Here is a 144,179-nt window from a genome sequence, read left to right as displayed (position 1 = left end):
ATAACTGGACCAAAAATAATCTTTTAGTGAAATAATTGGATCTCTTTCCTCCTGTATCCTCTCAACTTTGGTGCTCTAAGGATGTGAATCTAAATGACCTTGTAGAGCTGGAATGAGTATTTGTATTGTGAGGCAAACAGAAACAGAGACTGCAACCAGGATGCAAATTAATACTAGATACCACCATTACCTCTACTCCCTACTCTTTTCTTGGAGAGAGGATGGCATGAAGAGGGTGCCTGGTATTATAAACCTATTATAATTCCTCTGTTTTCCTCCTTTCTTTTTAAGCTAGTTACTCTAATATTAAGATTTCTGTCCTTCGCTGCTTTGTCCTAATATCATGGCTATATATATATATATATATATATATTTTTTTTTTTTTTTTTTTTTCCAGGTACGCGGGCCTCTCACTGTTGTGGCCTCTCCCGTTGCGGAGCACAGGCTCCGGACGCGCATGCTCAGCGGCCATGGCTCACGGGCCCAGCTGCTCTGTGGCATGTGGGATCCTCCTGGACCGGGGCACGAACCCGTTTCCCCTGCATCGGCAGGTGGACTCCCAACCACTGCACCACCAGGGAAGCCCCATGGCTATATAGTAAGCTCAGTTTAGCATAATAAAAAACTTGCTTATAACAATCCCAATTTTTGTCTGCTTTCCCAGAATAATAGTGCCCCTTTCTCTCTGAAAAATACCCTAGTTGGAAGGCCAAATTAAACAATGATGATTTTCATAGACAATATAAAATATGAAATTATCTAGAATATTAGAATCTGAAAATGGCAAGGGCATTTATAAAAGTTATCACAGAACATATTTTGAAACTTGTGATTCTGGTGTTGTATCAGGTTTTGGATAGTGATGGCATTCCAGATACTTAAAGCTGTTCCAGATCACTATACCACATTAACTCTCCCAGATCATTTTGGGTATGCCAAGTTGTTATGTTCTGATCTAACTTCTAAATATACAGGAGGAAGCCATATTTCCTAGCTATGATATGGTTTCCAATAACCTATGACTAGCCAGATTTTCAGGCTGTCATGCCATTTCCAAACACCTTTAGGCATGCCAAAATTTTATACTTGGATTTAATTCCCAAATAGTTAAGGATATGCCAGACTGTTGGACTCTGAAGTCATTGTTTGAACAGTTCATTTCTTGGGAGAGAAAAATCTCATATGAACAGACTACTTTAAAGTTTATATAGTCCTGTATAATTTATACATTTGTCTTTTTTTCCCCTAAGGAACTCTTTATTATGTCTCTGTGTTTACAATTATACTGACAACCTTTTTACCAATTCCAAAGCTGACAGGTTTAGTAATATGAAGGCATATTTGCCTATGTTAACTGTTAAGAAAAATTTAAATTCCCCAATTCTAAAATTAATCTACCATTTTCTTACCTCCTGCTAAATTAGCTCCACCTTCTGACTTTTAAATTTAAATTCATGGCAATGCAATGTTATCAAATTCCCAGTTCAAAATATCACCTACTACTCATCCTTCCACTTCTGCTACATTCAATTTGGGAAACTTAGATTATGCTGTCATATTAACCCTAGAGCCAATGCCTGGGTTATGTCCCCACTATGATTGTTATAGAACAGATTTCCATCTCTTCTGTAGTCTTTCACAATAGACTCTCAAAAACATATGAATATAGGTTGGTCCATCTAGAAAATCTGTGTTATAACCATTTTAACAGACAGCTTCTCCTTTCATATGGAATTCCTTGGGACCAAACTGGATCGCTCATTAATAAAGAATAATGATGATGATGATGATGATGTTTGCTAACATTGAGTGCCTACTTCATGCTTTACTTACAGTAGTATTATTTCCATTTACTAATCAGAAAGACAATAACTATCTGAAAAATAGAGCTATCAAGTTTTTCAAAAATGCATTAAGACCATTAACACAAACATAAATAATATAGTGTTTGTAACCGTTCTTTCCCTTTTTTAAGTAGAACTTATTTCCTAGAGCTGTTTTAGGTTCACATCGACAGAAGGTACAGAGGTCTCCTATATATGCCATATCCCCACACATGCGTAACCACCTCCATTATCAACATCCCCACTGAAGTGGTATATTTGTTATAACCGGTGAACCTACACTGACACAGTATTGTCACTCAAAGTACACATTTTACTTTAAGGTTGACGTTTGGTGTTGAACGTTCTATGGGTTTGCACAAATGTAGAATGACAGGTTTCAACCACTATAGTATCACACAGAGTGCTTTCACTGTCCTAAAAGTGCTCTGTGCCCACCCCTTCAACCCTGCCTCCCTCCTAACCCCTGGCAACCGCTGATCTTTATAACTTTCTCCAGTTTTACCTTTTCCAGAATGTCATGTAATTGGAATCATACGGTATGTAACCTTTTCAGATTGGCTTCTTTCACTAAGCAATATGCATTTGAGTTTCTTCCATGTCTTTTCAGGCTCAATGACTCATTTCTATACGATACAGAACTCCTTAATCATAACCATTAGGGGCAAACAAGGGAAAAACTACCAATTGTACAAAACCCCGAGGAATAAATTAAGAAATATTAAGCTCATAAAAGACCACATTTAGGTATGTTTCTTTAATAATAAGTTTTCGCTAATTTACATTGATTTTTCTCTTTTAGTATATCAATTCCTATTTTATCACTCTCATCGCTTCCTTCTGATATCTTTTGATTTGCCTTGTGTTCTATTTGTCACCCCTTGAGCATAACGCTTAGTTCATTAATAATACTACTTTGTTGAATTTTATAGTAAAGCATCTGTTACTACAAATTATTTTTTCTTATTATCACTTTAGCCAAAATTTTTTAAATGTGAAAATTTTTATTTTTCTTTATCTAAATGATATGTAACTGCACTTTGGAATTCCAATGTAATGCAATAATTATAATGGAGATTATATTAAACTAATTATCTTAAAATTAACTTTCAACTGACTGGGCTTCTCTGTTGATTAAATATATATTTATTTACATTGTTTTCTTTTCTTTAAATGCATTAAAATAAATCAGTTTGTTACTTCTTTTTTTAATTTATTTTTTATTTATTGGCTGTGTTGGGTCTTCATTGATGTACGTGGGCTTTCTATAGGTGCAGTGAGCGGGGGCTACTCTTCTTTGCGGTGTGCAGGCTTCTCATTGTGGTGGCTTCTCGTTGTGGAGCATGGTGGGGTTCAGTAGTTGTGGCATGAAGGCTCAGTAGTTGTGGAGCACGGGCTTAGTTGCTCTGAGGCATGCAGGATCTTCCTGGACCAGGGCTCAAACCCTTGTCCCCTGCATTGGCAGGCGGATTCTTAACCACTGTGCCACTAGGGAAGTCCTTGTTTGTTACTTCTTAAACTGTTTCAACACATCTCTGTTCTTGTTGCTATATTTTCTATTAACATTTAATTGTGTGGCAATAATCTAAGACCAGTCTGATTGTAGTAACTTTGTTTTAAACTTTATTTTTAGCTGATTTTTTTTTAGTTTTAAATTAAACATTTCATTACAATATATTCCCTTTCTTTAATTTTATGTTCTGACTCTTCACTCAGAGAGGCAGAATTTTGTTTGGCTGATATTCTTGGTTTCTTTTATATCTTAGTTACCGCATTTATAAAAGATTTTTTTGTGGCTCCCTCACATGAAAAAATAATTATCTGTAAGTAAATTTGTATTTTTGGCCTCTAATATCTTTATTTTAAAGTATTTGAACAATGATCCTTTTGTTCCTTTCTTGCACATCTTGGGGGACTTTCTTGACACGCCTCCACAAAATATTGTGTTTTTTAATAATTTTTATAATATTAAACTTCCTCAGTGAAATGTTAGCCTCTTTACCCTCCTCCTTGTCTTACTCTATTTGTCTAAGCTTGTTTTAGACTACTCCCTTGTCAACTGCATCTGCTATTTTATCAACTGATATTTGGTTTTTCAGTTCTTTTTTTTTTTCAATTATGCCAAGTCCAAAATAGATCCTATTTTTAAAATCCTTTTAAATGTCTGCCTCTACTTCTGATTATGTTTCTCAAATAAAAGTCCCAGTTTCACCACAAGTTTAATGTTTTCCTCATATTGAAGAATGTTTTCAAAGTTCTATCTTTAAAAAAAAAAATTGTTCTCACCATTTTAAAAGACGAAATCTGTTTAGGCTTTGGTGGCCGTCCCTATCTGTAGATCCTGTATCAAAATTTATAGCTGACCACTGGTAAGGGTAAATGTGTTACAATTTTCATCATCTATCAATCAGAGGGCAATTATAGATGAAGTAGGTAATCTTGAAAAGAAATAATTCTGTAATATTTTTTTTTCTTATGGTGATGTTGAGGTGTTGTGTTGGCTTTTCCCCCCTATTTAGTTAACATTTGAATCTGGCTTCTGTTAAAAGTACATGTTGTGGCTGTGAGCTGCTGCCAGCTCTGTCAGGGAGAATTGCACTATATCCTAGTTCTTTTTCTTTGAGCTATATTTCCTAAGTGAATAAGGCACAGGCTCACTGTCTCTGCTTTTAATGCTACTAACCTGTGGCATGTATTGAGTAGATAAGTGATCAGCCCCATATAAGCCTCATCATTGGGCGTTGACTCCATTATTTGGCCTTCCCAACATGATTTAGTTATTAGACTTTTTAACCATCCAAAGGGATCTCCTCTTAACCTATAACAAAACTCCTTTGTTCCCCATAAATGAAGCTTAAGTCCATCTTCTGAGCCTGTCCTCAATTTGGTTTAATCCAAACTACATCTTTAAGATTATCCTTGAGGTTTCTGGCCTCTGGATGATTCTCTTCTTTCGTTTATATTCTTGTAATTTTTCCCCTTATATTGTATTGGTTGTTTCAGTGTTTAAGATACATAACGGTTTTTAATTTCTTTGTTATCTTCATACGTTTTGAGAGATTGTCAACATTTCATTTTCAGAGAGCACACTCCCTTACTCCCTGAGCATTAAAATCATTCTATCCTTTGGCTACAAAGAGACTCGGTGGACGTCTGACTTAAGAGGAGCCAATTAGATTATTTTTTCCAAACATTTGAGGAAGTGGTTTTAGATACTTCAAATAGTTTGCTGAGGGCACTATACTTTTAAGGTTGATATAAACTTGGTGGATGAGGGCTGTGTTTGAATAAATCAAGCTTGGCCTGTGAGCCCAAAGTATCAATGCACCTTGGTCAGCACAGGGGTAAAAGAAGGAAGCTGTCACTGAAAAAGGAGTAGCAGCAAGAGGCCTTGATTTTGAACTTTCTACTTCCTGGTTACAGGCCTTGCGGGGGCGGGCAGTGCTGAAATTTCTTCCTGCCATTGGGAAATCTGTGAGGTAATACTTATCTTTAGAATATGTGGGTTCCGTTGATAAACTTAACTAATCCCTGTCAGAAACAAGTAAGAACAACCTGAATTAGAGAATTTAGATAACTGAACAGAAATAATTAGGTAAAGTAAGTGTATTATGGAGGATCTAATTTGCACCAGAAGTAAAATCTATGGAAAGAGAAGAAATGGAAAGATTTTGGCGTATGTTTTGGAAGAAAGCTCAGTTACTTCTGGTGGGTTAATTTGGGGAGTTGAGCGCCTAAAAGAAATTAAGAAGTTTTACTAGTTTTTAGCTTGAGAATCGGAATGGTTGGTGGTGCCATTTACAGCGATATGTTAGATGAGAAAAAAATCAGGTTATGGTGATGAATGACAATTTTTTTTAATGTATTTAGTTTTACATGCTTGGTAGATCTCCAATATCTCAGGCAGAAAGACTGGCAAATGCATATGCCCAGAGAGGTTAGTACCAGAGATATTAATGTGGGAGAAATCACACAGAATGTAAAACTTTAGGAATGGATGAGATGTTTTAGAGACAGTACACATGGAACAGAGAAACAGAAGCCCACGACTGAGCCATGCAGTAGAGCAATGACGGACATTGACACAATGTGGCCATTTAGATAAGAGAAAAAGAATTCAGAAAAGTGAGGTGTCATCGTAGCCAAACCACTAAAGTGTTTTAAGAAAGAAATCATAGTTACCAGTGAAAAATTCCTAAGATAAAAACGCCTGAAAGATGAGGACAGAAAAGTGATTTATTTGGCTACAGGAAGATTGTTAGGGGCCTCTATCTCGGCATTTAAGTGGAATTGATAGGATTATATTACAGACTGGGATGAGTTATAAAGAAATTTTTTGGTTTGAAGAAAATCAAACAAATGGCTAGATAACTGGAATAAGATGAACCACTGAAGGCTTTTATAACTTAGATGCTAAAGCATGTCCGCCGGCTGATGGTAATGATCAACAGAGAGAGAAAAATTCTGTTTGATGATGCCAGGGGTAATGGATAACTACATAAGCAAGGTCCATGATAATGAGACAGATCTGATATTCAGAGCATAATTAATGGCAGGAGAAATACCAAGTCCACTGCAATAGAGAAATGTCAAGAATACAAGTACAGATACAGGTAGGTTGATAGATGATTGATGACGACTAAACATTTTCAATAATAGGTAGTTAAGAGAAAGCATCAAAATCCAAACTTCATGAGTCCAAATCCTACCTATTTTACTAACTTATCAGTATTTATTAAGTGTCTACTATTTGATGATCACTGCTCTAGCTGCTGAGGAAACAGTTGAGCAGGACAGAGAAAGCTTCAGCCTGTATGTAATTTATATTGTATCATCATGCAATGAGGAGTTACGGCAAGAAATAGCAATGGGCATGTTGTTATGGATGGGGTAACAGAAAAAGCTAAGGGCCTCATATATGAGCCAAGGCTTGAATAAAGTGAGGGAGCCAACCATGAGATTATCTGGAAGAAAAGCATTCTTGGCAGAGGAAACAATAAATAAAATGGCCTTGACTTGACAAAATGCCATGCTTGAAAAACAGTAACCAAATGCTTAACAATTTTTTAAAAATCGCTGTTATAATATTGAGGGCTGTGGCAAATGTTAAATTCCATAACATATGCAAAGCTCTTCACAAATATGCAACACATAGTAAACATTCAGTAAATGATAAGTACTACATTATTATTTGATGAATTCACATAGATGTTCTACTGCGATGAAAAAAAGTACAGCATATACAGTAGAATGTGGGTTTTCTTTATATTGTGAATATTTAGAGTCTTTATTGCAAGAAGGTTGTTATTACTCAAAATACTCTTGAAATCTGCTTTTGGAATTTCATTCAAAGTTAGTTTATGAAGTACAAATGTGTATATGCTATACAAATCTTTCCTCTCTATTTAAGAGTCTCCTGGAGAATATTTTACTTATCTCCCTTCCCAAAATGAGAAACCCCATTATCCTTTCTTCTGTCCTTCAAATATACTTCCATTTTAGAATGCATTACCTTTCTATATTTATTTATTTTTCCATAATTCTGGGAGGACTTTTGTGGCATTTGTTCCTTCAACAAATAGTTACTGAGCGTCTAACGTATGCTAGGCATTGTTCTACATGGAAAGGACATAATGAATAGGACAGAGAAGTTCCCTATCTTATCAGTTCTTATTCTAGTTTGCAAGGTTATTCATAAATACTAAAGAAACTAACTAATTCAAATGATCAGGCAGTGATATGTTCTAATTCCCAAAGCAGCAAACCCATATAGTGTTTATGCTGTGCAAATGCTGTTCTAATTGTCAAAAATATGAACTAATTTTCATGGAAGAAGTAAAACAGAATAATGTGGTACAGAATGACCCAGAGGGACTCAAGATATGGGGCAACATTACCTAATCACGCTTGAACTGTTAGCAAAAGATCACATATAGTCACATGGAAGCATTAAATGAAATTTGGAGAAGGAAAGGAGGAAGGGAAGGAGACAGGAAGAAAGAATAGTGAGAAGGAGGAAGAAAGAGTGGGGAGGAAGGAAACAGATGATGGATAGAATGTTAAAGAATTTTACATACCCTGTATCATAATTAAAGGGAGGTGTAAGAAACTTTTTTTGATCATGTGTTGTGGGAGAAGAATGGTTAGCTTGTCCTTAAGGCAGAGTAACCAGAGATTTATAAAATTATTTTCCTTTTATTTCCCAGGAAGTTGAGTTATAATATTCATATTAAGGATAGGAGATTCTTATTATCAGTTGCAGATCCATGTAAGCGTGTTTGAAGGCCAGTAATGCATATTTAAAATGTCTGCTAGAACATTATATGGGAATAGTTGTAGTATTTGATTATAAGTGTCCAATTCCACCCTATTTGAAATATTGCAGATTAAAGCTATTGGACCATAAGAATTCAGAAACAACTCCAGAAGAGTGTAAACTAATAACACTCCCTCAAAATTCCACCCTGTTGGTATGTGAGTAATTTGATGGTTATTCTCAGGGAAGAATTGAAAGGAGCTCAGTTTTTGGTTTATGAAGTCATTTTTAAAGTTTCTTTCTCTGAAACAAATTTGGACTCAATGTTTGATTGAATTCAATTGCTTGAGGGTATAATATTTGCTGAAATAAAATCTCCAGATTCTGCCAGCTATATACTATGTGTCTTCTTTTAAGTTTGTCTGGGATTTCAAAAGTGTAATAACTTCTAGGGAATGGTACATGTTGAACAACAAATCCCCCAACAGTTTTAGATTCTCCAAATTCAGCAGGATGCTGAGCATTTTCATGAGTCCCTTGTCATCTTTCCCTTTTCACAAAGTATATTTCAAACTTTGATCACTATCGTCTAGCCTACTATCTCACCACTGGATTCTCAGAAGACCCAACCTCCCATTTCAAGTGGATAATAGAATTTATCAGGTAGGATCTATCTGAACTTACTGTTTCCATCTACTGTTAATCATCACACATAAAAATCACCCTTCATTTTTCTTCCAGTTCCTATTTCTCCTTCTCTGTCTTGCTCAATACCTGTATGCTGAGGAGGCTGCATCTCTATTTGTCAACTGTTTCAGGTTATCTAGTCCTATGTAACCAACTACCCCAAAGTTTAAGGCTTAAAACAACAACCATTTGTTTCACTCATGATTTTGCAGGTCAGCAATTTGGGCTGGTCTCAGGTGGGCAGTTGTTCATATCTAGGCCCCATTACTCATACATCTGCTGTCAGCTAAAGGATGGTAGCTGGGGCTGGCTGGTTTCTGATGCCTTGTCTGGGAAGGCTGGGCTAGATGAGGCCTCTCTCATGTGTGTTCTCCAGCTGGCTTGTCTGGGCTTGCTCACATGGCATCAGAGTTCCACAAGTAGCCAGAGAGCAAGCTTAAGGCACAAACTATTGTCAAGTCTGCTTTTGCCTCATGTTTGCTACTGTCTCTTTGGCCAAAGCAAGTTTTAAAGCTACCTATATTCAAGGGGTAACAAAGATGCCATCTATTGATAGGAGAAGTTACAAAGTCACGTTTCCTTTCAAGATTATAGAAATAGGGAAAGGAAAATGCCTTAATAATTCATCACAATAGCTCACAACTTTTGGGGACAAATTAATAAGACACAGTACAGGAAATTCATTCACTCATAAAGATGGGTCTTGACTATACCTTTAATTTGTTTAGTTTCAAAACATAGGGTATAGATTCTTTATACTGGATATTTATAATAAAATTTTAAAAATTGTCTTAACTCTCCTAGGCTCCTAGTAGAGTGTTACACACAATGAAGACACTAAAGATACAATATTTACTTAGGATATTTACTGTTTATTGAGCAGTAAATGCAGTCCTGCTCTTTTATAGTTTTATCATAGTAAATAGTATTTTCAGCTCTACTTACGTATTTCTCTGTGCATTTTTTTTTTTTTTTTTTTTTTTTTTTGCCGTACGCAAGCCTGTCACCGTTGTGGCCTCTCCCGTCGCGGAGCACAGGCTCCGGACGCGCAGGCTCAGCGGCCATGGCTCACGGGCCCAGCCGCTCCGCGGCATGTGGGATCTTCCCGGACCGGGGCACGAACCCGCGTCCCCTGCATCGGGAGGCGGACTCTCAACTCTCAACTGCGTCACCAGGGAAGCCCCATGTGCAATCTTTTATTATTTTTAAAATTAAGCTCCCTTCTCATAGGAGGAGGAGTATAGTGGGAAGACTATGGGTTTAAGGCTAAACAGATCTTGGTTCAAATCATGGACTTCATAAGCACTAGTTGGATGTGACTTTGGGGAATTACTTGCTTTCTTAAAGCTTATTTTTTCCATGCATTAAGTAGGATAACCATACAGACACTTCAGGATTGCTCTGAAGACTAGAGGAATTTGGGGAATATTAACCTCAGGGACATAGAATGGTGATTCTGGAAGGCTGTGATAATGAACAACTTGTATTAGGAAGCCACAATATTTCATTGTTCTTGATGGAACATTAACTTACCCGAAGGTTTAGGTCTTAAATAATTGAAATGGTGTTTTAAACTGTATATAAATATATGATTATCTATAATATAGAATTGTCATGGATCTTTCATACTAAACATTTTGCTAATGCTGTGGTCACTTGCGGCTAACTTCCTTAGCACATCTGGGGGTATCTTATCTCATCTTCCAAAAATTGTTTTATTCTAGAAAAAATGAAATGCAGTGATATAAGCAGATAGCACAGTGTCTGGCACAAAATAAAATATATATTAGGATGCTACGATTACTTTTCACCACCAAGATGGCTTAAAATAATGGTTCAGAGGTTCTGAGCAAAGTTCTTTCAAAGAGTATACTGCCAGAAATCTTTCGCCCACCTCAAACATTAAGTCCCTTAATTCCATAGATACTATATTTCCAAAATATATGTTTGAAAGTCTTATACGAGGTTGGGGAGTCTAGTTCCAGAAAGTAAAAGCATTTACATTTCTTTATTTTGGTTACTACAAAACTAGACGTTTTTTTCTTCACAACAGGCGCACTTGGGACAGTTAAAATTTTTCAGGTTTCTAGTAGTGAGTGAGCTTCACTAAGAGTTCCAGCTATTCTTTCCACGTTTTTCCCAGGAAAAAGAAAATAACCCATATACACAGCTTTCTAAAGATATTCTCCTTTGTCTCAGAACCCCTGAGCATTAGGGAAGCCAGTTACCTTTAAATTTCTATACTGAGTCACATGGTCTGATGATTTGTAATATCTGGTCCTGAAAGACATTGGGTTGGTTGTTAAAAATGCACAGTTTAATGCTTTCACCCGCTCTGGCTGAGACCAAATCTGTATGAGTATATTCAACAAGTTTCTTAGAGACTCTTTTCCCACTAAATTTGGATGATCAGTTTTACATAGGGGGACTCTCTAACCTTCATTGTATGTGGGTCATGGCTGGCCTAGAGGTGCTGTAATTAACAGGCTGTGCTCCCAGCCAGGTTTTCTGCCCACAAAAAGCACCGCCCATTGCTCATGACCCCCCGCTCATGTCATCCCATTCTTTCCCAGCCTGACTCTATTCATCTTACTAGCAAAGTCTGTGAAGACACTGACAAGGTAGGAAGACTGTTTGGTAAAAGAGCAGGTACCATGGTACTAATGTTCACAAAATTTCCCTGGGGGGCCATTTCCCGAGAGAGGGAGAATATATGTACATCACAGGGTAATATTACCTTGAATACCTCTCTCTGTGTCTTCAGCTCTTTCCGCCTGGTCTACTGAGGCACGGGCATTTCTACCAGGAACGATTGATGGTGGGGCCTCACTGACAGATAGCTCAGAATAAACACTAGTGATAGTATGAAATATTATATTTAGCACAGGAAATATGCTTTGGGGTGTTGACACATAACGTGAGAGTTTGTGGGTTACAGATATTAAAATCAGTATTATTCCTAAAGTAGGAAAAATCATTTACATTTCAAGTTCTTATATATGCCATTGAGATGCAAGTCGCATCATTTTGAAATTACATTGTAGAGGGGCTGAAAGACTGTATATTCACCTGGAAGCCCTGTTCCTACATTTTCAGTCTCACTTTGCCTCAGAACTGTGCTCTAAATCAAGAATAGAGGAGACGTCTATTGAACCACATGGTATATTTTGAGATTTTAGACACTGCAATGGGATATCCAAGACAGTAAGTTATACCACCTTGCATTTGTGGGAAGCCCTGAAAAAACCATAGTGTAAGTGAAAAGTGCCAAACCAAAGTATAACATACATTATAATCAGGCATCAAAATGATCATGATAGTTTCTTTTAAAAAGTAGAATTAAACTGTCATCAATTTGACTTTGCAAATATGTTCACAGAAACTATGGATATTCTTTGCTTTTTTAGGCTTTAAGATAATGAAGAAAAATGAAGTTATTAAAGTCAGCATCTAAGGTTACCTCAGAGACACATTTTCATCCCAGGTCTATGTAGTTTTAATGACAATAATTTATTTGGTATTAGTACTCCCTAGGAAAATCAGTTTGTAAGAACCAAGATAGAAAAAAAGCCCAATGCATTATCTTTACAGAGAACTACTTTATACTTATTATACTTGTCTCAAGGCTAATGCTTATAAAATGTATTGTTAGTAGTTATCTATAATTCTGTCCTTTTATTTCCATGATCTGCACCAGCTCATAACAGCTTTGGCATCATATTATTATTTGATTGAAAGGTAATAATCAAGGCAAAAGTATAACATTTTCATGTTCTTCCCTCCTCTGATTTTAAAAGTACTGAGAAAGGCAGAAAAAAAAATCCTCTTAAATTATATTGAAGAATCATTCTTATACAATCTATTCCATAAATTTCTAACAAAAGGGTTACCTTTTAAAATAATACAGCCCTATAGTAAATGTGTGGCTTTCCCAGTTAAATTTGCATTTTCACAAAATAATATTGCTCTTTCCTAATTATTAGACTTTTTGTTGTTCACTGTATTTTAGAGTTTGACTATTTAAACATCTAATACATGCACTAGTACATTATTACATGCAGCAGCAAGCACCACAAAACCAGCACTTCGTATTTTATTCAGCTCAAAGAAAGTAAAGTTAAGAGAAGTAATGATATTAGATTTCAAATATGTGATGGATAGAAATGCTTTAGTAAAAAGCTTCAATTACAAACCCTGGAATGTTTATCTAAAATAATGGACATTTATTGGGGGAAATAAATATCTGTAGTGAAAACGAGACTCTTTGATGTAGTAAACTTTATTTTTGTGATTGAAAATGTATCATTTCTGAAAGCAGCAAAATAGATTTGGATATGTCTTCTTCAGGTGTCTGAGCCAGATTTTACAGAGGCGAAGGGAATTTCTGGTTTTCCTTTATACACCCCGAGCACTGTGGTGAGCAGAATCTAAAGATGTTCCCTAAGATTCCCCTGATGTACATGCACCATGTGACCCCCTCCCCTTGAATATGAATAGGACTCAACTGATTGGATGCCTGCTCCCCTTGACGGAATTATGTTATATGGTCAAAGTGATGGGACAGTCACATTAGTGACAGTATCATATTCTATAGGATTCCATCTTAGCAAACTGGAGAAAGGCTCTACTGTTGGTCTTGAAGAAGCCAACTGCTATGTTGTGGAAAGGGCGCAACCAACGATAGAGAAGGGCTAGTGGTCTCTACTAGCTGAGAAGAGCCCCCAGCTGACACTCAGCAAGAAAGCAGGGACCTTAGTCCCACAACCAGGAATTGAAATCTTCCCACAAGGAAGCTGGAAACAGGACTCTGAGCCTTAGATGAGACTGCAGCCCTGGGTGGTATGGACTGCAGCCTGATCCCTTGAGATCTCATGTAGCTTACACCCAGAGATGACCTAAGGACACCGTGAGATAAGGAATTTATATTTTTTTAAGATGCTAAACGTGTAATAAATTGTTATGAGACAATAGAAAACAAAACCAAACACATTTCTTTTCACACATCCTATGGAAATAAAGTGAATACAATATAGTATTACCACAACATAGATATCTATTTCTTTAACAAAGAAGTGTTGAGATTTGTATTTTCATTTTAATTCATTTTCATAACTGTTTATTAAACCACTCACACATTCAGTCTTGTGTTCAAAAATAATTACGGAGCACCTGCATTGTATTTAGAATTTGGGACACATCTTTATAAAATATGCTTTTTATTACACATTCCCCAGCATTCTAAAAGCTTGCACTGCAACTAAGCAGACACTTGGTAAAGTAACCTGGGCATAAAGACAAATTTCAACAAATGTTGCCATTAATAATGGAAAAAAATTGCATTTATGCTTTATGGATATTTATTAATATTGGCAAATATTCAACAGAACTTTTTCCACTACATTATGGTTTGTTTCTCCTTTGAAGTTGTTTTCTAGCTACAAGTTATACATGGACTTCATCTCTGCCTCTCAAACTTTAAAGTGAATAAGAATCACCTAGGGACCTTGTTAAACTGGGTTCTGCTTCAGTAGGTCAGGTATGGGCCCAGGATTCTATGTTTCTAACAAGCTTCTAGGTGATACTGATGCCACTGGTCTGAAGATCACATTCTAAGTGGCAAGGGTGTACATAAGCTCTGCAGGTTTCTGCTAAGATCAAGGAAGGCACCTTGTTATAACTTATAGTAAGTACACTTTCATGTGGCCTTAAATCAGTGGCCCCATCTTCACAAAAACTCTTGAGCCAAATAAATATTTTCTTCTAGAGTAAATGTATATAGCTACAAATAAATCTTTGAGTTGTTCATTTGCTTTATTGTCCTTCCTTAAAATTAGATTAAGTAATTCTATACATTTTTACTATGAGATATTGAGCATGTATAGAGACGATTATATTCTTAGGTAGGAAAACAGAATATTGCCAAGTTGTTGTGTATTTCCTTTTTTATATACTTAATGCATCTCCAATCAAAACTAAAATTGACATCATTTTGAATCACAGACAATGTATTTTGAAAATACTCAGGAAAAAATAACAGGCAAGGGTAACACATCCTCAAAAAACAAGGAAGAAAATTAGATATGACAGTCCACTGGGACTGATTACGAATTGAGAAATTTAATATATTTTTTATTTTCTCTGTTTACACATCTGCTCTTAATAAAATCCAATAAAGTTTAAGGTTATTTTAGTAATATTTATAATATGATAAGTAATATAGGTTTTCTTTATTGGTTAGTACCATTTATCATTAAATAACAGGTAGATTAAATAACTAAATGTAATAAAATAAAATCATACAAAAACTAAAACAAAATTTGGGAGAATATTTACTTAATTTTAGAATTAAAAAGAATGTTTTAAATGTTAAAGAAACAGAAGAAATTGCAAAAACAAGTAAAATAATTTTCTAATCTCTTTTTTGGATTTTTTATTAATAATATATCAAAATACAACTGACCTGTATATTGATCTTATTCCATGAATTTGTTAAATCATTAGATTAGTCTTAGTTTATTTTTAAATAGATTACTTACAAGATCATGTGACAGGGAAAAAAGACACACACGTACATAAACCCCACTTTTAAATTCTTTCTTTCTTATCTGACTGGGTTTTACATTTTCTTTTACTTCTCTGATAACACTGGCTATAACTTCAAGGATGATGCTGAATAGAAGTGGTGAGAACCAACATATTTGCCTTCTTTCTAATCTTAAGAAAAAACCACAGACCTTTTCTGCGTTAAGATTGCCAGTATCTCTAAATTTTTGTAAATACCATTTATTAAATTGAGGAGGTTACCTTTTATTTTAGTTTGTTCAGTATTTTTTCATGAATGTATGCCTACTTAAAAAATTTTTATGTATCTATTGTGATGATCAGGTGGGTTTTTTCATTTACTTTATTAATACAGTATTTGAAGAAAAATGGCACTGGATGAAAACTAGGTCTAGAATGGAAGGATTGTCATTAAAAATAACATGTGGGTAAACACAATTATACTTCCTTTCAGACATGTATTAAAATCTTTAATGGTCAACTACATATTTAAAATAATAATATACATACAGTTATATATTTTGTGTTATGGAGTCAATAAATTATGTAGTCAACTGAGTATGATAACTAAAGGACAAAAGAAAGAGTTGTGTACATGACAGTATGCAATAAGTTATTTATTCAGGAGCTGTTATACCATCACTTGGAGGTAGATTGTGATAATGAATGATGGATATGTAATGCCTAGATCAGTCACTAAAATATAAAAAAGGCAAAACTACAATATAAGAAAGTAAATAAAATGGAATTCTAAACTAAGTACTTAAAACAGATAACAAGCATTGGTGAGGATATGGAGAAAAGGGAACCCTGGTGCACTGTTGGTACGATTGTAAATTGGTACAGCCAGTACGGAAAACAGTGGGGAGATTCCTCAAAAAGCTAAAAATAAATGGCCATTTGATCCAGAAATTTCACTTCTGAGTATTTACCCAAAGAAAACAAAATGCTAATTCGCAGTTATATGCACACCAATGTCCACTGCAGTATTATCTACAATAGCCAAGATATGAAAGCAACCTAAGCGTCCATCAACAATGAATGGAGAAAGAACATGTGATAAGTATGTACAATGAATATTACTCAGCCACTAAGATCATGAAATCTTGCCATTTGTAACAACACAGATGGAGCTAGAGGATATTATGCTAAGTGAAATAAGTCAGACAGATAAAGACAAATATTGTATGATCTCACTTATATGTGGAATCTAAAAAACAAAACAAACAAAATGAAGACAGATTCATAGATACAGAAAACCAAAAGACCAGAGGGGTGGGTAGTGCGAGAGGGGAGGTAAAATAAATGAAGGGGATTAAGAGGTGCAAGCCTACAGTTATTAAAAAAAATAAGCCACAGGGTTGTAATACAGCATAATGAATATGGTCAATTATATTGTGGTAAATTTCTGTGGGGACACACGGTTACTAGATAACCAGGTGCAACATTTACAGGAAACATTTTGGGAGTACTTAGTAAAACTATGCACATGCCCCAAGACCTAGCCACCCCACTCCTGGCATTGGGGTATATCTTTTTTAGAAATTATTAAGTATAATCATAGAGGAAGTGCATGAAGACAGTTATCTGAGCCATTTAATTTTTTATTTATTTATGATTTATTTTATTTAGTTATTTATCTATGATTGAATGTTATCATGGATTTGAACAACACTGAAATGGCAACCAAGGAAGGAATTGATATGTAAAATATAGTAGATGCAAACTTTGGAATAATTTTTACATACTTAGAAGCAATGAAAAATTATGTATGGCAATATTGATAGTACTTAAAAGTATTGCGTTGAATTTTAAAAAATGCCACACATTTTTTGATGGGACATATGCACACACAAAAAAAGATTGCCTGGGACATATACACAAAACTACATCCCAAGAAACACAGGACGATACGCACATTTAAGGATTTACATTGAACAGGCTGGTGTAGGGGCTGAAAAGGGGATAGGAGTAGGAATGGGGATCAGGGTAAAGGGCAATAAAAACAAAACAAACACAACACCAAACCAGAAAGGAGCCTTGGGTGATCAGAATAACTCTGTTAGGAACTGACTGGTTGACAGAATTATGCACCAGATTTGCTTGATAGTAAAATTTCTAAGCGTACATTTCTAAGCACATGTAAACTGTAGCATATTGTAATAAACTGAAATCAATCCCCTTCTCCATGGAATCCCCACATCTCCATGGGAATAGCTTGAATATTTCATGTGACCTGTGACACATGACAGTCTGACATAAAAACTGAATTAGAGAGTCAGTGACAAATTCTGTATGCAATTTAATTACTTATAAAATTAAGGACTAAATTTAAGTACTAAATTAAATTTAATTAAATTATTTACATAATAATTATGTAAATTAAAATTACATTAAATTTATTACATATAAGTAATAAATGATCTATAATCACCTATAATAAAAGTATTTCATCTATAATAATGTGTTGCTATTATAGACAAAAATAAATATAAGTAGTTACGTTTAATATTTTCTTTCTAATTATCTTGAAAGATTGACTAGTATATTCCCTGGATGTACTGGCTCCTTTTTGAATACCCTCACTAACGGATGCTTATGAAATGGTAGAATTAAAAAGTTGAGTCCTACAGAGATTAAAAACTGTTTTACATTTTTACAGTGGTAACTGATAGAAGGACTCACATTTCTTTTTTTTTTCTTATGAAGAGCCAGATTGTGTCTAATGTTTACAGAAAGAAAGAGATTAAAAAACTATATTTTTGATTTTTAAATGCTTTTCCATTCATCATTTGTTAGATTAAATATATGTATATATGGATATGCATATGAATAGATAGGTAGGTAGGTGGGTAGGTAGGTAGGTAGGTAGATAGATAAAGTATTTTCAATGAAGAGCAACAAAAAAGAATATAAAGACTGGGAAGGGCTTCCCTGGTGGAGCAGTGGTTGGGAGTCTGCCTGCCGATGCAGGGGACACGGGTTTGTGCCCCGGTCCAGGAGGATCCCACATGTCGCGGAGCGGTGGGGCCCGTGAGCCATGGCCGCTGAGCCTGCGCGTCCGGAGCCTGTGCTCCGCAACGGGAGAGGCCACAACAGTGAGAGGCCCGCGTACCGCAAAAAAATAAATAAATAAAACATTAAAAATTTTAAGAAGACTGGGAAAACTTGAGTGTCTGTCAAAGTTCTCCAAATTGCTAGCTTGTGACATTTTCCATATTGATGAACTAAAGTTTTGTCATGAATAATAATGATGCCATCTCTCTCCCTCAGACAGAGTGGGAGAGAACAGATTTCTGTGGCCATTATTTAAGCAGCTGGATTCAGACATGTGTGAGGCAAGGATGATTCCATGAACTTTTCAATTATATGAGCTAATAAAATTCTTTTCCTCTTCAATCATTTGGTTGTGACTTAAAACTGAAATTCTAGATTAGAACATAATACTCAAAAATATAAGCAATAAATAAAAATAATTTCACAAAATTTACCTATGAAGTAAACTGATTGAACTCTTGGTCTACTTTCCAACCATGATGATTTCCTAATTTTTTTTTTTTTTTTTTTGGCCATGCTGGGTGGCAAGCATGTGGGATCTTAATTCCCTGACCAGGGATCAAACCCGCGGCCCTTGCAGTGGAAGCACGGAGCCTTAACCACTGGACCACCGGGGAAGTCCCATGATTTCCTAATATTTAGAAAAAAACTTTACTCGTCCACTCACTACTCCACTCACTTCCAAGTGACGGAAGAAAAAAACAACATTCATCAAAAGACAAATATCATTTAAGGTATAAAAATGTTGGTAATTTACAAAGGTAAATATTTTTCCTTTATTAATTCCATCTATTTACACAGAAATAATTAAGCTGCCATAGGAAAGGCAACAAGGGTTGCATATGCCTTTAATGGGCTATAACTCACAAAGATGCACACATAATCATATTCACTTTCTCAAGGTAACTGTTGAAAACACTGAATCTCTTATACTGCAAATTGGAAATTGTTTCTCTCTTCTCTCCTCCTTTCTCTCTCTTTCTCTCTCTCTTTGCTATTGTTTTCAGATGAGTTCCCGCAGATGTTCTTTTTACAGAATTGGAGAGCATTTCAGGTAGTGACCTACATTTTTGATATTTTCAGATATTTAAATTTCTAGACTAATTAAAACTTCATGTTCAAATATAGCCTAAAATTTCTTCCTCAGCCCCAGCTCAGGCTGAATCACAGCCTAGCAGCCTGAGCATCTATGAAAGGGGATAATGTCTTTTTTGTTACTTAATTTCCACTCACTTGTCATCTTCTCTTTTGGCTTCCCAGGATCCACAAGGTTGATGATGGTAAATAAGACAGAATGAGAGAAAAGAGGGCAAAGGTCTCTTCATTTGATGCTCTTTGTAGTTATCCTTTTGGCTGCTGAGTAACCTTTGACATTTCTAGCCACCACATGCCTGCTCTTGGGGTTGGCGTTTCTAGTTTTCTGGGGTACTCTTGGTCCCACTCAAGCCTTCTTCATAGCATTGTTTCCTGATGAGTGCTGACAAATCCAAGCTGAATTCTTGTGACAACTACTTTGCTCCTTCCCCTGATGGTACGCTACCAGTCATTTTCTGCTCCAGCTCTCTTGGTAAAGTTCTTTGAAAATGCTGCATTCTCAGATACCCTCCACAATGTGGCAATATAATTTTTGCCCTGTATACAGAGAAATGAAATCTGAAACTGCTTACTGCTCTTTTCCAGTCATGTCATTGCCTGCCTAGAACCTCTTCACATCTCTAAGTGAAAAGCAGAGTCTCTTCTCTGTCTCCCAAACTGTAGGAGGACACAGGGCGTGCTTTTTTATGATGTTCCGGTGCCCCACATCTACCAGGGTACAGAGGGGGCCTTTGAGTGCTTGCATCTGGGGAGTAGGATACAAATCTACATACTTGCAACAATCCTCTGTCTTCCTAAATGGGCTCACTTGCACCTTCTTCATTTGAGTCTCGGAGAATGCGAGAGCATCACCTCCACCACAAAAAGGGACAGAGAAATGCTCCCGAACTCTTATGAATTATCATCAATGTCTGATTAATGTCTAGCTTTCTCTTATATAGTCTAGACAGAAAGATGGAATTGTCATTTGTATCAATTAGAAATATTGTTTTCTATAAGAAATCAAATTCCTGACCAACTGCGGCTTTACAAGTAGGAGTTTAAGCTTATTTTCTCATCTTATAGGAAGTCTGAGAGTGTAGAAAAGGTCCTAATGAGCGCTGTATAAAACTTTTCCAAAGGGTTTTAGTTACTGTTGAGCTAAAATACCCCATTCAACAATGGTAAAATGTCATGGCCTGGAGTCTTGCAAAGAAACTATTTTCCAAGTTATTTTGTTCAATATATGTTTGCTTGAGGAATATGATAAGAATCTATGGAAAATCTAGGTATATTAGAGAGAAATTTATGCATGTGATTTTATTACAATATGAATGTATAAAAATACAGACTGTAAAAAATTAAGACTTTATGAAAATATAAAAAATTATCCAATCGCATATACATTTGATTCATTCCTTTTTTTTCCCTTAAGTGTGAGAAGCGATAAAAGAAATTGCTCAATGTCATAAAAACTGAAAAATAGGACACCTTTTCAAAGAGAGGGAACAAAAATAAAAATGTCAGAGGACATCAAGTTGATCATCAGCGCAACTGGATTGTTTCTTATATCTGGGTCACATTTCAGTGCATGTAGTTAGTTGATAGATGCACTTCTGAGTCTCCATATGTACATATGTTTTTAAACATAAAGCTGCATCACCATGTGGCATCCATAACACTTCCCTATAAAATCTGCAATGCTTTTTCCAGTGGTAAAATAGAAGCAACATGTTATAATAAAAGTGGTATGAAAAGTACACAAACCATAGGCTACTTTATATTTTAAATGATTGTTTTGCCTGAATTATTACTACTGCCTTTCCTAAGGTTTCCTTAGTTACTGAAGAAAATGTTTTGAAATCAATTTATGATCCCCTTCATTAAAACATACCATATACAGAAAAGAAAGATTGCAGTGGAGAGTGAAATTCTAATAGACATCTGTGACAGAGCTTGGCATGCCGGGTGTTTACTGGGAGGACCTTTGAGATCAGCAGCATGGAAGCAAACAGAAAGAAGCAGAGGCAGGTAGAGGGAGAGGCTGAGATGCAATGCAGGTACAAATAATAGCCCTCTTCTAAGCCCATAGAGACACTGGAACCAGAATGGCCTCTCAGATTAGTCCTGCGTTGGGCCGACATGTCCCGGGCTCTTCACCCCCAAACAAGGAGAGGCATGTTCTTAGGCAAAGAAGCACACTGCAAGTGAGGCTAATCCTAGAAGGGCCAAGAGGTAAAGACTCTCTGCTGACAGCATTCCTAGCAATTATGCCAAAAAAATCTTTCTTTGAGGGAGCATTTGACTAGTGCATCTCAGTCTAAGTAATAAGTTTATTATTTGATTAAGTTGGGAAGCACATTCTTTCCTGCTGCTTCCCACAGTTTTTTTTACACTGAAGTTTGTTTACTAAAGGGATTTAAGTTGCAGGGTTCAGTTAAGGGAAAGAAATAAAGAGTAGTGAAACACTTTGGCAACATCGACAGTTGGAAGACTTACTAACCTGAGGTGAAGGGACCCGGTGACTAGATCAGAAGAAGGCACGTGGATGAAGAAGGTCTTGGATGAAGAACATGAGCCCTACGTCACGGTAGCTTGTCAGGGAGGAACGGTGGGAGGAGATACACTGACCTGTCTTTGATCCAGCCCCGATCTTCCAGAGCATACAACCAACTGAACCCAACAAAGAAAAGGAGGACAAGGGATCCCATCGACATCATCTTAAAATCAGCCTCCTGAAGCATTGAGCTGTATGGCAAATGGTGGAGCACGAACCTGGAGAGGCAGATGGAGAATATTCAATGCACATCTCTCTCTTGTGAAATTCAAGATTTCTAATCTATATCAAAATAGTCTCTGTGTCCATAACAAGCTTGGGACATTGACTAACAGACTAGGTAGTCAATAAATACATGGTTAATTAATCGTTAATCATTGACTAGAGAGCATTTCTTTTTTTCTTCATCTTTTTTTTTTCAGACATTTTATGGAATTTGGTGACCTCAACACATTTTCTCAAGTATCCCAAGACTGTTCATAGCACTATAGGAAAAAGTACTTTCAAAGGCTCTTCTTGCACAGCATAAAAAACCTGCTTTTGAATACCCCTGCATTGTCTAAACCTATCCACCTGTTTCTCAACTCAATATCCACTTTTCCTTCAAAATGAAGAATATAAAAGTAGAGGATTTCTCAGACCTGTGGAAGAACAACAACTTTCTCAAGCAATCAAAGAAAACAGGACAAGAATAAATAATGCAATAATACCAAACTTGTTCAAATGAAATAGTCAAACTAAAATTAAAGGGAAAGCTACAGACTGCATTAACATTGATAATGGATTCAAATCCATATAATTATTTTAAATATATAAGAAAAACTCCTGGAATTTAATAGATAGATGATTAATCACTTACTACTATTACTTTTGGTTACCATTGCTTGATCACTTCTTATGTGCCACATCCTGTGATAAAATTTAGTTTAGTCCTCAGAACTATGTTTTACTCAAAATACCATTATTATGTCCCTTCTAGCAGGGAGGAAACTGAAGAACTGAGAGGTTAAGTAAATTGCTGATGTTCTTATTTTTACATAGTATTGGAATTTAAAACCAGTTCTTGCTGGACAAATACAATTCACATTATATAAAAAAGATATAATAGATATAGACAGTTAACCAATAAGTGGAAACATGTTCCTTCTCACTAATTGCTACAGAAACTCAAAATACGTTACATCTGAGGGCATTATACACCTACTAAATTGTCAACACGTTCTTTTTTAAAAGATCCCCACTGCAGATTGGGTGGCATTGAAAAGTATGGTCACATAATCTGTGCCAGCAGAGCACACCAGAAACTTTGTTCATACCCTTGCTTCTGTGACCAGTCGCCTGGTATATCTGGCTGAGGAAACAACAAAGGGCCAAGAGAGGAACTCATATTGTCTGAGTAATTCTCTTGACCTCCTTTATTTGAGTCTGTGTACTGAGATTTCTTTTTTTTTTTTTTTTTTTTTGTGGTACACGGGCCTCTCACTGTTGTGGCCTCTCCCGTTGCGGAGCACAGGCTCCGGACGCGCAGGCTCAGCGGCCACGGCTCACGGGCCCAACCGCTCTGCGGCACTCCTCCCGGACCGGGGCACGAACCCGCGTCCCCTGCATTGGCAGGCAGACTCTCAACAACTGCGCCACCAGAGAAGCCCCCTGAGATTTCTTAATGTGCTAGAATGTACTGAGTTATCCCGTAGTTTTAAGAGATTAATTTTAAATTTTATTTTTTACTACTTAACTCAGTGTAAACGATTTACTACTCTCACTAGTTAAAACAGAAAAAAAAAATCTTTTAGTTCTTTGAATCTTGGACTTTCAAAAACAATGCTACACCACCAAGGAAGAGAACATGGAAAGCTCATACCTCACTGCCCAGGTGGAAGGGCCTAAGGAATTTCTGAAGATTATGAGCAGTATGGACTTTGCGAACCTCTCTCTTTCCTGTGAAAATATTTCTTGAATTTCTCTGGAATATTTTATCTGAATTTGAAAATCCGATCATAATGTCTAATCCATATACCTAGTATGGGTTTACAAAATATTTCTCAGAGGAATGTTTTTATATGATTCTTGGCAGGCTTGCATATACATTACTGGGCACATTCATCCACTCTACTTTCATTACGAGATTTCTACCGTCTAGAGAGGGTGAAAAAACAAGCATGATATCTGCCTTCACAAAGCTTGCACTCTAACCATAAACAGTTATTAATCAAGTCACACAAATAAAAGTAAAATATTAACTGCCATAATAGCTATAAAGGTAGAATGCTTTGAGATCATATAATAATGGGCATTAATTAACCTAATTAATGAAGTCAATGAAGCCTCTTTTTTACTGGTGACTTGGTTGAAGTAGTTGTTTATTCTCTAAATCAAATTTAATGCTGCTCCAATCATATGGTCAGATTGGTGGGAATTTCCGATTGCTAGGGCTGAGAACTCTGGCTCCTTGGATTTACCCTTCAGCTAATGGAAACCCCAGATCCATTCCTTTATGAGATTCGGTTACTTTTTAGAGGCACTTACAGGGATTCAGGCAAAGATCTACACTTCTAGTCATATTCCAAATCCTGTGTCCTTCCCAGTCTTGATCAAAATGTCCCTGTCTTGAGAGAAACTGTTACAAATTCTCATGATTCTTTAGTCTTCAAGACCTAGAGCCTCTACCTTATTATGAAAAATGTATTATTTTCCCATTAAATGCTTAGGTTTTATTCAACAAAACCAGTTAATTATTTACTATGCATAAACCACTCTTTTCCTTTGGGATGGAGGCAGGAGTTGATTGAGAGACTAAAGCAAATTTCACTTCTCATTTCCTTACCACTTTCCTTCTATTTATTTGAAGTAGTGAGAATAAAACATACATGGATATTTCAATGAATTATTTTGCCACAAGTTCATCAACATTAATTCTAAAAATATATCTCAGTGCCTATGTTAAAAACTATTGAAAAATCTTGGCTACAACAATGAATGAAGCAGAAGAATCTCTGTCCTCTTAGAGCTTACATTTCAGTGAGAAAGATAACTTTACTCTTTTAGAAGGTGACCAAAAGCAGAAACAACTTCCCCACACTGTTGTTCAGAAATAATAAGTAGCATAATGGCTAAATATATATATATATTGCTTTTTTTTCACAGTACACGGGCCTCTCACTGTTGTGGCCTCTCCCGTTGCGGAGCACAGGCTCCGGACGCGCAGGCTCAGCGGCCATGGCTCACGGGCCCAGCCGCTCCGCGGCACGTGGGATCTTCCCAGACCGGGGCACGAACCCGCATCCCCTGCTTCGGCAGGCGCACTCTCAACCACTGCACCACCAGGGAAGCCCATAGCTAAATATTTTTCAAGGGCATCTTGTAAAAGCCAATGATTTGCCTGCAACAGAATTAAACCTTGGCTTTTGTTTGTTATTTAAAATTTAATTTATTTGACTTCTAATTGACTTGCCCCTTTGTTAGTCTCCCTTTTGTTATCAAAACTATTAATTGCTTGCCTCTTCTATTTAGTTGTATCTCTTTTAAATGTTTGGCTTTGTTTTTTAATTGCTTTCTCGATTCTCATCAGCTTTCAGGCGGGTTGGTTTTAGTTACATTTATGTTCTTGGAGAAATAGAGGAAGCTTGCTATAAAAACACTTTTGAATTCAATTTTTCAAATTTAAATTATTTCTGCTCTAGTTTAAACTTTAATTTTCTTTCTCCTTCATGTGCCTTTGTTTTCATATTAATTAAAATTCCTTCCTCATTTTACTTCTCTACATTTTGCTGTTATTGATAAATTCTATTATTCACCACTTTTCCTAGAAAGATGCAAATTAATGAAAATATTCCCACTCATTGCCTATACCATCTTTGTTCATATGTAAACAAAACAATCAATCCCTTGAAAAGTGTTGTCAAAGAATATGTGGCAGTCAGGTGGTCTAAATCCTATTTGGATGGGCATGGAATAACAAGTAATCAATTTTACTTTTTTGTTGAAATAGAATTGTGGTTTGAATTAACTGAATGCACCATAGAACTAATGATGTAGAAAGCTACCTGTAAGAAACTGGATGAATCCATTCAAATCAAGCACCAATATAAGTAAAGGTAAAGCTTATGGTAAATTAATAAACATTCTTGTGTACTAAGATCAGTTCTTTGTAAGAGACAAAAATTTGCTTTCTCTATTTCCATCATGATAGCATTTATTTTATTGACTAATAATAGCTTATTTGCTTTTCTGTATCTCCTATTAGACATGAACTCCATAAACACAGAGATGATATTTTAATATTTTTTCCTTTTTAACCGCAATATGTTGCATTTTACCTGGTACATTGTAGGCTTTCATTAAACTCTGATAACCCGAGGGATGGTGAGGGTGATAGCCACATCTCCACTGGCTATAAGCAAATAAAAGTGTCATTTTCAGGGGAGTTGTAGGAAAGTTGTACAACTTTCAACTTTGTAAGTTGTTATTACAAAGCTAACTTACAGTAATTATATCAAAGAGATAAATCAAAGTCTTTTCATAGAATATCATTTGGGGTGGTTACTGGGTTATACAAGTTTTACAGGGTAGTAACATTCATAGCCTCCTCTAAACCTCTACCAAAGTATGGAAAACTTGAGGGTTGCTGGTCACTGGTGATGCTTCTGGGCCGGAGAACAGTTAGGAGATGCTCCCCCATAGGAATCTGCATTTCCCTTGAAAACATCTGAGAGAAATCTCTCTAAAAAGCAGAAGAAAATAGGAATAACAATAAATCATTTGCTAGAAACAGCACTATTTTTTAACATCTTTATTGGAGTATAATTGCTTTACAATGGTCTGTTAGTTTCTGCTGTATAATAAAGTGAATCAGCCATACCTATACATACATCCCCATATCTCCTCCCTCTTGTGTCTCCCTCCCACCCTCCCTATCCCACCCCTTTAGGTGGACACAAAGCACTGCGCTGATCTCCCTGTGCTATGTGCCTGCTTCTCACCAGCTATCTATTTTACATTCATAGTGTATACATGTCAACACCACTCTCCCACTTTGTCCCATCTTACCCTTCCCCCTTCCCATGTCCTCAAGTCCACTCTCTATGTCTGCGTTTTTATTCCTGTCATGCCCTTAGGTTCTTCAGAACCCCCTTTTTTTTTAATCCCATTTATATGTGTTAGCATACGGTATTTGTTTTTCTCCTTCTGACTTACTTCACTCTGTATGACAGTCTCTAGGTCCATCCACCTCACTGCAAATAACTCAATTTCATTCTTTTTATGGCTGAGTATATTCCATTGTATACATGTGCCACATCTTCTTTATCCATTTATCTGCTGATGGACACTTAGGTTACCTCCATGTCCTGGCTATTATAAATAGAGCTGCAATGAACATTGTGGCACATGACTCTTTTTGAATTATGGTTTTCTCAGGGTATATGCCCAGTAGTGGGATTGCTGGGTCATATGGTAGTTCTATTTTTAGTTTTTTGAGGAACCTCCAAACTGTTCTCCATAGTGGCTGTATCAATTTCCATTCCCACCAACAGTGCAAGAGGGTTCCCTTTTCTCCACACCCTCTCCAGCGTTTGTTTGTAGATTTTTTTGATGATGGCCATTCTGACTGGTGTGAAGTGATACCTCATTGTAGTTTTGATTTGCATTTCTCTAATGATTAGTGATATCGAGCATCCTTTCATGTGTTTGTTGGCAATCTATATATCTTCTTTAGAGAAATGTTGATTTAGGTCTTCTGCCCATTTCTGGATTGGGTTGTTTGTTTTTTTGATATTGAGCGGCATGAGCTGCTTGCATATTTTGCAGATTAATCCTTTGTCAATTGCTTTGTTTGCAAATATTTTCTCCCATTCTGCGGGTTGTCTTTTTGACTTGTTTATGGTTTCCTTTGCTGTGCAAAAGCTTTTAACTTTCATTAGGTCCCATTTGTTTATTTTTGTTTTTATTTCCATTTCTCTAGGTGGTGGGTCAAAAAGGATCTTGCTGTGATTTATGTCATAAGACTGTTCTGCCTATGTTTTCCTCTAAGAGTTTTATAGTGTCTGGCCTTACATTTAGGTCTTTAATCCATTTTGAGTTTATTTTTGTGTATGGTGTTAGGGAGTGTTCTAATTTCATTCTTTTACATGTAGCTGTCCAGTTTTCCCAGCACCACTTTTTGAAGAGGCTGTCTTTTCTCCATTGTATATTCTTGCCTCCTTTATCGAAGATAAGGTGACCATATGTGCATGGGTTTATCTCTGGGCTTTCTGTCATGTTCCATTGATCTATATTTCTGTTACTGTTTTGATTACTGTAGCTTTATAGTATAGTCTGAAGTCAGGGAGCCTGATTCCTCCAGCTCTGTTTTTCTTTCTCAAGATTGCTTTGTCTATTCTGGGTCTTTTGTGTTTCCACACAAATTGTGAAATTTTTTGTTCTAGTTCTGTGAAAAATGCCATTGGTAGTTTGATACAGATTGCATTGAATCTGTAGATTGCTTTGGGTAGTAGAGTCATTTTCATAATGTTGATTCTTCCAATCCAAGAACATGGTATATCTCGCCATCTGTTTGCCTCAGCTTTAATTTCTTTCATCAGTGTCTTATAGTTTTCTGCATACAGGTCTTTTGTCTCCTTAAGTAGGTTTATTCCTAGGTATTTCATTTTTTTTCTGGCAATGGTAAATGGGAGTATTTCCTTAATTTCTCTTTCATATTTTTCATCATTAGTGTATAGGAATGCAAGGGATTTCTGTGCATTAATTTTGTATCCTTCTACTTTACCAAATTCATTGCTTAGCTCTAGTAGTTTCTGGTAGCATCTTTAAGATTCTCTCTATATAGTATCATGTCATCTGCAAGCAGTGACAGTTTTACTTCTTTTCCAATTTGGATTCCTTTTGTTTCTTTTCCTTCTCTGATTGCTGTGGCTAAAACTTCCAGAAACTATGTTGAATAATAGTGGTGAGAGTGGGCAACCTTGTCTTGTTCCTGATCTTAGTGGAAATGGTTTCAATTTTTCACCATTGAGAATGATGTTGGCTATGGGTTTGTCATATATGGCCTTTATTATGTTGAGGTTAACTCGCTGCAGGCCTACTTTCTGGAGGGTTTTTACCATAAGTGGGTGTTGAATTTTGTCGAAAGCTTTTTCTGAATCTATTGAGATGATCATATGGTTTTTCTCCTTCAATTTGTTAATATGGTTTATCACATTGATTGATTTGCGTTTATTGAAGAATCCTTGCGTTCCTGGCATAAACCCCACTTGATCATGGTGTATGATCTTTTTAATGAACAGCACTATTCTTAAAAAACATTTGGTCTAATTTATAATATATGTAAATTGGCATGTTATGAGCTGGAAAAAGCAAAATCTATACTAAAGAAATGATACAGAAAGGCACACAGGTATTTATTTTAGAAACAGTTTTTCACAATTCTAAAGAGGCTGTCTTACCACAATTGAACACCTCAGGTGCCAAGGCAAGTCTTTATAGTTTGTTCTTGCCTTCACCTGGAGAGGTATGAACAGCAGCACAGGAGAAAGATATGTCTAAAACACCATTTGAATAAATAAAATGAATGTAGATGTAAAGCACTTCCTTTCTAATCCCAACATGAAGAATTCACAATGGCTTTGTGCCTTGCTTTTGTTACAGAAACACCTATCCCAGTAGTAGTATCCATTTCAAGAGCTCTAAGCCAGAATACTGCTCTCGTTCTGCCAGTGGAAGGAGGGACTCACCAAAAGTAATGGGAATCAAATGGCCTGCTTCTGTGAATCTAATCCTGTTTCAGGCAAGATAACAGAGAAAATGCTGAAGTCTGTGATCAAAATCCGGTGAACAAAGGCTCTCGTGAGTGTGATTTATGGAAGCTGAGACTGTATGGTGTCTGTCCTCATTCAGTCACACAACTGAGATTGGAAAGCCTTATTTTTTCTTAAAGTTTTTGGAGAGAGGAAAAAAAGAGTTTGAGAAATTAAATGTAAAGTTATCAACTCTTCAAGTGAGTTTCTTTGGTTGAGCGATGAACAGGAACTTCATACAAAATATTCAGAATCACATCAAATGTGAAAGGAAATACACTTTCTTGTGACTCAGCTACTTTTTCACTCAATTCTTTAGGCAACCAGCTGCCTGAAGGAAGGAATCCTGCTTTATCTCCTTCCATGTAGTAAGGAATATTTGTGCTAATAGGCCCAGGCTTGTGATGGTTCAGCTGTGCCTGCGGTGGGGATGAAAACATGGAAAATGGTGGAAGGGAGGAGGTAAACTTGTATAATTCTTAGTGTGCTCATAGAAAGCCCATTGTTGCCACATTCTCAAACCATATCCCACTGATATGTTATCAGAAATGCCTACTTTTTTGTGTCTTTCTCTCATGTTTAAGGACTCTGGAGGAGAGCTATTCACAAGTTCTCTAAAGCCCTAATAGTAAGGACACGGAAAATGTGTCATTCAGCATGTTGTATTAACTTGTAGTTGTTCTCAAAGTTCTTGACACAATGCAAATTACCAAATAACTATGGTAACACCTATGTTTCTAATACAACAGTAATTATGGGCATCAGAAACACAAGTTTGAACGTTTCAGAAAAAAGATGAAATATGATCATTAATAATGATTGAGGACACTAAAGAATCAGAGAAACATGGTCATTCTAAAGACAATAACTTTTCCTCAATCATACTTCTATTTATGAAGTGATATTAAATATATTTTATTTTATGACTTTTACCATCATCAAGATAGTTATAACAACCATCAATAACCAAAAAAGACAATTCTAATTTAAAATATTAGGAAAAAACAATGTGACAGTAAATTTAGACACATATAATACTGAAGTACTTGTCACTATATTCATTATGGTTTATGACATATAAATGCAGACTAGTTTGTTGGCAAAAATAGATTAATAAACCTCTTTGCATCAATATATCACACCTTGCATTTCCCTGGACAATTAATGTCAAGTAGTAAATGAACTTCTTTTAAAACAACTTCGCCCCTTTTATAACAAAATAACTTAAACATTTTTTACATTATATCTATTATGAAAACAACAATATATATTAATGGCCAACAATAAACTATAGAAAAATAGCAGGCATGAATGATATATAATATCATATATACAATTTATATGATATACAATATTTTCTATTTGGTATAAAGTTAGTTGTGGTGTATTCAAAAAATTGTTATTAACATATCAATCTTATATATCTCATTTTAACAATTTAAACTTTTCTTGAACTCCAATTTTTTTTTCCGATAGAAATGGGAAAAAGACTTTCCTAATTAATGGACTATTCTTTAAAAAACTGAAGTAATCTCTATATGTTCTTAATTATGAAAGTATATTTAGTATTTCCCCTTTGACCTCCTTCCACATCAGAATCATAGTTTCAGAATGCATCATCAGAATCACAGTTTCCTGTGGTGCATTTTGTACACTGATGTTGTCCCAAGAGATTGCATTTCTGACCTCCTCATTCTAAGTCTTCTCTCCACATGTAAAGGATACATTTTCTCAAGGTAAACCGGTTTAAAATGAAAACAGTCAACATCAGTCCATTTTATGAAGTCCAGATCCATTTGCTTTCATATTCATACAGAAATATTATGAGAACTCTCCAATACACAACTAACAGAAAGAGTAATCATAATATCAATGATTCTAGAGTACTAACATAGCTGTCTGAAAACATGTATTTCAACAAGAGTCCTTGTCTTCATTTTGTCATCTGTAAAATGAGAGGTTATAGATCTCTCTTTCTTCTTGCCTCTCTCCCTCTCATTCTCTCTCACTTTCCCTCTCTCTCTACAGCCATCTTTAGAGAACACGCTTCTCACATTAACAGGTGAGCCTGCCCAAAGAGAATTCCATAAACTCACTCCAGACTCTTTTGGTGCTAAGAAAAGGCATGTCTCATAGGCTCTGTCAAGTACACGTATGCATAAAAGACTTCGGTGTGAAGAGAAAAACATGGAGAAGAACCTAATACAATTTAGAAACTCATTTTGTAGCAAATATTCGGGGCAATCAACTCTTGTTTATGTGTTTACTACTAGTCTTACCATATTTCCCAAATGCCCAAATTTTGGTACCCTCTGGGAGACAAACTGAAGGGCTAGGAGTAAATGATTTTCATGAATAAAATGTCTATAGTGGGACTTCCCTGGTGGTGCAGTGGTTAAGAATCCGCCTAGCAATTCAGGGGATGTGGGTTCGAGCCCTGGTCTGGGAAGATCCCACATGCCACAGAGCAACTAAGTCTATGCACCCCAACTACTGAGCTTGCGCTCTAGAGCCTGCAAGCCACAACTACTGAGCTCTCAAGCCACAACTACTGAAGTCTGCGTGCTTAGAGCCCTTGCTCTGAAACAAGAGAAGCCACTGCAACGAGAAGCCTGCACACCACACCGAAGAGTAGCCCCGACTCACTGCAACTAGAGAAAGCCTGCATGCAGCAACAAAGACCCAAGGCAGCCAAAAATAAATAAACAAACAAATGAAAAGTCTATAGTGACGTTTGTTTCAAGAGTCAAAATATATAGATTTGGAAAGGAAGGTGGAGAAGTATAAATTATACATCTCTCTGTTACAACTTCTGATACATTCATAGAAGTTTTGTTATTTATTTTAGCAATATGGGCTCTACTCTTTGTAGGTTTTTTAAATTCAAGGAAGTAATATTACCCCAGAGTTCATTTAACTAGATTATGGAACTGCAACTTAGTTAATTCAGAAATTCATACTTCTCATATAATTGGATAAATAGGCAAATATAGATAGATAGATAGATAGATAGACAGACAGACAGAGAGATAGATGTATAGATACACAAACACAGTCATTCCTTGGTATCTGTGGGGGATTGGTTTCAGGACTCACCACAGATACCAAAACCTGAGGATGCTCAAGTCCCACAGCCTGTCCTTCGTATCCATGGTTCCACATCCACATTTTCAACCAACCACAGATCATGTCATACTGTAGTATTTATTTTAAAACATCTGTGTATAAGTGGACCATGCAGTTCAAACATACAATTCCCAACATTGTTGGGAAGGGGAAAATGTCCCTTCCCCCTTCCCCCTTCCCTTCTTTGGTTCTTTTGGCTAGTTGAAGAATTAGAATCACAAGAGACATTAACAGAACAAAATCAAATTTAATTTCGTATTTATAGAAACCCCACATTCATGAGAGGTTCAGAGACAAAAAGGTAAAATAAAGTGTATATGCCATACTGAGCTAGGGAATGGGATGGGGGCTTGGGGCTTCCAGGAATAGGAGGGTCATTCACAGGATGATAAGATAATTAGATGTTTGTTCTGCCATATGGATGGGGCCACTTAGATAAAATTTATCTCTGGTAATAATTATTTTTCTGGGAAAAAATCCCCAATTTAAGTTTTCCCATGTAGTTAAGGGAAAGGCAATCGTTTATCTTGAGTCTCAACTGCTTTTAGCTTGAAATAATCCAAATGCCAAAGTGGCATATCTTGGGGAGGCCTGTTCGGAACCTTTTCTCTGTCTCTCTCTCTCTCTCTCTGTCTCTATCTCTATATACAGATATAGAGATAGAGATATATTCAAAACATATATAGAAGACCATGACAGACACTTAGAAGTAGGGCTAATAAAGGGTCATGTTCCTAAAGAATGAATGACCAGACCACACTACCAGCTATAGAACACATACTAAAACATACCGTTTGAAGGGGGAAAAAATGAAGTACAGAGTATATAATGGAGAAAGAATGCTCATAATATTTGCTGAAACAACGATTATATATCTAACCATATTTCTTTCTTTCTTTGTTAAACATTATAACTCATCTATTTAAGAGTTTTCCCATTTCCCTTCTTTGTCACACAGGTCTGCTGGTGATTAGTAATTTAACAGTTTTATCTATATATTAGAGACTGAATAAGCAGTATGTGGACATGACAAGAGAAGAGGTATGTGGAGACCTGGACTTGACTCTGGACAGAGTAGCTAACCAGACTTTGAAGTGTTATCTCTGTAGATGAAGTAAGCATGTATATTTTTTTAGCTTCTTATACCAGTACTTTTTTAATGAACTTGATTTTTAGTATAGTTTAGGTTTACAGAAAAATGCAAAGATAGCACAAAGAATTCCCATATACCCTGTACTATTTTTCGTCATTATTAGCATCTTACATTAATGTTACATGTTACCATTAATAATAGTAATATTAACTAAAGTCCATACGCTATTCAGATTTCCTTGGTTTTTACATAATGTTCTCTTTCTGTTCCACAAGCCTACTTGGGACATCACTTTGGATTTCATAGCTGATTTATACTCCAGGTGGTCCAGAGTTCAGTCCTAGGTTGTAGTTTGTCTATGTGTGTGGCTGTGTGTTAAACGAGTTACTCTTTCTAAGGGTCTCTATTGGTCACCCTAGTAAAGCACTCATAGCCTTATACTGGGAAAGTAACATTACCTCCACCCTAGAGTTCAGCTGGATAGACAACTTTATCTGAGCAGAACATAGGCAAAACCTAGCCTGGAAATTTTAAAAGTAGCCTGGAACAGCTCTAGTAAAGCATGAATTTTTTTGAACAGAGGACAGCCGCATTACTTCTCAGAAACATATTATTGCTATTTGAAATTTAAGTAGAATTATAGTTATTCCTTCAAGACTTAGATTTTTGAACACCTTGTGCCTGGGATGTATATATAATTTGGTATCTCTTGAACTGTTAATATCTATTGCTTATCTGAATGTGATTGATTATATCTCCCTGTTATAATTTTAAGTTTTATAAAACAATTTATTACTTTATAGTAGAGAATAAATGATCATTACTGTCTTGTCTCGACCTCATCTATGTTGCACTTGACATTTTTTTTTTTTTTTGCAGTACGTGGGCCTCTCACTGCTGTGGCCCCTCCCGCTGCGGACCACAGGCTCCGGACGCGCAGGCTCAGCGGCCATGGCCCGCGGGCCCAGCCGCTCCGTGGCATGTGGGATCCTCCCGGACCGGGGCATGAACCCACATCCCCTGCATCGGCAGGCGGACTCTCAACCACTTCACCACCAGGGAAGCCCTGACATCATATTTTTAATAAATAAGCAGGCGGACTCTCAACCACTTCACCACCAGGGAAGCCCTGACATCATATTTTTAATAAATAAGCATTTTATGATAGTTTGGTTATATTATTTACAGGACCATTTTTTAAAACACCTTCCTTAGCAGAAAAAATAAAGAGAACAAAGATGTCTAATTTGGATAGGTTTATTATTTGGAAAATGGACTATATTTGCTGATGATGTTTAAGAAAAATAAAAGAAAATCCAAAAAGCTTAAAAAGAAGTTTAGATCTTCAGACTACAGATTTTATTCATAAAATCAGAAACAAAGTTGGGCTACATCTAACCATATAAATTTTAAGCATATGTAACTATTATATGTATTACAGTGTTTCCATATAAAAATATATCCTAGGGCTTCCCTGGTGGCGCAGTGGTTGAGAGTCCGCCTGCCGATGCGGGTTCGTACCCCGGTCCGGGAGGATCCCACATGCCACGGAGTGGCTGGGCCCGCGAGCCATGGCCGCTGAGCCTGCGCGTCCGGAGCCTGTGCTCCACAGCGGGAGGGGCCACAGCAGTGAGAGGCCCGTGTACTGCAAAAAAAAAATATATATATATATATATACACATATATATCTCCTAAATTCTAAGTAAGCATGTTTATTTCTGATATCAGAATGAAGGGACTCAGTACTCATGCTATATCCATGTAAAACATCACATATATATATACAAATGATGCAACTTTATTCAGCCACTTCCATTTTTATATCATATTGTCATATTAGAATGGGTCTACGCATATAATATCTTGAGATATTGGGACAGGGGCTCCAGAATAGAGTCTTCCTGTATGTAAATATGTTTCTTATATCCAGTATTCTAATACTTAGGGCTTTTTTATTACTCAATTTAATGACAATTATTAAAATACAATGTATTTTAGATGAACTCATATTACATATGGAATAAGACTTTTAAAAATGTCTCTATACAGTCAAAGCTTTTCAAATTTGTTAAATAAATTATTAAATGATTAAGTAAATTAGATTTAAATCAATTAAATGATTAAATAAAACATACTTAAAAATATTTCATCTATTATTGCTTAAAATACCTCTAATTGACCAATGCTCATTTTGATGTTTCAAGTTCCCCACCAAGAATTTTGCCAGGAAAAAAAAATATAAGCGAAAGAAAACTTAACATAATGTCACCAGCATTTCTTCATAATCACAGAATCACAGTTTCATTATAAAAATGAACTGATTTTTATGCAAAAATCAACCATGTTAAGTATAGGGATGCTAATATTTCAGTATTCTTTATTTATTCAGTTTAATAGTTTTTAATACAGAGAACTCTGGAGATCACAGACATAGAACAGATTATCCTTGTTTTTATGCCTGTGCTTATGATGCTGACACAGGAACCTAACTGAGAGTTCAGTGCCAGCTTTTCTACCAGTCAGCTTGCTAAGCTGCATATGTCTGAAATGAGCTGCTTGGATAGTTCTGAATGTTCAAGCTGTAAACCCTGAAGGCAGGGATTATATCCATGGGAAACCACATGATACAGTATGCTTTACCGGCACACAGTATCAGAATGCCCTAAAGTGGAAACCAACTTGGTTTGTGCACTTGACATACAAAGAGACAAATATACCTCAATGCATTTTGTCTATTCATCTTTTTGGCCCTCTTTTTTCCTTTATCTTCTCTTAGAGAAAAGCTATTTAAATTCACATTTTCTTGTCTGATATAAATTCTGTCCAGACACCATGGAGATTTGTTATAAGTTGAGCACAAATTAACCTTTATTTTTACATTGCCTGAGACTATATTACTGTGTCCAAAAATACATATAAAAGAACAAAAAGAGCTGAGTAATTATTGGTTAATTAAATATTTTATCTAACTACACTGTGTGTGAGACCAGGGCTCCTGGGAGATAAACAATTATGATATATTTCGAAGTCTAGAAAATATGATGAAATGACTTTACATGCCAATCTGAGGGAAGAATGGTTCAGCCTTAATGCAGTATGTGCTATGTCAAGGGCATTATGTTTTAGTATAGCTTTGCAATGAGTTCACTGAAAAAGCAAATGAAAGTATGTATTTATTAACTTCTTGAGAATGGCTTTTAAAAATACTCTTATTATAGAACCTTTTTTGTCAATGAACTGAACTCCAAGAGTATAGATGGAGAGGGATAGGAGGATCTCATTATTTACAAAAGAGAAGGAAACCTAAAAGCACTCATCATTGTGTTGGATGTTTCATTTCACCTACATGTTTCTATGGTCCTTTCCCTCACTGAAGCTGACCCCATGTTATCAATAAGGTGCAATGCTAAGGCTACCACAGGCAAAGGTTTGCCTTTTTCTCTGAGCTTTGTTCTTTCAGTTATGATTTTTCCATTACTTTTAAAATAGTTAGCATCTGGTAAGGCCTACTCTTTCACTGCCCATGTTCTGGATACTTAGGTGAATCGGAGAGGAAAGTGGTGCAAGAGAGCATCTCACTTCCGCTCTAAATCATCACATTTTCAGTTCTCAATTGGTATTTTCAAATTTCTGGGATTCTAAAAAAATACTAAATTAATAGATGGTATTAAATACTAAGTGTTAGCAACTTGATGATATCTATCCCCTTTAATAGCTTTGCATAATGATTTTTATGAAAAAAAAATCTCTTCTCTTCACATCTGTTGTCTCGGGGTATGAGAAAAGCAATCCTAAGAAGTGTCTTCAAGAATTGACAATATGTGTAGCCCATAATTCATCTCCTGTAACAGTGTTGGTCTATCCAATATAGCACCAGTCATTGTTAGATAACTAAGCCGTGAAAGCAGCTATCCCTAGAACCTAGCCTCTATCCCTTATGAAACCAACTCAGGGGCTAACATTAGCTGACCATGTTTTTTAAATGTACTTAGGAAAATGAATGGATGGAGTGAATGTATGATCTTCAGCTTTACTTGGGAGAGAAATTCCAATCTACCCAGATATCGATTTTCTCTCCTTGAAAGAATACAATTGTCTCAATCTATAGCTCTACGTTCTTGGGCTTCCCTGGTGGCACAGTGGTTGAGAATCTGCCTGCCAATGCAGGGGTCACGGGTTCGAGCCCTGGTCTAGGAAGATCCCACGTGCCGCGGAGCGACTGAGCCCTTGAGCCACAACTACTGAGCCTGCGCGTCTGGAGCCTGTGCTCCGCAACAGGAGAGGCTGCGATAGTGAGAGGCCGCTGCTTGCCGCAACTGGAGAAAGCCCTTGCACAGAGACGAAGACCCAATACAGCCAAAGCTTAAAAAAAAAATTAAATAAATAAATATAGTTCTACGTTCTTTTCAAATTATAAACATAATTAAATATGATATTATCCTTTAGATGCCTTATACAGTTTTAGTGATATTTAAAGAATAATAAAATGTTTAAAAATTAAATGTATGACATTGATACTACAGTTTAAAATTTAGTTACAGAAACAAGAAGGGGAAATGATATTAACTTGTTCTAATCTTTTCAGAAAATCTCAGATTTTTATTTTTATTACACTTCATAAAGCCCATAGTATTTACATTAATGTGTACTGATATTTTATTCCATGTTGCTAGATAATTACTCAGTATCTTCTGCCATGCACACTAAAATTTCTTCAAATCCACATCTGGTTCTTCCCGCCCTCCTGCCTTAGCACTGGGAATGATTTCTGAGCCTACTGCCCTCACTCAGTATGCAACCCAGCACATTCTGTCATTTCAGAGCCAGAGACAGAGACTGTGCCAACTGAGTCTCAACCACTGAATTCAACTAGCTGATAGGATAAACTTGAGAAAGATTTAAAAAAATCACATTGGGTAGAAGAAACATGCATAACAGACACTATTAAAATATTTGAGATTAGTAAAATATTTTACATTCTCTTTTCATTCCAATGTCTACTACCCTTGGCATTGTATAGGTATCACCTTATCTCACGGCAAAAAAAATCCCACAAGGTACCTCTTATTTTGTGGACATTTCAACTTAACTATGGCCTTTATTTCTTATGAAATGACATTTTTCTTTACTTGAGAAATATATTAGTATACATAAACACTATAATCAGGAAATTAACCATGTGTTTGAAGACTTATAGCATTCATAAAAATGAGCTATGAACCAGCTTATAAAACAAATTAACTATGCTTAAAGTAATATAACATTAATGAAGAAAATTTTTAAAGGATATATATTATAAGGATGATCATGTTTTTATAGAGTCAAACAATCATTCTAAAAATGCCATAAAATTTATGGATAGGAGAAATGAGTAATTGTCTCATCACTGGCAAGTTTCAAATTGACTTAATTATTGGGATACAAAATAAGGAATGAGAGCTGGAATTCAGGAGGTATCTGATTTATATCTAAACACAATAGCCAAACATTTTAGAAGTTAGAGAAAAGTGGATCAATGAAAATATTGGACTAGACATTCCCATTACTAAATTCAAATGAAATTTATATGTTGCCTTTGGGTAGTTCTACTTACTTTGCTTGAAATTTCTGAGTTTTAAAAAATGTATCAGATATTGTTGTGTTTATACAATACCTGTACCCTTCTTCCTCCTGCATTTAAGGAAACACAACTATGTTTGGTACAATATTTTCAGTAAAGGTGGGCCCCTACCTTAAATCCCTTTCATCCTCTATGAAGGTCATTTTCTAAACTAAGTGAAGAGTGCTTACTTCATTATCCTTTGCCAATGCTTGCTTTAAAGATGGACACATATACCAATTCTAGAGTATTAAGGAGACATTTTTTTTTTTTTTTTTTTTTTTTTGCGGTACGCGGGCCTCTCACTGTTGTGGCCCCTCCCGCTGCGGAGCACAGGCTCCGGACGCGCAGGCTCAGCGGCCGTGGCTCACGGGCCCAGCCGGTCCGCGGCACGTGGGATCCTCCCGGACCGGGGCACGAACCCGCGTCCCCTGCATCGGCAGGCGGACTCTCAACCAATGAGCCACCAGAGAAGCCCCTAAGGAGACATTTTATTCAAAGAATATTGCACCCAAAATTTGAGATAGGTAAAATATCCTACTCTTTCTTGCTGCTTGAATTGAGTGGTGCTGTGATTCTTGATGCTGCAACCTCTTTTGCCCAAAGAGCAACAAGAGACAAGGAGCCAACAGGCAAGAATAGAACAGCAGGATGGAAATAAACAATACAGATCTTTGACGTTTTCTTTGAGTGGCTGCATCTACCCTGGAACTACCTATCTCAAAAAGTACTATTTAAGTGAAATGATTACACAACTTTAGTGCTTAAGCCATTTTAATTCAAGTGGTTTTGTTACCTGTAAGAGTCCTAACCAACACAAACATATTTAAATTTGCCTCAAAGAAGAAAGACTAAATAGGGATTATTATTAGGGTTGTAATGAGTAAGACAAAATTTTGTAATATATTATATAGATAAGGTGCTTACTTCATTAATGTACATATGTATGTACATATATATCACATAGGAAGAAAAAAACGCTGAGTTCAGAATAGCTTTATTTGTGGAGATACAAGAATGATAATTTTTTTTAAAAAGAGCTTTAAAACAAGAGGAGGAAGATCAAGCAATCATTACTAACATATATGTCATTATATATTTTAGTGCTGAATAGAAACTTTGTTCATAAAATTTAAATGTAGATTTTATTCAATTAATTTGTCTTTTATCATTTTTAAAATTTTTCTTCACTCACTAAATCTATTACAAATAGATTTCTAATTCATGAATTTAAAAATATTTCAACATTATAACACTAATTTTGACTGTGTATCTTTAAAAATATAAATATAAGACAGTGACTATCTAATTTAAGAATTAACCAAACACTTTTTAAAAATTGAGATATAATTGATATATAACATTATATTAGTTTCAGTTATATTGATTTCAACATAATGAACCAATAGTTGTATAAATTGTGAAAAGATCACCACAGTATTTCTAGTTAACATACATCATCACACATATTTACAAATTTCTTTTCTTGTGGTGAGGATTTCTAAGATCTACTCTCTTAGCAATTTTCAAATATACAACACAGTATTATTGTTTTCCTATTATTTGTCTCCCTCCAAGGCAATGTAAGTTCTAAAAAGGGCAGGCATCTGCTTGGCACCTGCCTTTCCTCCAGTTTCTAGAACAATGCCTGGTACGTATTAGCTGAAAACTATTTGTTGAATGAATAAGCAAATTTGACCTTTTCAGAATTGTAATATATTAACTATATTACATACCTTTTTATGTAGATACTTCTAATTTGACAGATAATACTAATATAGATTTGCACTGTATAATATGTAATATAATAATTAATCTTGTCAAAATATATTTATAAGAAGTAGATCAACATTAAGCTTTCAGTTTGACGTCTATATTACCTTTCATGAGGTTTAGTGTTTACATGGTGCTTTAAAGTACTCCTAGGAAGTGGCACAATATATTTAAAGTGATGCAAGGGAAAAACCTACAACCAAGAATACTCTACCCAGCAAGGCTCTCATTCAGATTTGATAGAGAAATCAAAAGATTTACAGTCAAACAAAAGTTAAGGTAATTCAACACCACCAAACCAGCATTGTAGCAAATCCTAAAGGAACATCTCTCGGTGGAAAAGAATAGGCCACAACTAGAATCAAGAAAATTACGTATGGGAAAGCTCACCAGTAAAGGCAAACATAAAGTAAAGGTAGGAAATCATCCACACACAAATATGATATCAAAACCAGCAATCGTGAGAGGAGTAGAAATGCAGGACATTGGAAATGCATTTGAGATTAAGAGATCAGCAGCTTAAAACAATCTTGTAGATATACAGACTGCTATATCAAAACCTCATGGTAACCACAGACCAAAAATCTATAATAGATACACACACAAAAAAGAAAAACCAATCCAAACACATCACTAAAATAGACATCAAATCACAAGAGAATAGAACAAAAGAGGAAGGGAAGCAAAAAGACCTTCAAAAACAAATCCAAAACAATTAACAAAATGGCAATAAGAATATTCATATTAATAATTACCTTAAATATAAATGGATTAAATGCTCCAACCAAAAGACATAGACAGGGTGAATGGATACAAAAACAAGACCCATATACATGCTGTCTAAAAGAGACCCACTTCAGATGTAGGGGCACATACAGACTGAAAGTGAGGGGATGGAAAAGGTATTCCATGCTTATGGAAATCAAAAGAAAGCTGGAGTAGCAATACTCATATCAGACAAAATAGACTTTAAAATAAAGAATGTTACAAGAGACAAAGGAGGACACTACATAATGATTAAGGGATCAATCCAAGAAGATACAACAATTATAAATATATATGCATCCAATATAGGATCACCTCAATATACAAGGAAAATGCTAACAGCCATAAAAAGAGAAATCAACAGTAACACAGTAATAGCGGGGGACTTTAATATCCCACTTTCATCAATGGACAGATCATTCAGACAGAAGATCAATAAGGAAACACAGGCCTTAAATTACTCTTTCAAAATAAATACTTCACCTGAGAGACAGGAGAAATCTATGAATTCAACATATGCTGTAATCCTGAAGGCTATATAATTACTATTTGGTTCTGATATTCAGTGAGCTCTGTCTTAAAAAAATAAGGAATAAGAGATTGTTAGGTGATTCTTTTGAGGGTTCCATGGGATGTCTCCGGTTCTCTATCATGTGAGCTGAAAAATGTAAAGTTGTAAGCTTGGATTTCCTTTACATAAGCTCTTTGGTGCTTTCACAATCAGATTCCACGACACAGATCCTGTACTCATCATTACAAACATAATGGTCATGTACAATAGCCTCTTGCCACCCAATTCCCTTGCTTTAGCAATTATTACAATAACCCATGTTAATTTAATAAATGTTATTGTCAGTGCAATCCACTAATATTCCATTTTTTATTGTCAAGGAACTCATAACGGCCTTCAAGACAAAACATAAACAAGCAATCCCATAATCACATGGAGCAGAATACACTTTCTTCTCAAATGCATATGGAACATTCTCCAGGATATTCTCATCTTGGGCCACAAAGCAAGCCTCGGTAAATTTAAGAAAATTGAAATCCTATCAAGCATCTTTTCCAACCACAACACTATGAGATTAGAAATCGATTACAGGGAAAAAAATGGTAAGAACACAAGCACATGAAGGCTAAACAATATGCTATTCAGCAACCAATGGATCATTGAAGAAATCAAAAAGGAAATCAAAAAATACCAAGAGACAAATGAAAACAAAAACATGACGGTCCAAAACCTATGGGATACAACAAAAGCGGTTCTTAGAGGGAAGTTTATAGCAATACAATCTTACCTCAGGAAACAAGAAAAATATAAAATAAACAACCTAACCTTACACTTAAACCAACTAGAGAAAGAAGAACAAACACAACCCAAAGTTAGTAGAAGGAACGAAATCATAAAGAACAGAGAAGAAATAAATGAAATAGAGACAAAGAAAACAATAGCAAAGATCAATGAAACTAAAAGCTGGTTCTTTGAGAAGATAAAAACACAATAGATAAGCCTTTAGCCAGACTCATCAAGAAATAAAGGGAGAGGACTCAAATCAATAAAATTAGAAACGAAAAAGGAGAAATTACAACTGACATGGCAGAAATACAAAGGATCATAAAAGACTACTACAAACAACTATAGGCCAATAAAATGGACAACGTAGAAGAAACAGACAAATTCTTAGAAAGATACAACCTTCCAAGACTGAACCAGGAAGAAATAGAAAATATGAACAGAACAATCACAAGTACTGAAATTGAAACAGTGATTAAAAAATTTCCAACAAACAAAAGTCCAGGACCACATGGCTTCACAGATGAATTCTATCAAACATTTAGAGAAGAATTAACATCTATATTTCTGAAACTCTTCCAAAAAATTGCAGGGAGGAAGAAACACTCCCAAACTCACTCTTAGAGGCCACCATCACCCTGATACCAGAATCAGACAAAGATACCACACAAAAAAGAAAAATACAGGCTAATATCACTGATGAACATGGATGCAAAAATCCTCAACAAAATGCTAGTAAACTGAATCCAGCAATACATTAAAAGGATCATACACCATGATCAAGTGGCATTTATCCTAGGGATGCAAGGATTCTTCAATATCTGCAAATCAATCAGTGTGATACACCACATTAACAAACTGAAGAATAAAAGCCATATGATCATCTCAATAGATGCAGAAAAAGCATTTGACAAAGTTCAACACCAATTTATGATAAAAACTCTCCAGAAAGTTGGGATAGAGAGAACCTACCTCTACATAATAAAGGCCATATATGACAAACCCACAGCTAACAGCATTCTGAATGGTGAAAAGCTGAAAGCATTCCCTCCAAGATCAGGAACAAGACAAGGATGTCCATTATCACCACTTTTATTCAACATAGTTTTGGAAGTCCTAGGCACGGCAATCAGAGAATAAAAAGAAATAAAAGGAATCCAAATTGGAAATGAAGAAGTAAAACTGTCACTTTGCAGATGACATGATACTACATATAGAAAATCCTAAAGATGCTACCAGAAAACTACTAGAACTCATTAATGATTTCAGTAAAGTTGAAGGATACAGAATTACTACACAGAAATCTCTTGCATTGCTATAAACTAACAAGAACAGATTAGAAAGAGAAATTAAGGAAACAATCTTATATATCATAGCATGAAAAAGAATAAAATACCTAGGGGTAAACCTACCTAAGGGGACAAAAGATTTGTGCTCTGAAAACTATAAGATGCTGATGAAAGAAATCAAAGATGACAGAAACCAATGGAAAGATAGATATACCATGTTCTTGGATTGGAAGAATCAATAGTGTCAAAATGACTATACTACCTAAGGCAATCTATAGATTCAGTGCAATCCCTAACAAATTACCAATAGTATTTTTCACTGAACTAGAACAAAAAAATCTAAAATTTATATGGAAATACAAAAGACCTCTCAGAATGGCTAAAAATAAAATGATTGAACATTTAAAAAAGTGTTGGTTGGTATCAGCAGCTTCAATCATCACACACTGCTGGTCTGAATATGGACCAACCATATTCTGGTAAAATGGAGCAACCACTTTGGAAAACATTTCTTAAAGTTAAGCATACACCTGTTGTTCTACTCCTAGTCCCAGGATAAATAAAAGTATATGACAAAGTATGTACTTTTACTCAAATGTTTTAAATATAATAGTCAAAAATGAGAAACACCACAAGTATGTATCACTTTGCAAATATGAATATTGTATATCCTTACAATGGAACACTATTCAGCACGCACACAAAAAAGGAATGTACAAATGACAAAACATAGGTGAATCTCGACATAGTTTTGCTGAGTCACAGAAGCCAGCCCTCCTACCCCAAAATCATATGTACTATATCATTGCATTTATGTAAAATTAGAACATATGAGCTATCTACAGTAACAGAAAGCAGATAAGTAGTTAACTGGGGATAGAAAGGGGGCAAAGAGAGGTGGGAAGATGCAAATGTAAAAAGACGAAAGGAAACTTTGGGGTTGATTGTGGGGATGTTTTCATAGACGTATACATATGCCAGATCCTGTCCAATTATATACTTTCAACATGTGCAGCTTATTGTATATCACGTATACCTCAATAAACCTGTTAAAATTTTCAAAACAAGTTATGACTGTGAATGGAGGTGACATAACTGGCATATATTCCTCCATCAAAGTACCCATCCCACTCTCAATTAAAGATGTCCACTCTCTTCTACAAAGATCTGTTTCCAATATAATGACAATGTTGTATGATAAAATGAGACACACTTTTGGAATAAAAAGATACAAATTATAGTCCTAATCTGACAATGTTTAGTGGGTGATCATGAATCACTAACCTTCATGGTTCTCAGAGTCCCTTCTTAAAATTGGAGGGTGGAGCTATTTAGTGTTTTTATGCACTTTAACACTGTAACTATAAAGAGGTCTTCCATGTTCTGGTGTGAATTTTAGCATTTACTACTATAGCATAAAACTTTTCATTTTCAGTGTCTCTCTACATTCAAGCCAGATAATTAGTCTATGGGAGCATGTTCAGTTCTAGCTAGGAAACCCAAAAAGATGAGTTTATATATCATAATTATATGCATAGTCATGTGTATATATATTACATATAATACATATAATTTTACATAATATAAATGATACACATTGAATATTATACTTATTCTATCATTTTCTTTAACTGCAGCTAATGATATCATGCACAGATGATTTTTAATTATCATGAAATGCTTAAAAATAGCAACCTTTATTTACTTTTCAATATATTTTTTGCTTCTTCTTTAGCTACATTCTTGGCAGCTGTGCACAGAGTATTAGCCAGGTAGTTAAATTCTGTGCATAGAGCAAATTCAGGTTGTTTTCTCAATAACTCCACATCTTCACAAGAGAGAGAAAGAGACAAACTGAAGCACTGACTTTTGTTTTCAGTGGATAACTGAGAGTACTTAAAAGTTAATTTCGTTAGAATCACTTTTTGTTTTAAAATTCAAATTGGCACTGTGTTATGAAAGGGGATTTTACCTCTTGAGTTTTATCGGGATGTTGCCAGAGTTTTTTATCTTACTATTAACAGTGTATCATATCCAAATGACATCAATTTTGGACTATTCTCAGAAACAGACATTCCATACTAGTATAACACAAACCTCTTAAGTGTTATTCAGATGGGAAAATAACAAAGAAAGAAAAACCATATAGATAATAGGTGATCTATAAAGGTTACAGTATTTAAAATTATATCCCCTTAATATGTATTTCAACTCAATTTTGTAATTTGAAAGACTATAGCAATCTCTGTTTTAGTTTTGTTGTTGTTTTTTTTTTTTTGCGGTACGCGGGCTTCTCACTGCCGTGGCCTCTCCCGTTGCGGAGCACAGGCTCCGGACGCGCAGGCTCAGCGGCCATGGCTCACGGGCCCAGCTGTTCCACAGGCATGTGGGATCCTCGCGGACCAGGGCACGAACCCGTGTCCCCTGCATCCACAGGCGGACTCTCAACCACTGCGCCACCAGGGGAGCCAGCAATCTCTGTTTTGAATGTGAAATGTTATAGTCAAATGTAGAATGAACTTAATCTACACTGAGAAATACATTTCTCTATATAATTAAATTTACCTAATTGATCCTGTTTGTTAAACTCATTTTATTACTTTGACATTTTGACATTAATAAAGTGGATGGATACTAGAAATAGAACATACATACAGTACACTCTTATTTTTGGAGAAAATATAGCTAAATCAAGTGAGTAATCTTTAGAAAAAAAACAATTTTTATTCCAAGAACATTTACAACTAACCTATATACCTAACTTATAGTTTAATTTATAATTTAATAAAAATATAGATTAGATATATTTTTTAAATCATCGAAGAGATCAAACTTATTAGGCTTCCTGTAGTTTTAAAAATAATTCTCCAACATGTATTGTCTTTTTCCATTATAGTGTATGATAATTTAAGAATGTGACTGAACTTTATTGTGCATTTTTAACAAATTCATTTTATATGAAATAAAATGAATGACAATTTTATATTTTTAAATTGGAGCCCATTACATTTGTATAAAGCAACATTCTCCAATGAAAACTTTAAACTAAACTTAAAAATCCTTCCATTCTAAGTTCATCCTTGAATTTCTAAGCAAGCCAATTTGGAAGAAGAAAAAAAAAAGAAAAAGAGTAATAAAATTTCACAACCCAGCCTTGCCAAAGTTAGTCAAAATAATTAGGCAGACCTTGAATATGTATGATTTTCTACCTGTAGACGTTATATTCAATATTATGCCATAAGTTAGAAATCCAATTTACATTCATTACAATATATGCTTATTTATAAAAATGTTTTTGCCCCAATCACATGCATTCATTTTTATCTTCTTTTAACTTTTATATGAAAAACCAAACCACCATCTTTTATTAGTTTTATTCCATACCACTTTTAAGTGATAGTTTTAAGTAAAGCTATGTATAGAGATAAAATTCTTTGTCACCACAGTCTCTAATTCTAAAGTGTTCTATATTCTTATGCATGAAAAATATCTTCTTTTGGAAAAAAAAATTATCACCAAAATTTCAGATGATTTCTGGTTTTCATTTCTATGAATATTATCCAAGAATTTTCTAAGACTTCCCGGCAGTGCAGTGGTTAAGAATCCATGCTTCCACTGCAAGGGGCACAGGTTCAATCCCTGGTTGGGGAACTAAGATCCCACATGCTGCGTGGTGCGGCGAAAAAATAACAATAAAACAATAAAAAACAAACCAGGTGTTAATTTTTTTAAAAAAGAAGAATTTTCTAATACATAATCAAAATTTGTTACAGCAGACATATACTAATTGTTACTGAACTCTCATGGCACATAGTGCCCTCAAGTAGTGAATTGCAAGCAATTCTTGGCCAAACTATAGTCACAGTCATAAAGACTCAGCTCGTAAATGCTCACCTCTCAAGAGCTTTCCTTGAATGCCATCTCAGCGAAAATTCAGCTAAACCTTCTCCATGAACTTGAACTCACACCTATTCAGTCACAACCTACAACTCTTGAAGGCACTCTTCAGACCATATCTTTTTTTTTTTTTTTTTTTTTTTTTTTTTTTTTTTTTTGCGGTATGCGGGCCTCTCACCGCTGTGGCCTCTCCCATTGCGGAGCACAGGCTCCGGACGCGCAGGCCCAGCAGCCATGGCTCACGGGCTTAGTTGCTCCGCGGCATGTGGGATCTTCCCGGACCAGGGCACGAACCCGTGTCCCCTGCATCGGCAGGCAGACTCTCAACCACTGCGCCACCAGGGAAGCCCCAGACCATATCTTATTCCTTCTGCAGTGTGATCATTTGTGTGTGAAATTGTTTATGCTACAGTAATGTCTTCCCCACAGTTTCACCCGGTGGTTATTGCAAGATTCGTGATCAGTCAGTATTGGTTGAATTAACACTAGCAGATAGCATCTAATGAAACTAATAATTAAAATTTACAGTTTTCCTAAGGATTACAAGAAATCCAAAGCAGTCCCATAAGCTTGAAAACAATAAATTAAAAGTTTGTGAAACTAAAGTGATACTTGCCAAATACAATGTTTCAAATAGCTGATTACAGTGGTTCTTAAGCAAAATTTCCCTAATTAACTCCATTCACATTTTCATATTTAAGTACATAATTCACAATGAGTAAATTGCTTTTTATACCTTTCTTTTATAAAGCTTCTAGTTATTATTTCCTGTGCCATGTATGCTTATCCTTTTTTTACCTTGATGGCCAGTTACACAAGATTAGGGTTTATATTTCTCACTGAGCAACTGTTACGTTAAGTGTTGACCTGCTAGACAGTTGCACACTGGACAAAGTCAGGCATGAAAAAATTACATCAAAGTGCACTAAATGTATATATCCAGAAATGTGAACAGTTCATATAATTCAAGATAAGAAAGATCATGTTTCTGTACTCTTTTGATTACAGAGACTAAAAAATACACAGGAGAAAAAAAAAGTGACATTATCTTACTTTGTAAAATAAAATTTAATTTCCAGTTTTCTGTTTTGAAAACACTTGGATCATCTTTAAACTTAGCATACATTAATTTCTTCAAAAATTTGTGATTGTATAATACATGCCAGGCCCTCTGATGACTTCAAGTTAAATACGAGGAGACATAAACTTTACCCTTCAGAAACTCAGCTGTGCAGTGACTTGCAAGTTTAAAATCACCTGCCATATTGATGTTCGTATTGAATTTCACAAGTTCTGCAAATGAATTACATAATAAAAAGAGCTTCACAGAGTTTTACAGAGTCTTATAACTTCAAAATATTTGGGATAGGGCTTCCCTGGTGGCGCAGTGGTTGAGAGTCCGCCTGCCGATGCAGGAGACACGGGTTCGTGCCCTGGTCCGGGAAGATCCCACATGCCGCAGAGCAACTAAGCCCGTGAGCCATGGCTGCTAGGCCTGCGTGTCCGGAGCCTGTGCTCCGCAACGGGAGAGGCCCGCATACCGGAAAAAAAAAAAAAAAAAAAAAAAAAAAAAAAATTTGGGATGGAAATAATGTGCAAACTATTTTCCCACTTCTGTTTCATATCTCTACAGAATTCTGGCTTTAACGATCATTTCTCATTTTTGAAATCTGTACTATATTCTAATATATATCACCAACTTTATATCATATTAAAATTTGATTTGCTAGTATTTAGCTATTATCATGCAAGTGCCACATATATAAATATTAGCATTAAAAAATATAAAGAAGCAGAACATTAGTCTGAACAGTCTTCTCTGTAGTACATTTCATAGCATTCTTGATTAAAAAATGAAAATAAAATTATATACTAGCCACATGACAATAGGATTTTTAGGTGAGGTGCAGCCTGGTTTTTACAGTTTTGGATCTTAAATTATTTGGAAGCTCTTATAAGTGGTATTGCTTTGTAGACTCCTTCTAGTTTACAGTTACAAATTCTTATTATTTTACAATAAATTTCATATGATTCTTATGCAAAATGTAGACCTAGAGTGTCATGGAGGAATCATACAAAATATTTTCATTTGTGCCTCTGGGTTTAACACTGCTGTTACCCAAACACTACTACAGGTGTCCAGTATGAACAGTAATGTAATAAGAGCTCACATCCTGGTTTTCCTCCAATTCACAGGTACAAACAACTCAGATGGAGATCACAGAGCCTACAGGTAAGTTTTTAAAATCCCAGAAAAATAAATAAACAATATATGCTTATACATATAAGATTTCTATCATATATATATAATATAGTTGTTCTAATATTAGTTAGAATTTTAGTAGCATAGTTATTTGTCTTCTTTGAACACAGTATACTTTTACCTTTATATTAGAAGTTAAGTAAGAGAGCAGGTATTATATAAAAGGCAGGGAGAGAGTACTAGGTGCTTTCAAAAGGCATGGCCAAGTCCAAAAGATCAGAGAAATGTTATCTCCACTATTTTCAAAACAGAAAATAGTTTGAATCTATAGTTTGCAAAGTTAAAAAAAAAAAAGAAAAAGAAAGAAAAAAACCTCTGTGTACCTCATTAGCACCAATGAATATCACTGTATGACTATAACTCGTTAATATTTGTTGATATGACCTTGAGCCACCATGAGAAAGCATATCATATTTAATTTATTCTACTGAGGAAGGGAAAACTGCCTCTAATTTGAAAAAGATGACACAAACATTTTACTTGGTATTTTTTCAAACTTCTGGCACATCGAGAAATAAATCAGTCATCTATAAAAATTACTTTTTCAGAACATTTCTTTTTGTCATAATCTCAGGTAAGTACCATATTTAATTCTTTAATCTGATACAGAAAATACATCTCCTCATCATTGCAGTGAGAGACAACCACCCTCTACATGTTTCTTGAACTCTATGCTTGGTTAAATTTTAAGATCTACACTAAACAGTTAATACATCCATATTATCAACTTACTGCAGTTTTTAGTGGCAGTGGTAATGACAGTGGCTGAGGACTCTGCATAGTGTGAGTTCAAAATATGAAGCTCTGTCTTCCTCCTGGGCGCTGTCTATCACAAGGAGCAGAAATGTACTCCTTACTTCGGCCACTGAATAGAAATAATGGTCTTCATTACCCCTCCACATTCTTATATACTAATAAATTTAACTGATTGGAAGTACCCACATATTTGTGTGAGTTCTCTTAATAAATGAATGCATATGCATTCAATATGTTGCTTAGATATTTACCATTATTTGCAATTTTTTCACAATTCAACGCCAATATTTTAATGTACAGTCATTGCCATGGTTCAACACTTATACATTTTGTATCTTATATAAATTGGTTAAGTTTTGTGGTTGTACCACATTCTAATTCTCAAGATATATTTTTGGTATATATTTTATTTGTTTCTTATAACAATTTTATTTAATTCTATATAAATATTTTTTGCTGTATATAGGGTACATGTGTAAATATAGTTTACCACCCACTGAACACCTTTTTTATTTTTCATTTTTATGTGGACCACTTTTAAAGTCTTTATTGAATTTGTTACAATATTGCTTCTGTTTTATGTTCTGGCTTTTTGGTGGCGAGGCATGTGGGATCTTAGCTCCCCAACCAAGATCAAACTTGCACCCCCTGCATTGGAAGGTGAAGTCTTAACCACTGGACCACCAGGGAAGTCCCTGAACACCTATTCTTGACCATGCACTTTTACTCATTTTTGGTAATTCAGAAATAATGTACAAAAGACAGTAAGATTAATAGTTATAAAGTTTAAGTAAAAATATGAACCAGGGGCTTCCCTGGTGGCACAGTGGTTAAGAACCTGCCTGCCAATGCAGAGGACACGGGTTTGAGCCCTGGTCCGGGAAGATCCCACATGCCGCAGAGCAACTAAGCCCATGCGCCACAACTACTGAGCCTGTGCTCTAGAGCCCGCATGCCACAACTGCTGAGCCCACGTGCCACAACCACTGAAGCCCACACGCCTAGAGCCTGTGCTCCGCAGCAAGAGAAGCACCACAATGAGAAGCCCGTGCACTGCAACAAAGAGTAGCCCCTGCTCGCCACAACTAGAGAAAGCCCATGCGCAGCAACAAAGACACAACACAGCCAAAACAAAAAATAAATAAAATAAATAAATTTATTTGAAAATATATGAACCAGGGCTTCCCTGGTGGCGCAGTGGTTGAGAGTCCGCCTGCTGATGCAGGGAGCACGGGTTCGTGCCCCAGTCCGGGAGGATCCCACATGCTGCGGAGCGGCTGGGCCTGTGAGCCATGGCTGCTGAACCTGTGCATCCGGAGCCTGTGCTCCGCAACGAGAGAGGCCACAGCAGTGAGAGGCCCGTATACCACAAAAAAAAAAAAAGAACCAGAAACAGAGATCTGGGAGTGCATTCAGTATATACAAATATGGGACAATGCAGAGTGGAGTGTAGAAAAGAGAACAAAACCTAGAACAGAACAATGACAACACTTGAGAGAGAGCTACCTGAGAAGAAAGTATGCACACTGAATTGGCAGAATTCCAATTCAGCATGTAAGGCACTTGGAAATCACCACTGTGTCCTAACTACAGTGAGCAAAGAATGTCACCTGCATTCTTCACCCATAGTAAACAAAGGATGTTGTGGCCATCAAGCCACTGGCCGCTGCAGCTGTCCCCCAACTATGCACCCTGAGGGGATTAGGATGAAGAACAGGCTACTGGCCCTAGGTATTTTAACTTGCATATCAAAGGAATGAGTTCAATGAGCCAGAGTCTTGCATCTTCCCATACACAGAAAAGTGCTAAATTCATTAAACTGAGATGTCTGGTTACCTTGAATTGACAGTAATGTTTTGATGTTCTGACTACCTGGTTTTTGTTGCAAAAACTCCTATACATCCTGGCTCCTCCCTTACTCTTCCCAGCAGTCCCCTCAGAGCTGTCTGAGAGGCTGTCTTCTGGGCTTACATCCTCAGTTTTGTCTGCCGAATAAAACATAATTCTCAACTTTTAGGTTGTGCTTTTTTTTTTTTTTTTTTCAATCGACGCTACGAGTAAAAAGCTGAACAGACTGAAAAACTAACAATCCTTCTTGGACTTGTAAGAGAGAGGAGGACACAGGGCAAACTGCTCCCTGCAAGACTGAAAAGATAGGCGGGCAAAGTCTTACCCAAGCAGAGACTCAGAAGCAAAAGCCACTGTGGGAACCAGCGCTAGGAAGAAAACTGGACCGTTATTGACAAATTGTTGGAGGCTCAGTGAGAACGACATAAAGAGCTTAAAGGCTCCAGGGGGACACAATCAAAGAGAGGCCCCCACAATATTGTGAGACTTACCTCCAGGAGCTCGACCAGATTCCTGTAATAAACACTGGAGAGAAATCTCTGTGCTTCCCGCAGGGAGAGGGGAAAAGGCGCCATTTTGAAATACACCAGAGCACTCTTTTCCTCTTAACAAGGCCTGCTCTCAGGGGAAACTTGTTAACCAGATCGTAGGCTGCTGGGGTATTTCAAAATACCCCAGCTAAATACTAAAGACCTATTTACAGAAGCTTCTTTTACCCAGTACATCATGTCCAGTTTTCAAGAAAACATTATGAGACATACCACAAGACAAATAACATAATTTAAAGAGACAGAGTAAGCATCAAAACCAGACATGGCAGAGACGTTGGGATTATCAGACTGGGAGTTTAAAACAACTATGATTAACATGCTAAGGGCTCTAATGAAAAAGTAGACAGCATGCAAGAACAGATGGGCAATGTAAGCAGAAAGATGAAAATCCTAAGAAAAAACTAAAAGGAAATACTAGAGATCAACACAAAACAAAACAAAAAAACAAAACCACCATTCTTCCGAAATGAAGAATGTCAATGATATAGTCACGAGTAGACTGGACACAGCTGATGAAAGAATCTCTGAGTTAGAGGCATATCAACAGAACCGTTGAAAACTGAAAGAAAAAGAATCAAGACTGAAAATAAAACAAAACAGAATATTCAAGGACTGTGAGACTACAAAAGGTATAACATGTGTGTAATGGCAAAGAAAATTGGCAGAAAAAGGCCATGGCTAAGAATGAAACCAGAAGGATACTGAGTTAAGAGATCAAAATAAAGACATTAAGAAGTACTTAAGTGCTTCCCTGGTGGCATAGTGGTTGAGAGTTCACCTGCCGATGCTAGGGGACACGGGTTTGTGCCCCGGTCCGGGAAGATCCCACATACTGCGGAGCGGCTGGGCCCATGAGCCATGGCCACTGAGCCTGCGCATCCGGAGCCTGTGCTCCGCAATGGGAGAGGCCACAACAGTGAGAGGCCCACGTACCCCCCCCCCAAAAAAAAAAAGTTTATTCATCTGATTGTTGTTCAACCCACTAGGCCGCTCTGGTTACAGATTTCTATAGATATTAAATTTCTAGTTATTTTAATACTAACTTGTTCAATTAGTCTTGGTACCCAAGAATTATAGACATGGAAGAGGTTATCTAAAGATTATTTGGGGGAAAAAAGCAAAAGGAATATCCCAGAGGGAGAAATCAAGAGTCCTTAAATCAGTGGACTAGGGGGACACAACCAGGAAGCAGAAATTAGGTCTATTCATGCAACACTTCTTATCCATGGGATTGATTAACCTGGCAATATATGCCCAGATGTAGTTCAGAATACCTATGGATCCACAGTGACTGCATTGTGCCTCTTATTCTCCCCTATGTCAAATGACTATTTATGTCTGATTGTAGTTAATTCTTTTTCATAAAAGCCAAAATCGCATAGAGCAAGGCTAAGAACTCTGAGAGTTCCCAATCTCCCATACTGGATTAAATCTGTGAAATGTAATGATTTCAGTGTAGCTAGAATTATCTGAAACGTTGAGGTGTAAAGATTCATAGGTACAATTTTCTAATTTGAGAAATGATTTTTTTTTTCAGAACAACTCACACTGAAAAAGTAGAAAAGCTAAAAAGTAAAACATAAAACATAGTAAATATAAGTTTCTAGAAAACATTGAAGACAAAATAACTTGTGTGGCAAGGGGCTAGAAATCAGAAAATTCAAAGATGTGGGCCTTTTATTTTGTACTGCTCTTACCTCAAGGCATTTGCAAACTGGAAAGTGGTAGCTGAGAGACTAAAAAGCAGAGATTTTTATAAGCTCTTATGGCCAAGGAGAAAACCTTCACTTTAGTGGATACCAAAAAAAGATACTGCAGGGAAAGCACCCTAGGTTTTACTTTGGGGACAAGTTAGGAATAAGGGTGAACAGAAAAATTAACAGCCAGTCCGAAGACTAAAACCTAGATTAATCATTTCCATCCTAATTGGCTGAAGGTGTTCTGCCCCTCCTTAGTTGTTTAGTAGAGGCGAAATGAACTCTTCCTGGCTATAGAGACACTATCCTATGACTCAAATTTTTCTGTATAATTATGCATGTATCTGGTGTTGAATCAGAAGAAAAAAGAATTGATTAAAAACAGAGTAAACAATAGAAACATATGCAAAATATTCAGATTTTTTGATCCAGATATTAGAGTTATTGAACAAGTCCTTTGAAATAACTGTATTTAATATGTTCAACAAATTAAATTACAATGTAGAGAATTGTGAAAGGGAACTGATAACTATGAAATAATAGAGTCGAATTTATAGAAGAAAAAGATTAAAAATCCAATTGATGCAACTATCAATCAGACAGCCACATTCACCATTGAATAATGGGTGCTGAAGGAAGGGTTATGAAGAAAACAAGATATGACTGGCAACATATGAAAAAATGAAGACATTCTACACAGTTTACACTCCACTGTAAGCAGACCAGCCTTTAGTTTATGGAAATACATTGCACCATCCTTTGGTTAAAGTAGAACACTAGAAATTTGTCAACAAGATAGAGTTGATGCTTGCTACCACATCATTAAATAATTACATTCCAATATTATTTAGTTCATCCTTAATTTGACAAACTTTTAGCTTATTTGTAAACGCCTATGGTAAGTATCTAGGATTAACATTAACAAAGCAAGAGTGAAGTGCATAGGCTTCAAGACATAAGCTACTTGGAGACTTAGGCATGTTTTACTTTGAATTCTGCAATGCAACAATTAAAATTATTTGAAAATATGATATTCTATATCACAAATGCATGTTTTGTAATCTCATTTACAACTTAAAATATTGACAAATCACATATTTATATACTATATATAAATATTAGAAAATGTCTTAGAGAGGGAATACAATCATTCCACTCTATTTTATATTAACTAGGGGATTAATAATAAATGTATTAAACACATAACTGATATCAACCCATCTCAGTGAATGATTTATTAATATTCTCATTAGAATGGCAAATTAAATGTGGGTGAAGGTAGCACACAACAATTCATTCTGAAATAAGGCTGAATAAATCAATATTGATAGAACAGAGGGATCAGAAAGATGACTGTTTAGAGATATGCCTGAAAAGGACAAAGAAAGCTGTTTACAAGGAGTCTAGCATGTTAGGCTAAAGAGTAATTGTGTTTGACTAATTCCTATATATCTTTTCTATCTCAATTTAGATGTTACTATTTTCAGTAAATAATAAATCGATTACACCTAGTCCTCAGATATGACTTCTATAACTTGGATTTCTAACAGCTATCTCAAAATTAAGGTAACTCAAGATTTCATTTACTTTTTTTACAAATCACCCACCCTATTTCTCATGCTTCAAACATGTAAGCCATTATTTTTGTATCCTCCCTCTTTATTCCCATGTTTCATGCTAATAACTTAAAGTCATTCCTATCACCTTCATTTATTCTCTAGATTCTATAAATCCCACATCCATTCTATCCCTCCTCTTCTATCTGAAATATATCCAATCTCTCCATTTCTGTTTTGCTCCCCAAAACTCAAATCCAATCCATGATCTCTCACATGTATTATCATAATACACTCCCTTCTTCTCTCCTTGCATTTGCTATCAACTTGTCTGCACACCCACTGTGATCTACTTTAAGTACATGTCTGAATATGTCACTCCCTTCAGTGAATTTCCATGGTGCTTAAAATTCTCATCATGGCCTAAGAATATGTTTATGATCAGGCTCCTGATCATGTCTCCAATCTTATTTCTTATGTCAAATATACATTATTTTGAATTTGTTTTCCATCTCTCCTTTTTCTCCCCAGGTCAAGTCACACAACATCCCACTCATCAGACAATTTAGAATTTAGGTTACCAATCCAGTCTGTATTTTTATATACTTTTTTCCCATATCTCTGTCAATCTTCTCTCTCCCTCTCTGTCTCTGTCTGTCTGTCTTTGTCTTTGTCTCTCCCTATATATATATACAAAATATATTCTCTCATATATATATGTATAATATGTATCTATTCTTTCACTTGTATCACATTGTATGTGAAATATATGTTGATTATACTCTGATATCATTCTTTTTTCACTAATTATGTCAGGTGCTTATTGAGCCCTTTTTGGCCTAATAATAGGTGCCCTATTTCAATTCTTGAAAAATTACATTTAAAAGATATTTACCTATTTCTAGTGGTTTCTAGAGAATAAAAACACCCAATCTATAAAGAAACAAGAATAAGGGTAGCAGATATTTTCCCAACAACACCAAATTGCAGAAAACAACAGGGATTACAAGGAAATATTAATTTAATAACTTATTATATTAATTTAATAGAATTTAATAGCAGGACATATTATCAATTAAAATTGAGAGTACTATAAAATACACTTACAGACATGCAAAGAATCAGATATTCTTCTTTATTCACTTTCTTGTAAAGTTTATTAAGAGACAGAATGAAAATAAAAATCACTCAAAAAGTCATGGTAAACTCCTCCCACCAATAAAAGACAACTGAAGACAATTAATTAACTATATAGTCTAATTTAAAAAATCATAGGTTGGCAGTTTTTCAGCAGACATAGGAACACATAAATTCAAATTTCACAGAAAGTCACTGGAGCCCACAAAAATTTAATTCTTGAATATGAATGGATTAGTGTCCTGGATGGAGTTGTTAAAAACTGCAGAAGTCCCAGAAGATACTCTTTTCTGTAACATGTTGATAAATACAAAAATGAAGGGATCACTCACGTCTTGGATAAGTTCTGTGGTTTTCTCCACAGTAAGCCAGATATGATTATAGGGGATATTGCCATTGAAATGGGCTCCCTGATTTCAGTGGGGATTATGGGTTCCTGAGAGACTGAGTACTGATATTAACTGCCAAGGAGGCTCTGGGCATATCAGCAATAATGGTAACAGGAATGTATCCATCTCAGAATGCCTTGTCCAGTGTATATCTTATGTAATGGTAAATTGATTAAAGTGTCCAAATCAGATGGACATATTACAAGAGAATTACTGGATAGGTATAATGAAAAAGCCCTATGTCTGGTAGCCAAAAACTTGACAATATTTGCCATAAGGAAGGGTCATGAACTCTAGTCCAGTTTTTAGATCTAAGGCAATTCACTAATCTAGAACATCTTGATTTTTATTTAAGTAGTGCCCACGAAGGACTATGCATGTGGGGCATGTGAAAATTATTAATCATTTTTATTAATATTTAAGTCTTCAGGGCTTCCCTGGTGGCGCAGTGGTTGAGAATCCGCCTGCCGATGCAGGGGACACGGGTTCGTGCCCCGGTCCGGGAAGATCCCACATGCCGCGGAGCGGCTGGGCCCGTGAGCCATGGCCGCTGAGCCTGCACGTCCGGAGCCTGTGCTCCGCAACGGGAGAGGCCACAACAGTGAGAGGCCCGCGTATCGCAAAAAAAAAAAAAAAAAAAAATATTTAAGTCTTCTTCAAAGAGACCTCCTGCCATTTCCTATAGTGACAAAGTAACTCTCTGTGATTAGATTCCCCTGGCACTCCAAAGAGGTTGTTCCCAATTAAGTGCTGTCAGCAGGTCCCCCTCCCTGTGGAAGACTTCTTTCAGCAACCTCTTGGGCATCTGTGTAGCAGGTTCCAAGGTACAATCCTTCACTCCACATGGATGGTATATTTTTAATTACTGTATGGTTCCTGTCTACTAATTGGACCCTGACTGGTACAGTAGACTCATTTTATTTTCCATACTGCAAACACTTTTGAAATGAAGAGCTTAGTTATGAATAAACAATATAGCTGAAACATAGCAATTACATGGTATATGCAGATATCTGGCTACACCAAGCTGTCTCAGTTTTACATAGTATTGAACCTCTGGTACAATCACACTGGTTGATGGAGACTACTGGAGACACAAGTTAAGTACGCACATACATGAATTTTAAAATAATACCTTTCTCAACATTGATTTTGTGAGGGACTGGGTGCCACATTATGAGAAACATTGGAGTGGGTAATAAAATTATTTAGATCTTACAGAAATCAGTAACTTTATTATCTGGGTTTATTTTTTCCATATGCATGCAGTCCCTGTACATGTGGACAAGTGTAAGTCTTTTTTATCCACATAATCATGATTATTTCTTTTTCTATGTAACCAAACAAAGAATAGAAGGGAACTTCTTCAGCCTGACGAATAGCATCTATGAAAAACCCCCAGCTAGCATGACCAATGGTGAAAGACTGAAGCATTAAAACAAAAAAGAAGAAAGAGAAAAGAAAAGAAAGGAAAAAGAACTCATAGAGAACAAACTGGTGATTGCCAGAGGCAGCTTGGGGAAGGGACGGGGGCATTGAGAAATGGGAGAAAAGAGCAAAAAGGTACACACTTCCAGCTATAAGATTGGTAAGTCCTGGGAATATAATGTACAGCATGGTAACTATAGGCAATAATACTGTATTGTGCATTTGGAAGTTGCTGAGAGTAGATCTTAAAAGTTATTATAACAAAAAAAGTCACTAAATGTGGTGATGGATGTTATCTGAACTTGTGATAAGCACTTCACAATCTATCACATATATCAAATCATATCAAATCACCTGAAACCAGTACAATATTATATATGTCAATTACATCTCAGTAAAAAAATTTTGCTTAAATAACTACCAATAAAAAATAGCTAAAATTGATTGTGTCTCCTTAAAATAGACACAGATGATTTTTCCTGGAACTACATAAACTTGAGCCCAATTAATTGGAAAGAGTATTAGGAGACTGATAGGCATCTAACAGGTGCTCAATAAAATGCAGTTTAATGAATGAGTTTTCTCTGCATTTATGATCTAAACTGCATTTCAATGTAGTATGCTAACTTTTGCAATTACTAAGAATGAAAACAAGTTAGATAACAATGCTATTATACCTGTATTCATTGAAATACCTGTATTTTTCAGTACACAAAAACAATAATAGGACTAACATATCAATATTGCTTTACAGTTAGCTGTTGCTGTAGTATTCTCTTTCTTAAAAATAGTGAGCATAGTGTTGACATTTTCTCCCTTTCTCATCTCTCAAGTGAATTCCTCTACATATCATTTCATATAACCTGAGGATATTAATCTATCACCATGTAGAAATGACAATGTCCTACCAGATAACAAAAGATTCTCAAACCAAGGGTCAAAGAAACCATCAGATCTTGACAAAGCTTAGGAATTCTTGGCCAATTCCAGGAATAAGGCTTCATAGCAATAATCATCACTGGGATTTTCAGTGGACATGCTTTTTACATAAATAGATAATATTTCCTTTAAATAATAGAATGTTTAAAAGATATGTATAAATTAAGTTTTCAAAATGTAAGCAAAGGACATGTACACTGAAAACTTTAAGACATTGATGAAATAAATTGAAAAAAACACACAAAAATTAAAATATATTCATGCTCATGGATTGGAAGAATTAATGTTGTTTTCCATACTACCCAAAGCAATCTAAGATTCAATGTAATTTCTATCAGAATTTCAATGGCATTTTTCACATAAATAAAACAAACAATTCTAAAATTTGTATGGAACCACAAAAACACCATATAGCCAAAGTAGTGTTGAGAAAGAAGAACAAAGCTGGGGTTTGCACACTTCCTGATTCCAAACTATATTTTGAAGCTACAGTAATCAAAACAGTATGGTATTAGTATAAAAACAGACATATAGATCAATAGAACAGAAGAGAAACTGTAAATAAACCCACACATATGTGGTCAATTAATTTACAACAGAGGATCCAAGAATATACACTGGGAAAAGGGCAGTCTCTTCTACAAGTGGTGTTGGGAAAACTGGACAGAGAAAAAATGAAAATGGACCACTATCACATACCATACACAAAAATTAACTCAAAATGGATTTGGATTCGAGACTGGAACATGAGACCCAAAACCATAAAACTACTGGAAGAAAAAAGACAGTAAGTTCCTTACCTTCAGTCTTGGTGATGATGTTTTAGATTTGACACCAAAAGCAAAGGCAACGAAAGCATAAATAAGTGGGAATACATCAAACTAAAAAGTTTCTGCACAACAATGGAAACCACTGACAACATGAAAAAGCCTACAAAATAGGAGAAAATATTTTCAAATCATGTATCCAATAAGGCATTAATATTCAAAATATATAAAGAACTCAAACAACTCAATGGCAAAAAACCAAACAAACCAATTAAAAAACAGGCAGAGGATCTGAATAGACATTTTTCCAAAAGAAGATATACAGATGGTCAACAGGTCCATGAAAACATGCTCAACATCACTAACAATAGGGAAATGCAAATCAAAACCATAATGTTGTCATCTCATACCTGTTAGAATGGCTATTATCAATAAGTGAAGAAATAACAAGTGTTGGCAAAGATGATATAAGGGAACCCTTGTTCACTGTTGATGGGAATGTTAATTGGAGCAGCCATTATGCAAACAGTATGAAGGTTCCTCAAAAAATTTAAAATAGAATTACCATATGATCCAGCAATTCTATTACTTTTGGTTATTTATCTGAAGGAAAAAAAATCACTTGCTCAAAAAGATATTTCCATGTCCATGTTCACTGCAGCATTATTTACAACAGTCAAGATGTGGAAGCAACCTAAGTGTTCATTGATGGACAAATAGACAAAGAAGATGTGTTGTATATATATACAGTGGAATATTATTGAGCCATGAAAAAAGAAAGAAATCTTGCCATTTGTTGACAACTTGGATGAATCTTGAGGGCATTATGCTAAATGAAATAAGTCAGTCAGATAAAACAAATACCACATGATCTCTCTTATATTTGAAATATAAAAGCAACAAACAAATAAACTCACTAATACAAAGAACAGATTGGTGGTTACCACAGGCTGGGAGTGGCAGTGGGCAAAGGGGCTGAAGGTGATCAAAGGTAAAGTTTCAGTTACAAAATAAATAAGTCATAGGGGTGGAATGTACAGCATAGTGACTATAGTTAATAGTATTGTATTATATAATTAAAAGTTACTAAGAGAGTAGATCTTAAAAGTTCTCATCACAAGAAAAAAATTTCTAACTACATATGGTGTTGGATGTCAACACCATATTTGGTGATCATTTTGCAATATATACAAATATTGAGTCATTATATTGTACACCTGATACTAATATAATGTTGCATGTCAACCATATCTCAATAAAAAATTTTAAGTAAATGTTAATAGATTTGAATATGTCAAAGTATAAACTTTTATTAGACAGAGCATACAATAAAGAAAAAATAACACATAAAAAATATTCACAACATGGATTAGCACTCAGGATATTAAAAAAAAATAGTATAATTGCTCATGTCAAAAGGTGAGAGTGGCTTAGCCTGGAATGCTTCCATTGAAGGTAGTTAGGGTGATCAAATTTGGGATATACTGTCGTCTTTCAACTGTTCAGTTTACATCATTTTTGCCATAATATCTCATGAAAAATGATAACACTCTAGATAGCATTACATAGCTTTTGTCAATCAAAAATATACTAACATATTCTTCTTGGTCTATGTTCAAACCAGAGGATGTTATGTACCTTTATACAAATTCAAGAGAAAACTCCCCTTCATGATTCTGCTATAGCCTTCTAATATCGATAAAGTTTCTTTCAAGAAAGGGACATCTCAGAGAATAGTACTGACATTTTTATCATGCTTACCATTGAGAAAGTGTATCTTATTTATATATACCAATGCTGTAAGGCAGACAGGCTAAACATTATTATCACCATGCTGCTAATGGGGAAAGTGACAGCAAGACATATTATTTATAGGTCATTTAATTTCTTAGTATAAACTCTAAGTAATATTGAGGATTATGATTTTTTTAAAATGGTCCTTATCTTCTAGGGAGATCACTGCTAATACCATCAACAGAAGTTTAAATGCATTTCAGGGGAATTGGATAACTCAGAAACACTTTTTAGATAATCAGTTAAATAATAAACTAACCTAGGCCAAAGTGAGAAAGATGGAAATTGAGAAATAAGAAGGGCTTCCAGCAAGAGCAACAACTTAAGCAAAAGTCTTGAGGTTTGAAATTGCAGAGTATATTCTATTAATGAAGAAATCAGTATAATGATTTTAAAAAAGTGATAGAGCTGAAGAGCCTCAATTGTAAATAATATGCTGAAAGTCTTTCTTCAAATGTGTGGGGTATAATTGAAAGTTTCTGAACAGTGGCTTACCAAGGTCAGATTTATAATTCAGGAAGATCATTATGGTAAGTAAGGTGTAAATTTGGTTGGAATAACAAAAAGCTAAAGATTAGAAAAGAAATAGGAGATTTACAATAATCCAGGCCAAACATATGAGAACCTGAATACAGACATTGGCACTGGGAACTTGAAGGTGATAAATGATACTAAAAGGAATACAGGGTCAGAAAGATAGGATTTCCTAAATGATTGGCAAAAGAGGATAAAAGGAAGGGCATTATGATTACAGTGAGATTGAGAGAAAAAAGTGGAAGAGGAAGTCAGACATGCAATAGGTGGGGAAAGGAGTTAAGATTATGAGGATTTTAGGTTGTACTTGTGTTAAACAAAAAGCCATGGAGGTCTTGATTACAAAAGAAACACAATTTGCATTATGGTTAAAATCATTTTGGCTGGCCTGTGCTTACAATGAAAGATAAAAGTAAAAGCAGGGAGATATATGAGGTATTGTGGTAATACGGGTGAGAGACAATAGTGGTTTAGACCAGGGTGGTCCCAGTGGAGACGGTAAAAAGTGGTTGGATTCAAGATACATTTTAAATGTGGAGGCAGTCTTTCATTAAAGACTAGGCATAGGATTTGACATAAAGATAGGAATTAAAGGTTACTCCAAAGGTCTTCATCTGAACAACCTGAAAGATAGAATTACCCACAATGTAGCTGTAATGGGTAAATCTGAAAGTGGAGTGGAGCATTACAGTTTGAGGCATGTCAGATTTAAAATGTCTATTAAATAGTCAAGTGGAGATCTCCAATAGGCAATTATGTATAGAAATATAAAGTAAATTGAGAATTTTGGGGTAGAAATATAAATAGACATTATAGACAGTTTTAAAATTATGAGATGGGGCTTCCCTGGTGGCGCAGTGGTTGAGAGTCCGCCTGCCGATGCAGGGGACACGGGTTCGTGCCCCGGTCCGGGAAGATCCCACATGCCACGGAGCGGCTGGGCCCGTGAGCCATGGCCAATGAGCCTGCTCCACAACGGGAGGGGCCACGGCAGTGAGAGGCCCACATACCGCAAAAAAAAAAAAACAAAATAAAATTATGAGATGGGGGAAATCTCTGGTGGTCCAGTGGCTAAGACTCCATGCTTCCACTGCAGGGGGCATGGGATTGATCCCTGGTTGGAGAACTAAGATCCCACAAGCTGTGCGGCGTGGCCAAAAAAAGAAAAAAAATTAAAATAAATAAATAAATAAATAAAATTGTGAGATGCGATGAGGTCAAGATAGTCAAAATACATAGAAAAGAGAATGATGGACAGAAATTTAGGACGCAGTGGACGAAACAACCAAAAAGATTACAAAGGAGAAGCTAATGAGGCAGAGAGAAAACTAAGAAAGTACACTATCTTAGGAGTCAAGTAAATGAGGTGGGTCAAAGGGAGGAAGGGAGGTGAACTGTGAGATGAGGAGTAATCATTGATCACTGAATTTAGCAACAGAGAAATCATTGCTGACTTGATGAGAGCAAGGCGCCTTGATAGTCAGGGACAAAGATAGATAGAGCTCAGTGTAATAGAAAATTGGAAAGCAGCTGGGAGAATGAAAAAAAAAAAAAAAAGAAAACTATTTAAGGAGTTTTGCAGTAAAGAGTAGGAAAGAACTGGGAATTGTTTGTTGGGTTATTTGGCATCCAGAAAAGTTTTTTTGTTTGTTTTCCAGCTGTTTGTTGTTCCCTCTAAAGAAGGAGAAGCTTTACAAAATCACCAATAGGACTTTGTAAGGGTTAGGGAAAGTCTCCACTAGCTTCAACAAATCGAAAAGCACCAGAATTTCAGGAATCAAAGGACACTTCTGTTAATGATCTGATCTGTGTAAAGCACTGAGGTACCTGATGGACAGGAGGACCCCCATACAAAGTTGCCGGCAAAACCTAGCTTTAGCCTGATACCCAAAAACCATGTCTGCCCCAAATGCCTCAGGAGCAACAATGGTTTTCTTTTCAATTCCCTCTTCCAAATAAGGTAAGTAGCCTTTGTTATCAGATTCTAAACAGAAATTCTACCTGAAAAGATTCTGTGAAATGTATATTCAGGACTTGAAAACTTCATGATATAAGAGAAAATACCTAAAGAAGAAAATAGTATAGTCACTGGTTCCCTTGACTATTAACCCACGTAACAGTAATAATAGAAACTCTAACACTTTTTGTACTAAGTTGAAATTTGCATTTTTAGAAACTTTTATCAAAAGAATGAGAAAAATCCCAGTCTTTACTACATGGAAAAGTAGCAAAATGAATAAAGTTTCAACTTAGAAAAGAATTCAGACTATTAAAAAGTAAAATATGGTATGATATTTTTCATTATTACAAATATATTTCAGCTTAGGTTCTTAAATTTACCTTGAGGTCTGAATTGATTATTGTAATGTCTTAGACTGTGGAACTCTGAGTTATTTCTATTTCATCTGTTGTGTCCATTTCTTAATTCTAGGATTATGTCTTCTAAAATTTAAGGGATAATATTTCAATTTAACTTATCTTACATAATTTTTATTTTGGTCAAGTTGTTTGCATTGTCAGGAAAGCTATTATAAATGTCACCACAGAAAAATTACAAATATAGGCCTTTAGGCATATAATGGGAATGTATTTCTGTTTAGATGTAAGCATATGTGTCATTTTCCAAGCAAATATCTGAATATAGGTAGAGTATAAAATATTTTTATTAGAGATATAAGGTATATTATTTCTTCTTATCATTCCTCATGTTTCTTTTTCCCTGTGTCATAATTACTGTTTTCCTACTCTCTTTAGCCAATTTTATTTTTAACGGAGGCTGAGAATTCTCCTTCTCTCCATATTTATTCTTCTCTTTCCTCTCATGCCATATATTCATATTAAACAGTCAACTAGGGCTTCCCTGGTGGGAAGTAGGTGAATGGGTAAATAAACTGTGGTACATCCATACAATGAAATAATATTCAGCTCATAAAGAAATGAGCTATCATGCCATGAAAAGGACATGAGGAGCCTTAACTGCATATTACTAAGTATAAGAAGCCAGTCTGAAAAGGCTACATACTATACAATTCTAACTATATAACATTCTAGAAAAGGCAAAAGTATGGAAAAAATACAAAGTGCTGGGTAGGGGCAGAGCAAGGATGAATACATGAAGCACAGAGGATTTGGAGGGCAGTGAAACTACTCTGTATGATACTATAATGGTGGATACATGTCATTACACATTTGTCTAAATCCATATAATGTACAACACCAAAAGTGAACCCTAATGTAAACTATGTAATAACTTAGGTTATTACGATATATTAATTTTATATCAATTATATCAATTTTAAAAAATGTACCACTTTTGTAAGTGATGTTAGTAATGGTGGAGAGTTATACATGAATGGGGGTATGAGACATATGGGTAATGTTAGTACCTTCCTCTTAATTTTGCTATGAACCTAAAACTGCTCTAAAAAATAAAGTCCTTTTAAAAAAGGATAAACAGGGCTTCCCTGGTGGTGCAGTGGTTGAGAGTCCACCTGCCGATGCAGGGCACACGGGTTCGTGCCCCGGTCCGGGAAGATCCCACATGCCGCGGAGCGGCTGGGCCCGTGAGCCGTGGCCGCTGAGCCTGCACGTCCGGAGCCTGTGCTCCGCGACGGGAGAGGCCACAACAGTGAAAGGCCCGCGTACCGCAAAAAATAAAATAAAATAAAATAAAAAAGGAAAAACAACAAAAAACAAAAACATATAAACTAAAACAAAAGACACACTTTATACAGATGGGAAATAATAGGTGAAAATAAAAATTGAAGAAAGGAATGATAGGCAGATTAAACAATGGAAAGCTGGTGTGCCACTTGTAAAAATACAAGACAAAGTAGACTTTTGCTCAAGAACTGTTATTAGTGATAGAGGGAAAATTCATAAATCAAAGGTAATTCTACCAGGAAGATATAGAAATTCTAGATAGGTGTACACAAAACAGTAGATTCACAAAATATGTAAAGCAGGAGTTGAAAGATTTAAAGGAGAAATAAACATCTATAATCAGATTTAAAAACTGATTAAGAACATAGAAGATTTAAACAATACAATTAGAAGACAATCTAAATGATATGTATAAAAGCACACAAAATAAACATTTACCACAGTCAAGCATAAACTGGAGCAAAATCAAGTCAAAATAACTTCACAAGTTTGAAATAATACAGTGTTTTCTTTTCCCAGAGTGAGGTTAAACTATAAGTAAATAAGAAAAATGTTACTGGATATTCCACTATGTTTTGAAATTAATTAAAACATTTCTAAATAAGCCATGGTTCAATGAAAATGAAAACTTAATAACCATTTAAAATCTATTAAAATAAAATTATGATATTTAAACTTGAAATGCAGCTAAATTGATGCTTACTGTTAAATTTATAGCACTAAATACATATAATAAAAATAAGACAGTTTAAAATATTCCAAGTGTCCATTTTAAGAAGTAATCCAAAAAATTAAATTAAACTCAAATATACTTACACAGAAGGAAGTGACATAATAAATCTAGGAAGATAAACTAATGAAGTAGAAAACATATGTTTTAAAGAGGATTAACAAAGGCAGATATTGTTCTTTGAAAAGGTTAGTAAAAGTGATAAATTATTGTAAATACTGATTAAGAGAGAAGGGACAATTAACTAATACCAGAAATAAATAAAAAGGATAGCACTAAAGATTGTATAGGCATTAACAGTAAATTAAAAGGTATTATGAAGAAAACTATATCAATTTATTTTAAAATTTAGATGAAATGTGCAAATTATTTTTAAAAAGATTAAACCAAGACTACCACAATGTAAAGGGAAATATTAATAATCCCAAATCTAAAGCAATTGGAATCTTCAATTATAATTAATCCCAAAAGAGATACAGATGTCCTCTCTAGTGAATCCATGGCAACATAAAAAAAAAAAAAAACCTTCAATTTAATGCAAATCACTCTAGAGAGTTAAAAATGTAGGACAACTTCCCACATTGCAATACAACAGAACAGAACTACCTTGAAACAAAGACCTGAAAAAATCTTGTGTGTGTGTGTGTGTGTGTGTGTGTGTGTGTGTACAATATATACATGGCATTTAATTTTTTTGGTAGTACAAATTTCTTTCTGCTTCCCAGTTTAACTACCTGGCTCTGTGTACTCAACAAAATTATTAGAGAGAATTACTCTATACCGAGAACACAGTGTATTCACTGGAGCTCCTCCAGAATTAAATATAAAGTGTCAGCCCACTCAGTTATCAAAAGTTTGGCTGGTCCTTGTAATCTTAGCATACAGAATCCTTTTGTGTGATAGGCTAGATTAGCCTCTAGAATCAAGAATGAAAGCATCCCATCCCTTGCTTAATTTGGGAAGTGCTAATCAACTAGAGTTTATTTCTCTTAAATTTTCTAGTGTCTGCAGTTCTTCACTAGTTTTAAAGGAAAGTATGATTTTTAAAATTAATCCAATTATTTTTATTATAATAGAGGGAATAAAAATATTTTACATCCTTCTACATGCTAATCAAAGATGATCTTCCCAAATCCATTCTTTACATTCTGAATTAATTACAAAGGGAGGAATGCTAGCAAGTGATCAAAAGAAAACTTATCAAGTGTTGAATTGAAATTCCCCCACCAACATATTGAAATGATAGGACTACAATAATTATATGTTTAGTGAATTCATAATTTGGAAAAATACATAAATAATATCTAAAAATATTTCTTGCTTCCTAACAAATTAGAGATACCATGAAAAACCTATAATTTAAAAGGTTTTGTTTTGTTTTGCTTTTTCTCCCTACACCTTGTTTGAGAGTGTCAGTGATGTTAAAAAAAAAAAAAAAAAAAAAAAAAAAGTCCCTTCAGAAGTACCAGAGCATTTATTTCCTTGACTACGCTTCCATGCTTGCAATAGAATCCATGGATTTCCTTAAAAAAAATAAAACAAGCAAGTAACAACTATGGAAAATAACATTTTTTTATTTTGGGTTCAAAACAGTGTTCTATTAGTGTGGATAGCTCAGTCACAAGATGCTTTGAGATTATAATAGCAGAGAGAGAAGCTTTAAAATGTGTACAATACTCTGTCCTTGGCCCATGGGAATCTCCTCCCTGTAAAGTGAAAATGGGATGTGGGAATTGGGCTTTGTTGCCAGAATTTCAGGCACCCTCTGAGGAGCCTCTTCTTTAGGAGCAATACAATTAATTTTTACCTTTAGAGAGAGGCCTTTCACCTTCTACAGCAGATCTAAATTCTCACCCCTATTCTTCCCAGTATAAAATGTGTAAAGCTGGGCCACACACTTAATCATGTGTCTTGGTTGCCCTAAACCATAAAAATGCAAAGGAACACTTATCTTACTAGAGTCACAAGGCTGTTTCAGGGAGAAAAGAAGCATATTTGATTTGATAGAGACCTTTAAACACTCTAAAATACAAGATATGAGTGAGGAATTTAAGTGTTACAGATGTATTCTATCACTCCCTACCTCATATTTTTCCTTCAAATGTTTATCAGATGAATTGTAAGCACCTGCAGGCATGACCTCTGACAAAGCTAAGAGACATCCAAAAGCAGCAAGGTAAACCATTCCACTTGTAGAAAACCTTCTGGGAGAAGACATAGTTGTGTATTTTGTTCTGAAGTCATCATTCTATCAAGTCCTTCCAAACTTAAAAATCAGATCAGGGATACAGGAACAGCGGGGAATCTGTTCTCATTACAAGAAAACAACATATATATTTTACTATTCTTTAATGTTGCATCTGTATGGAATGATGGATGTTCATTAAACCTACTGTGGTCATCATTTCATGACGTATGTAAGTCAAATCATAATGTTGTACACCTTAACCTGATACAGTGCTGTGTGTCAATGTTATCTCCAATATAACCATGGTGGGGGGAAGAACAGAGCATCTTTAAACTTATTATTTAATACCATTAAAAATGGAATCCCTGTCTTACTTTCCACATTACCTCCTAATGCACAGCACAATAATATGGCCATATTATTAAAACTGGAACTGACACCTATCCATACATACAATTTCATCTGAAAGACATGTCTTCCCATGTTCTAAATCTGTACTTCTTCTGGGAAGGTACCATTAACTGCCTCATTCTATTTCATTTTAGATTTCTGTCCTGAACTTTTATGGTACTTAAGTCTCTTTTGTTTGCTTGTTTTGTTATTTAAATGTATTTTGTATACACATATAAAACACACACGCACTGACACACACAGTGTTTTTGCGAATCTATAGTAAAGAAGCAGGGGATATTTTTATTCCAATAATAAATGCTTTCTAAAGCTATCAAACTACTATTGTGTATCAAAATTTTGGATGCATTTTAAAATCCTAATTCTCAGGATTATAGGTAATTGCATTTCATTCTTTGACTAAGTAAATCAAAACTTGGAAAGCTGATGTGCCTTGCAAATTTGCAAAGATATTTAAATGCCAGAACCAGGATTCCAGATAGAACCATCTAATTCCAAAACACATTTCTTTTAAACTTCACTGTTGTCTGGCCCATTTTGTTTCTCAATTTAATTTTTTATCATCAGTGCCTTCAATGGCTTCTGCACAATTTTGATACTTATTAGGCTATACATAATACGTGCTTATAAGGGAATCTCAATAAATACTTGCAGAGTGATGACTGTTACATATTGGGTTTTTCTAAGGATCCTGGAGGCAATTAAAAAGAAACCCAATTAACATCCAAACTGCAGATTATCAGGTATATGCAGACACTTTACCCTTTTCCTATGATGAGCTCAAGTAGGAAGAGCTCCTAAATCTGGGAGTAAATACTATAGAAAACAGCTGAACAGACTTGTCTATGTACAGAACATATTTTAAAGATAATCCCTGACTGATTTGGTACCATCTGATTTCAGATTTGAAGTGTTTGACTAGTACTAGTCAAAATTTAGGATTACGGGAAAATGCATATCCATTGATACTTTCCAGCAGGCTTTCCTGCATGAGATGAGTTGGATTATTAAAACCATGTTTCCACTAACAAAACCGATGGAAATTATACCCGATGGAAAATGTAGAGATATGCCAAAAAGAGAAGGCCGATAGGCTATATCCAAGTAAATCCAGAGTATGGCACTACCGTGGTGAATTTACAAATTTACATGCTCAGAGATTTTTGTGTTTTTCTCATGAACCTGTTCCATGCTCCTTAAATAGCACCTGGAATAACTGCATTACTGAAATTACTAGATTCAGAATTAACCACTGAAAGTAGTTCTATCTCTGAGAGAAAAAAAAAAAATCATATTAACTAAGTTCAATTTTATTTGGTTTAAAAAAAATTAGTGACACAGGGTCCAGAAAACACATCTGCAGATCCAGGGAATTCTCTCCCACTAGATAGCCCTACACAGGATCTCAATTTTTTTGTAAAGGTGACTCTGTATGTATGGTAATCAGAACCATGGGCAGATAAGTAATATCAATTAATTATTTAATGGTTTTGAGCCAAAATGGCATAATGTGCCCGATTCCACAAAATACATGAACTAAATGATTGAAGGAAAAAATGAACATCCATCAACTACAATGTTCTTTCTCTTTGGGCAGCACTTTAAAGTATATTCCCTTTCATGATTCTGTTCTTGTATAAATCCACGTCAGACCAACACTCTTTTTTTTTTTTTTTTTTTTTTTTTTTGCGGTATGCGGGCCTCTCACTGTTGTGGCCTCTCCCGTTGCGGAGCACAGGCTCCGGACGCGCAGGCCCAGCGGCCATGGCTCACGGGCTCAGTTGCTCCGCGGCATGTGGGATCTTCCCGGACCAGGGCACGAACCCGTGTCTCCTGCATCGGCAGGCGGATTCTCAACCACTGCGCCACCAGGGAAGCCCCAACACTCTTTTCTAATTGAGTCAACGTTTTTTTAGAAATGTTAATAAATTTTCTCGGCTCAAGCCTTGCATGGTGGTAAAGTGTATTTAATTGAATTTGTCAAGTAGTTAAATTTGTATTCATTATTAAATACAACCCCCTTATTTTTCCCAGTATACAAACTGTTATTATGATTATTTTATTTTCTAATTAACAGAATTGAAAAGAATGAAAAACTTCAAAAAAAATGCAGTGATAACAGAAATTAATCAATAAATACTCATTGAATGTATGGAATACATATTCAAATTTAAGAGAAATGGACAAAATTAACATTAAATATGCAAATTATTTTTACTAATTATTATGACAAAATAAAACTCAAAGAAAATAATTTTTAAAATAGGAGTATTTAATTGTTTTTAATGGAATACAATGTAGTGTTACTAAACTTCGCTATAATGGGAAAGAATCCTACAATCACAGTAGCTTGAAGTGAGTATTTAATTATCACATGCACAGTATGTAGCTGTTTTGGCTGCAGCTTTGCTGCAGGCAGTTTCCGGGCTTCAGGCTCAGATTGTTTCAGGCTGCAGCTCTACTCCATTTTGGGTATGACTGATGTGGCTCTTTATTTTTATTTCAGAACATAGGTAAAGGAGCAGCACTTATACAGTACATGAATATTCCGCAGGAAAGTGGAAGAGTAAGAGCTGGTATAAATATATAATACCTACAGTTTTGGTGTGGCCATTGCATAACTATGTTTGCTCACATTGTCCAAAACTAGTCACATGGTCAATGTAAAGTGCTTGGAATAGGGAATTACACTACCTCCTGGAAGGCACTGCAAGTCGCCTGCCTCAGACGGGGTTTATCCTCTCAGGTCTCTTACAGGGAAGACAGTATGAATTATTAACAATAAGCTACCACAGATATGATACATACATTAAACATTTAAAACTGAAAACATAGCAAGTGACTGAAATCCATGACAAGATTTATGGAGATTTATTAATGTGTATCTTTGTTAGTGATTTTCTGTTGTTCCCAGTTTTGTATAAACAGAAGTTGCATGCAGTTATTTTGGATAAAATGTTTAGAAAAGTAATTTTGGTTTATTTATGGCTAATATTTTGTTAAAAACCAGGTAGTCCTTTTTTTTTTTTTTTTTTTTTTTTTTATGTCAGTGGAAAGGCAGTTGCCTAGGAGTCAAAAATGTAGGATTCAGTCAGACATCTTCCACATATTGGGAGGAGCGAAGAAAGGTCCTGACCTCTCTTTACCTTTCTGTTAAAATGTGAATACTCAACTCACAGTGTCCTCAATGCTATGTTGTATAATTCTTAAATTATGTGAATATTATTAACTTATGGATACATCTTTGTACTGAAATACAAAAGCAACCTCCAAAAATCATTTACAAAATCAATCTCTGGTTTAACATCAATTTTAGTTCAGGGAAGTTTAAGATATCAGTTAAGATATTTGTATAACCACAAATATATATGTAAGGAAAAGAAAAATATTTGGATGCTTAGATAGGAAATTTTCTTTTTCATTCATAAATAATCATCATAGAGGTCACAGCTCCTCTTCCTGTCTTACCAAATTTATCTTTGTGAATTTCACTTCTGAGACAAAAAAAAATCACTCCATTTTGTGGACGTATCAATACTATGATTTAACCCAACAGACCTCCGTTGATGGAAATTTGAATCCTTTCACATCCATTGCTATTATAGGTATTGCTGCAGTAAAGAGCCATGTGCCCTCATTTTGCACAATGTTTGGTAAAGATTTTTAGAAATGCAGTTTCTAGGTCAGATGGTAAATTTGCAAGATATTGACGAATTGTCCCTCCATTATGTATTTTGCAATCTTATCAGCAGTGAATTAAAGAAATTATTGCCTCAAGCCCCTCTCCAGGACATGCTGTCACATGTTTAGATTTTTATAAATATAATACGTAAAAGAAAAGTGTTCCAATTTTTTTTCATTTTCTGATTAGAAGCCAGTTTGAGCATCTTTTCATATGGTTAAAAGTCACTTCCGGGCTTCCCTGGTGGCACAGTGGTTAAGAATCTGCCTGCCAATGCAGGGGACACAGGTTTGAGCCCTGGTGGGGTAAGATCCCACATGCCGCGGGGCAGCTGGGCCTGTGAGCCACAACTACTGAGCCTACACGTGTGGAGCCTGTGCTCCGCAACAAGAGAGGCCGCGACAGTGAGAGGCCCGCGCACCACGATGAAGAGTGGCCCCCGCTCTCCACAACTAGAGAAAGCCAGCCCTCGCACAGAAACGAAGACCCAAAACAGCCCCAAATAAACAAATATAAATTTATATTAAAAAAAGAAAAGTCACTTCCATGTCTTTTCTCTTAAGTTTTTATGTACCTCTTTAGACTCTTTTTACAGGGTGGCTGGACTTTTTCTACTCCATTGTTTAGAAGCCCTTTACACATCAATATCTTTTGTAAGATATGATCTTGGACATCCTTCGTTATAGAATTTGAATCCGTGTTGTACCTGAGACATAGATTGCAGGATTGAAAGTTGGTTTAGTCTTTTCATGTAGATGCAGTTCTGAACTTACAACATTTTGCCTCTGGGACTGTGAGAAATGATTAACTATATCGTGTTGGTGCCTCTGTCATCATGAGCCTCCTCCAAGCCCATGGTGAACTTCTAGATCTTCCAGCTTCCCGCTTTCCTGTAAGCAATTCTCAGGTCGCACTCCACCTTTGATCCCCCTCCCCAGAGCACCACTCAGGCCCGTGCTGCTCCTCTGGCTCTGAGAATGGCAGCAGCAGCGCTGAAGTGCACAGCCATTCCCTTTCCACATGCATCTGCAGGAGGTGCCATCCTCTCTCACTGCACCTGTGCCACTACTGTTCTTTGCATTTTGCTTTTGTTTAGGGTATTTCTGCAGAGGTTTTGCTTAATTAATCTGTTCTTTTATAGCTTCTGACTTGTATGTCACAGCTGGAAAGGCCTTGCTACTCCAAGGTTATAAAGGTATTCATCCACGTTTTCTCCTAATACACAGAGAATAGAATTTTGACATAAAATTTTTGATCCGGGCTTCCCTGGTGGCGCAGTGGTTGAGAGCCCGCCTGCCGATGCAGGGGACGCGGGTTCGTGCCCTGGTCCGGGAAGATCCCACATGCCGCGGAGCGGCTGGGCCCGTGAGCCATGGCCGCTGAGCCTGCGCGTCCGGAGCCTGTGCTCCGCGACGGGAGAGGCCACAACAGTGAGAGGCCCCCGTACCGCAAAAAATTTAAAAAAATAAAAAATAAATAAATAAAAAATTTTGATCAAGTTTTAGTTTGTATCAATGATTTTTGATGTACTTTTTTCTTCGTTTATGATACAGTTAAGTCTTTTTCTTTCATATCTTTCTCAGGTTTTGACAGCTCCAATTTCACAGTCTAATCTTTTAGGCCGTCTCTTCTCTGTGTTCCTATATTTCTGCATTTTTTTATTCGTATCTTCTTTCTTTAAAACAGGAAATACTTTATTAAACATATTTTTAGCTCATGTTGGAATATTAGATTACAGTTTTCATCAACTATGTGACATAATAGTTACTATTTTCATCTGTTTTTTTTACTGCATTTTTGTTTAGAATTAGAATTTGTTCTTTTATTTGTTAGTCACTGCAGCCAGTGAATTTTCAGGCAATGAATTTTCATGAACTGTTGTTATTGGTAGATTCCTAGGCAGCAGCCATAGGATTGATCTGGAGTGGCTTTCCAAGCCTTCTTAGTTAACAATTTCCTTTCTGTTTCTGCAAAGGACTTAAAAATATAGCACATTTGGCTCTCTAACATCTACTAAAAGAAATCTTGCGCTAACAGTTCTGGTTTTCCTACGTCTCACAGACTTTGCCTTACAATATATGCCTTCATTTATAGAAGTTCTGTTTGCTGAAATTCTTCAAATCTACTATCTCTGGGAAATAACCCTCACCCCAATTTTTAAATCTTCTCTCTCTGCTTCCCTAGAAATTCTGCCCTATTCAATATTTATTCTAATTCCAATGACTATCTTCTGGTGGACCCCTCTCTTTCTGAAGGTCAATGCAGTAAAATCTTGCAATCATATGGCCTGATAATGCAAATTATACTATAATATGATGGGAGATTAGCTCCTGCTCTCTGTGCATACTTATTCTAAATTAGATGAAACTAACCTTTAATATCCTTTTAGGTGAGAGGGAAGATAGAATGGTGGACAGACTGAGAATTCATGGGGCAATGGCAGTCATTCCCATCTCAAGGTGGGTCTTTGAGGTTGTGTAGCCATAATCCCAGTATTCCCCTTCCTTAGTTTTTCTCCATTTTGAATATACAGAATAGGTATCAACTAACTGCAAATATTCCTGGAATAATAAGTATTCTGGAAATTTTTCCATTGATATTTAAACGAAGGTAGAGAATTGCCATCACAAGACTCAAAAACCAGCTGCACCAGGTTGGATTTGAATTGCATGGCCCAGACACTGGAAACCCCAAACAGCCACTGTGTAGTCTCAACTCAGTTATCTGATTAATCTCACAGTAATGGAACCCAACATTGTATGTGATTTAATATTTTGCATCCACTAGGTTGGGTATTTATGTATCTTCAGCAATTTCTGGGCTTACAATATCTAGTCCTCTTGTATAGATTCCTGTTCACTTCATGGCACATTCCCATGTATGCACCTCATGGTTTGTTGAAGATCTCTGCTTTGGGCAACATTTATACAGATTTGTTGCCTATAAATTGTTTTTTTTCTGATCCTAGTTTTCTTGAAAATGTAGGTTGTGAATTTGTTGTTACTGTGGTTATTGTTCTCCTTAACACTCTATATGAATACCTGCTTGTACCCACTAGAACTGGAATTCTGTTCAGGGATGTGGAAAGATATTTTTAGATCTCTGAATATAATTTCTTACCTCTGAAATTAGGAAGCTCAAGCTTCATAAAATACTATTTAAGATTCACTAGTAGACTCTCATAAGATTCAATAGTAGAAGCAATTTTACCTAAATAATTTTTATTCATTTTACAGTCTTCCTTTCTAGAGAAGAGTAATTTTTAATCTATTTCTCCAAAGTTCACCACCAGAATAGATATTAAAAATTATATATACACTAGTTTCAAGAAAGCATAAAGGAAACTATATCACCTTTGGCCTTGTGAATAACAAAACTGAACACATATAAGCCACTTAACTCAAAATATTCAATGTCGTTTCATTTATACTCTATAAAGAAACTTATGAGGGTATCTAATATAGATATGTGAAATTTGACAATGTTCACAAATAATAGTATTCAGTCTTTGAAGAAAAATGTAATCATTTTATAAAGTGTTACATTGATCCCAAGCACTCTTTCAATGATGAATATGCTTGGATTGAAGAATAAGACAAGATCAAATATTTTTTGTTCTGCTTTGACTCATGCTTGTTTCTTCTCAAATTAAACCTAATTCTAGTTGGCAGGATCCTAGCTATTAGTGTGTCGTCTACTGTGACCATTTCCATCATGATATGCAGAGGTCATCTGTATGATATTTGACTCTATTGATTTTAAAGTTATAAAACTCAACACCACATGGACTCTTTACAGTCCACGATAAAAATGGAATTTGGGACTCCTGATGTGTGGCAGAGGGCAGTTAAAAAAAAAGAAAGAAAAAAGAAGAAATGTGCCATCCTAGGAAATAAATTTTGATAGGGAAATAGCATTTTGAATACATACTGTTAGGAAGAGGAGAAAGAAACTGATTAAGACTAAAAACTAACAAAGTGAAAAGAAAGTAAATTTGAAAAGTAAAAGGGTTTATAAAGTTAATATTGGTGTAAAAATATTACCACCAGTAAGGGAAGAATGTGTCATTGACAGCTTCAGAGGAAACCTGGGGAAAATCACATGAATTATGAATTTGCCTAGTGGTCATATATCATATCTTCTGACTACCCAGCAACTTTTGCATATCCTTCACGTGCTTGAGAATTTTCTTCTGAGTTCCAGATACCCAAGATAGAAACCAGAAAACATACCTGCTCAGTGTGACTGTCTTTTTGTTGTGTCAACTTGGGAAGACTATAGTCCCTAGTTATCCAAACACTAATCTAGGTGTCTCTGTGAAGATATTTTGTAGATGTCATTAAAGTCCATAATCAGTTAACTTTAAGTAAGGGAGATTATTCTAGATAATCTGTGTGGTCTGATTCAATCAGCTGTAAGGTCTAAAAGCAGATCGGAGGCTTACCTGAAGAAGAAGAAATTCTACCTGTGGACAGCAGCTTCAGCCTGTGCTCTGGAGTTCCACCTGTTCTTCAGATTTTGAACTTGCCTAGCCAGCCACCCTCATCTGGTAAACTGATTCCTTGCAATTTGTTTCTCTTTTTACTTAAGTTTTGGGGTGCTTAGTTATACAGCAATACTGGCCCCATTTAATGGGAGTTTTGTCCTAAGCTTCCTCATAGATTGACTATCTTAGGGCACCCATATAAAAAGAACAATCAAAGATTATTCTCTTAGTAAGCACAATGGGTCTGGAAATTTATCACAGAGTACAGTTGTAAAAAAAGAGAGATATTGGGCTATCCTGTGGGGAAAAAAATAAATTAAAAATGTATCCAAATTACTATAATGGCCCACCTACTACTACTTTTGAAAAGTCAGAAATAGTTATCTTCCACACAAACAGGAGTGCCAGATGAAGAAAAATTCATTTAATAAGGAGTTTCAGAGAAGCCTAGGGTTCCTAGAGAGTTGATTTGTAAAGATGTATGGCTTTGGGTTTCTAGATCTGCCACACTGGGTGTTGTAAACCCAAGTCAGTTAGCCTTCGGGGGGCTCCTGTGTACAGTCATTTTAAATCTAATTTTGGTCAAAGAAACCTTTGAGAATCTAGAATCATTGTCCTGATAAATACAAATTTCTACTGTAAGTTTACAAATTCCCTGCTTCTTTTGGAAAAATGCTTCCTACCTGTCAGTTGTACCTAGAAACATTTGAGTAATTCTAGGAGTTACGGTCCAAGTAACTCATGGTTTTCTGGAATTTTATAATTCAGAAGATTTTGAACGATAGGGTTTACTACTAACTTAATACTTCACTGCATATGTTAACTACTGCTTTGTAAATGAAGTTTTTTTGTTTGTTTCTTTCAGTACGTGTTCTCTGTTCTGTTCCAAGGAAGCTGAGAATCCAAACCCTCAAATAGTAGTAGAGAGTTACCCAATCCTCGTACAACTTATGAATAATAATCTGCCACAACACATATCTGTGTTTATTTAATTTATAAATTATTGGTGTTAATAAATAATGTTAACTTATATTGGTACTCACCAAAGGAGATTGGTTATTAATTTTTCCAGCTTTACTGAGATATAATTGATATAAGTTTAAGACATACAACCTGTTGATATACTTATGTACTGCAAAGATTATTACCACCGTAGCCTTACTTAACACCTTCATCAGTTCACATGATTACCATTTTTTTTTTTAATGAGAACATTTAAGATCTACAAGATCTAGCGACTTTCAAGTATATAATATAGTATTATTAAATATAATCACTATGCTTTACATTAGATCCCCAGAACTTATTCATCTTATAACTGGAAGTTTGTATTATTTGGCTAATATCTTCCCATCTTCCTCAACCTCCAACTCCATATAGCAATCATTTCTAGTCTCTGCTCCAATGAGTTTTGTCTTGTCAGATTCCATGTATTAGTAACATCATACAGTATTTGTCTTCATCTGTGCTTTGGACTTTTTCACTGTGTATAATGCCCTCAAGTTCCGTCCATGTTGTCACAAACAGCAGGAGGTTTTTCTTTTTCATGACCAAATAATATTCACATATGTATGTAACATCCACTTTCTTTAGCTATTCGTCCATTGATGGACACTTAGGTTGTTTTCATATCTTGACTGAAAAATAATGCTGTGAAGAAGATGAAAGTGAACATGTTTCTTCAAGACCTTGTTTTCATTTCCCTTGGCTATATATCCTTAAGTGAGATTGCTGGATCATACAGAGTTCTATTTTTTTAATTTTGGGGGAACCTTCATATTGTTTTCCATTGTGGCTATACCAATTAATATTCTCACCGACAGTATAAGGGTTTTCTTTTCTTCATATCCCCACCAACACTTCTTATCTCTTGTCTTTTCAGTGATAACTATTCTTACAGGTGTGAGGTCGTATTTCACTGTAGTTTTGATTTGCATTTCCCTAATGATTAGTGATGTTGAGCCCCTTTTCATATGCTTATTGGCTGTCTGTATGTTTTCTTTGTGAAAACGTCTATTCAGATCTTTTGCCTGTGTTTTAATCACATTGTTGTTGTTGAGTTGTATGAGTTTTCTATATATTTTGGATATTACCTATTTACAGATATACAATTTGCAAATATTTTCTCCCATTTGGTAGGTCGCCTTTTCATTTTCTTGCTGGTTTCCTTTGCTGTGCAGAAGTTTTTTGGTTTGATGTAGTCTCACTTGTTTATTTTTGCTTTTGTTGCCTTGCTTTTTGGTTTCAAACACAAAAACTCATTGCCAAGACCAATATCAAGAAGTTTATATTTAAACCCCCCAGTTTTCTTGCAGGAGTTTTATGGTTTCAGATTTTACATTCAAGTCATTGATCTATTTTGAATTGATTTTTGTGTATGGTGTAAGATAGGAGTTCAGTTTCATTCTTTTATACATGGCCATCCAATTTCCACAAAAAACATTTATTGAAGAGACTGTAACTTATTCATTTTATATCCTTGGCTCCTTTGTTGAAAATTCATTGACCAAATACGTGTGGGTTTATTTCTGGATTTTCTATCTTGTTCTATTGATCTATGCATCTGTTTTATGCCAATAACATACTGCTTTGTGTACCATAGTTTGTAATACTGCTTGAAATCAGGAAGTGTACTGTCTCCAACTTTATTCTTACTCAATATTGTTTTGGTCATTCAGGATCTTTTATGGTTCCATACAAATTTTAGGATTGCTTTTTTTCTATTTCTGTGAAAAATGCCATTGAACTTTTGATAGGGATTGCATTGAATCTACAGATTGTTTTGGGTAGTATGGACATTTTAACAATACTAATTCTTCCAATCCATGAGCACAGAATATCTTTCCATTTATTTGTATCTTCTTCAGTTTCTGTCATCAAAATCTTATCATTTTCAATGTATAGATCTTCATCTCCTTGGTTAAATATATTCCTAAGTATGTATTGTTTTTATTGCTATTGTAAATAGGATTTTTAAAATTTCTTTCAGATTTTTCACCGTTCATGCATAGAAATGCAACTGACTTTTATACACTCATTTTGTATCTTGCAACTTCACTGAATTCATGTATTTGTTCTAACAGTTTTTTTTTTTATGGATTCTTTAGAGTCTTTTATACATAATATGTCACCTGCAAATAGAGATGATTTTACTTCTTCCTTTCTGATTTGTACGTTTTTCTCCTTTGCCTGATTGCTCTGGCTAGGACTTAGGACTTCCAGTACTATGTTGAATAAAAGTGGTGAGAGTGGGAACCCTTGTCTTCTTCCTGATCTTAGAGGAAAAGCTTTTAGTTCTCCATCACTGAGTGTGATGTTAGGGGTGGGCTTGTCATAAATGGCCTTTATTATGTTAAGTTACTTCTCTCTATATCCAGTTTGTTGATAGTTTTTATAATGAAACAATGTTGAATTTAGTCAAATGCTTTTTCTGCATATATTTAGAGATGATCAAAAGCTGGAAGAATTTTGAAGAGCATAATAGAAAAAGCTTAGATTATCTTTAAGAGACTGTTAGCAGAGATATCAATCTTAATGATTCTGCTAGTGAGTACTCTGAGGAAGTTAGAAGCACGGTAAAGCTAGTCTAAATCACCTTGCCAGGTATCTAAACAATTTAGTAGAAATATGGCAGCTAAAGGTGTTATTCTTGAGAGAAGGAAATGAGGAACATGGTATTGGAAACTGAAGGAAAGGGGATCCTTGTGATATAGGAGAAGAAAACTTGGCAGAATTGTGTCTTTCATTTCGAGTAAAGCAGAACTTGTAAGGGTTGAAATTGAATATTTAGTTGAGGAAATCTCCAATGTGTTGAGGATGTAGGTTGGTTCTTTTGATTTTTATAATAAAATTTGAGATAAATGAATACATTAAAGGAAGAATTTTGCAACACAGTGGAGCTAGGAATGTGATTTAGAAGTTCTCAGCCTATCTTGGTTATAAAAATTGCTAAATTAAGAGACTTACTTTCAGGAAGAGAAAAGAAAAATGAGTGTGTGGCTGAATCTTAGAAAAGATTGAGTATGTGACTTATAGAGCTCATCAGTCATCAAGGCAGAATCAAAATTATAGCTAGCATTATCTAGGAATGACCTCTGCAGGAGCCTCCTAACAAATGCATACATTCATGTATACATGCATACATATATATGCATACAAACCATTCTGTAACAAATGAAACATAACATACTGGAGAGACACAAAGTCCTTGAGAATATTGTACCAGCAGAAACACTGCCAGATTGCATTAAAGGAAACTAAAAGAGGACACAATAAAAGAAGGCTGTTGGACCCTGGCCCTCAAATTCGACATGCAAGAAGCAGGCTGAATAAAACTACTTGGCTGCAAGCACATGATAGCATTGATCAAAAAGGAAGAATGATTCAGAGAATAGAGCTAAGAATCAAAGAGGATTATTTCCAGGCTTGAAACCAAATAAAATTTGCCCAACTGGATTTTGAAATTGTTCTGGACTGGTGATTCCATTTGCCTTTCATTTTCTCCCATTGTGAACAGGAAAATCTGAAACTGTTATAGTATTCCTATCCCACCCACCATGTCATTTTGCTACCAGTAACATTTCTTGTGTTTCATGGGTAAACAGATGGAAAGAAGTTGTCTTCACTATGGTTTATACCCAAAGCCTCTTCTATCCCGAATTAAGATGATGTAGGTGATGAGACTTAAACTAATGACATTTTGGATGTTGAGCTGATACTGTAATGGGTTGCAACTTTAGGGGACCTTGGGATGAGATGAATGTATTTCATATGTAGGAAGGATGTGAATCTTCGGTGGCCAAAGGTGGACTATGGAAAGCAGAATAATGCCTTCCCAAAGACCTTAAAATCCTAATCCCCAGAACCTGTGAACATGTTAGATAACATGACAAAATGTAAATAAGGTTGTGATGGAATTCAAGTTGCTAATCAGCTGACCTCAAAATAGAGATATTAGCCAGAAATAGCCAGGTAGATCCAGTATAGTCAGAAGGGTCTTTTGAAGTGGAAGAGGGATTGGAAAAAGGACCAGAGAGATGGAAGTATAAGGAGGACTCAGGCCCAAACTGCTGGTTTTGAAGATGGAGGAAGAGGGCCAAAAAAACAAGATATTAGGGTGGTCTCTGGAAGCCAGAAAAGGCAAGAAAATGGATTCTCCCTTAGAGCATACAAAAGGAACGGAGCTCTACAAACATACTGATTTTAGCCAAGTATGACCCATTTTTGACATCCTTACCTCCAGAACCATAATATAATAAATTTGTGTTATTTTAAGCCATTAAATTTGTGATAATTTTTTTTTTTTTATAGCAGCCATAGGAAATTAGTACACACAGCCTGCCCTTGCAGCCAGGTGTCAGGTACATGATGTAGGTTCCAGCACGTAGACTAGCTTCCTCAATACTTCAGTTTGAAGGTGAGCAGGATGAACAGATGAGTAGCATGCAGAATTCATTTTCTGGTGAGGTTTGAAGAAGGGGCTTTGCCCTACAGAATTAGAAGTGGTGAAGGCCATGGTGCTGAGTCCAGCCCCAGTATTGTAAGGCAGAGAGTCTATACCCAATTGCAGGTCATCGTGATCTTCATGGAACAGTCTTCTGGTGAAGTTTGGGCTTTGTTTCTGACTGTGGAGCCTCTAGAGTCCCAAATCCTAACTTGCTATCTCCCTTAGAGATTTCCTGACATAATACCCTTTAAAAATTATTTTTTTGAACTAGCTAGTATGCTTTTTGTTTTTCCAATTAAGATTTCTGACATACACAATTTATCAAGGCAGAAGCTTCATTGAATTTCTGAGAAAGAAACCATATTTTAGGATTAATGTGGAAATAAATGTGAAAGAATTGGAGAAACAGGGTAGAGATCACTTTGTTTAATAATCTGCGCCCTTCTGTTATTAACTCCTGAGACAAGGAGAGTGCCAAATCAGTGTTGCAGTGTTGAACTAGAACCTTTATTTCCTCTCTGGGCAAATGAAATGCTAATTAGTTTGGTGTTTTAAATTCAAGAAGCTTATTCTTTCATTCACGTGTGGGGATTCACACAAGTAAAGTCTCATGTAGGGAAATTCTCTATAGTTTCTAAAAGAGGAAACATATTAATGTTTCCCTTTACAGAGGTAGACAACGGAGATCTTTCTGCCTACAAAACTACATAAAATGTATTATTTTTCCCATAAACTTATTCACTCATTAATTCTTTTATTTTTGAAACTAGTATTTATTGAAAATCCACCATTTGCTTGATTATGATGGTATAGCCATGAGTAAGACATGGTCTCTGCCTTCCAATAAATCTACATTTAGAGAAAAAGGCAGGTATAATTTTAAAAAAAGAAATAAAGGATACTGTAAAGTACTCAATGGTCATAGAAGAAAGTATGATTAAACCTGCTTCAGAGATTAGAAAAGTCTTTTTTTTTTTTTGCGGTACGCGGGCCTCTCCCGTTGCAGAGCACAGGCTCCGGACGCACAGGCTCAGCGGCCATGGCTCAGGGGCCCAGCCGCTCCGCGGCATGTGGGATCCTCCCGGACCAGGGCTCGAACCCGTGTCCCCTGCATCGGCAGGCGGACTCCCAACCACTGTGCCACCAGGGAAGTCCCAGAAAAGTCTTTAAAGCAAAGATGATATTAGGTATTAACCTTACTTGATAGAGAAGGCAAGAGGAGGAAATCAGAATAGGGCATATTCCTAATGGAGAAATTAGTATATGTAAAGCCAAGGAGATAATACTGATGTATAATATATTCATGACTGATGAGCAGGCCAAAATGGATGAAGTGAGGGTTATGTATTTATGTATTTGTATATGAGTGTGTGTGTGTGTGTGTGTGTGTGTGTGTGTGTGTGTGTGTGTGTGTTGGGGGTTGAGTTTATGGGAAACAATCTAAACAGGTCTATTAGGATAAACTTGTGAAAAAACTCACATCTCATGCAACGGCATTTAGATTTGAAAACATTTAATCATATGACCAAAAAGACCAAAAAGATTGCTGGCAATGTGAAGAATATACTGAAGACAAAACAGAAGGAAAGCAGGGTAAATAACTAGATAACAATATATTAACCCTAGTTAGAAATAATGTTACTAAAACTAGATAGTGACATGTAAAGAAAAGATTAAATTTCTAGGACATGAACAATAAAATGGGGAAAGGTGGTGGGGGAACAAGTTGTGGTGATGTCTTGATGGAAGATAGTACATTTAACTGGTGGAACTTCATGTGACATTTTCATTGACACCTATATAAAATAACTCAATTCTCCTATCCTATTTGTGTTCAGTAAGTCTAACACTCTTTTGAAAAATTCTGAGCATTCTGAGGAATTGTTTTCATGTATTGTGTGTCTATTTTTACCTCTCTTGTGGATATGAACTCTGGGTTTCCCTTTAGTCACCATTGGCCACATCATTACTACCTCTCTATGCTCATTCAGCTCTCTTTGTTCTGTTTTGCTGAAATTTGGACTCATTCTGCCTCTTACTATTATTTATCAAGTTAAACCAAAGCAGACACTAATCTGAGGTTTCTAACAAACAACTAAAATATTTATATTTCATAATCATATATTATTTAGAACATCCTCAAGTACTCCCCCAATCCATCAGCCATATGTAATTACAGTGAATCTGCCATTATGAACATTTCCCACTGAAAACTGTATTCCATTTCCCATTTCTTATCTTTCCCATCCTAGGCCTTCCAAACTATGTCCCTGTGTATTTTCAGGGAAGTAAAATATTTCTCTAAGATTAAATTCTCTTGAAGATGCAATTTCTAAAATTGAAGCAGACATTATAAAGATAGCCTTTCACATCCCCGTCTGAAATATTTGCCTTTCACCAAATCCTGACTACCACAAGGCAAAGTTATTGAGATATAACTTGATTTCCAGATATGAAAAAGTAAGAGCTTTCCCTGAACTTAATATTTAGAACAAATAAAGGGTAGGGGAAATGTGAATTACTGATTCCATGTCTGAAGACTGAGAAGATATTTTGGAGTGTTTTGAAACAGACATTTTGTTTTTCTTGATAAGCACCCAGAATTCAGAGATATTGGAATCTAGTTTATACACTCTCCATATTAACTAGAGAAGGGAAAAAGGCAAAAATAAGTAGGTAAATAACGGAGATGCTAAGTTTCATTCCTTGTCTGATGGGTTACCAGTTAGAGATAACCAACGGGTTTAAAATACAAGTGAGGAGATTAGTAATGGGAAGATATATATTTGGTAATCAGTAATATATACACAAAATTAAAAGCTGTGGAATCAATTTCATCAAGTCAAAGTCAAATATATTGTGGAATCAAAAAAAGACAAGATATGAAATAAATAAAAAGGATTAAATTATAAAAATTAATTGCATAATGTAGAATAAAATTTGATTAAAAAATTGAGGGTATGTCATTTACTTAATGGGTTTTGCCTACATTCATAAGCCTTAAGCAAAGTTCTACAAATTGTATCTGTACATTAAGGTAAACACTTTAGCAGGAATGCTCTATGATGAGAAATTCTTTGTACCTAGCTCTTACAATAATTGCAGAGAATTCTCGGCCTTACTGTGTGCAAATAGCTCTTCAAAGTTCTGAGTTGAAATACAGGCACATAATCAGTTACAGCTCATAATTTTTTAAAAACCGTCTATATTGCTGCTTAGATTTATACAAATAGACACATTTAATGTTTCCTCTTTTCATAATAAACCTAATATATTACTATTCCATTTGAAACAATTGGATTATTTCTGTAACTGAACAGAGGTGTTTTGCTTTACTGTAATATTAGAAAGGGTAAACACAAATTTTAAATTTTAAAAATAATTATTAAAAAATTATTTATTTATTTATTTATTTTTGGCTGTGTTGGGTCTTCGTTTCTGTGCGAGGGCTTTCTCTAATTGTGGCAAGCGGGGGCCACTCTTCATCGCGATGCGCGGGCCTCTCACTAATCGCGACTCTCTTGTTGTGGAGCACAGGCTCCAGATGCGCAGGCTCAGTAGTTGTGGCTCACGGGCCTAGTTGCTCTGCGGCATGTGGGATCTTCCCAGACCAGGGCTCGAATCCGTGTCCCCTGCATTAGCAGGCAGATTCTAAACCACTGCGCCACCAGGGAAGCCCTAAAAATAATTTTTACAAGTGATCAATATTTGGGAATTAGTCCTTATTAATATGCTTTCTTCATTGTGTACAAATAAGTGACATTTTGCTGCTCCTTGTTTAGTACTATTAAAATTCTGTAGATTTTATAGTTTAATCAATATTTGCTTGTATTTACAAAAACTACTGTAGCTGTGGTTGGAAAACTGAACTATGGAAAACCTTCTATATTTTATATTATTTCTTTTTAAAGTTGAGTATAAGGCTGACTTGAGCTTGGTTGTGGGTTCAGAATAATGAGTCAAATAGAGAGAGAAAAATTTAATATACATGAAAAAAAATTTTTTTCAGGAAGGAGGCAAGTGGGTGAACAAAAGATGTCAACAATTGGAAAGTATTATTTACTTTGTAATCAGATATATGAGGAACAGGAAAAGGGCTTAGCTAAGAATATGTCAGTTCCTCACTCATTTTCTGATTTTACATAGTTGGAGGGAAAATAAAATATCAAAATGAAAGTTCCATGTCTTAGTCTTATTACTTCCTAGTAAGTAAGGAACCACCATCTCTCCATTTTTCCCCAATTCCGAATATTTGTTGTGATTAATACCTTAAAAATTTCTTCTCTCTTAGTGAATAAAACTAATAAATTGGTACTTTATTTGGCTTTTAGTACTGGGAAAATGTAAGTTATATTTTTATGAAAATCCAGTGCCTTTTCAATTGATATCCTTTGCAAGTTTAAGGCACCATGAAAGGCCCATCAGCTATAGAAAACATCAGTGTAATTGGAGTTTTTGACAGTCTTATAATTGCATTTCTCTACATGCTTAAATGCACCCTGGTTTGAAAATGAAAGCTACATATCATAAAATGAGAAATTATAAATGATATATGACCCTTTCTGTGAGTGAAAATCAGATGCGTCAATGAAGTTTTATCATTGAAGAAATTGAGGCTCTCCTTTCGTAAGCAGTCTGAACTTTGTTACCACTAAAATCTCCAAAAGCTAATCATGTGGAAAAACATTTGACAGTTATTTAGCAAATCAATATAAAAGCTCAAAATCATTAATTTAGCATTGAAAACATCAATCTATTTTCCAGAATTTTTTATGGTTTCACTACTAGAAAAATTCTACCTTCAAGAATAACCCACCCACTCTTTTTTTGTGGGACAATCCTACGCACATTCCCTTTCTTACACCTTTGTTTCTCTATTTGCCTAATATAAAAAGGCTATTTAATGCTTAAATACAATTTTTATAAAGTCCTAGTTTTTTTTTTTTTTTGTACGCGGGCCTCTCACTGTTGTGGCCTCTCCCGCTGCAGCACAGGCTCCGGACGCACAGGCTTAGCGGCCATGGCTCACGGGCCTAGCCGCTCCGCGGCATGTGGGATCTTCCCGGACCGGGGCACGAACCCGTGTCCCCTGCATCGGCAGGCGGACTCTCAACCACTGCGCAACCAGGGAAGCTCTAAAGTCCTAGTTTTTAAAAATAATCAAAACCTTTTATGTTCTTAGAGATTTTTAATAATAAATAATATTCTGCTTTTATTTTATAGTTTAAAAATCTTCATATTGTCCTTATTGCCCAAGTGTCCTATTTCTATTTTTCTACCACACAAGAGAACATATCATGAAATGTTGCATAATAGACATTTAACAAATATTTGTTGAATATCTTTTAAAAGAAGAGTTCATAAAAATAGAGTTGCCATATGATCCAACAACCCACTCCTGGGCATATATGTGTACAGAACTATAATTCAAAAAGATACATGCACCCCTATGTTAATAGCAGCACTATTTACAATAGCCAAGACATGGAAACAACCTAAATGCCTATTAACAGATGAATGGATAGAGAAGTTGTGGGATATATATATATATATATATATATATATATATATATATATATATATATACATACAATGGAATATTATTCAGCCATAAAGAAAGAATGAAATAATGCTATTTGCAGCTACATGGATGGATCTAGAGGTTATCATACTAAGCAAAGTAAGTCAGAAAGAGAAAGACAAATACCGTATGAAATCACTTATAAGTGGAATCTAAAGTATGACACAAATGAACTTATTTATGAGACAGAATCAGAGTTATAGGCATAGAGAACACACTTGTGGTTACCAACTGGGAGGGGAGCTGGGGGCAGGTTGACTTGGGAGTTTAGGACTAGAAGATGCAAACTATTATATATAGACTGGATAAACAGCAAGGTCCTATTGTACAGCACAGAGAACTATATTCAATATCCTGTAATAAAACATAATTGAAAAGAATATGAAAAAGAATATATATGTATAACTGAATCACTCTGCTGTACATCAGAAACTAACACATTTTAAATCAATTATACCTTGATTAAAAAATAAATAAAATTTAAAAATTAAAGAGGAGTAAGAGGAGTTCATTTGGAATGTAAAGGAAAATTTCAAAACTATGCATTTAGTTATGAAATATTATACATACCTACTGTTATATGACATATATTTATAATATAAATATGTACAAACTTTTATAAACATTCATAGGTACCATTTTATTTTTGCCACAAGGATATATAACAAATAGTTTAATGATTTAAATCAGTAAGTAAATAAGTAAGTAAACAGGAATAATAAATCATTTCTTTCAGGCATATTTGCTGAATCTATGACCGGGGCTGTATCTAAATATGGCCATAAGATTGGATTAAAAATATGTTAAAGTCAGAATTATACACAAATTTTTGTTCAAGCCACCTCTGAGCAACTGAATACTCTAACTTACCTTAAATTTATCTCATCTTATGATCAAGTTTATGAAATCAAATTTGAAGAGAGAGCTTAAATTTTATTTTTCTTAGACTCTATATTCATATTAGTAATGAGGTAAAGTCTTGAGCTACCTATATACAGGATGTTAAGAAATGTAATGAGGACCATTAAGCATTATAATGTTTAATATTTACATCGTTGATGAACTGCATTAAGCACATAAAAATCAGGTTATCTTATGGAGTTCTAGAAAATAGAATATATCTTTCAAAAATCGATGGCAGCTATATATTCCAAAGTATTCATTTGAGCCCAGTGTGTCTACCTTGACATGTTGTCACTCAGAACTATTTTGAGGCTGATAGCTGTGGCTACAGTTGTTGAAATATTTTATCATTGGCTGTTTTTTATTGTGTGTTTGTGTGTGAATGTGCATGTGTGCGTGTGTATACACCTAGGTATGTTAGTGTACACACACTCAAAATCCTATGTCTTATGCAAAATCCTGTCTCATGAGATGATTATTGCCTGTTTTCTTTATATGAATTTCTGGCTTATTCAATAAATAACTTCACAGAATTTGTACATGTAGTCTAGGATTCTCCTTTCTTAGGCAAAACACACACGTTACTAGCTTTATTGGTTCATGGAATCAATGTGGTTTAAGGAACACATTATCAATGATATGTAATCAACGTAAGTATAAAGAATGCCACCAAAATGTTTATAATAGCTTATCTGAGAAAGTATAATGACCAGAGAAGATAACCTAAGCACTATATTAATGAAAAGGATGTAACCTGTTACCTTTTAAGTTGACCAAATTCATTCACCATTTAATTTATATATATATATATATATATATATATATATATATTATACTCCTTGTGTTTCAAAACAATCAGGTAATTTGTACACAAAAGAAGCAGAGTTGATTGTAATCTTCCAAATTTCAAAAAATAAAAAAGAATAAGAAATCGCTAGCAGAAGTGTTATTAGAAATTACCGTTGCTATCATGATCCTATGAACTATTCCAGAGTAATTTTTTAATAGCTAGATCCTTAGAACATCTAAATGGAAATAGAAGACACCATTTTGACATGGTGGATTTTTTGTCAGAAATAGGCCGCTGACAGAAGACTTCTTCCCTGGAGAGCTTTAAGAATAAGGCAGACATTTATCTGAGAGGATTTCATTTTCCCAAGGCAAACAGGCAGGAATCAGATGATTTCTTAATACCCCTTTCAGGACTTTATTTTCTCTTTTGTAAGAAAAGACAGAGTTTGATAGGAGAGATAAAAACTGAAAGATACCTTTGAACCACATCCATAGAAGAACATGGACATGTTTAAATAGTCAGAAACTGGATCTATAATGCCCCATAAAAGTAAAAATTTCACATATATAGGTTTTAAAGTCGCATTCCTTTAAGTCAACTTTGTCAACATGTTTAAAGTAATTTAGCATGTAACTAGTAAATTCAAAGAATTGCTTTTTTTTTTTTTTTTAAATCCTTCGATGTGGTGGAAATTACACAGGGTATCTTTCAGTGGAGAGATTTTATTCTGAGGCCATATAAGCTATGTGGCATTTACCTAAGGATGGAGTACAGAAAGCCATCAATATTTTGGTGGCAAATGGCTTATACAGAAGAAGGAATGAATATGAAAAAAAAACCTGATTCACTAAGTAAGAGGATTAGGGGTTCAAGATGCTGAATCAAAACATATTCAAAGTCTTTGTAACTGAAGCATTGAGAGATTAAGTCCCACTGGAAAGAAATTAAATTTGGAAAAGTATAACTGGTCCTTTGCATCTGTGGATTTAGCCATTTTATGGACTTGAGCATCCACAGATCTTGGTCTGTGGGGGTCCTGGAATCTATCCCCTGCAGATACGGAGGATCAACTGTAATTTATTGCTACTTACAGCAAAATGATGCAGAGTAAATATATAATGTAAAGAATCTATAATACATATATGAATGCATATAGCCCTCTCACTCTATGCAAATATGCAAATATTTACATAGTTTTTGACTACCAATAAATTGGGCCATATTTTGTTTTCTTTTTCCTAACCTTGTTCTATTTAAAAATAACAAAAACCAATGGTAAAATAAAAGTCAAATATGAAGGTTCAAGCAGATAATTGAGGTAGTAGTCTGTTGAAATATTAGAAAGTAATCATTAGTCAAATAAAAATAACACCTCATAAATCCAATTATATTTATTTCAGTTATTTTCTTGACTCTCCAAATGGAGCATAACCCTGTTCTGACTACAGACATCTTTGGTGGCATTACATGCTCTATAAGGGCAGCATTATTAAGAATTTAATTTCAATTGGGAAACAATTCACAGACTTGTTAGGAAAATATAATTATATCTAAACATTTACAGATAAGTTTATGAATGATATTTGTCTCAGAATCCATGTACTATTATAAAGGAATAGTTTTCATTTTATCATTCAAGCAGTGAGCAAAGATTTCAGTAACATTACCAATCCGTAATTGGTATGCAGAAAAAGGCATGCAGAGGACATTTACTACAAGGTCAGTTGAGTCAAAGAGAAGCATATTATAGAAAAGTTAAAAGTATTAAAGGATTGACATGTCTTAGTAATGAGGAATGATTTTATTAATCTCTCCATTACAGTAAGCACAAAGTTCAATCACAGATTCTACATGAGTTGTTTGGGGATTTTGTAGAAAATATGATCTTTTTTCTCCCCCTCACTTTATTTATAGCTTTAATTTTCAAAGTCATCTGGGAGGAAAAATAAAAAGAAAAATATCTTTCCACTCATTTGTTAATAGGAAATGGCTAATGAAAGATTATTCCTACCTCCTTTGGACTCAAGATACCATAGTCCTTGGATATAAATTCCACTATTATTTAAATATAAGGCAAAAAGCCTGCTTTGCTGAAGTCTCTAAAGGAAGGTATGCGATTACTAGAGGCCCAATGATTAATTCAGTGTTCCATGATAAAGATGTTCTAATCAAGGGCAAACACAATTTTCATTTATTAAAATGTGGGATATATCTATGGGAAAAAGTCTTTCTGTAATTACAAGTTAACAATTATCTTGGCCAGGTATTCAGACAAATAGAGGAAAAGTTTGGGTTGGGGATATTCATTCCAACAAATATAAACACAAAATTTAATCATCACCTTAACATATCCTTGATGATGAGAACTTGGGACAGAAGGTATAGACCCCATAGGTTTAGGTGAAACAAATGTTCATGGCATAAAGTATGTGCTGAAGTGTGTCATTAATTTACATACAGCCTATCTAATAAGATAGAATAACTTCCAAATAATCATTGTTATTCACTGAGACTCCATTTCTATAATGCCAAAGAGATGACATAAATAAGTACAACTTCAAATAACATTTTAAATATGCATAATACCAAATCATTTCCTTATTTTGAAATCCCTCCCTACATATTTTCAAATAATTTTAATGGTCTTTTTTTTTTTAAATCAAAGCACATATTTGGTAGATCTACCTGGCTCCTTTGGTCATCTCTACACTATTACGTTTGACATTATTAAGAATACCAATAAAGAATAAAGTTTTCTTCCTGTTGTGCTAGAGCAACTCCAAAAACTAACCACAATAAAAAAATCCAGTTTTCCCTTTTCTTCTTCCTCCTTCAAAGAACCCAATGTTCTGAACAAATTTACTTCCTTTATAGTTCACTACCATATTCTTCCTTTTCTGCCTTGCTCAACTTTGCTTATATTTTTTCTTTATAATTATATGCTTATTTGCCACATTTCCATAGATTCTTAACAAATTCTGTACAGTTTTCAAATGCTCATATGCCACCCCTCCCTGGCATTTAATTTTTCCTTGTGAGTATATTTTCTCCTGCTCTAAGATATGTAGAAAAGAAAAGGTCAAAGGGACAATAAGGATGTCATTAGTTCAGCCCAACAGGTTTAATGACAAGAAGCCTCAAAAGATAGCATTTAATTCATTGAATTCACCAAAGTCTAAGCTTTGACTGCACACGTTCAGAAACACAATACTGCAGCATCTCAGAGTTAATTAGATTCAAGCACATCATCTCATACTAACAAAGTATGGATTTAAAATAATGTATATAAAATCATGTTAAAAATTTTAAAAATGGATATAAAAATCGGTGTTATAGTTTAATTTACTGTGTGCAATACAGTTGTAAAGTAGATTGAATACTTGTGTGAGTTTGTGCATACTCTATCCCTGCAGGCCATGGCAAGTGAAAGCAAATGATCTGAAGGATGCCTAGTCAGCATGTAATCAAAGTAAAATAAGTTGTATTATTTGAATAATCCAGTAGCAGCAGCTTCTTAAAAAGCTGCCACATTTATTATAACTAGAGAAACATGTGTCAGATGGATTGAATACCCAACAGCCTCAATGCTTGGATGGGCCTGTTCCTGTTCCTTCCTGTGGCTTTCTTTCTTTGTTTTCCTAAATTACAATATCCCTTTCTAATGAACATATTATTTCATTAGAAGGTTTAAAACAGTTTTCCTCAACCTTCCTCTACAAATCGCATGCATTAGCATAACTTGAATAGATCTCTGAGCTCTTCCCCAAACTTGCTCAATCAGACTCTCTGATTGTAGGACTTGGAAATTGCTGTTTAAGCAAACCACCCAAAATATTCTCATTCTTACTAAAGACTAGAAAACGTAAGGCTTACAAAATTACTTCCTGGATTTGTACATTTTTATGTGTATACATTATATCCCCCCAAATCATATGCTCCATGTACGTAGGAAATGTTACCTTATATCTTCTCATTTCTAGTCACCAAAAAAGGGTATTGTATTTATGATTTGTTTATAAAGTGCTGGCCTGAAATAAACTGAACCTTTAATTTATTGAGTGCAAATTGTAAACTATTTCCAAAAATTCCCAAACTGCCTTTTCTTGGATCTAAATATGCATCAGAAGAAATTAAGTGAATTTTAATTTAAGCCAACCTGATAAAAGAAATGAATCACAAAACAAAAATCAACCCCACCAAAGCAGTAAAAACTCAGAAAAATATCCCCTCTTCTTCAAGTACATCATTATTTCTTAGAGCATATTTTCTTGTAGTTTCCTGAGTAATGGTCAGAAGAAATCAATTTTTAAAACTTTGCACATCTGAAAATAACTTTATCCTTGTATTTGATCATCTGACTGTGTCTAGAATTCAAAGGTGGAAATGATTTTTTCTTAGATTTTGAAGGTATTGATCTATGGTCTAAATTCCAGTACTGTTATTTAAGAGTCCAATGTCATTTGAGTATTGCTGAATCTTATATCAACTTTTTCCTTTGGAAAATTTAAGGATACCTATTTTCCCTCTGTTGTTTTAAAATGCCCTGATACTATACCTTTCTGCAAATACATTTTTTCTCTTCATTTCTTTGTACTTGTCATTCAATAAGGGGGACATCCTTTCTAGGAAAGTATCTTGTCCTGCTACTTTGATAATTTTGTTGCCTCTGTTTCCCATGCTATCCCTTCTTATACCTTATTATTTGGCTATTATACATCCTGCAGTAAGACTTGGTTAGTCGTATCTTTTCCTATTATTGGCTCATTATCTCTATCTTTGCTTGACAGTTTCCAAAAGCTCTTTTATGTTCTCTGGTTGATACTATCTGTAACATTTTCTTCTTGTTTGACTGATACAGTATGATCTGTGACTGATTGCATTAATTACACTTCATAGGAAATTTTCTTTTGCTTTCAGTGATTTGTTTCTAGTTTGTTCCTTTAAAAATGTTTTTGTTTTTGTCTTTCATACTGAGTGTTTTTCCTAAATATCTGGTCAACTTTGGCTTTTGGTTTATACTCTTTCATGAGGAAAAAAAGCTTTATGCATGTGGATCTGCCAATAGATGGATTTTGCTGTGGTTTCATCTGGGAGCAACTCCTTTTTCCACTGGATAACCCTCCTGAAGAAAAGTCATATGCCCAACTTTATGTGGATCATTGTCCAGGAGAAATAAAGCTTCCTATGATTGCTTAATGTCACTCAAGATTTCAGCCTCGGGGAACTTAACTTACCATCTGACTAAATCAAGAAACTTAAGCAGGAAAGAAGTGAGATGAAAGGAGAATGGCTTTGGTTGGCAACACATTCCTGCACCAGACCCAGAATGTTTGAATTCTTCATTTCTCCTTTTGTGAGAAAAATAATATCCTTTTTACCAAATCCAATTTGAAACTAATAGTTTATTACTGGGTGTCCAATGTATTCTTAAATGATAAGCCACCTTAACTAAAATAAGCCTACCATTTTCTTTTTATACAGTCTTTATATTCCTAATGATTTTTTAGATAGGTATGTGTCAAATTATATTATGTCATCAATATTGTTCCTTTATTCATTGCATGTTTCTCTCACCACATTCAAGATCCAGAGAGACAGAGACTTGGTCAGATTCTCTTACTGCTATACCCTCAACTCTCAAAGTAAAGCTTGCAAAGAGATGAATACCGCGTAAAAATCTATTGCGTTCTTTCAACAGGAAATTATGTGATATATCGCGAGATGGAAAAAGAAAGCTGCAAAACCAGAAGAAGGTTAGTCATCATTAGCTATGTGAGCCATGCAATCTGGCCATCAGGGTCACTATGCCTCTAGGATAGGCATGCAGTTTCTAGTTCCCTATAGTCCCCCAAAACACCTATTGCCTTGGAACTGACCTTTTTACACATTTACAATAAATGACAGACCCTAAGACTTTATAGCTTTTGATTATTTTCCTCACAGGTATACATATATGGTACAGTTTTTGCCTCTGAGTGATGTCCATAAATAGGAGGCAGGTGTATTTACTTTTCAATTATCCTAATTTGCATTTATTGTTTGAACTATTTAACTATGAGTATGCAATACTTCAAAGTAAATAACCATAAAATAAAAATGTTTTGTGTCATTCTTGTTATCCTCATGTTTACCTTGGTTTCCTTAAAGAAATTATTCACGGAGGCCTAAGTATGACTATGTAATACCTGTTAGAAAAAGATGTGATTATCTAATAAACCCCGGGGAAAGATTATAATATAAACTATATATACAAAATAATCAGATTTTTAAAGTTATTTTAACCTATTTGAAAGAAGACTGGCATTTATTTCTTAATATGGAAAATTACCCTAAAATAGCCAATTCAAAGTCTAATATTTAGTATTTTTGCCTGAATTTTACAAAATAAAAATTTGTAATACTCGGAGCTTACCCATAATAGATTGAGACTGTTGATTGATATGTGTGTAGATACAGATTATTGGGTTTGACCTATTTTTTTCTAATAGCTATTTTCTATTTAACAAATTTTTCTATAAACTATATTTTTTACCTTTTCCCCCAACTTGTGTATGATTGTGGATATAACTATACAATGAGATGGAAAATGCCTTTTCAGTTTATTGTATTTAGGCAATACCACATTATCTGAATAATACAGTAACAACAAAATTATTTGCTTTGACAATAAAAATAAACCTTTTGATGCAATAATCTTAAAAACCAGAACTGATTCCTTCTAAGGGTGATCAAAAGTCGGAAATAAATCCTTCCTTACTGCGCAATTATGCAATTGCATATTGTATTAAAGAATATGTAAGTCTGTCCAAGGTCACCACTGAAACTGTTGGCAGTGGCTTAACTGAGAAATAAATTAAACAGTATGGCATTATCTATAATAATGCCACAGAAGCGCTGAATTTCTGAAGAGATACATTAAGAACTTGATTACTTTTTCACTGTAACCATATGCTTTTAAATTTTAATAATGCAATCTCCTTAAACTGAGCATTCAAGCATACCCTTCCTTAGGATGATGTTAAAGTTTCTTTTGCCCTTCATTTACTATAACTTGGATGATGTTTTGTGAAAAGAGTTAATCTAATTTTAATTAAATTTATTTAATTAAGCTTCAACCCATTTTAATAACTGAATATCTAATGGAAGTCAGAGATGCAGAGAACCAAATCGTTTTTTGCAACATGTAGCTCTTAACTGGAAATGATATAATGCTCATGAAATGAACTGTGGTTCAAGAGATGACATCAAATGTTGCATGAAACACTTTTATTGGATCAGATTTCAAAGGTGCTTTTTATTTCTAAAGATCAAACTAAGTGTTCCTGAAAAAATAATTGCTATTATTGGGATATATTTTAATTATTTAAATTTTTGTTTTAGAAAGAAACAAAGGGAGACAGATGAGGAGAAAGCCAAGCAACTTGAACTATTTGATAATAGATAGGTGGTATCAGCATAATGCATCTAATTTGATACATATAGCTGAGATATGTTACTGAGATTTTTATATCAAAATTTGTTTTGATAAGGGTAACGACTGGCAGTTCAGATCAGCTTTTCAACAAACATCTTTAAGCTCAGTTTCTAAATGTATGTATTCATCCAACTACCCTAAAATCAAGATTGACTTGATTCATGATATTTTTTCTATATGATAAAGCCAAACAACTGATATCTCAATGGCTAGAAAAGTAACTTAGGGTAGTGGTTCTTCAAATCAAAATAGATCTATTACAGTTGGTCATCAGTGAGGTCTACTAATAAGAATTTGATATTTATCTGGTTACTTTGATGCAAGTATTTCAGCACACAAAATTTTGAGAATTTTTTAGAAAATAGAGGGCATTTTGAGTTTCTTGATACACCCTTATTTAAGAGTGGATACTGTTATAATAATATAATTAACTGTCCTCCCCTGAGAACAAACAAATAATTACAAAGTTTCCCTTGACTTAGAAAAAAGTCTATCATGATAATTCGCCCGATCACCTGACCAATAAAGAATTTCTATTAAAACAAGTTCATTAAATATTTTAGTTATTTCTGTAGAATATAGGTTCTACACTTTTGAAATATATAAACTGCATACTTACTCTGAATATCTATATGAATTTAAATACGCTATGTAATTTATTTTAAACATTGACTACTTTGTGTTTTTAATGCCATTGACATTTTTATCTTTCACAATACTAATTGAATAACTTTAAAGGAAAACTGCAAACATTCAGAGAAATACTGGTAGTCAACATTTGTCAAATAATTCAATTTGTGTTTTAAGAAAATAAATTTAGCCTATATCAAGGAAAAATAGAATAATATTGTTTGATTTCTATTAATGATTGGCAAAATATTGAAATTGAGTTGGATATTTCAAGTTAATAATAGTTATTTACCTGAATAGAATAGAAACATGTAAAATAACCTGTGTTGCATTTCGGAAAGGCTGATTGTTTTTAGAATAATTATTTTTACTTAATATGAAGACAATGACTATTTCAAAAATTACTTTTTCTACTCACAAATAATATACAATACTTTAATAATGTTTCTGGGTCTTTACAGTGCATTTTAATTTATAGTGCATATTTATTATAGTGCATATCTATTCTAAGTTTGGAATTTAAAAAGAACACTGCATGCTTGAAATGGGACATGACATGATATTTCTGAGAAGTGTATTACAACTTTAATGCCAGTGATCATTTTAAACATCAAGGGTTAGAGTGCTTAATTGAATTTTTTTTAGCTCAGTGAGACTTTATTCATTACTGAATGTAATCTTCTTAATTTATGCATTAAAACGACATTCTGAAAGGTTAATGAAAAAAAGAACTAGGTCATCAAGATTGAGGATAAAACGCAAGTACTGGAATCTCAGGTCACTGCACCTTTCTTATACACTTTGCTTTTCTTAAAGAGATGTGGTGTCAATCAATTAAAACTTAGTAACTGGTATAGAAGCCAAAATACTATATTTTAAATGTTCTACGCAAGTTAAAAGTTGTGTGAAAAAACTAACTGCGGTTGAGAAATAGATTAGAACTTCAATCTAATATAATTTGGAGTTAAAGAAATTGTTATACGCATGTTAGTGGGTTCTTTTATTGATCCACTAACTTTTTTAATGTGTTAAAAGTTATTTTTACCACATAATGGACAAATTCTTACTAAAGATACCGAAGGCTATTTTTTGGTTTTGTTTTACCATGCAGTCTGAAAAATAAATGAGAAAATGAGACTGTTATTTCCAGACCAACAGGACTTCCAGCCTATGTTTCAGCTGCTCTAAGCAACACTGTAAATATCCTCACAGCAGAGAATAAACTAGCAAGCTCCAAAAAATGCAAGCTAAAAGGACATCATATTTTTGACATATATTTTTAAAATCCTAATGACAAAAATATGCAGTACTGCCAAACTAAGGAACGTCACCAAAACAACAAAAGGATTACTTTAATACAAATTTTACAGAATATACAATAGTCACTTAAGCCTTAATTCAATGTGCATTTGAGAGAAGACCATGTGCAATAAATAAAGGCTGGCTATGTTGATGAATGAGTTAAAAGGCCAACCCCCAACCTGCAAAGTGCCTAGGAATAAAAAGGGGATGCAATTTCATATAGATAATGCATAATATATGATACCCTATAAAATAACATATAGATATATAACAACCTATTATCTGTATTTAAATATTTAAAGTAAGCCAAGGCTCACATACGTGAAATAATGTCACAGCAGTCATGCTTCTAATAAATTACAGAGTCCAAAACAGAAATACCTTTGGATACCAAATGACTGCTACAGTATCATTATTAGAAAATGATGGTAATTATTTTCCATTGCCTGTTTATGAAACTGAATATGCTTTTACAATCATTACCTTTTTTAACAATAATTTTCCTTCAACCACATGGATGAAGTAAATCAGACAAAACCAAGATTTTGACTTTCATTTAAGTGCTCTATTAATTCTATGACTCCGTTTATACCAGTGATTTTCAAATTTTATTTGTTATCTGAATAAACAGAAGTTAATTTTTTATAAAAAAAAGTATTTACAATATTCTACTCTAAATATATTAGTATAGAATAATAATAATGCTATGCTAATATTCTTAGAATGTTGTGTTCAGGTTTATGAAGTTACGTGGAAAAGCCATCATCGAGGAATACACTAGAATAAATTTAATCAATTCAAATATATATATATTTAGCCATTTCTAACAATATTTAATTTTTTCAAACATAATCTCTGTTGCTCCCAGAAAGGAATACTCTATATATTAAAATAAGTATTACATGTCCCTGAATTTGTTTAAATATAGAACTTTACTAAAGAAAATTACAGAAATATATGCAGTTTGTCATTATACAGATTAATCATTAAAACTCAGAATATAAACATTTTAGTCTTTTTTCATAATCCCTAATGATTGAAATTATGAAAAAATATAAGAAATAAAATATATTACATTAATCATTTAGATTAAAAACTCCTAAATTTTTCAGTGTGACCCTTTTTGGATTTAAAAAATATTTTATTTTTCATGTTGTGATACAATCTTTTTCCTCATATACAATCTTCCAGTTCAGATAGACCTGGATGAAAAAGTAGGTGGATGTGCCAATCTGGCACAAAAATGGTAGCCAGTCAATCATTTGACCATCTGGGTCCAACACAATCCTGACTGAGTTTCTGTACCTTGAACCAAAGGGGACCTGCTCATAGATTACAATTAACAGTGGGAAGAGAAGCTCGTGTTCCTGCGTTGCTCCCTATTCTGGGTTATTGGCCGTCAACCTAAAGCACTGGCTTCCTCTTCAGCTTATTCTAAATTCAGAACTTCCAGCTTTTTACAGATATTAATATAGTTTAGTTTAAGAAAATTAAGTCTGTGTACTTTTCATTGTATTGTTCAACTATGACCTCTAACCTGGTGGTACCTGGTATTATTTTCTTTTAAGAGGGAAATCCATAGATTTCAGTAGCCACCCACATACACTTAATATAGTAAAGATATTCTGGAGATGTAGCTTCAAACATTCCAGAACAGGTATTGGCTGGAAAGCAGTCAGGTCCATCCCTGCCATCTGTGCATGTTACAATCCTCCTATGAATTTATTCCTCAATTTTCTTTTATTTAGCATGTGGTTTATCCAATTTTTATATTGATGAGGATATTTACTGAGACTTCCTCACACAAATCTGCTTATATTTATTTTGCATTTAGCTCATTTGAAAAGAAAAATGACTCATTAAAAATTTTAAGAATACGTATATTCCTACATTCCATTGACCCTTCCATAGTAGAAGTTGAGAGACTCTTTAGAACATAGAAACTGTTATCTATATGCAAACATGTTTTTTAAATTGTGGATTTCATGGGTTTTTTTTAAAGCTGAGAGCTACATAACCTACTGATATTTGAGTTTGCATGATCTAATGGTGCCTAAATATCAGGAAAAAAGAGAAATTACTGATTTCTACAGAATTAATCATCTTTTTACAGTTGTGTTTAAGAAATATCATGGTAATAGTCAAATTAATAATGAGCCCTTTACTTTGCATTTCCATATCTGATCCAATATTTATTAGAAGTCAGTATTCATAAAATTCAATATTTTTCAAGGTCATAGAAAGTTATACCTAAATAAAAATACATACTATTTAAATTATGAGAACACAGATATTGGAGACAATATCTATGGCCTTACATCTCAGGTTGGCAATTTACTAGTTCTGTGCCTTGGCCAAGTCTCATCTCTGTGCCTAGATTTCCTTTTCTGTGAATATGGGAATTATAATAATACATACCCAAGCAATTGTTATAAGAATTAAAGTAATGATATATAAAGCCATCAAAGTAAGGTGTTTATTAGTACACAGCCAGTAAATAAATGTTAGCCATTGTTTCTCATAAATCTCTGTAGGGAAATGTCTCCATGGTGTTGGAATGTCAGAGAGTAGCATAAGACTGAGAATATATATAAAATTAAACATTCCCCAAAGGAGTAATGAGGGGTGTGTTGGTGAAAGAGGCAAGGAGAGTTCAATCAGCTTGGAAAGATACCTTTCAGAGATGCTGCAGGACGTGGTTTTATCTCAAAAGTGAGGTAACACCAGTTTGCTTCTAAAATTTCTGCTGACACCAAGATGTAATAAAAGAAAACAAAAGACCATGTAACGTGCTTCTTGTAGATCTATTTTTAACCAACTGCCTTTTCTCTTTGGAGTATTGCCTCAGACAAAATTATAATACTTTGGTGCTTTGATCTATGAAGATCAAACATATATTTGCTTCAATCATATATTTCTAGATATGCAGGTTCTTTCTTTTACCAATTTTTAAATATTATAGCATGACAATAATAATTATAATGATTATCATGTTGAGAAATAAATGCTAATATATTAGTTTTCATTCTGATAACTAGATATTTCCTTACTGGTACTTATAACATTTAGTAGCTTCATAGATTTTTATTGTATCTTTTAATATTTGCTGAAATCAAAGCTCTTTTGACATTTGCTGAATGTGCAATTTTCCTGATTTACCATATAAAATAAGACTTAAATTATTAGTTTCATGTGGCTATTCAACCTACACTATTATACACTTTTATTTTAGATAGCGCTCTAGTTGTTTCTGGGTTATGTCTCTCCATGTCTTTCCACAGGGAAATGAAGTTGTGCCGGGATCTTACTGGTATAATTTTTAAAAGGCAACACTTTTGAGTAATAGACACATGGCCAAGAAACTAAACTTAATTAAAGCCTTGTCAGTTACAAGTCCTGGTTTGATCTATAAAGTCAGATAACACCAGATTTGCAAACCTGTACAATGTCAGGCAGGTGTTAAATCCTGATTTAATATTGACCCAGATTGAGAAAGCAGTTTTTCATTGTCTCTAAGTGCTTATTTATGTTTAATTATGTGAAAATGTCTGTGAAATTTAGAAAATGTGTTTTTCTTACATAGTTTTAAAAATGGTTATCCTTGATAACTATTTTATAAATTGAAGCTAGAAATTAGGGATATAGTTACAGATATTTTACCTATAAATAAAGGGAAGAAGTGAAAAAATGAAGAGAGATATACATTCATGGGGAAGATGGCCAGGCCTGTATTATTTCTTAAATTTAAAGGTATAAAAAAATCTATATATTTTCTTTGTGAACTTCTTAGGAAAATGTAAGTATAACAAAAAATTATTTGAATATTTACTTCAAAACTAACATAAATGATTGACTTTTAGCTTTTAAACATTTAAACTCTTTCATATTATACATATTAAAGTTACTCTGACTGCCAGACTCCTGGAAGAAAGTAAAACATGGTTTAGAAACGATGTCAATTTTGAGACAAACTACATCACTTTTTCTAGCATTTTAAGGCACATTTTTACCTGTCAGTATAAGAATCATGAGTAAAAATTACTCCCAACATTTCTTAAATGCTATATTGTCATACAGTAATAGTTTCTGTAGTGTATATGTAAGTTTTCCTGGGCATCTTAATTATTTATTACTAATAGGACTCTTTTAGAAACCCACATTCATGAATGAATTAAGCAATATTTATATATGTGTATGTACTGTGAAGATAAGCACACAGAAATCACTCTGAATATATTAAATGAAATATTTTTCCTCTTGTATTGTTCTGGAATCGAGGTCATAAAAAATAAAAAGAGTATTATAAAGATTTACACTTCCACAAGAAATGGTACCATAATGGTAGATTAGGCACTTGTGAATCCTCAGTGCCTACCCAAATGCTTAGCACAACTGAGGCACTTAACATATAGAGGTTTGTATGAATGAATTCCATACTGTCTTTAATATTTCTTTCAGACGTGTTATGGACTAGACGTGTTTTGGACTGAATGTTTCTGTCCCCTAAGTTTCATATGTTGAAGCTTAATTCCCAATAAAATAGTATTTGGAGGTGAAGCTACTGGGAGATAATTATGACATGAGGGTGGAGACCTTAGAAATGAGATTAGTGACCTTAGAAGAGACAGGAAAGAATGCGCTTCTCTCTCTCCTCACTGCCATGTGAGGATACAGGGAGAAGAAGTCTGTCTGCAAATCAGTAAGAGGGTCCTCATAAGAACCTAATTATGTGGGCATCCTGGACTCAGACGTCCAGCCTCCAAACCTCTGAGAATTGAATTTCTGTTACTTAAGGCCCTCAGCCTATGGTATTTGTTACAATAGTCTGAACTTAGTGTGAGAGTAATAAATAATTCTTGGAATGTAATAGTGTTATAATAATAATTTTTTAATCCGATTCTCAGATAAGAGAATAAATAATTTTGGGGAAGTTAGAGATGCTGCTATGGTCATCTGTAATAGTTGCTATAGATGTAGTCTCCAGGATGATAAAAACAATAAATTAGGATTAGATGAGCATCATAATTGACCAATCTGATCCAATGCAGGCTACAAACAATTATAGTTATACATTGGGATATTCATCAAATTTTGGTCCTAGTGGTCTCCAAGGCTTCAGAATTTTGAAATCACAATATAAAATTTTTAATTTTAAAATTTAGGTCACTTACAAATTATAATTATAAGTTGTTCAGTTAAAATATAGGGTTGGCCAAAAAGTTCATTCGGGTTTTTCCATAACATCTTACAGAAAAACCCAAATGAACTATTTTGGGGTTTTTTTGTGGTACACGGGCCTCTCACTGTTGTGGCCTCTCCCGTTGTGGAGCACAGGCTCTGGATGCGCAGGCTCAGTGGCCATGGCTCATGGGCCCAGCCACTCCGCGGCACATGGGATCTTCCTGGACCAGGGCACGAACCCGTGTCCCCTGCATCGACAGGCAGATTCTCAACCACTGCGCCACCAGGGTAGGCCCCAAATGAACTTTTTGGCTAACCCAATATTAGGTTGTTTTTCTAATTTTACTTACAATTAATTTTAGAATAAAGTGATACAAACAAGCAATTATATGCAAATCATGATGAGAAATAAGCAATATATATGTATTTTTTCTACTCTAAGCATACATTCACTTTTTTTTAGTCTTTTAAAAAATAGGTTTAAGATATATTTTTGCACAACTGGCTAGTCAAATAACAAATTAATATTTAAGATTCATTATGAGAAACAAAATCCTGTGTTTCTGATAAAAATAGCATATAATTTTTAAGTAAACTTTATTTTTGAAATGAAGTATGTTATCATGATTATTGTTTCAATAGTGTACTTATGTAATTTTTCTTTTTTTTGCCATAATTTTGCCTGCTTTTTCCATATGGGTGGTAACATTTCTTTTACTATTTTTTGTGATTTGTTTTGCCAAATTTACATTCATCTTTTATTCGTTTTTTCCTTACTGTGTTTAGACATATTTTCTCAATTTAAAAATAATTAACCTTTTAATTTCCCTATTGATATGTATTTGTGTGTTTTAACATTAAAAATATAATCTAAGTTTCTGTTTTAAAGTTTAGTGTACAGTGTGTAATTATTTTCCAAGTTTTTACCCCTTTTTAGTATTATTTGTTAATTCATGTATATATTTTTGTTAATAACCTTTACCTTTCTAATAACAATTTATCAACCTTCAATGAAAGATAATTTATCTAAAAAACTTCATCCATTTGAGCGTAAAGTTTAATGAATTTTGTGAAATGTATATATACCCTTGAGTCCACCAGCACATTCAAGACACAGAACATTCTCATCACATTAAAAAATGCCTTTAAAGGTGCCTTCAAGATGCTGGAGGAGTAAGACGTGGAGATCACCTTCCTCCCCACAAATACATCAAAACTACATCTACATGTGGAACAACTCCTACAGAACATCTGCTGAACGCTGGCAGACCTCAGACTTCCCAAAAGGCAAGAAACTCCCCCACGTACCTGGGTAGGGCAAAAGAAAAAAGAAAAAACAGAGACAAAAGAATAGGAACAGGACCTGCACCTCTGGGAGGGTGCTGTGAAGGAGAAAAAGTTTCCACATATGAGGAAGCCCCTTCACTGGCAGAGACGGGGGGTGGGGGTGGGGGGAGCTTCGGAGCCATGGAGGAGAGCACAGCAACAGGGGTGCAGAGGGCAAAGAGGAGAGATTCCCGCACAGAGGATTGGTGCCGACCAGCACTCACCAGCCTGAGAGGCTTGTCTGCTCACCTGCCGGGGTGGGTGGGGGCTGGGAGCTGAGGCTCAGATGCAGGAGGTCAGATCAAGGGAGAGGATTGGGGTTGGCTGCGTGAACACAGCCTGCAGGGGGCTAGTGTGCCACAGCTAGCCAGGAGGGGGGAGTCCAGGAAAAAGTCTGGACCTGCCTAAGAGGCAAGAGACCACTGTTTCAGGGTGCATGAGGAGAGGGGATTCAGAGCACCACCTAAAGGAGCTCCAGAGATGGACGCTAGCTGCAGCTATCAGCGCAGACACCAGAGGCAGGCATGAAATGCTAAGGCTGCTGCTGCAGCCACCAAGAAGCCTGTGTGCAAGCACAGGTCACTATCCACACCTCCCCTCCCAGGAGCCTGCCAGGGTCCCATGATCCAGGGACAACTTCCCCGGGAGAACACAAGGCATGCCTCAGGCCGCTGCAATGTCACACTGGCCTCTGTCACCACAGGCTTGCCCCGCATTCTGTACCCCTCCCTGCCCCCAGCCTGAGTGAGCCAAAGCCCCCTAATCAGCTTCTACTTTAAGCACTTCCTGTCCAGGTGAGGAAGAGATGCCCTCACGCAATGTACACACAGAGGGGGGGCCAAATCCAAAGCTAAACCCCAGGAGCTGTGTGAACAAAGAAGAGAAAGGGAAATCTCTCCCAGCAGCCTCAGGAGCAGTGGATTGGATTAAATCTCCACAGTCAACTTGATGTACCTTGTATCTGTGGAATACATGAATAGACAATGAATCATCCCAAAATTGATGATTTGGGGAGCAACTATAGACATGGAGTTTGCTTTCTGCATCTAATTTGTTTCTGGTTAAGTGTTTATCTTAGTTTAGTATTTGGAGCTTATTATCATTGATAGATTTGCTGTTTGATTTGGCTGCTCTCTTCCTTTTTATATATATATATATATACATATATATGTTTTCCTTTTTCTCTTTTGTGAGTGTGCATGTGTATCCTTCTTTGTGTGATTTTGTCTGTATAGCTTTGTTTTTGACATTTGTCCTAGAGTTCTGACTGTCCTATTTGTTTTTGTTTCTTTGCTTATTAGTTTCAGTATAGTTTTCAGTGCTTGTTATCAATGGTGGATTTGTTTTTTGGTTTGGTTGCTCTCTTCTTTCTTTCTCTCTTTTTAAAAATTACTTTTTAATTTTTAATAATTTTTTTCTGTTTTAATAAATTTATTTTATTTCTTTCTTTCCCCTTTCTTCCTTTCTTCCTCGCTTCCTCCCTTGCTCTCTTGCTCCCTTCCTTCCTTCCTTTCTTTCCCTTTCTTTCTTTCATTCATTCGTTCATTCATTCTTTTCTACCTTTTCTTCGGAGCCATGTGGCTGACAGGGTCTTGGTGCTCTGGTCAGGTGCCAGGCCTGTGCCTCTGAGGTGGGAGAGTCGAGTTCACGACACTGGTCCACCAGAGACCTCCCAACACCACATAATATCAAATGGCGAAAGCTGTCCCAGAGATCTCCATCTCAACACAAAGACCCAGCTCCACTCAACGACCAGTAAGCTACAGTGCTGGACACTCTATGCCAAACAACTAGCAAGATAGGAACAGAACCCCGCCCATTAACAGAGAAGCTGCCTAAAATCATAGTAAGGTCACAGACAACCCAAACACACCACTGGATGCGGTCCTGCGCACACGAAAGGCAAGATCCAGCCTCATCCACCAGAACACAGGCACCAGTCCCCTCCACCAGGAAGTCTACACAAGCCACTGAACCAACCGTAGCCACAGGGAGCACACACCAAAGAAAACAGAACTATGAACATGCAGCCTGCAAAATGGAGACCCCAAACACAGTAAGTTAAGCAAAGTGAGAAGACAGAGAAACACACAGCAGATGAAGGAGCAAGGTAAAAACCCACCAGACCAAACAAATGAAGAGGAAATGGGCAGTCTACCTGAAAAGTAATTCAGAATAATGATAGTAAAGATGATCCAAAATCTTAGAAATAAAATGGAGAAAATATAAGAAACGTTTAACAAGGAACTAGAAAAACTAAACAGCAAACAAACAATGATGAACAACACAATAAATGAAATTAAAAGTTCTCTAGAAGGGATCAATAGCAGAATAACTGAGGCAGAAGAACGGATAAGTAACCTGGAAGATAAAATAGTGGAAATAATTACCGCAGAGCAGAATAAAGGAAAAAGAATGAAAATAATTGAGGACAATCTCAGAGACCTCTGGGAAAACATTAAATGCACCAACATTCGAATTATAGGGGTGCCAGAAGAAGAAGAGAAAAAAAATAAGGGACTGAAAATATTTGAAGAGATAATAGTTGAAAACTTCCTTAATATGGGTAGGAAAATAGTCAATCAAGTCCAGGAAGTGCAGAGAGTCTCATACAGGATAAATCCAATGAGAAACACACCAAGACACATATTAATCAAACTATTAAAAATTAAATACAAAGAAAAAATATTAAAAAGAGCAAGGGAAAGCAACAATTAACATACAAGGGGATCCCAATAAGGTTAACAGCTGATCTTTCAGGAGAAACTCTGCAAGCCAGAAGGGCGGGGCAGGACATATTTAAAGTAATGAAAGGGAAAAACCTACAACCATGATTACTCTACCCAGCAAGGATCTCATTCAGATTCGATGGAGACATTAAAACCTTTACAGACAAGCAAAAGCTAAGAGAATTCAGCACCACCAAACCAGCTCTACAACAAATGCTAAAGGAACCTCTCTAGGCAGGAAACACAAGTGAAGGAAAAGACTTACAATAACAAACCCAAAACAATTAAGAAAATGGTAACAGGAACATACATATCAATAACTACCTTAAATGTAAATGGATTGAATGCTCCAACCAAAAGACATAGACTGGCTGAATGGATACAAAAACAAGACCCGTATATATGCTGTCTACAAGAGACCCACTTCAGACCTATGGACACAGACTGAAAGTGTGGGGATGGAAAAAGATAGTCCATGCAAATAGAAATCAAAAGAAAGCTGGAGTAGCAATTCTCATATCAGATAAAATCGACTTTAAAATAAAGACTATTTTGTAGTGAAGGACACTACAAAATGATCAAGTAATCAATCCAAGAAGAAGATATAACAATGGTAAATATTTAAGCACCCAACAATGGAGCACATCCATGCATAAGGCAAATGCTAACAGCCATAAAAGGGGAAATCAACAGTAACACAATCATAGTAGGGGACTTTAACACCCCACTTTCACCAGTGGACAGATCATCCAAAATGAAAATAAGTAAGGAAACACAGCTTTAAATGATCATTAAACAAGATGGAGTTAGTTCATAGTTATAGGACATTCCATCCAAAAACAGTAGATTACACTTCTTCTAAAGTTCTCATGGAACATTTGCCAGGATAGATCATACCTTGGGGCACAAATCAAGCTTCAGTAAATTTAAGAAAATTAAAATCTTATCAAGTACCTTTTCTGATCACAATGTTATGAGACTAGACATCAATTACAGGAAAAAATTTGTAAAAATTACAAACACATGGAGGCTAAACAATACACTACTAAATAACCAAGAGATCACAGAAGAAGTCAAAGAGAAAATCAAAAATTACCTAGAAACAAATGACAATGAAAACACGATGACCCAAAACTTATGGGATTCAGCAAAAGCCACTCTAAGAGGCAAGTTTATAGCAATACAATCCTACCTCAAGAAACAAAAACCATCACAAATAAACTAACTTTTCACCTAAAGCAATTAGAGAAAGAAGAACAAAAAAACCCCAAAGTTAGCAGAAGGAAAGAAATCATAAAAATCAGGTCAGAAATAAATGAAAAATAGTGAAGGAAATGATAGCAAAGTTCAATAACACTAAAAGCTGGTTCCTTGAGAAGGTAAACAAAATTGATAAACAATTAGCCAGACTCATAAAACAAACAAAAACAAAAAAAAAAAAACAAGGGAGAGACTCAAATCAATAGAATTAGAAATGAAAAAGGAAAAGTAACAACTGACACTGCAGAAATACAAAGGATCATGAGAGATTACTACAAGCAACTATGCCAATAAAATGACAACCTGGAAGAAATGGACAAATTCTTAGAAAGGTATAACCTTCTGAGACTGAACCGGGAAGAAATAGAAAATACAAACAGACTAACCATAAGCACTGAAATTGAGACTGTGATTAAAAATCTTCCAACAAACAAAAGCCCAGGACCAGATGGTTTCACAGGAGAATTCTATCATACATTTAGAGAAGAGTTAACACCTATCCTTCTCAAACTCTTCCAAAATATAGCAGAGGGAGGAATACTCCCAAACTCACTCTACAAGGGCACCATCACCATGATAACAAAACCAGACAAAGATGTCACAAAGAAAGAAAACTACAGGCCAAGATCACTAATGAACATAGATGCAAAAATCCTCAACAAAATACCAGCATACAGAATCCAACAGCACATTAAAAGGATCATACACCATGATCAAGTGGGGTTTATCCCAGGAATGGAAAGATTCTTCAATATATGCAAATCAATCAATGTGATATACCATACTAACAAGTTGAAGGATAAAAATCATATGAGCATCTCAATAGATGCAGAAAAAGCTTCTGACAAAATTCAACACCAATTTATGATAAAAACCCTACAGAAAGTAGGCATAGAGGGAACTTACCCCAACATAATAAAGGCCATATATGACAACTCACAGCCAACATTGTTCTCAATGGTGAAAAACTGAAACCATCTCCACTAAGATCAGGAAAAAGACAAGGTTGCCCACTCTCACCACTATTATTCAACATAGTTTTGGAAGTTTTAGCCACAGCAATCAGAGAAGAAAAAGATATAAAAGGAATCCAAATTGGAAAAGAAGTAAAGCTGTCACTTTTTGCAGATGACATGATACTATACATAGAGAATCCTAAAGATGCTACCAGAAAACTACTAGAGCTAATCAATCAATTTGGTAAAGTAGCAGGTTACAAAATTGATGCACAGAAATACTTGCATTCCTATACACTAATGACGAAAAATCTGAAGGAGAAATTAAGGAAACACTCCCATTTAGCATTGCAACAAGAAGAATAAAATACCTAGGAATAAACCTACTTAAGGAGACAAAAGACTTGTATGCATAAAACTATAAGACATTGATGAAAGAAATTAAAGATGATACAAACAGATAGAGATATGTACCATGTTCTTGGATTGGAAGATTAACATTGTGAAAATGACTATACTACCCAAAGCAATCTACAGATTCAGTGCAATCCCTATCAAACTACCAATGGCATTTTTCACAGAACTAGAACAAAAAATTTCACAATTTGTATGGGAACACAGAAGACCCAGAATAGCCAAAGCAATCTTGAGAAAGAAAAACAGAGCTGGAGGAATCAGGCTCCTTGACTTCAGACTATACTACAAAGCTACAGTAATCCAGACAGTATACTGGCACAAAAACAGAAATATAGATCAATGGAACAGGATAGAAAGCCCAGAGATAAACCCATTCACCTATGGTCAACTTATTTTTGATAAAGGAGGCAAGAATATACAATGGAGAAAAGACAGCTTCTGCAGTAAGTAGTGCTGGGAAAACTGGACAGCTACATGTAAAGAATGAAATTAGAACACTCCCTAACACCATACACAAATATTAACTCAAAAGGATTAAAGACCCAAATGTAAGGCCAGACACTATAAAACTCTGAGAGGAAAACATAGGGAGAATACTCTATGACATAAATCACAGCAAGATCCTTTTTGACCCACCTCCTAGTGAAATGGAAATAAAAACGAAAATTAAAAAATGGGACCTAATGAAACTTAAAAGCTTTTGCACAGCAAAGGAAACCATAAACAAGACGAAAAGACAACCTTCAGAATGGGAGAAAATATTTGCAAATGAAGCAACTGACAAAAGATTAATGTCTAAAATTTACAAGCAGCTCATGTAGTTCAATATCAAAATAACAAACAACCCAATCGAAAAATGGGCAGAAGACCTAAATAGACATTTCTCCAAAGAAGACATACAGATTGCCAACAAATACATGAAAGGATGCTCAACATCACTAATCATTAGAGAAGTGCAAATCAAAACTACAATGAGGTATCACCTCACGCCAGTCAAAATGGCCATCATCAGAGTGTCTGCAAGCAGTGTGTTCTGGGGAGGGTGTGCAGAGGGGGGACCCCTCTTGCACTGTTGGTGCGAATGAAAATTGATACAGACACTATGGAGAACAGTATGGAGGTTCCTTAAAAAACTAAAAATAGAACTACCATATGGTCCAGAAATCCCACTACTGGCCATGTACCCTGAGAAAACCATAATTCAAAAAGAGTCATGTACCACAGTATTCATTGCAGCACTACTTACAATAGCCAGGACATGGAAGCAACCTACATGTCCACTGACAGATGAATGGATAAAGAAGATGTGGCACATATACACAATGGAATATTACACAGCCATAGAAAGAAATGAAATTGAGTTATTTGTAGTGAGGTGGATGCACCTAGAGTCTGTTTTACAGAGTGAAGTAAGTTGTCATACAGAGTGAAGTAAGTCAGAAAGAGAAAAACAAATACCGTATGCTAACACATAAATATGGAATGTCAAAAAAAAAAAAGAGAGAAAATGTCATGAAGACTAGGGGCAAGATGGGAATAAAAACGGATTCCTACTAGCGAATGGACTTGAGGACATGGGGAGGGGGAAGGGGAAGCTGGGACTAAGTGAGAAAGTGGCATGGACATATATACACTACCAAATGTAAAATAGATAGCTAGTGGGAAGCAGCCACTTGCCACAGGGAGATCAGCTCAGTACTTTGTGTCTGCCTAGAGGGGTGGGATAGGGAAGGTAGGAGGGAGACGCAAGAGGGAGGAGATATGGGGATGTATGTATATGTATAGCTGATTCACTTTGTTATACAGCAGAAACTAACACACCATTGTAAAGCAATTATACTCCAATAAAGATGTTTAAAAAAATGCCCTTATGCCCCAGGTACATATTGTTTAATGTCCATTTCTTTGTATGAGAATATTATTTTTGAGTACATTCCATTTTTTTTACTTCTATCAGTGGTTTATTTTTTATTTATTTTAAAATTCTGAGTAGTATTCCAATGTATGGGTATATGAAATTCTTTTTAATCATTCACCTATTGAGAATTACAGTTTTAACTATTGTGAACAAAACTAATCTGAATGTTATTTTAAATCTCATTGTGTAAATATATGTTTTAATTTCTCTTGGGTCAATACCTGGGTGATTTAGCTAGATCTCATAATAGATGCGGACTGTTTATGACACTATGAAAATGTTACACAAAGTAGTTTGACTTGTTACATTATTACCATCAGTTTATGAACATTCAATTTCTCTATCTTTTCTCAAACCTTTGGTACTATTAGTGACTTTATGTAGTCATTTAATGTGAAGATAGTGGTATTTCTAATGCTCCAGAATAATAATCATGTGCTGGTAGGCCATTGTATTCTTTCGGTGAAGTATCTAGTCAAGCTTTTAGCTGATTTTTAAGCAGGCATTTGTTTTATTATTGATTTGAAAGAATTTTTATTCATTCTGGATATGACTCTTGAACCATATATTGCAAATGTTTCTCCCTTTCTTTTCATTGCCTTTGCAAATTCAAATAACAAATACCTAAAAGTTGTGAGTCACTTTGGAACCAGGCAATGAGGGAAAATTCTAAATTGCCTTCAACACTGCTAGTTAAAATCTGACAGTGAGAGTTGAAAAGGAATGTTATTGAAAAATGAAGGAAGAGATAGTTTTATGGAGTGACAGAGTTTAGCAATACTATGGCTTTTAATAACATGACAAGAAATGTATGTGCTAAATGAACTGATTTATCTACCTAAGGAGAATTCTAAGTTAAGTGTTGAAGGTGTCATTTGATTTCTTCCTGTTGCTTACAGCAAAATGTGGGAAGAGAAAGATAAATTGAGGTAAAAGACTTTAAAAAGAGAACTTGGACTTTGCGGGTTTGAAATTTTTCAGATTTTTCAATAGGCAAAAGATGCTAACATTAACAAATTGCTTCTGATTAAAGTTCAAAGCCAGGGCACTCTCAGGAGAAAGAAGTTTAAACATAAGCCAAGAATGTTTCCATACAACTTTTTGTTCATTTCTCAGAAACATCAAAGATTTTACTTCTGTGTAACATTCAGTTACAAAAAGAGGCATTTAAAAAGATTAAGCGTGTGCCTCAAAGATCCTCTTAATCAAATAATATGCCTCTAATATGCTTAATGGTTTGTCCTTCAGCGATCTCAGCAGCAGCCCAAGGTAGAGGAGGGCCTCTCTCAAAGATATTTGTGGGTATGTTTCTTGCCTTCTATGAAGTCAACTTCAGTGAGATTCACAGGTGGACTATAAAGGTTTTGAAAGATTTCTATCAGTAAATAGATTGATTACTTAGAGCGAAAGTGATAGAGGCAGTACAAAATTTTAAAAGGTCACTGAGTTCTGGAATTTACTGGTAGAAAGAAGCCTGAGAAAATTACTTAGCTTCAAACAGACACTATCTTTCATAACAAAGGAAGGATTATTCCAAAGGCAGAAGAGCCCAGAATGTAGAGTACCGGACCATGGAGAATTACAGGCATACCTCATTTTATTAAGCTTTCCTTTATTGCACTTTGCTAATACTGTCTTTTTTACAAATTGAAGGTTTCTGGCAACACTGCATCTACCAAGTCTATTGGCACCACTTTCCCAACAACATTTGCTCACTTCATGTCTCTATGTTACATTTTGGTAATTCTCACAATATTTCAAAATTTTCATTATTTTTATTTATGTTATGTGATCTGTGGTTATTGATATTTATTGTTACTACCACGACTTACTGAATGCTCAGATGACAGAATTTTTTAGGAATTTTTAATGTATGTATTGGTTTTTTAGACATAATGCTATTGCATACTTAACAGATTACAGTATAGTATAAAAGTAACTTTTATATTACTGGGAAACCAAATAATTCATGTGACTTTCTTATTGTGATACTTGATTTATTGTGATGGTCTGGAACCGATCCTGCAAAATCTCTGAGGTATGTTTGTATTGGGTTTAAGTTAAATTTGTGGGTAAATTTGGCAAGATTTAACACCTAAACAATATGTGTCATTCACTATAGAAACTTCAGTACCTCTTCAAAAATGTTTTATAAATTTTCAGTGTAGAAGTCTTAAATATTTAGGTTAGATTTATTTTGAAAATCTTTTGTGCTGTTGCAAAAACAAATATTTTATTTATATTTTTCAATTGTCTACTGTTGGTGTGTAAAAATTGATTTTTCTATATTAACCTTGTTCATTTGAGGCAGATAGATGGGTTGGGGGCTAGGCATTTACAACTAGCCTCCTGTTTACATTTCCTGAGGAAGGAGGCAGATGGGCTCTAGGCTAGATATTTACAACCAGCCTCCTGTTTGCACTTCAAGATGGAAATAACAACAGGAACAGGGTAAATAGCTTCACTTTGTCTCCTATGGACATTTTAAGATAACAGTTATGGCAGGGACAGAGCTAAACCCTATTTTAGTAAAAGATCAAGAGGTCACATATTTCCCATCCTTGGGGCAAGGGAGACATTGCACATGCACAGAAAGACTCCTTGGGGGTCAGAAAGGAGGGGATGCCACCCCATAATAGGTGATGCCAAGCCTCCCCCCCCCCCCCAACCCCAGGCCTCTGGGCTGGAATCCATCTTGGAAAAAAGTTGCACACACCTGTTGGGGAGGGTCCTAGGGCAGGAAAAAGAAACCAGATAATTGGCCAGAGGTAAACAAAGACCTGGAAGAACTGCCCTATATAAATGATTTAACCGATTCTTTTCTGTGCTCCTCCTTATTAGGGGGTATGCCCACATCCTTTCTTCTCCAGGTGTGTATTTCTGCCTTGCTTCTGTCTTAAAGTGCTCTCCCACTTGTGCTGTGTCTACTGTGCTGACAGTAAACTTTGTACCTGGTTTTATGGGTTTTGCCTCCTTGAGAAATGCATTTTTCAATGGGAGCAAGAGCCAGGGGAACCTTGTCTCTAGCCTCCAGCCCCTGATGGACTAGCAGCTAGGATTTCTGGTTTACATCCAGGCTACCTAGGTTCAATTCCTGGGCAGAGAACTAAGATCTCGCTTTAAGGCACCGCTCACTGCTGCCTCTCAGCGATCATTTTCATCTTACTAAATTTATTTCCCAGTTTTAGTGCTTATTTAGTAGATTCCTTGGGATTTTCTACATAAATAATTATGTTATTGACAAAGAAATACAGTTTTACATTTTTTTCTGGGCTCAACTATTCCATCTACGGCTTATCAATACTGATGATGTTTCAAATACTCACTTTTGGAAATTTGTATTTTTCCCTTGATTGTCTGTTTTTTAAAATTGATTTTTACTATAATCTAATTTTTACAATATTTATTATTTCCTTTCTTCTATTTATTTTGTGGTTCATTTGCTCTTCTTTTTCTGGTTTTTAAAGTCACTGATTTATATAATTTTAGAATTTGTTTTTAATTCTATATTGACTTTTTTGATAGATTGCATTATATTAGTTTTTAGTGGTTGTTCTAGGGATTAGAATATGTACCCTTACAGATTCTCAGCCTTATAGTAAATATAACCATAGTACTGTAGTAATTTAGTAATATAAGCATATAAAATATAGGTATTTTTAACCATATTATAAGTTTCCAACTGATCACTGGATCTCTCCTTTTTTAAAAAATTGTTCTCTATATATTTATTTTTTAGTTCAGATGCTATTTATGGATCTATTTTTATGTTCTCTGATGATTTCTGTTTTTATGTTCTCTTATGATTTTTATCTCCAAGAAAATTTATTTCAGATACTATTGTTTTAATTCAAACATTTATGCCCAGGTCTTTTTATTCTTGTAATTTTGTATTTTCATGTACATTGTGTACATTATGAAATGGAGTCTCTGATTTCTCTTACTTTCCTCCAATGAGTGGTGTTAGCACTCAGTACACATTTAGCAGTCAGTATATCCGGATATACCAGACAACAAATGTGTCTCTTTGGCAGAATCTCAGATACCAGTTCAGTTATTTTTATTTTCCTCTCTCTTTCCTGAGTTATGCTGTTTGCACACTGCCCCACACATACATTGTTCAGACATCAGCCAGCAACTTGCAGAGTTTATAAACAGTACCAAGGCTCCCCTTCTTGGGGACTCTTCCTTCTGGGATACTGCCCTCATTTCCCAGGAGCTGTTGCCACCGCAGGCTCTGTCAGCCTCAGTCCAGAAACACAGAACATGTCCTCTATTGATGTTTTGGTCACACCGTTTATGTCAATGTTTCGAATACTGGAAATTTACTCCATGCTTGTCCATTCTTCCAAATTTTGGTTTCCCTTCAAAATCTGTCTTTGTTCACTTCCTGAGCTTTCAGGTAGTTAGATAACTATTTTAGTATTTGGTCAAGAGTTTACAGTTGTTATCTGTGGAAAGGACCATCTTCTGGAAAATGGTCCTACCCAACTCTAAGCAAAAATTTTAACAGTAATTTTAATTTACTGTTTCTCCTTCTTAATTACATATCCTAAACATATTAACTTCCAAAGATATCTTCTTCTTCCATCTACTCACCTATTATTTTCTTGTTTTTCTTTTCTTTTTTTTTTTGGCCGCACGGCATACGGGATCTTATTTTCCCTACCAGGGATTGAACCTGTGCCCCCTGCAGTGGAAGCGTGGAGTCTTAACCACTGGACCGCCAGGGAAGTCCCTTCTACTCACCTATTAATATTTACGTAAATACCACACATTTTAAATTACAAAAAACAAAATTAATTGAATATCTAGTAAGACAAATTCCTTTTTATTCCCCTTTTCTTCTCATTAGCTGTTGTGAGAAATACTTTATTCACCTTTCAAAATAATCATTCTGACCTACTTCTTAGTAACAGATATCTGAGCAATTATACAGATTTGATATAGATTTATACCATCTATATATCTCTCTCTATATAGGTACATATACATATATCTCTCAAGGTCAGGCATATATCACAGGAGTACAAAATTTGCACAGAACTTGTGGGAATCAAATTAAAAGCGCTGACTCATATTTTCCTCCCCCATGCTCTTGGAATGTGGATTTCATAGCTGAAGTTTAGCAGCCTGATTAGACTGTGAGGAATCAGTGAGGAGGAAAGCTGTGACATAAGATTATGGAAGAGAATAATAGACAGATCCTAACTCTCCAATCACCATGAAGCTGACATGGTGACTGCCTATTTTGCTGTTCAAAATATATAGGCAGAAATAAGTTTCTATTTTGTCTAAGTATTTTTTGTTATATGTATATCAACCAAATTTTGACTAAGTATACTTTAAAAATTGCTATTTTTATATATTCTTCTCAGATACTTATTAGAAATCTTTCATTAAAAATGATCCATATAGCTTTTTGTAAGCATACTAAGGCAAAGATTTTACAAAAATGAACTCATTTACAATATTCATAATTACACTATATGAGTCTCCACTTACTGTAAACTTCTTTCATGTTTTGAGGAATGCTTTATTTTTCTCATATATTTTCAGTATATTTCTTGTGACATTTATTCCTATGAATGCTACATTTACCACAGGTTACTCTGTGGGAGGAGATATTTTTTTCCTGTAGCATTTAAAATGAATACAATTTTACTCATATTATTCCCATCAAACAAACTCTTTGCTTAATATCCTTCTAATCCTCTTTCCAGCTTTCTGATCCAAATTTGCATGTGTTCTATTTAGTTTTTGGCAGATATCTACCATACCTGTACCTGTGCACAGGAGGACAAAAATCATAAACCTTCCCCTTTTCAAAGCAGACAAGTGGGTATTCCTCACCGTAAATTCTTTGTGGAGTAGAGTAGAAAATAAATCAAAGTCATTGCACACTAATTTTCTTTATGTATGTCCCCCACAAAACAGTGAAACTTTTAAAACATGAATCGTATATAATTCCCTTGTGTGTTCATGCCACCTAATATATCCCCATGTAATTAGCCCATCTCTTATATTCATACCACATACATTTATTCATGTGTGCACATCTATCTTTCAAAAACTGAAAGAATTTTCCTTAGGAGCATATTGATCATCTTTCCCTTATTTTGAGAATTCAAGTAGTTTTTATTTTCATGTGGTTTGTAGTCCCTTTTGAGTTTTGTCATATTATTTAAGACAGGTTTATTCCCCTACCTTCACTGTCCCTGCTGCCTTAACACTCATGAGTGAATAGTGGGAAGATATAACAAAAATCATAATAGAGTTCGCTATGAATAAGATTCCATGCTCCTCGTTTGGTTTAGCTATGTTACAGTGGTAACGTCCAAGTTTTACAAAATGCATTGAGATCTTGCATGATTTAAACTTCTTTTGTCCCCCATATCATTTGATAAGCTTCTCTTATATTTTTGGTCCTGGAATTAAAATGGTACCAGTTTCTCTTCTAACCAGGGAACTGTTCACCTGTTAAGTCAAATAGAACGTGTGAACATGCCATGATGGACACAGCAGAAAGGAAAAGCCAGACTGATACATTTCATTCCTGGCTCATCAGAATAAAGGTTAACTTTATACTGTATAAAATTAGAAAAATCCTTAGTGTGGGAGAGTAAAACACAGTATAAATGCTGTGCTTTTTCTATGAAGCAGAAATAATACAGTCAATAATTGAGCAGATTACAAATAACCTTTAGAAGAGGGAAATGGCTGGGAGCTACTGTTGTTACACATTTGGCAACAGACAGAATGGGGAAAATATATAAAAGACACTTTGAAGAAATAAAATAATTGTAGGACTCTTGTGCTGGATGGTATTATGAGAAAAAAGTGTTCAGCTTCAAGACAATGTTAGAGATTAAAATACATGCTGCATATAAATTAAATCTCTTTATCTCAGAGAGTAATCCTTGACTTAAATTTTCACTTAAATTAGTATACTTATTTTGCCTGTTTATGTTTTATAGGATTATACATAACCTAGATGTTTTTATTTTATATTTTTATAAGAACTATAAACATGAGGAAGTTACAAGAGTTTTTGTATTAACTTATGTAACAATATCATTTTTTAAAATGTGTCAACAATGGGGATATCAACAAAGTTTTTCTTTAACAGATGTGTATAGTTAAGAAGAAATGGAAATGACTCCATAGAAACTATCAATACATAAAACTGAGGCCTAAGATTAGGCCAGCACAATAACTATGTACTAATCAATAGTTATGACTTCAAATGTAAGAGCAAGTAAATTTAAAATACTGTTTTTGAAAAAAAAAAAAAGGTTTACATTTATCTGAACACTTTATCTTCAGGAGAAATATGTACATATTTCATAATACACATGTATGTATAATAACAAATTTCAAAGCATTTCTCATGATAATATTTACTGTGTCTAAAGATGGGCTAATTTTATCCATGTTCAAAGCCAAAGTCTTTAACTTTATAATGCCTTAATCTTAAAATAATGTATATATGAATTTTTTTTTACACATTAGATTACTGCAATGACTCCAAAATGGCAAGAAAAGATTAAAGGAGATGTAAGAAAGAAAACAGATTTGAGACCATTATTTATGATTTTCAATTTTGGCTGATGCACTTTCTTTAAAACGAATGGTTTTCTGTTATTAGAGTTGATCTCAAAAAGATATTTAATCACAGGTTGTGCCTAATATATTCTGAATAATTGGCCAGATGAAGGAGTTGAAAATTTTACAAGGTTTTCACATTAAACTTCACAGCAGAGGAAACATTTTCATTAATGCATTTGTATGCACTCTTGACACTTAAAAACGTACCAAGATGTGACTTCAAATACTGCTTGAAATTTGCACACTGCTATAAGTAGTGTAATATAATGCCAAAAGGACTGGCCTAGTAGCTGATGAAATAGGTCAAGGCATTATTCATATTTACTTAAATATGAGTCACTTGAGAAAAAATATTCCAATAATTTTGTTCTAGATAAGGTGAAGTAATATGTCCCCAAATTATTTTATCTGATTAATTATATTTTAAGGTTTTTTTATGGAAAATAACTGAATTTTGTAGATCTTTATCCTTATAAAAATAAAATTAAAATAATTTAAATTATTGCAAAAATGTAGACAGAAAATACTAAAAAGTCATCACTGATTATTAGGAAAATTCAAATTCATCCCTCTTTTAGTGATTTTACAAGATCGTTTTGTAAAAGTAACAAAAGTGTATACTTACTGTGCTTAATTTTATCACAATACCTCAGCTAAAAATACTTAAAAGTGTTTTCACTATATCTTTTGCATGTGATTTTGTATAAGGAGAATATTCAGTGCTGTAAAAAATGGTTTTTAGTTGATTTTTATCCTTCAAACTAGATCAGAAATGTAAGTGTCATTATAAGAATGAAGTAAAATTAAAAAATAATGAGAGTGGGCATAGATTCTAAAATTGAAGGCAGTGATACAACATTTTCATACGGTTAGCTTTGATTTCAATGCTGGTTCTGGGTCAGAGAACCAGTTGAAAAACTATGAGAGAAATGAATTCTCATAATGGCTTGAAGAAGTATGAGAGAAATGAATTCTCAACTTTTGATTGAAACTATCAAGAATACCAAGCATACATTTATAGTTGGAGTCATTTTTTGTAGTAGAATGACACAAAACTGAACATTTTTAGTATAAGAACAAAGATATTTGTCATATTTGTCTCATAAAAATACACTCTTCACTTTTCTTTTTACTCCTCATTCATTCGTTCACTATTCAGATGCCACTGTTTAATGCCCACTCCGTTTTTGAAAGCACTAAATATCCATTATGTTAATTCAAGTCACAGTACCTTTGTTACGTGATTCTACAAACACAATACATCTTTCTCTACATTTCTAAGAACTGTGTGCCTATTTTAAGCAATGCATTAAAAGATGTTAATGAAAGACATCTGTCCCATTGGGAACCTAGTGGGACCCTGTGAAACCCTCAGAATCTGACTCAAGAAATCACTGCTTAGATTTTCTCTTTTGATAGCTATTTCTACATCAAATTTTAACACGGATAGAAATAGCATAGTTACATTTGTCATGTGAAATTATTTTATTTAACTGTTTCCAGTTAAGAATTACAAAATAAGAATTATAAAAACTTCTCTAAAATATGAACTTAAAGATTCCAATTTTTCAGATTAAAAAAAACCTTTTCTTTATTCTGCTATTAATGATTCAAATTATAGCTGGGGCTTTGAAATTTGAATTATCAGTGACACATTTCTGGAATCAAAAATATATATATATCCCTTAGACTCTAAAGTGAGAATTGAATTTTTCCATGAGTGCCATTCTTGATAGTTCTTGAAATCAATTTGAATTTCCCATCAATGTGGTCCCACTTCTAGAGTTATATGTGCATGAAGGTTTCAGAGACAAAGTTCTATCATAAGCATTGTCTTTACTTTGTTCACAGTGCTTTGGCTGAGGAAAGTAGGACATACTTTTTACTCTCATCATGTTGAAAGAGAATTGCAGGAGGATCTGTCCTCAAATGTGAATTTATAGGAATGTTCTCTCAAAAATCTTTCACAACCATGAGTCAAATAAGCAGCAAACACAGGTTTTCAATTATTACCATGGATGACTCTCCTTGGAAGAATCAAGTTCTATGCTGGTTTGAGTGTACAAATCAATTCTGACAGTACTACAGTATTATGTTTCTGAACACTTACAAGTTCTTATTGCAGTGATATCAAGGAAAATTACTCAGATATTTTATTATTTTCATAAAGTAGCTTGATGATAAAAGGGTTTTTTTTTAGACTTATATGCCAAGGGAAATTCCACTGGCAATATTTAACCCCAATATATAATTAATTTGTCAAGATCCATCTCCTTTCCTTAAACATTTTTAATTAGTAGATAACAATTGCCCACTAACCTTGATCTCCACAGTTTTTCTCTGTGTTTTTGGAGTTCTGCCTAGAATACTAAACCCAGGAAAACTGGCACTGTTTCTTGGATGTTGGTCACACAGAGCAGTGCAATCATCCCAAGAAGATTTGCTTTCTCACTAGTATCACACTGAGTTAAAAAGGAAGTATTGACTCCACTCAATAGTTTCCTCTTTATGGTATACCTTGGTTTTCAAATAATAAATAAAAAGTTACAAAAATGACAACAAAAATGCTTTTAAATCATGATTTAATGTCCTCTATAAAATACAAAGGACAAGGGATCTGTACGTCTTTTATATCTAAAATTCCTGTGCACTTTTTGATAATTTTTGATATAAATCTTGATGAAAAAGTCTATACACTTTTTTTTTTTAAGATCTGAGCAGTCTTTATTTTTTGAAAAGTTTACTCTCAGCTTGTGTGCCGGGTATTATAATTATAGAGAGAAATAATTTCTTATTTCAGACAGTTTATATGCATGCAGCAGTCAAGTTATGAACATTTAACATTAAAATTTTATTTTATCACTGAATTTGGGGATTTCCTTCTGACAACTGCCATGGTGGTTAACTTTAATCTTAACAACGGTAGGTAAAAAGAGGGTGGGGAGAAATTAGGACACTTGTCACTAGAGTTGCAATAGCGTTTTTAGTTCCACTTGCAAAGAATAACCCCATTACAGTGTATTCAGACCTCAACATTAGATTCACTTTTTTTTCTAATTTATCATCAATGTGTCTGTCAGAGTTCAGTCAGGGAAGCTAAGTCAATATATGTGATAAAGGAATTATTACAGAGATTAAACCTTGCATAACAATGGGAGAAGCTGTGGGAATAAAGCTTCACTAGGGAAGTTGGACCTGAAATTTTCTTGAAGCATTGGAATAGAGGAGCAGGAGTTAGTCCAAGCCTGCAGGAGAGTCTGAGAAACCAAGCACATCAAATGTTAACATTTTACCTGGCTCTTTCTCTTGTTTTATTTTGTTTTCTAATATCACATCCTCAGGCAAGTGTTTCTTGATAATACTATGTAGCTTCAATGCCCTCACAGCCATCATCTTTTATCCTGTTCAGTTGAATTTTTAATTAAAGGCACTATATCCATCTAAAATTATATTACATATATGTACTGTTATTAAACTCCACACTAATTAAGCTCTTTATAGGAGAGGATTACTTATATTTATTACTCTGCTGTATATCTGAAGCCTAGAACTGTACCTGTAACTATTAATACATAGTCATTGACTATTAAGTGAATAAACATATAAATAAATATATATATATGTATAGTATATATGTATAGTTTTTCCCCAGGAACTCAGATTCCAAGCTTGTCCATATATTTTTTTTTTCTAATAAAATCAAGCTCATAAACTACATCTAGTTTTCAAGGAAACTGAAGAGCAGACCTTTCCCAATAATATTCTTTTTTCTTGAATTTTAGTAACTATTTCTGAGTTTTGGCAATATGGAAAACTATTTATCTTGAAAAAACTTTACATATTGAAAAAACACCAAAAACTTAATAGGTTAATAGAATATCTTTAAAAACTCCATATGTATGCATGGCTTAGACCACAACAAAAGAAGGGAAAACCTTTCACTACAAAGTGAAAAGGTGGCTGAAAACCAGAATATCAGACTTAGGTCAAAACTGGAATTTATCAAATGAGGTAACCCAGAGGATTGATTTGTATTACCTTTTCAGGAATAGGGAAAATGTTTTGGTTTTATGAAAGCTTGGGAGATGGAGCTTAGAAAGCCACAGAAAAATGAGATATTTGAAGTACTATGCTTTACCTGAGAGAATGGATAGTAAAAATCTTCTCACTGGACAAAAGTTTTTTATTTTTTTTTCTTTTAAACATCTTTATGGAGGTAAAATTGATCTACAGTAAACTGTACATATTTTATTTTATAAAAATTATAGCACAATAAACCTGACATTAAAACAGCAAGTAAAAATGTACTTCCTTATCACTAAAACCAAGAATTTGTCTCTGCTACTTGTAATTAGCAAGATTTTTAATGCTGAAATATTTTTAGGTCAGAGAGAGTGATGGACATTATTCCTTTAATTATAGATAGCACTGTTTCCTAGACCCAAGAAATGACTTGGATATCAAAAGCATCTTCAGTACAAAGTTCAACATTTCTGTCTGCTCCTTCCTGTACATTTTTAAAGCTGATTTCTGGGTTCCAAGAATAAAGTAAAAATATGTCAAGACAACACAATACTGACAAGGAACCTGAAATCAACTTCAGGTTACTTCATGAACTACTTGTAAGATTCACTCATACCTATATAATAAAAATATGTTTTATATATGTTTTTGCTTTTTAATTATATTTATTACTTGAAATATAAGCTGTACAACCAAACACTAATATGAATATTTGTGGTCACTTTTTGCTTTAACATAGTCAGTAAAAATAAATAATTTTAACTATATCTGTGTCTTGAAAGCTGAAAAGAATACTTCATAAGGAACATTAGTAGAATATTGTTGCAAAGATATCATAAATAAGAAGAGAAATTCAGCCTAGCCTGGTTTTAATTTTAACTAACTATTCAACAAATATATTGTATAACTGAGACATTTCCATACACTCTTGTTAAAAGGGTGCACAATTAAGCATGGACCTCTGAAAGAACCCAACTCTTCAATTAGTTTCATTAGCAACTTCTTTCCAAATCTATTACATCAGTTCATAATTATGGTGATAGTTTTATTGCCTAAATTCAGCACCATTTTATCATAGAATGACAAGGATTTAGAGATATAGTGTCATGAGATCAGCAGGGAAGAAAATATAGCAGAATGATCTGCATCAGATAAGAGAATTATGCTTCTGAATTTATATTTGTCTAAGAAAGGTAAGTACAAAATACATCTGGTTGGAGGCATTATGGAATATGTAGATTGAGAGACTGGGAAATCAGGTAGAGTTTGGCTGATGAAGGCAGACCAGAAGACTTATGTGATAATAAAGGGTAAAGAAATGGGCCATGAGCGAGCCAAAGCATCAAGAACTTCATGACCTAATATTCTAGAGGGAAATGTGCATTGAAGTGAAATGTCCATTGTTTGCCTCTTTTATGTGTAACCATTTCTGCATCTATAATCTTTTCAGAAAACAGTGGCTAGGAAACCTATAAAAAAATGTAGTGCAGTTTTTGAAAGTCTTACATTGCTGGAGAGAAAGAATTAGAACACAGAAACCTCTAAAAAGGAAGGGCAGTGGTAAATACTATAAACTGTCCATCAGGGCTCTTAGAAGATTACATGGCATCAGTACAGGCCAATCAGAAAAACACTAGTCATAAAAAAATTGAACACACTGAGGGTTCAATCTCTGATTGAATTGAGGATATCTGACTACTATTATATATGCCGTTTGAACATAAGGTCAGTTTTACCTTACGGGAGATATAATTTAGAGCTCCTACAATTTCTCATGGGAAATATCTGGTATTCCAGGAAAAATTTCTAGGGATCAGTATCTACCAATTAGGCAATGTAGCCAGAGTCAAACAAGACCCAGATTTAGGTTATTATATATGGACTTTAAAATAGCTATGACAAACATTTTAAAGAAAATACAAGAAAATTTTACCAGAGATCAGGGTAAAATTTTACCAGATAATCAGTAAAAAATATAGGAAAATCCTATAAATCCTAGAAATTAAAAATAATATAATTGAAATAAATGAACAAAATATTTAATAGAACTGAAAAGAATACTAGTTGATAAAAATAGATCAGTATACTAAAGCAAAAAGGAAAAGAAAAAGAAAAAAGTCCATAAAAAAACGTAAAACATGGAGCAGAGCTGTAATATCTGCGAATTGGAGTCCCAGAAGAGGAGATAAAGAGAATGGGACAGAAAGTATTTGAAGAAATAACTGAAGATTCTTCAAAACTGATGAGCTATCTTAAGTCAGAGATACAAAGAAGCACCCACAACAAGTAAGATCAATACAAAGAATATCTCACTTGACATTGTAATATAACTACTGAAATCAAAACCAAGATAAAATGCTGAAAGGAACTAGGTAAAAAGCTTTATTACTTACAGAGGAGTAATAATAAAACTGACATCTAACTCTTCAACAGTGATCGTGGAATCAAAATATAGTGAATAACATTATTAAAGTGATTAAAATATATAACTCTCCACCTAGTATACACATTGAATATATTGAAAATTAACCAAATGCAGGAAGGATTAAGAGCAACAAAAGGGTAATTATACAGACATTTTAAAAGATTGTAAGACTATATTATGAACTACTTTATATCAACTATATTTGGAAAACTAAAATAAGTGAGAAAATACTAGTAAAACATAATTTAATAAAAATATCACAAACGAAATAGAAATTTGATTAGAGAGAGAAATTAAATATGTAATTCTTTTACTGGAATTTATTTTTCACCCTCTAGCACACAACTACTTTAACAATATATGTACGATAGTATCCCCTTTCTGCCTACCAGGTCCAATCAGGTTAATGTCATAAGTGTAACAATACACCAGGGTGGTATTCTGTGGAAGGAAAGATGTTCAAGATATCTATGGACTAGATTATATCCTAGAACTGGAGAAATATATTCTGCTAAGGTAGGACAATAAGGGTGGAATGCTGGCCTTGCCAGCTGAAAGTGAACTGCTTCTGGTGGTCTTTTTAAAAAGGTATAGAACCCTGAGAAAACTGTAATTCAAAAAGAGTCATGTACCACAATGCTCATTGCAGCTCTATCTACAATAGCCAGGATGTGGAAGCAACCTAAGTGTCCATCAACAGATGAATGGATAAAGAAGATGTGGCACATATATACAATGGAATATTACTCAGCCATAAAAAGAAATGAAACTGAGTTATTTGTAGTGAGGTGGATGGACCTAGAGTCTGTCATACAGAGTGAAGTAAGTCAGAAAGAGAAAAACAAATACTGTATGCTAACACATATATATGGAATCTAAAAAAAAAAAAAAAAAAATGGTTCTGAAGAACCTAGGGGCAGGACAGGAATAAAGACACAGATGTGGAAAATGGACTTGAGTACATGGGGAGGGGGAAGGGTAAGCTGGGATGAAGTGAGAGAGTGGCACTGACATATACACACTACCAAATGTAAAACAGATAGCTAGTGGGAAGCAGCCACATAGCACAGAGAGATCAGCTCAGTGCTTCGTGACCACCTAGAGGGGTGGGATATGGAGGATGGGAGGGAGATGCAAGAGGGAGGGGATACGGGGATATATGTATATGTATAGTTGATTCACTTTGTTATACAGCAGAAACTAACACAACATTGTAAAGCAAGCATACTTCAATAAAGATGTTAAAAAAAGAAAAGGTATAGAGAAAAAGTATTCCCCAGATAAATAACCAAGGTTCATGAGATACATTGATTTGCTCCAGCAATGAAACATAACTGGAACAGCAACTTCATTTGGAGTCACCTCCTGATCAAGTTTACAATTATCCACTGTTTATCTCTAAGATTCAGCTCTCTTCTGCAAAGGCCAAAATAGGTGAGTTGAATCCGAATATGATGGGACTCACCACTCCAACCTCTGACAAGTTCTCAGTGGTGGCACTAATCTCAGCAATACCTTCCAGGAAAGTGATATGACTTTTTGGTTTACCCTGAGTAGAATCAGTTCTAGTGGCTTTCATTTACCATTTCATGCTGGGACTAGAGTGTGGCAAGCAAGGCACCCAGGGCACAAAATTTAAGGAGACACACACTCTCAGAATGATGTATATTTCTCCTTAAACATTGTGCCCTAGGCCCCTCACTTGCCTTGCTCTAGTCCTGACCCTGCATTGAGCTTTCATTCCATGGTCCAGATGACCAATGTGTGGATTCTGTTAGTTGCTAAGTATGTTTATTGTAAGTAGGAATTGTGTAACTGTGGAAATACCACAGGTGGGTCCTGAGGCCCAGTTATTCCACTATGAGAGAGACCTAAATCAAAACTGTATTGATCATGTGATCTCCATTAGGTCCTATTTTGACCTGTGGACCAGTAACAATTTGGTCCCCAGAAATTTAGTGTTAGTTCAGAGTCTATGCCCAGAAATCCTCAAAAGGCGATTATTTCCCCTCCTGCAATGTACCAGGTGCCACCTTGGAAAATGGCTGCAGGTACATTTTTGAAATCCTAGGAGGAAGATAATATAAATTGTTAGCACATAAAAGGTTCTTTTCTCAAGGGGACATAGTTTCCCCTTCAATAAAGAGTCTCTGGATCTATGAACTGACTTAAGTCTGGAAATTGAGGGCTTACTTTTGATGATTCAAGGGAGACTCCTTTTCAGTAGAACTAGAGATGTTCTCCTTATACAGATCAGTTAAGACTTCAATAGATTACTGCTATTTCAGTTCTTCAGACACCATGATCAATGAACCAACAGCAAACATCTCTGTGAGCCAGAAGAATTTTTCCTCACTCTTTTGAATGAGTTATCCATCACAGTAACCTTGCCCACCTTAACTATGAAGATTAAGTGACAACAGTTGGCTCCTTTAACCCAGTGATCCTATTATCCCAATAAATAATAATTACGGATAGTAATAGCTATTTACTAAAATATTAATGTCAGATTAAAGTTATCAGTGACAGATCATGGTTCCTTTCTTTTATTCACACCACAAGTCAGAATTTGCCTACAACAGAGAATAGAGAAGAAATAGCACCTGCTTAATATTTAAGCAAAAGTTCATCAGTCTGTATCAACCTGGAAAAGTCTGATGTGTCTTAGCAAAGAACCTGATTTGGAAATCCTTTGGGAAGCAAGCCTGGTTTAACATTTTACTTCAAATGAGACAACAAGAGCAAGCATGCTAATCTGCTTCTAGTGATCTTTGGGTGTCTTGATTTTAATAAGATAAACATGTTTATTCACCACGATAACAATAACATTTTGTATTATTTTATGGTATTGTTTTAAAAGGAGTTGATCTTATACATTACACTGCACACATATACATGCTTAAAATGATTTAGATGCATACAGTTTACAGGAAATGACCACCCTGACTGCAGTTTAGGCAAATATGTATACATACCCTTATATAGTTAAATTATGGAGGCAGAGAAATGTTAACACTTGCAACTTTAAAGAAACATATAGGAATGTTTCCTTAGAGTCAAATTTTCTCCCAAAGATGTTTTCCTGCCAACTCTTTTTTTATAGTTTAATTTTTATCAGCATCTTATTAAATGAACATATTTATTAAAATGAATTATATAAATAACTGTAGCTTTTAAGAGTTAATAAAGGTTGTCATTCAAATTTAAAATACTTTTTTTCTGGAACTGTGTAAAAATATTAAACCACGTACATTCATACTGTAAGTACATCAAGTTTTTAAATTTACACACTAAATAATGACACATACTGGATATGTTTATTATTGAGAATGTTTTGTTTGAAAACATTTAAATAACTTTTACCATAGTTACTCACAACTTCAAAACAGTCAGAACATTGAAATTACATATGCAAAACATTCTAATGACAATAAAACCTTAATCAATGAGTCCATGTGTGCAGCTCTCATATTCACAAAACTAAATAGTACATGACTTTCACACCCTTTAAATGTGTTTAATGTAACTGGGACAGAAGCCCCACATAAAGCATAGTTTTTGATTCTACCCCATCCTATATTTAAAAAAAAGAAATATATATATATTACATATCTCATATATTATATATTTTGTTATATATAATATATTGTTATAAATTATATATATAAAAGAAACAATATATATCGTATATTAAAGAAAGAAACAATGAAAGAGAGAAGGGAAGTAAAATAAAGAAAAGAAAATAAAGAAAGTGAAAGAAAGAAAGAGAAGGAAAGAAACAAAGAAAGAAAGAAAAAGAAAGAAAGAAAGGGGAAGGAAAGAAGGAAGAAAGGAAGGAATAGAAAGGAAGGAATGGGGGAAGAAATTATGTTTCCTTTTACAATACAGAACTTAAGTTCTGAACACACTGGCTCACTTTTCTCAGGTTTTATCTGAAACTTTTGAATTATAGGGACATGCACAATTTTCTTAATTTTTAAAAAATTTTCTTAAAATTTTTTAAATTTTAATTTAAATTGAAATTGAAATGCAAAACCAAATCTAAATTCTAAAATAAAGCACTTTGAAATCATTTAAGGAAAAATAATTTATTTTTTCCTCATTCAATGACAATATATTTTAATGTATTCAACAATGAAATGACTAACCATGAATCCTCATGCTTAACCATAAACTTGCTCCCTGTGAAATAAAATATATCCCAGTCAAAATATAATGCAAATAAAATACCTCACCTATGATATAAAACCAAGCAATTTGTATATTTTGAATTGTTAAAATACAAACAAACCCCAAACCCCAAAAGATCTAGACCTCTCTCTCTCTCTCTCTCTCTCTCTCTCTCTCTCTCTCTCTCTCTCTCTCACACACACACACACACACACACACACACACACACACACACACACACACTTATCTGCAGTTTATATAACTACATATAGCTGGTAAGTCACCTCAAGGTCTTCCTAATCCACTGTTGTACAATGAGTTCTGTCACTGTTATTTTGGTGAAATTCTCATATATTACATAAAAATAATTATATATGATCAGATATACAATTTTAATTTTACAGGACTTCAAAACATTTTTTCTATTCATTATCAAAGGTGGGCATGGCTTTTTCAAAAGAATAAGAGATTAGAAACTAGTGAACATAAGATAAAGGCCTATTTCTCAGTTTGTCAGTTGTATCGTCCTTAAGTCATTTGGGGGAGTTCCCTGGTGGTGCAGTGATTAGAACTCAGAGCTTTCACTGCCTGGGGCCCAGGTTCCATCCCTGGTCAGGAAACTAAAATCCCTCAAGCTGCACAGCATGGCCAAAAAAAAGGAAAAGAAATCATTTTTGCCTTTTGGAACTTTAATTTTCTCAATTAAAAATAAGAATCATCAGTTTTTTAATGCCTACTTCAAAGGGTTACTGAGAAATTTAATTACTAATTCTCAAGATCCTAAGCTGATTTCCTGGCCTATATCACAGTATATTAATGACTGGAACACTTTCAGCTGTTGCTCGGAGAACATCCTCCTCTTTATATAGGACTACTCACGTTATTGTCTATCTTAACTCTTTCCTTTGTCATGAAATCCTTTCTGGTTACTCGATATTGTGTCAATTTCTGTTTTGTTTTGTTTTGTTTTTCCCTAGTACCTCCTTGGAAAATGTATTTGACACTTGATTGCATGTTCCTCAATACAATGATAAGTGCAAATTATATTTTTTACCTCTTAACAGAATTTGGACTTATACTCACTGTATACTTTTCGCAGCACCAAGGGCATGCTAGGCCTTAATAAATAAATGCAGGTAAAATTAACTTAAATAGTAAATTTCCAGTAGTAGATATTTTACACAATATAAATTCTGGCACTAATTTACATTGAAAGTTATTCCATGTACTTTGTACTGATTAAAAATTGTTCTGCATACTAACACACTAACAATGTTATACCATGAATATTTTTTCTAAAGCCTGCGTGGGGACAATTCTCTAAGAGTCTCTTGCAGCATTTTTGCATGTCTTGTGAGCAGAGTCACTGACTGCCTTTTTCTGAACTGTTTTTCCAATGATATTTGTATAATGAAGCCTTTGAAGATCAAAATAGGGTATCTCTGGGCTTCCGTGGTGGTGCAGTGGTTGAGAATCTGCCTGCTAATGCAGGGGACATGGGTTCGAGCCCTGGTCTGGGAGGATCCCACATGCCGTGGAGCAACTAGGCCCATGAGCCACAACTGCTGAGTCTGTGTGTCTGGAGCCTGTGCTCCGCAACAAGAGAGGCCGCGATAGTGAGAGGCCCGTGCACTGCAATGAAGAGTGGCCCCCGCTTGCCACAACTAGAGAAAATCCCCGCACAGAAATGAAGACCCAATACAGCAAAAATAAATTAATTAATTTATAAAAACTCCTATCCCCAACATCTTCTTAAAATAATAAAAATAGGGTATCTCTCCAGGGAGGCATGCTTACTGCTGATTATTAAAAAAAACAAAAAATTTCAGGTTTTCTGAGCTTGGATTTCCTCTCTTCCACAATCTTCTACATGCATAGTTGTCATCCAATTCTGTTCATAACACCCTGTGCTAGAGAAATAAACCCTCCTTCGTTTCTATCCCAAGTCTCTTGCGTTCTGCCAGCATCCACAGGATTGTGACAGACTACCTCGTTATCTCAAAAGTAGGTTGAAATATCTCAACTTTCACAGTCCTTGATAAAGTCTGTATTCAACAAGCCACTTGGGATTAAACTTTTAGAGATCAGTTTTCCAACTCCCTCACATCCTAAGTGAAAAACTTGAATTTAAGAAATTACCTGGCTTTCTTAATTTTGTTGTGTGTTAATGGGAGAGCAGAGGCTAAATCCTAGGTTTCATAATTCCTATCAATGATATTTCCCCCCCTAAATTACAGAATATCTAATACACATTTGAACTTGATTAATACAACTCTAAAGTGTAGCTTGTTTCTATCTACCTTTTCAGAATGAGTTTATGAATCCTGTATTAACTTTTACTAATTGATGCTGTGCAACAAACAACCTTCAGTGCTTAAAAACAATTTTTTGTTTTGTTTTGTTTTGTTTTGCTTAAAACTTATGCGTGTAGCGGAACAGCTATGGCTTTGCTGGGTTTCCTTGAGCTTGGGCCTGGTTGGGTCGGCTCAGACTTGTGAGGTTCAACGTGGTTCCACTGGAATGGGTTTGACCTCAGTTTGCTTACCCAGGCTAGCCTTTATGTAACTTCTCATTTTCACTTCATAATCCAGGCTAAACGGGATTTTACCACGTGGGACATGCTGTTACAAAAAAGGGCTGAACAAGAGTGCCTCAAACAAGCTATTAAATGCACTCATCGCTTCTGTTTGAAAATGGCAAAGGTCACATCTTCTCAAATCCCATTGTCCAGCATGGTCCACACAGCCAAGACGAAAGTTCAGGAGCCAACAATGAAATGGGAAACATAGAAAGGGTGGGGAGGAAATAAATAACTGAAATAATAAAGAAAAAATACCATATACACAAAGAAGATTTAAGCTATGATTTTACAATGCTTACTTATGAATATATTCATATATATATCTATATATACACACACACATATGAACTTTTATGTATATTTGTATATACATCTATATGTGTGTGTATATATATAAAACTCAGATTTCTCTTTTTCTCTTTCTGTGTATGTGTACCAGCCTACTCATATCTGCTAATCACCGTTGTCATCTATACACAATTCATGTTTTTTCTTCAGAAGGGTTCCATTTTCTCCTAAATTTTCCATTCTGTGTACTAAGCCTAAAACTCAGGAAATGATTCTATAATTCTCTGAACGTCATCCCTAAAAGCAACCTTTGCCAAGTGTTTTTAATCTTCAGGTTATTGAGGCATTACAGAAGAATACATCCTTTTTGGATGTAAATTTAAATGCTCTTCAGCCATCTAGAGCAGTGGGTAGCTAAAAGCATTGGAAGTTCATTTGATTGAGTTGCAGGTATGTGTCTCTCATATTTCTGCATGCCTTGTGAGTAGAAGCAGGAAATTTCTTTGTTTCACACTATTTTTACCAAGATAGTTATATAACAAACAGTATCGGAAGATTAGAGATAGTGTCTCACTCTCAACCTGCGCTGGTTTGTATGTTGTCTAGTATAATAAAGATAACTACCCTCTGGGCAAAGGTCAGACTGATTAACCTCCTATTATAAAGGAGTCATTTTCCCAAACCACATGATTCCTCTCCTTTAATTTAACCCACTGAATGTGCAAGCATCAGGTGGTCCTCTTTGCATCACCCTGTGGAGCTGCGGCATGTAAGAACAGGCACAAATACTGATATCCTGTCCATTACATACTGTGATTAATAAACTGTCTGTTGTCTCTGACCCAAGTTTCCCAGTTTTTTTTTTTTTTTTTTTTACTATCATCTGTGCAAATGTGGCAGGCTAACTTGTCACTAAGAAAATAGAGTAAAATCTCATATACTTCACTGGTCTTGACATCTGTAAGTGCCTCTATAAATTCAAGGTTGTTCTTTTCAACTAGTCACTTAAAACACCAGTGCAATGTTCGTCATGCTAGTTAGTAGTTCTGAGATCAGGTACTTTCCACAAAGTCATGAATTCTTTGTTTTTTCTTATGTTTTTCATTATCAGCAGAGTGGCTCACCATCTATTTTTAGAAAATATGAACCACTGAGAGAGACTCGTTTTGCTTCCCACCACTAAATCTGAAAGCCAATCTTTTCTCCTTTCCTTATGTTTTTATTTTCCCTCATATTCAAATGAAAGAAATGTTCCATTTTCTGTGTCTTTCAGTTCATCTCCCTGATCATTCTCAAAAGCATTTTCCCATTTTTTGGAACTCTCTAGCCATTTTAAACAACATAAAAAAACCTAAAAATGTACAATCAAAACTTAGCAACCAAAAAATTTCTTTATTGCATTTTCCATTCTAGCCACATTCCTTGCCTATAGAAATTAACTTCACACATGTATTTATTTTAAAGGGCTGGTTAATTTGCTTTCCAAATTTTATCATCTTTCAGTGTTTCTTCAATTCACCCTAATGATTTGAACAAAATCTTTCTTGTTAACATTAATTATAGGATGGAAAGCCAATTCATATCACATAGGTAAAAATTTTATTTGTTGTAAACACTGACCACTTAAAAGTCAACTGCTCCTTCTTGAGACACTTTCTATTTTTGTCCTTTTGATTGTATACCATCCTGGTATTCCTGCTACCTCATTCACTGCTCTGTTTCATTCAATCTGGTTATCTTTTCATCTTCACCTATTCAAACATTTAACATGAAGATCTTTAAAGCATAATCATATGAACCCTTCTAACTCTATTTTCTCTTACTTGCCTAAATTGTCCACTATCATGTCTTCATACTACATTCTCACAAGCAACATAGGAGTGATCCAGTTTCTCTACATCCTCACCAGCATGCTATGCTATTTCTATTTCTTAATTTATCCATTCTGATATGTGTGTAATGATATCCCATTGTGGTTTTAATGTTCATTTCCATAATGGCTAATGATATTGAAACATCTTTTCACAGGCTCATTTACCATCTATATGTCCTTTTTGGTGAAATGCTACAAATGCCTTTCACCCATTTTCTAATTGGAATTTTTTGTTTTTACTGCTGAGTTTTGAGACACTTTTACATATTTTGATAAAAATTCTTTGCTGGATATTTGGATTGTAAATGTTTTCCCCGAGTCTGTAATGGTCTTTTCATCCTCTTCACAGAGTCTTTTATAGGTAAAAAGTTTTAAATATTGATGAAGTTCAATCTGTCAATTTTCTTTTTACCTACCATTCCTTTAGTATCCAGTCCAAGTCCCAAAGACTGTCTCTAAGTTTTTCTTTCTAAAAATTTATTGTTTCATATTTTATATCAATGGGAATGAACAAGGCAGAGTAAGCTGAGGCTAGACAACATCTCACTTCCCTCCACCACTTCTGTAGCTACAAGACAGAAGCTGAGACTGTCTCCCCACAGTATGGTAACATAGCAGTATAAGTTCTCCTTTCCTTCCACCCTCTACTGGTGTCAGTGAGACCCAATGGCAAGCTGATCTTACATCCATTTGGAGGCAATGAGTTGGTGCATGTTGGTGCCTCACTTTTGGGGGGAATGTGTCAGTAGGTCCAAAGAACTTCCAATCTACGCATCTGCAACCAGGCACTGTGAGTCAGTGTAGGGAACAGCAGGAAGCTGAAAATGCACGTGTACCCAGCTCTCACACTACAACTCAAAATGGTAGGACAAACCATTTAAAAATAAGAACACATCAGATCTAGACAGAGGAAATACTTAAGGTAATTATATTTTAAAAGGGAGAATAATAAAGGGAACTAAAGGAAAAAAAAAAGGTTTCTACACTTCAGTCTAAGTTGTAAAGTGTTGATATCAGTAGACTGTGGTAAGTTATAAAATGCTAAAGGGTACAAATGCTCAGTATATACATTCATGTATATGGATGTCTGTATAATACTTATGTGTGTGCATACATATGCAAATTATGGTAAGGATAGATATAACTTCTCTTAGAAAGTGGCCAGTTCTTATCTTAATGAGAGCTTGAAATATGCCTTTCTCAATTTTTGATATATCAAGCAGGCAAAAATATAATAATATAGAAGATTTTAACATCATAATAAATAATCTTCATTACTCTTATATGGACCTCTGGAATTAATATTTAGAGAGGAACCTTTCATTTTATATTTCATTTTCTCCTGCATACAATGTGTATAAAAAATTGACAGTGTTGTAGGCTACACAGTACATCACAAAGAATCTCAAAGACTTGGTATCATGCAGATATTTTTAAAGTGTTGTAATTAAGTTAGAAATTATTTTCAGGACAGTACAAATAATAGTCATATATTGAGAGTTGAGTCATATCCCCCCAAAAGACATAATGGAGTCCTATTACCAGGTACCTATGAAAGCATCCTTATTTGGAAATAGGATTTTTGCTGATATAATCAAGTTAAAACAAGAGTATATCCTAATCTAATGACTAGTGTTCTTAGAAGAGGAGAGGAATTTAGACACAAAGATGCACAAAGGTAAGATAATGTGAAAACACAGACACACAGGAGAGAACACCATGTGAAGAAAGAGGCAGAGGTTAGAGTGATGCATCTATAAGCCAAGGAACTCCAAAGATTTCCAGCAACCATCAGAAGTTAGGAGAGAGTCATGGAATAGATTCTCCCTCAGAACCTCCAGAATGAATCCTGCCGATACCTGGATTTTGGATTTCTAGTTTCCAGAACTGTAAGATAATTGTCTTTTTTTGTGTGGTTTTAAGCCACCCAGTTTGTAGTAATTTGTTATGGAAGCTCTAGAAAACGAATACACCATACTTTTGCATATTAAAACAAAATACAGGTAAACAAGTGATGGGTTAAAGAAGAAACTGTAATGAAAGTTTAAAAACAGTATTACCAACAACTGCTTAACACAATTCAATTGAACATGGAAAATTCACCAAGGAAGACAATATACTAGATTGTAAACAGATTTTCAGCAAATTTTAAAGGATTACAAATAAACACATATATGCTTTAACTGCAACTATATTAAATTTTAATTTCTATAATAATAAGATAGATAGGAAAACCAAAATATTTGGAAGCTAATTAAACCTTTTCTAAAGAATTCATGGGGGTTTCCCTGGTGGCGCACTGGTTGAGAGTCCACCTGCCGACGCAGGGGACACGGGTTCGTGCCCCGGTCCAGGAAGATCCCACATGCTGTGGAGCGGCTGCGCCCGTGAGCCATGGCCACTGGGCCTGTGCATCCAGAGCCTCTGCTCTGCAACGGGAGAGGCCACAACAGTGAGAGGCCCGCATAAAAAAGAATTCATGGGTGAAAGGGTAAATCATATAGACTATTTCTTAATGAATCATAATGAAAATACGGCATTTCAGAATTTATGCTGCTTCTAAAGCATTCCAAGTAGGGAAATGTATAATTGAAGAATTTTATATAACATAGGGAAAACAGTTTAAAATCAGTTATCTAAACTTCACCTTTAAAAAGTATAATAAGAGTAAATGAGACTAAAAGTAAGCAGTAGAAAGGAAACAATAAAATAAGGTCAGAAACTGACAAACATTAGGGAATGTCAAATAAGCAAAGAATTGTTTATTTAAAAAAAGAAAAAGAAAAGAACATAAATTAAACTATCAGAAACAAAAGAAGAATCATTACTATATATCTTTCAGGAATTAAAAGGTCACTAAGTGAAACATAAATACATTTATGCTAATCAATTTTAAATGGCTAAATTTCTGGGAAATTACAATCAGCAAAGTTAAAAATAATAAGAAATGGAAAATCTGAATAGTCCTCTTCTATTCAATAAACTGAATTCTTATTTATAAATTTTCCCAAAAACTAAACTAAAGGGTTAGATAGTTTCTCCATAATCAGTGAACTCAGTTAAATATTTAATGAAGAAGATTAAATTAAATTAGATTCTGATATTTTCAAAAGTTGATTGCCAAGAAACAAAATGATTAAGAAAATAAAATTAAAGTGTTAATACTTTTAATAGAACAATAGGCAAAAATAAAGACAAATGTACTTTTCTTTCCCCAAGAAAAAACCGAGTAGGTGACAGAAACCATTACTCCTTCAATTCAACCACAGTATTGAGAATATATTTCTAATCCATTTATTTAAGAACAAAGAGATTTTTTTTGGTTCAAAATGGTGCAGTAGAAGGATGTGTGCTCACTCTCTCTTGCAAGAGCACCAGAATCACAACTAACTGCTGAACAATCATCGACAGGAAGACACTGGAGCTCACCAAAAAAGATACCCTACAACCAAAGACAAAGGAGAAGCCACAATGAGATGGTAGGATGGGCAAAATCACAATAAAATCAAATCCCATAACTGCTGGGTGGGTGACTCACAAACTGGAGAACACATACCACAGAAGTCCACCCACGGGAGTGAAGGTTCTGAGCTCCATGTCATGCTTCTGAACCTGGGGGTCTGGCAATAGGAGGAGGAATTCCTAAAGAATCAGACTTTGAAGGCCAGCAGGATCTGATTGTAAGACGACAGGACTGAGGGAAACAGAGACTCCACTCTTGGAGAGCACACACAAAGTAGTGTGCACATCGGGACAAGGGGGAAGGAGCAGTGACCCCATAAGAGACTGAAACAGACCTACCTGCTAGTGTTGGAGGGTCTCCTGCAGAGGCAGGGGGTGGCTGTGGCTCATTGTGAGGACAAGGACACTGGCAGCAGAAGTTTTGGGAAGTACTCCTTGGTGTGAGCCATCCCAGAGTCTGTCATTAGCCCCATCAAAGAGCCAGGTAGGCTCCAGTGTTGGGTCACCTCAGGCCAAACAACCAACAGGGAGGGAACTCAGCCCCAACCATCAGTAGTCAAGTGGATGAAATTTTTACTGAGCTCTGCCCAACAGAACAATACCCAGCTCTGCCCACCACCAGCTCCTCCCATCAGGAAACTTCCAAAAGCCTCTTAGATAGCCTCATCCCCCAGAAGGCAGACAGCAGAAGCAAGAAGAACTACAATCCTGCAGCCTGTGGAACAAAAACCACAATCACAGAAAGATAGACAAGATGAAAAGGCAGAGGGCTATGTACCAGAAAACCCAGAATAACAACTACATGAAGTGGAGATAGGCAACCTTCCAGAAAAAGAATTCAGAATAATGATAGTGAAGATGATCTAGGACCTCGGAAAAAGAATGTAGGAAAAGATTGAGAAAACGCAAGAAATGTTTTACAAAGACCTAGAAGAATTAAAGAACAAACACCTAGAGGAATTAAAGAACAAACAAACAGAGATGAACAATACAATAACTGAAATGAAAAATACACTGGAAGGAATCAACAGCTGAATAACTGAGGCAGAAGAACGGATAAGTGACATGGAAAACTGAATGGTGGAATTCACTGCCATGGAACAGAATAAAGAAAAAAGAATGAAAAGATATAAAGACAGCCTAAGAGACCTCTGGGACAACATTAAACACAAAAACATTTGCATTATAGAGGTCCCAGAAGGAGAAGAGAAAGAGAAAGGAACCGAGAAAATATGTGAAGAGATTATAGTCGAAAAATTCCCTAACATGGGACAGGAAGTAGCCACCCAAGTCCAGGAAGTGCAGAGTCCCAAGCAGGATAAACCCAAGGAGAAACATGCCGCAACATACAGAAATCAAACTGACAAAAATTAAAGACAGAGAAAAATTATTGAAAGCAGCAAGGGAAACATGGCAAATAATATACAAGGGAACTACCATACGGTTAACAGCTGATTTCTAAGCAGAAACTCTACAAGCCAAAAGGGAGTGGTATGATATATTTAAAGTGATGAAAGGGAAGAACCTACAACCAAGATTACTCGAACCAGCAAGGATCTCATTCAGATTTGAAGGAGAAATCAAAAGCTTTACAGACAAGCAAAAGCTAAGAGAATTCAGCACCACCAAACCAGCTCTACAACAAATGCTAAAGGAACTTCTCTAAGTGGGAAACACAAGAGAAGAAAAGGACCTACAAAAACAAACCCAGGGCTTCCCTGGTGGCGCAGTGGTTGAGAATCCGCCTGCCGATGTAGGAGACACGGGTTCGTGCCCTGGTCCGGGAAGATCCCACATGCCGCGGAGCAACTAAGCCCGTGAGCCATGGCCGCTAGGCCTGCGCGTCCGGAGCCTGTGCTCTGCAACGGGAGAGGCCACAACAGTGAGAGGCCCGCATACCGAAAAAAAAAAAAAAAAAACAATACAATTAAGAAAATGGTAATAGGACATACATATCAATAATTAACTTAAAAGTGAATGGATTTGGGCTTCCCTGGTGGTGCAGTGGTTGAGAATCCACCTGCTGATGCAGGGAACATGGGTTCGTGCCCCGGTCTGGGAAGCTCCCACATGCCGCGAAGTGGCTGGGCCTGTGAGCCATGGCCGCTAAGCCTGTGCGTCCGGAGCCTGTGCTCTGCAACAGGAGAGGCCACAACAATGAGAGGCCTGCATACCACACACACACACACACAAAAAACCCCAAAAAGTGAATAGATTAAATGCTCCAACCAAAAGACACAGGCTCGCTGAATGGATACAAAAACAAGCCCCATATATATGCTGTCTACAAGAGACCAATTCTGACCTAGGGACACATACAGACTGAGAGTGAGGCGATGAAAAAGGATATTT

Source organism: Kogia breviceps, chromosome 16 (genome assembly GCF_026419965.1).
Source record: "Kogia breviceps isolate mKogBre1 chromosome 16, mKogBre1 haplotype 1, whole genome shotgun sequence".
Lineage (NCBI taxonomy): Eukaryota > Metazoa > Chordata > Mammalia > Artiodactyla > Physeteridae > Kogia > Kogia breviceps.
The sequence above is the reverse complement of the archived record's forward strand: the minus strand, read 5'-3'. Positions refer to the sequence as shown.